Source organism: Calypte anna, chromosome 22 (genome assembly GCF_003957555.1).
Source record: "Calypte anna isolate BGI_N300 chromosome 22, bCalAnn1_v1.p, whole genome shotgun sequence".
NCBI classification, from domain to species: Eukaryota; Metazoa; Chordata; class Aves; order Apodiformes; family Trochilidae; genus Calypte; species Calypte anna.
In genome coordinates, this window is record NC_044267.1 from 2,982,343 (window position 1) to 3,124,206 (window position 141,864).

The 141,864-nt window shown below is 42.0% G+C and overlaps 4 protein-coding genes across 6 annotated transcripts; 2 read left to right on the plus strand and 2 right to left on the minus strand.

The window, feature by feature from the left end:
- Positions 1-27,285: 27,285 nt before the first annotated feature.
- Positions 27,286-100,755, plus strand: DOCK5 (dedicator of cytokinesis 5). 3 transcript variants are annotated; one of them, XM_030464067.1, is made up of 52 exons: positions 27,286-27,404; positions 44,767-44,850; positions 49,478-49,518; positions 49,909-49,964; positions 50,796-50,892; positions 54,964-55,112; positions 55,912-56,047; positions 56,161-56,318; positions 57,000-57,081; positions 57,849-57,978; positions 58,647-58,719; positions 60,773-60,915; positions 61,530-61,655; positions 62,001-62,125; positions 62,497-62,595; positions 62,748-62,820; positions 63,641-63,744; positions 64,454-64,646; positions 65,395-65,492; positions 65,684-65,773; positions 66,159-66,259; positions 66,773-66,907; positions 67,582-67,693; positions 68,638-68,708; positions 69,657-69,763; positions 70,541-70,677; positions 71,311-71,406; positions 71,902-72,000; positions 74,507-74,601; positions 75,051-75,129; positions 75,650-75,750; positions 76,513-76,571; positions 77,068-77,222; positions 79,022-79,107; positions 79,602-79,758; positions 80,262-80,302; positions 80,411-80,501; positions 81,240-81,359; positions 82,038-82,127; positions 82,954-83,058; positions 84,369-84,510; positions 86,781-86,862; positions 87,060-87,144; positions 87,896-87,982; positions 88,601-88,777; positions 90,804-90,887; positions 91,246-91,383; positions 91,493-91,659; positions 92,315-92,492; positions 94,680-94,818; positions 96,239-96,354; positions 98,246-100,755. In XM_030464067.1, the coding sequence occupies exons 1-52, from the start codon at positions 27,362-27,364 to the stop codon at positions 98,345-98,347; spliced, it is 5,634 nt and encodes a 1,877-aa protein (XP_030319927.1). In that variant the 5' UTR covers positions 27,286-27,361; the 3' UTR covers positions 98,348-100,755. The 3 variants fall into 3 exon arrangements, with proteins under 3 accessions (XP_030319927.1, XP_030319928.1, XP_030319929.1); XM_030464068.1 differs by lacking the exon at positions 98,246-100,755 and adding an exon at positions 97,646-97,808; XM_030464069.1 differs by lacking the exons at positions 27,286-27,404; positions 44,767-44,850; positions 49,478-49,518; ... (4 more) ...; positions 56,161-56,318; positions 57,849-57,978 and having other exon boundaries at positions 57,002-57,081.
- Positions 100,756-106,698: 5,943 nt separating this feature from the next.
- On the minus strand, positions 106,699-107,627 carry GNRH1 (gonadotropin releasing hormone 1). The gene is made up of 2 exons (XM_030463934.1): positions 107,487-107,627; positions 106,699-106,845 (listed from the first exon to the last, which is right to left on the minus strand). Exons 1-2 carry the CDS (start codon positions 107,625-107,627, stop codon positions 106,699-106,701), a joined length of 288 nt encoding a protein of 95 aa, XP_030319794.1.
- Positions 107,628-110,845: 3,218 nt separating this feature from the next.
- Positions 110,846-118,597, minus strand: KCTD9 (potassium channel tetramerization domain containing 9). Its single transcript, XM_030464126.1, has 12 exons — positions 118,471-118,597; positions 117,379-117,500; positions 116,724-116,767; positions 116,449-116,545; positions 115,953-116,011; positions 115,253-115,381; positions 114,640-114,707; positions 114,442-114,537; positions 113,813-113,962; positions 113,396-113,501; positions 113,036-113,169; positions 110,846-112,240 (listed from the first exon to the last, which is right to left on the minus strand). Exons 1-12 carry the CDS (start codon positions 118,516-118,518, stop codon positions 112,124-112,126), a joined length of 1,170 nt encoding a protein of 389 aa, XP_030319986.1. The 5' UTR covers positions 118,519-118,597; the 3' UTR covers positions 110,846-112,123.
- Positions 118,598-120,178: 1,581 nt separating this feature from the next.
- On the plus strand, positions 120,179-127,877 carry CDCA2 (cell division cycle associated 2). The gene is made up of 12 exons (XM_030463935.1): positions 120,179-120,745; positions 121,230-121,360; positions 121,891-122,047; positions 122,513-122,757; positions 123,073-123,160; positions 123,617-123,831; positions 124,276-124,354; positions 124,882-124,937; positions 125,330-125,479; positions 126,030-126,204; positions 126,695-126,888; positions 127,001-127,877. The coding sequence occupies exons 1-12, from the start codon at positions 120,232-120,234 to the stop codon at positions 127,799-127,801; spliced, it is 2,805 nt and encodes a 934-aa protein (XP_030319795.1). The 5' UTR covers positions 120,179-120,231; the 3' UTR covers positions 127,802-127,877.
- The last annotated feature ends 13,987 nt before the right edge of the window (positions 127,878-141,864 follow it).

Sequence of the window (141,864 nt, forward strand, 5' to 3'; positions counted from 1 at the left end):
TTCCTTTTTCCCCATCCTCACATGATTTGGTGAGTTTTAGAACAGAGTTTTTATTTTTTATTCATTAGCATCACCTCATCAGTTTTAATGGTTGTAACACTGACTTTACACCAGATTGTGCAAGACTGGCATGGCATCTTGTGGTACATCATAACCTACTGGGGTTGGACCAAAGCAATAGAATCATTGTCTATTTAACTTCCTGGCATTTCTAATCTCTAGCATGTTTTGTTGGGTTTTTTTTCCCTCTTTCAACAGCTTATCTAGGTCACATTTTTTTTTCCTTCTAATTTTTGTCTTGGAAACCTTCTTGATGATGTTAAAATGTTCTTCACAATGTGGTTGCAATAGTTTTCAGGCTCCAGTGTTTCTGAATTACTGTTCCTACCAGAATCCTTCTTAAAGAAATAAGGAATTGAAATGAATGCAGTTGTCTGAGCAGACAAAGCAGAGTGCTTTGCCAGCACACCTAATACATACCAACCACAATGATTCAAGTGAGATTTTCACAGGTTTCTAAATGCTCAAATCCCACTGAATCTCTAAGGAATTTGGACACAAAACTCCTTTGAAAAATGGCAGTTTGTTACAGTTGTTTTTGGAGAACAATCAGTTGTGTCATACCTGTATCTTTGTCTGTAGGGGCAGCTGAATATCTATGCTTGCAGATCTTCATTTTCCTGTGTTATTATTTGGGGTGTTTTCTGTTGCTGGTCTGCACTGGTGCATGTTAAGCTGAGGTAAAGACCTGAGACATTCAGTGAACTGCCTGAGCAAAGACAAAGTGAATGCCAGGTGTTGGGGTACCCTGGAGAGTTGCTCTGGGAAACCAGCTCTGTGACTGCTGCAAAGTTTTAAATGCTCAGTGAAAATTATCATGCATATGGAGCTTTGTTTGAGGCCTGTCTGCTATAAGAACATGTTCTTGAGTACCTGTGGATGGTAGTAAGAAGGGAAATGCCACATCCTTCATCATTTTGTTGAATGCTTATGTCAGCACCAACATCCAGAGGCAAGTAGTGGGATTATTTCCCTGTTTTCTTGCTTCTGGCTGCACCAGATGTAGTTCTGTTGGTGACAGAGTGAGTAGAAGAGAGGAGACTGTATTTACAGTTCAGCTGAAAGCATATGAAAGGTTCATAATGCAGCCAGAGACTCTCTTTCCCCCCCAAAACTTTTCATTATGAACGACAATAAAGATAAAATGTGGGTCAAAAAGAGTATTTATTTCAGGACTGCATGTATAATTAAAAGGTAGAGAGAGCTTTTATCTGTGGTCTGCAGGGAACTTAAGGATAGTTTGAATTTCTGATTACCAGTTATTCTTTTGGATGAATCTGGATGAACAATTGAGGAATACTTTCCCTGGAACCCATTTAAGCACACCATCATTTAATAGTCTGGCATGTACTGCTGACCATAAAACTTGGAAGGAAAATGAGCAATAAAACTGACTGGTGTGCTGCAGAGTGTTGACTGATTTTCACAGCAGCCAGCTGAAGGTGCCCAGCTCTGCAATATGTGAATAAAAATTAAAGTTCTGCAGCCAGTGCACCTAACTCCTTACATCAGACCTTTCACATCACATTCTTGGTACTCTAGTTGGTTATAAAGGATGATGGTCAAGGATTGATTGCATGTGTGGGAAAGAATAGATGAAATGCAGCCCCTTGCTCCAGTTTAATGCTAATATAATCTAATTGAAACATGTGCAGAGGTCTGCAGGGGTTTAATCTTTGGCACTACTCCTCCTAGAGAGAAAATGGCTTTGCACCACTCTAAGATATAGATTAAATTAAAAATTATCCAGTCTGATTGAGAGGCTCTCATGGCATGTGCTGGCTCTGAGAATTCAAGTGTTTTTGTGGCACTACTAAGGACAGATGAGAAGCTGCTGGGTTTTTTTCTTTCTATTAGTGCAATTTTTTGAGAGAAATAGTTTCATTCAAACTGCTGTTGGGTTTTTTCTTTTTGAGTGTGAGGGAGTGAAAAGGGAATTGCTCACAACACAAACCCTGAAATTCTGAGCTGTGGGCAGATCTTGTGGTCTTTCATCATGAGGAACAAAAAGAGTCATTTTTTCAGGATTCAGAGTTCTGACAAGCTCCCAGAATTTCCTTAAGCTACTGAATCTGAACAGCTACAGTGTTTTCAGTTGTGATTATGGGATAGTTAGTCCCATAATGTGGGGAAATCAGCTCAGCCTAGGAATACTCTGTTTTGCTGCTAGGAGCAAGAACATGACACGTGTTCCAGGCAGCTCTGTGCAGGTACCACACAATGCCTTCTGCCTTTGGGCCTTCCATGATCCTTGCAGCAGAAGGCATATTCCCAGGGTATATTTCCTCTAAATTTAACTGATGCAATGGAAGTTTGATGCCTATGTTTTCCTGGAGATCTGGACCTTAAGGACTCACAGTTTTAGGTTTTTCAGCACATTGTCACTCCTTTAGACCCTTTGAAAGCCCTAGGGATAGTAAAACCTTGCAGCATGAATCTGACTTCTGTGTATGAGAAATGGATTATTGAAATGGCAGCTTCAGGAGCACTCAGCATCTGTAACTAACCAGGTCTCAGTCTGTTTAGTTGACACTGCCAAAAGCTACTCAGTCATTTGTTTTACTTACTCCCAGGTCTCACAGGGGTGTTGCAGCTGTTGAGCAGATGGCTGTTAAGTGTTACCTTTTAAGTGGCTGTCTGCCTCCTGACTGACAGCAGAAACAGAGAAATGGGCTCTTAGATTGGCCCCAGTAATTAAGCAATCCACTGGTGGGTGATCTATTGCAATTGGGATACAATTCCAGCAGCAGCTGCAGGGAGTGCAGTTTTTAGGCTTCCACAGTAAAAAAAGAAATAAATCTTTGAGGGTCTGCTGATTCACAAACAGGGCCATCAGAACTGACTAGAAATGGTGTTAACTTTGCTTCTTGAGGAGAATAACTCAGCCATTTATTAAAAGGCAGGATAAAGCACTGGAGATGGTGCTGTAGAGAGCAGCTGGGAGTAGATAGGAGATTAGGAAAAATGAGGTAGTAAAGATACATCCTTTTATCTCTCTTTTTTCTGCTCTTTTCATGAAGTCTATCAGCAGATGCTTGTAAAGCTATAATAAACAAATTTCAAATGCTGAAGCCAGACATGAAAGGTCTCCAATGCAGATTAATACAGTTGGGAAGAAGTTTAAAAGCTTTTTTCTTGCAGTGAAGAGTTTATGGGTGGATTCTCACTGCCTCCTGCTCTGTGCCTGTTTGCAGATGGGATGATGTCTAAGAAAGCTGAAAGAGCTCTCTGACCTGCAGCACTTCAGCATAATGGGTTGATGTCCTTGGACAATGGTCTTTTTCTGGGATATAGGTATCAAAACAATGAAATGGATAGGATCAAGGAATGACCAGAAAACAAGAGATTGTAGCAAAGAGTTCTCAAGTATGTCATTAACTAAACCATGAAACCAGGAGCATTTTGTACCTGTTTGAGTTGCTACACTACATCAGCTCATGCATTAGAAATCCAACCAAGATTATTACCCCTTTCAGTTCCATGCTTTGAACTAGAATCCTTGGAATTTTTCAGTTGATAATGGACAAAACCACAGGGTAAAACACTGCAGACCTCTGTGTGTCACCACATCTGTGACATTAAGAGTTCATTGCATCTTTCAGTGGTGCCTCAGAAATGGAATGAATAGTTTAGGTGCTGTCACCATGGGTTCAGAGGGTTAACCCTGTGTGCACACATTTTTATTGTGCTGTTGGGAAATCTTTCCTTGATGTTCATGGGCTAAAAGGTCTTCCCATATAATGAGAAAAACAGATCTAAGCACAGGCCAGAGACACAGACCAAAAATGGTTGTAACCAGATGAAGGAAGTCCCTGCACTTTGTGTAATCTTGGGCAAGACAGGTAACTCCTCCTGAAATGCTCCTTTGCACTGGAGGGTAACAGCTTGAAGGCTGAGTCTTCAGTGCCTTGGATTTCTAGGTAACATTTTTTCTTTCCAGCTTTTGCTTGCCTAATTACATTGCAAGTGCTTGAGAGCAGGTGCTCTGTCTGAATTTATAGACATTCAGTAGTTAGCAGACTGATGGGGCTTGATAAGGTGTGGCAGTACCAATAAAAATAAATCACAGAAGTAGCACTTCTCAATCAGTTAAGGCAGTGATACCTGTGGTTGTAAGGAGGAATGTGCTTTAAAAGATTTCAGTGAAGATCTTTGTACAAGCTCTGGGAAGTACTGGGAAAAAGATTTCAAGATCATTTCATATGGTTTCAGGAAAATATTTTCTGTTAGTTATACCCATTGCACACTCAGCATGGAAAGCAGTTTCATTGATTCCTTTTGGGTTTTTTATTTATTTTACAAGTGGCCACACACAACTTGGTTTTGATCTTTCTTTTTTTCTTTTGAATGAGTACAAGAAGATAGCAAAGGAAACTGTGACATTACCCACAGCATCAAGGGACACACCATGACTTTCTGTAGTGGTTCAAGTGATCTGGGAGCACAGCAGGGCTGCTCTGACCCCTAATCTGAGCTAAGGAGAAGTAGCACAAGCTGAGTAGTTCCAGTTAAGACCAGTAAGTCTGGAGACAGGACTGCTGAGATGCCATGAGTCTGCAGGTTTTGCTGAGGAAGGAGAAGCAATTCTGGCAGTTTGCAGCCTGGGGAACAGTGTTCCTGCAGCACTGCACAGCCAGGAGGAAGGAAATACCTTTATTTATTTGTCTGCAGAGTAGTGAGAGAGAGGTGAAGGTGTGTTTTGGGGTTGTCTCTTCAAAATGCTTGTGTGTGGGGTAGCTGAGGGGGAGGAAAGGAGGAGACATTTCTCATAGTAATGCAGCCTGGTGAGTAAGACAGGAGCTCAGTGCCCCCTGAGGTTTGCTGTTGCTGCCTTCAGAGACAAAAACCCAAACGCATTGCAGATTTCCATGAGGCTGGCCACGACTGTACAGCTGCATCCAGGGCTGGGGTGGGGTTACTATCCATATAATCTGACCTAAATCATTCCTTCGGGAAGCTTGCCATGCCTCAGAGCAGCCTGCAGTGGGCTGAGAAATGCTGAGCACGGGGGGAAGGGAGCAGGAGGAGCAGGGTTAATTCTGGGCTTGCTGTTCCTGCTACCCCTCCATCGCCTCCTGCTGGGAATTTGCCCCATCGAGCTGCAATTCAGGGGGAGAAGGGAAGGCTGAAAGGGAGGAGAAACTTTTTTTTTTTTTTTCTTCCTTGGGCTTTTTGGGGAGGGAGATGGAACCTGCCTGCACGTAGTAAGGGCCTAGGATGGGTGTATCAGGGAGAGCATCAGAGCAGGTGCAGCCCAAGGGAAAAACTGGTGAAGTTTCTCTGTGCATCCTTAGGGTGGGGTTGGGACATGGTAAGGAGGGGTTTGACCTTTTGTAAAATGGAAGAAGAGGAAACAAAGCTCTCTTGCATCAGCCCTTGACAGTGTCCTCTGCAGGGATGTGATGGGAGGACCCTGAGCTCTGTTCCCTGTGGTGGGAATTCATGGATAAATGGAGTCTTGCTCTAAGCAGAGAGGGGAAGGATGAGGGAGAAGGGATTGTTTGCCTGGTTGCTGTCATGTGGGGCTGGCAGAAAGCATTACCCAATCTGCTGCTTCCCTCCTCCCCATGGGAAGCTGCTGCTCCTGCTGCAGGTCCAGTTTCTGGCAAAAGTTCAACACTGCACCAACTTTCCAGCAGAGAGAGGAAGGGAGGAGGAGAGTCCCGCATAGAGGAGGAGCTACCAGGTCCCAGGCTACCTTTGGCCAGAAGCCTGACTGCTGCAAGCAGGAAGAGAATCCAAAAGGAAGTCTCCCCTTTTCAATCCTGTAGCGTTCATTCAGGCATTCCTGCTTTGCTGTGGTTTTCATAAAATTAACAAGTTTTCAGTGGCCTTATTGCCTCCAGACCTCACACCAACCCCAACAAACTGGGGTGAGTGGGGTATCCATGTCACCAGAGCAGTTTTCTCCCAGGGCCTGGTAAAATTTGGGGAGTGGTGGAGGGGGAAAATGGCCATTTATTGCTCCCCAGAAAAATCAACAACACCCAACAGGAAGGTTTCCAGTAAGGAAAAGAGAGGAAGGATGGAAAAAGAGAGGGAATGAAGACAGAGGTAGCAGCACGTGGCCTCCTTCACTTCCCTACAGCCATGCACTGGTGTGCAAGGCAATGTTTGTGGACAGCAAGTGCTTCTCCCTGCAGGATCTGGGCCCATTTCCAATGGGAAGAGACCAACTTCCCACTGGTGAGCCTGAGGGGATCCAGTTCTCTTCCTGAGCAACTTTCAGGTGGCTTTCAACACAGATTTCCTTTCCCATGTGCATCTTCCTATGAGTGTCCTGCAGGAGAGCAGCTTCTCTTGAGTGAGGATGGATTTTCAGGGCTATTTGGGTCTTTTTTTTTTCCCTTTTCTAAGGGCAGTGATACCCAGCTCTGTGACATTGGGATGGGGAAGAGGAGGAATGAGCTGCTCTGCTGCTCCCAGGGAGGAGCTGGGGCTTAGCAGCATTGCTGCAGCTCTCTGGAGGGCCAAGCATGGGTGCTCAGGGAAGGGAAGGGCTGAGCAGAGAGCAGTGGCTTTTGCAGTGATTTGCAGGGAGGTTTCTGAGCATGGTTGGATCCTCTCTGCTGCAGCTTTTGCTGCTGGGGCAGGGCAGGGGCTGCCCCCTCCCTTTTTGCCGCAGAAGGCTGCTGAGTCACTTCTGCAGAGCTTGCTCCTCCTTTTGAACTTCCCAGCCTTTCCTTGTCTCCTGCAGTGAAACTGATGGAGGCAGCTCAGACTCCTCTCTCCCTCTAGCCTGACTTTACTCTTTATTTTCTCTCTTACTGGCTCGTTTTTTTTCTTTTTATTTTTTTTCTTTTCCCTTTCCTGGGTCCTAATCAAAAGCAAGCATTGCTTTAAAGTAAAAACTTATCACTGTAGCTACCATAAGTTGATACTGAATCTGTTTCTCCTTTGGTAATGGCTCTTCCTGTTCCTCTAGAGAGCAGCAATAATATTTGATGAATATGGTGAATGCTGCAGCAATTTTCTTCTTTCAAGGAGCCCTCCTGGGCATTGAATCAGCAGTGATTATCCATCAGGCAGACATTTCTTGGAAGAAGGGCTGGAGTGGGGGAAACATGATTTTTTTGTGTGTTTTGCTGGAAAAGGCAGCAATAAAGCCTCTACCTCTACTTTCCACTGCCTGCTGCACAAGCTGTTCCTTTAACCTCTTCTTCCTGGGGGGGTTGCTGCAGAACATCTCAATAAAACTCTTAAAAATTGCCCAGCCTGCAGCTTTGGGGAAGAAGTAGGAAGGTGAAAGATGAATTTTACTGCAGGACTGTGCTTGTTTCACAGCAGTGAAGAAGCAGATGTAGGCTGAACACTGCAAAAAACTTCCAACATGTCACACAGTTTGTTCTTTCCAAACATTAGTGGCAGTGGATATCTCCAATACCAGATAGGAATTTATTAGAGGAAAGGTCCTGATCTCCTGAAGATCAAAGTACTTGATTGAGTGAGCTTCCTTGGCAGTGATTTGGTGCTTCATGTCTTAAAGCTCTGTCCTAGCACCTCACTATCCTAGAATCTTACTTCCTTTGTGTTACTACAGAGAGATGTTAGCACTGCATTTTTTTTTTAAGATTAGTTTTTAGTTCCCATTTTTAAATCCTGCTTTAATATGGGCAGAAGTATTATAATTAGGATTTAAAAGAGTGAAAGAAAACCTAACTTTTGTTTTGCCTTCCTATATTTAAGAGGGTCTTGAAATTTTAATATTGGTCATCATTATTTTACAGTTCTGTCTTGTTTTGTTATGATGCACTATGATGAAGTCTTTTCATTAAGTGATCAGGCACAGTTTTTTCCAGAAGACCTGTAGATCTATTGAGTAAATTAAAATTTATGTATAAATATCCTCTATAACCCTATGTACTGTTTACAGCATGCAATGTAAAATCTGCAGGGAATACCTTCATGGTTTTGTGGTTTTTTGTTTTTTTTTTCATGGTGATCACACTGTAATTAATTGTAAAATGCATAAAATATTGAAATATGTGCTGGAAGAAACATTTTACCATTTAAGAAACCACTGCAAATCAGATCATCCTCCAACTGTGAGGACAGAGCAAGGCCAGTTGTGGCCAGTCCCACAATAAATCTGGCTCATTAGCTCTTCCTGGCCTGAAATCTAACTTAAAAATAGCCATGAGAGCAACAGGGTACATCAGCTACACACAAAATAAATGTTGATCATTAGTCCCTCCTGCTTCTAACTCTGGCATTCATTTTAGTTCAATGGCCACTGCTAGCCACAAATCTAAATCCAGGTCTGTCCTTGGCACACACTTCCTCTCCATCTCATTGAGTCCTAATTTGATTTGGAACATGGCTTTTGGGAGAGAATTTGCTAGAAAGATAATTTGAAAATTTGAAAACCTGTTTCTGAAGCTCTGTAATTCTGCCTTCTAACGAGGTGCTGGTCAGATGCAGGACAAACCTTTCCTTTTTTCTCAGCCTGTGTTCCAGAATCTCCTCACATTCTTCTTTCTTCCTTTTTCAAATCTGTTTTCAGCCCAGCCATTCCTAGCTGCATACCTTTAGGAATGTGTAGATGGCTCATAATGGAGAAGCTTTTCTCTTGGAGGAAGATGAGAGGGTTAGATTGGAGGCTTGGAGATCTTTTTTGTCAAGTCCTTCAGTTTTCATAAAATTATTTATACAGACAGAAGTATTCCTGTCTGTAACATCAGTTGCATCAGGCTTCAAGGTTTCATTTGAATAGCTTGAAGGGGATTACTCAAATTAATAAGGAGTGTGTGTAGGAAGGCTGCTGGTCTTCCCTTCTCTCTGTGTCTCTGATTTCCTCCTACACATCTCATCAAAGTCTCTGAACCTGCCTCTGAACTGCTGTGGAACATTTGGAGCTGATGCTTGTGACTCAGGCAGATCATTCCTAATGTACTTTGTGGAGCTACAAAAGGAGAACTAAAGATTGGGCTCTTGAAATGTAATAGTTTATCACAGAAACAGAATTAAAGGATGGAGGAAAATAAAGGGGAGAGGAAGCATCAAGGTTCTTCCAGCAATTTATTTTCAATGTGTGTTTTTCTGTTTGATTGACTAATAATAGAGTAAAACATTGTCTTATTCTGGAGCTTTTAATCTGCAGATCTCAAGATGCATCACAAACAGCAATCAGCTTCAAAGGGAATTTTGATTGTCCTCCTTAAATAATAGCTAAGGGTTGTTTGAGTGCTACTGGCAAAAACTTCTAAAGAGAGTCCTGTTGCTTTTGCTTATTATAAAGACCACAGTCACCTTAGGGCTCCTCATGAGCTGCTCCCCAATTGGACTGTTGCAAAAGGAGGAAATTTTTGTTAATACCTTATGTTAATACATTCTCTTCTTGATTCTGTTCAAGAATCTGACCAGCATCTTTCCAAGTGGAAAATCCTAGCTGTGTCTTTCCTGCAATCTGTCAACATCCAGAATGATTATGTGCAAAATGAAAACTCTCATTTCCCCAGGCTAACACACCAGATACAATAACCCATCCTATTCAAGGAGTAATTTACCTAACAAGGCACAAAATTGGCTTGCCACTCCATGAATAATTGGAATGAATAGCTGCCATCTGAGCCCTTCCTGCAGCCACTAATCCAGTCTGAGATTTGCAAGGTTTGTCCACACCATGTGTTAAAAGTGCTCCCATGTCCAGACTTAACTGTCTTCTGGGCTGGGAATTACAGGTGGGTTGCATGAAAATTCCTGGAGCCAGTGGAGCTGTATGGCAAACCAGGCAGAGATGAACAGGGAGTGAGCAGGAGGTGGAACAGGCCATGTTTATTCTATCAGCCAAACTTAGAAATAGCTTCATGTCCCCTTTTGGTCTGAGGGTTCTGTGCCTGTAACACCCTTTGTTGTGGAACAGCACAGGTATTGTCATCTCCTAGGGAATATATCTACCCTTTAGCATCCTGACATCTACACTTTATGGGATCAGAGGTTTGGAAAAGGGACAAGGATGTCAAAATCCCTTCTCACTATAAGAATATTTTGTTTCAATTGAAAAAAAAACAAAAAACCCCCAGACCTTACATTTCCATAAATCATAAATCCAGTATTATGGACAGAAAGGAAAGACAATATGAAAACTGACTTGAGGGATGACTCTGTCTTATCCAGGTCTGGATTTCTTCTGGGTTACTTCACCCTGTGACACAACTGTCTCCCTCCTTTGTACCACTGGAACCCACACACCAGAACTCCACTCTCTGGGAACTGTGTTTAAAAATGGTTCTCTGCATGTGTTTGGATCTAACAGTGCTCCATCTGTAGGAGATAATACAAACGAGCAAGTGAGAGGAGTCAGAGAGGATTCAGATGGGATCCCAGGTGTTTTGTGTGTGAAAGGATGATCCAGGTTCTCAGTGTACATGGTGAGTGGTCTTCTGGTTCTTCACATGTTACCTTCCATCATGAGCTCACTCCAACCAGTGTTGCTCAAGATCTGGATCACAGATCCAAGTAATGACAGATCCATGGTTTAATGATTTGTAATAAGAATTTTCTGAGGGTGTCCATGGGAGAGCAGGAACTTGAATTTAGTTATATTGCTACCCCAGAAACACTCTGTTCTTGTGATATATAACTAATGGCTCAAAAAAAAAATGAGAGAAGCCAAAGGAGTGAATAGCTACATTTATCACAGAGGAAAGGTACATGCATTTATCTGGTTTTCTGTGTGGTATTGTAGTGAAAAGCAGGTCTTGTCTTCATTGTCCCAAATTCTGCACCTCTTTGCTTATGTACCTTCTCTTACTGCCTTAAACAACAGCCAATAATAAAGCAGGTTGCTGAAGAGAGCTTCTATTCCATTTGAATAGAATGCAGCTGCTGCAACGTTTTAAACTCAATTTGTTAAGGGATATAGACATCCTCTCTATTAAATTCCCTGCCTGTAAGGAATGTGGCATGGGAGGGACCATTAGCAAATGCCATATGCTAACCTCAGCCTTGTCCATACCAGAATATAAATTATGAACAAAGGCATATTCCCAGTTGCAATTACCTCAGAGGAAAGAGACTTCCAGGGTCATCACATCCATTGTTCATGCAGACTAAAGGATGAGGGAAGGAGGGGACAGACAGATGCCAAGCTGTGTGATGGATTTGCCTGATTACAGCATGAACAATAGGTGAGGAGGGTGGATCCTGCCAAGCTTGCTGCTGGGGATTTACTTGAAATTTAATGAGCCCAATCTGCCACTCTTGCATCCAGCAGGAATCTTGCCATGGATTGGAAAGGCAGCAGAATAAGGCCCAGTATCAGACACCAGGTAATATGCACAGGTTTGCTGCTGGATGCTAAGACACCAGTAACAACATTTCTACATCTTCTTGTCACTGCTTTACAGAAAGGTGGTTTTTTTACCTTGAGAAATACCCATCAGACCTCATAACTCTGAGTTTGCTGCTCTCTCTCACTTAGTGGCCTCATTACTACTCTACTTGCCTGCCCAGAGAGTCAAAGGGTTCTGAGGTTCCTCAAATTAGTCCAAAAGTTGGGAATAAAACCAACTTTTTTTTTTTTTTTACTAGAAGACCCTTGTTCTGACTATTTGATTATACTCTTTCCTTCAAAAATATTTATTGGAATGGTTCAGTCCAGTTCAGACTAATTCTTATCAGACCAACTTATTTTATTTCTTAACTTCTTTTATTCAGTAGCTCACATTTGGTTTCCTGACTTAGGACTAGACTCTAGTAGAAATAATATGTAATGTCAAGAAGGAAACTGTCCAGAACATCATTATTTGCAGTCTTTCCAGTAACTTGGAATCATATTTAAGGTTAAATTTCATTCTAGGTAATCATGAAGGCCAATCTGATGAGCAATGTTTGTGCACAGAAATAGTCCCTGATACTAGATTATGACTTCTTTTTCCCTATATTTTTTTTTGTCTGTGTTCATTGATTAGGTGTGCTGCTCCAGGCACAAATAAATAACTAAATAAATAGAATCCCATCCTGCACTCCTGCAGCAAATCAATGGAGTAGTTTTTTTTTTAAAGTCTGCAGATTACAAGGGCAGCTGCTATTGCAGGTTCAGCAGATGTGGCTGCAAGCCATGATTTTGCATGCAAATGTGATTTAAAAATAAAACAGTGTCTCCCTGTCAGCTCCCTGGTTTCCAAACTGTTCTGTTCTCTCAGTCTTTTGCTAGAATGTGTTTGTTTGAACACCTTTTTAGGTGATGAGGCTGGCACCATCAGATTGTTTTTTCTTACTAGTTTGTTCTTTCCACAAGGCAAAAAAATTCACATCAAAAAAAAGCTTCCTTCAGCCCATCTTCACTGATCAATATCATTGAACACAGTGCCCTAATAGACACTGGCAAAGCAATTAACTCTCATTATTCTGCCTGATTCCCATCCTGAAGGGATCAGGTGGAAGCAGTGTAATGGAGCTGAGCAGTTCCATGGATCTTTTAACATGACCCAGTAATGATTCCTTTCATTTGATGTGCAAAACTGTAGACTTTACTTCTGTCAATACCTCTCTCTTGTCACTGACATTCTCATTTGTGGCATTTTGACATTCTAATGACATTCTTCAGGGTCCTTCCAGTGTTCAGGTGATACTAAAAACAGAATAAATAGATTTGTGAAAGTTTTGTATGAGGAACTGTACAAGTAGAGATTCCCACTGAGAGAATGTTTTAAATTTAAATTATTAGTAAATAAAGGAAGAATTTTTCCCCCAAAACAGCACAATGGAGTAAGGAAGACTGATGTGAACCTGTTATTTTCAGTTACCCACTACCTGATGTCTCTCCTTACAATCCCATGTCATAATGTATCTCCTAAACCTTGGACCTTGATTTTTCTGTCTGTAAATTGTAAAGACAAAAAATATGCAAAAGAAAATGTGTGTGTAGCCTGGATTACAGGTACCTGAGTGCTCTTTTATTTTAGTTCCTTACCATTCCAGCCCTACCCCATCAAGTTCTCCATCCAATAACCTCTGGTACTAGACAGGAATTTGCTTTCCTTGGCACAGTTATTGACAAAGGTGTCTGAAAATAGAGGTATAAAAACTGTACAGCAGTCTCAGGGCACAGCCCCTCTCATTTCTGTCTACATACACACACTTCTGCCTTATGGCCACCACTGGCTTGACTGAATCTTTGTTGAATTAACTGGGTGTAAAAGGGAAATCAGAGCCACCTGTATAGAAACCACTGCACTTTATTTTCCTTCTGCCTGAAGTGAGAAGGGTTCAGTGCTTCAGCTGTCAGCAGTGACACAGTGGGTATCACCCCTGGAGCTGCCACAGGCCAGCAACAGCACTGAAAAGCTGCTGACAGGTTTTGATTTCTGGTAATGGGAAGTTCAGGCATTGATGTGAGTACAAAAGAACAGAGTTTTCTCCATTAGATACATGTGCTAAAGGTCTCAGTGTCACTCTGGGTAGCATTCTCCCAGGGCATTTATTTTTGCCTCTTTCCTCTATAACTGGACACTTCCTGAGAGGATTGCTTCACTGCTTTCCTCCACACTGCACTCCATGTTCCTCTTGGTCTTTTTTTCTCTCCTGCAGCCTCAGGTAATTAGTCTGTGAACATGATTACTTGTGATGAGGGGCTGGGGGGAGGTTCTGAAACAGCAAACTGTGTGACTCTGCAGTGCATCCCTCCTGGCCAGACTGTGGAGTCATTACTGGAATCCCACAGGTTTCTCATGGAAGTGCTCCAGCTCAGAATCTGGGCTGCCCTTCACAGGGGAGTAAGGATAATGCTGGTTTGGCTCTTCCCAGATTCAAATAGAGGTCTAATAACCTCTGGGACTGCTCTAATTTTTTGTCTCCAGCAGCTCTCTTGCAAGCTAGTGGCAACCTAGAATAGGTGAACTACAAAATATCCCATGTTTTTCAGGTCTGTGCACAGCAGCTTTATTGAATAGCAAAGAAGAGCAGCAATTGGAAGAGAAATATTTGTGTGTCCTGATTTGCTCAGGAATCTGATGCAGGTAAAATTTTGATCTTGGAAAGAAATCCAGGTCAGTTGTGAAATTCCAAGTCAAAGGCATTTCTTTAGAAAATGTTTTGCTGCTTTAGCTTCAGCAAAGTTCCACTTTTCCTTCCACTTTTCCTTTCCTTCTTCTGACTGAAACAGTTTACTGAAGCTGCCCTGGATTAACAAATAGCTGATTTTTCATCAAAAATTTAATCAAAACCTGTAAGGGGATTTGTGTGGAACCCATGCCTCAGTTTCCCATATAACCCAGGTGGGTTTGGGAAAATTGCACTGTCATGCTTGTCTTGGATCTTTGCAATGAAGAGCCAGGAATGAAGCTCCTCAGGCAGGTGTTTGCAAACCCTGTCCTCTGCAGAAAGCACTTTTGTGTGCCAAACAACAAACCAAAATAGTCTTGACATGCACAAATAAAGATTGAACCCTTGTTTTGAGGCAAGAGGCTCTTTACAGTGAACACAGATCACTTATATCCTAACTTTCTAGCTTAAATACTGCCCAAATCCATGCCTTCTTTTCTTTGCAGCAGTTTAAAAAGGGGTTAAGCTTTGTGTCTGTAGACAGCATTGCAGCAGAGGGGATGAAGCTTGAAGGGCAGGAAGGATGTACTGCATCTTTAATAGGGTGTGTCCAATCCTCCTGCTGCAGTCTGCTGCAGTGAGGTTTAAATTGGGCTCAGTCTCTGTCTTTTAACCCTCCTTACTTAATGCTAATTGGAGACTGAGCAGATTCAGGCACAGTGGTAGTGGGGCTGTTGATTTCAACCCAAGAGTCAGCCTGGGGAGGATGAGAAACTTTGTACAGCACAGAGCCCCAGCTTAGTCACTTCATTTAGGCTTAAAAAACCTTTTTTTCCCCCTCAGTCTGTGTTTTAGTGAGCTAAACAGTTCTGCTGTGTATAAAAAGGAGGTAGCCAGAGCTTTCAGCACCCTGTTAATAACCTCACAGTCATCAAACCTTTCCTTGCAGCAGTTGCTGAGTCCATTTGGTACTTATAGGAAGGAGATTATTGGGCTGCTGAATTTTTCTTGAGATTTGTAGCAGTCCCTTCAGCTCGTTTTAGATGTAGACATAAAAGGTGCTGGCTTGTAAAAGCAGCAGTTTTTAGGGGATTTAAAGACAAAAGTGATTTGGAAATTGTCTGCTCTGCCTTCACAACTGCAGTGTCAGCTCTGCTGGGCTGGGCAGTCACTGATGGGGCAGTGGTTTTGTTACACAGAGCTGCCCATAGTTTCCTGAGTGCTTCTTCTCCTTTATGTAAAAAACATCCATCCCTAACAGAAATACCTTATTTAAATCTTGTGAATTTGTGTATGATGGAGTTGGAAGAGAGTGTTTTGCAGTTATTTTTATGTAAAATGATGACATTTTCTTATCTTACCTTGTAATTTATTAGTATTCTGACACAAAGTGCTGCTGTAAGAGTAGGTGCAATGTCATTAAATGTATTTGCTGTTTCATGCTTAGGTCTCAGACCTTTTTAATTGAGGTTTGGATCATCACATGTACCCAAGATTGGGTTTTTCTTGAAAGAAAGTGAAGCAGTGGCTTTTTTTTTCTTTCTTTTTTATTAACCTAAATCCAAAGGTAATATTTAACCAAAACAAAACTATAATTTAGGATATCAGGCTGATAGCTACTCACACATTCTTACAGATTCATGCTGCTAGTTCATTGGTATGCATGGGCTCCTGCAAAATATGTGGGATCCAGATAAAACTGCTCAGGCTTCTTGCTGGTATCAAGGACTGGTTGCAAATTAGAATGTGGCAGGCATAATTTCTGCTTCTCTGTGAAGTGTTCACTGTTCTTTTGTCACTGGGAATGAGAGAAGTTGTTCAGTTTCCTCTGATGCTGTGAGAATCCACAATTCTAAATCCTGTGGAGACTTCAGAGAAGATTGCAGAACACTGTGAGAGGACAGCAGTTCACTTGGAGTTACACAGCACATTTATTTTCAAAGAAAGTGCAGAGCCAGACTTCAAAGCTCATTGAGGGATCGTTGCAGCCCACACGGTGCTTCAAGTGTGCCAGTGAAATCCTGCTGATTCATCTTATCTTTCCTTTCATGAACTCTAGTGCCACCAAGTGTCACAGGAAAAAAACAGCCCTGCCTGCCTGGCAACTTCCAACCCAGCCCTTTCAGGGAGTGCAGGGATCTGCAGCAGGTGGGATCAAAGCTGAAATAATCTCTGAAACATAGATAGGAAGGTCTGAAGTTGGGATTTACAGCAGGGATTCTTCCAGAGCCATAGAACTTATTGGGATTTAGCCCTTAGTAACAGATTTAGCCACATTCTGAGCTTAAATCTGCTGACTGCAATGGTAGAAACAATGACTCAGGAGCTGGGATATCAGAAATAGATCCTACTGCACAGTTTAGACCAAAAAAGTATTGTTTGTGACTGTGTCCTTTTTCACTCAAGCCAAAGATTCAGCAGAATTGGGAAGGAAAAAACCAGTGGAATCCTGAAAACCAGTGGGAAATTGCTGGGCTGGGTTTTGCATCCAGGGGAAGAGCTGGGAAGGAATTTCTTCTCTCGGCCTCTGAAATGCTCCAGTTCTGCAGGTGACAATGAAAGGAGAAAGGATGGTAGCAGGAAACTGTGGCAGCATTAATGCAATGGTTAATGGGACACTGGATCACAGGATGCATCCATCCATCTTATGTAACCTTAGAGCAGCAAACCTGCCAGAACTGACGTAAATAGAGAACTGGAACATTTTGAGGTATAGACTCCTCTTGAGTCTCAAGTGGACTGTATCTGCCAGGACTCTCTGTGCTCGTGGGTTTTTTCTGTACCACTCAAGGTGATCCAGGTTTGTCCTGCATTCCTTCTGCTGTCTTATGAGAAGGGAATAGTGCCTGGGTTTTAGAGCTCTGGTTATTCAATCTCTTCTTGTTCTCTTCCTGGTAGTAGAGCTTTACTGAATTGCACTGTCTCTGACTGTGTATGATCATGAGTTGGGTCTTTTTTTAGTCCTTGATTTGTTTTGCACAAAATTTTGACATTTTTTTCTTGGCTAATTCTACTGTACTATTATAGCAGTCCTGATAATAAAACTTGGAATACTTGTATAAGAAATTAGACTGCACCAGGAATCAGTCAGCCCACCTGGGACTCACTGAAACCACAGAGAGCTGAATCACCAAATTGGAAAGAGTCAGAGCTGGTTTCCTAATGGGTGGATTTATATCTTTATAAAGATGTATTTTATCTGTATAAGATTTTAGATGTGAGGAACACTCCAAGGCCTGAGTGATGTCAGCATGTCACTGAAGGCAGCTGAGATCCAGCAGTCTTATTTGCTTTCTAATGCAGACTTTGGAGTAGGAATTGGAGATTGCACATGAGCAGACATAAGAAATGCACGTATTTTCCCTTAGGAAAAAAAAGGCTTCGTTACTTCTGTGCAGAGCTGTCTTGTGGGTTTCCTTTTCCCCTTTCCTAAGTAGTGTAAAATGTGTCTCTAATTCATATCTCAAAACTGAAGTAATGTTCTAGGCTAAAGGCTGTCATCTCTCTATTGATGTTACTGCCTGGGCTTATAAAAGAATGTGGGTCTGATTCTGGAATCCCACAGTGCTTAATTCTCCATCCTGCTGTTGCATCAAGCACTTTCTCTTACTCTGATTAGTCTTTGATGTCAGTAAAACAATAGTATAATCAAGTCTTCCTGCCTTTCTTGTGGTGTCTTTTTGATGCACAAATGAGTTGATGTTTCAAATGGCCATGTTAGAAGTATTATTTGGGCAGGGTATTGACAATCTGTTCCTCTTGTTAAGTCCCTGTGGAACTCCCTGATTAAAATCCAGATGAATAGGAAGACAGAGGGAAACTTCTTACCTACTACAGAGAGCTACCAGTTGCCAGCAAGTAATTGTATTTTCTTTTGTTTGCTTTGCTGGTCCTGCTTTGCTACAGGCAGTGCAGAGACTTCTCAGTGCCTGGCAGCAGTGATCTGATGTCAGTCCAGGGACACTCCTGAGCAGCAGGAATCAGATGTCCCCTCAGTGGGATCTCCTTGGGACTGAGCTACACGATGCTGCTGCAGGGACAGAGCATCCTGGATTTCCCTGCTGCACAGAAAAGCACAACCATGATGAAGGGGATGATCAGCAGCACTAAATATAAAATATCTGCCATCTTCAAAGTAAAATTAAGTTGGCCTACTGATTACTCCCTAGTACAGAGAGGGAAGCCCACAGAGGGCATTTGGCTATGAATCCTCCCTTCAGTGAGGATTTTAAAAACACAGTAGCCACTTAATCACTTTTCAAGTTTTGGACTCCCCCTTATGGCTTTGAAAACTGCAGATGTTTGGAGTTGTAGCTCATGTGCTAATCTACAGAGAAGCCTTACAGAGCAGGACCCCCCCCCAATGCAACACAAGTACCAAGAGCATAACTGAATGACAATTTTATCTCATTTTGTGTCTGTGTGCTGGAGGAGGTGGCTTTTCATGTGGAAGAAGATAAGAGCTCTTCTTGTTTGATGTTTGCTGCAGAAATACTTGAGGCAGGCAAGGACTTCTGTGGGAAAGAACTGCAGAAACTGAAACGCTGCACACTGACTCTTCAGCTCTCCAAATTGCTGCTGCTTCATGGATTTCTCTTGCTTTGCCCTCCTGCCAAGAAACCAGCCCGATGGTCCCGAGGATCCCAAGCTGGACTGGAGCCTTGCCATGAAGTGGTGCAAGGCTGTTGCCATTCTGCAGTGAGGAGCATCCTCTCCAGGAGCTGGGCAACTCGCTGCTGAGTCTGGGCTAGCGCTCTGGTTGCCCACGGTGATCTCTTAGTGGCATCTACTGTCCAAGAACTGCAATAGCACCTTGTGTAAGCTCAGACCTTTTAAAAGGAAACCATTTCTAATGCCCTCCTTATCCCAGGGCTTGCTATTTCGTGAATTTTTTCTTAAACCTCGATATATTCCTCATTAAGTCACACTTTAAGGGATTTAGGATTTTCACAGCCCTCAGTGCCAATCTCCATTTCCCCACAGCAGAGATTTTTCCCTCCCCCCTGTACAGGTGTAAAAGTTTTGGTTTTCTGGAGAGATGAAGTGAATTTACTGGATTCTTGGCTAGAACAAACCTAATGATGCAGGAACATCAAACTCCTGTGAGATCAGAGTCAGATCCTTCCATTGTTCATCTGAATCCACCTGTCACCAACCAACTTTTTGTGACTTTTTTGGATGGAAGCAGCCTCTGAAGTAAGGCTGAAAAAAAAATATTACTTTTTTTAATAAAATTAATTTCAAATCCATAGGAAAAAACCCACACTGTTCCTGCATGTAACAGGCTTCCAACTTAGAGGGGTGGTTTGGGCTTCCTGGTGTCCTGATTGCAAAAATGAAAGGTTTGATTTTTGTAGCAGTCATTTTCATACAGACTTCCCAGGAGCAGAGGAAGAAAAAGAAAACTGCATTTTAAAAAGGAATTATTGATTGCAGTCAGCTGAAGACATCACCTAAGAATTATTGGAAGCTCATTTCCAGCCTGGGCAAGTTTTATTCAATCTGACCACACTACCCCCTGCTGAGGACACTTTCGGGAACAAGCTCTTCAGACATTAAAGATGTAAGAGATACATTAAATATAAAATAGTCAATATCCAGGGCTCAGCTGTGATGGATGGATACCACAGGCATTGCAAGAGGGCTTCTACTAATAGGCACTTTGGAATTAGCCTGTGATTCTTAATGAAAATGCCTGCCAGCACTTCCTCCTTTTAATCTGTCAGATAATCTCCAAGAGGAGGGAGGAGCAGGATTACTGGCACGAAAGTAAAATACAAATTCAGAGCTTGCAAGTCCCTTGGTACCTGTGGGTTTCTTGTAGCTGTGTCATGGTGGCTCCAGTGCAGGGTTCTGCCTTAGGTGACAGCAGGAATGAGGAAGACAGAAGCAAAACTCAACCTGGATTCATGCATGGTGTAAATAAGCAGAGTTTCTGTCAAAGATACTAAACCCCTGGCTACAGGAAAAGGTATCCTTGACTGATCAGCACTACTTGCATTTCATGCTGTTACACCAATAATCATTTTATTAGTCTAAAAGTTAATTCTGACTATATCTCTTAGCTCCTCAAGTGTTGGCAAAACACTTTTATTTGGGTTTAGAGCTAAAACAAACATTCATCACAGTTTTCCTTGCTTTACATCACTGTTCCATGTGTTGTATCCATAGAGAAATTATGCATTCAGTCATCGAGGTCCTGGAGCGGGTCCAAAGGAGGGCACCTAAGCTGGTGAAGGGACTTAAGCACATATCCTATGAAGAGAGGCTGAGGGAGCTGGGGGTGTTGAGGCTGGAGAAGAGGAGGCTCAGGGGAGACCTCATCACTCTCTGCAACTCCCTGAAAGGAGGTTGGAGCCAGGGGGGGGTTGGGCTCTTTTCCCAGGCAACTCTCAGCAAGACAAGAGGGCAGGGTCTCAAGTTGTGCCAGGGGAGGTTTAGGTTGGAGATGAGAAAGAATTTCTTTCTGGAGAGGGTGATCAGGCATTGGAATGGGCTGCCCAGGGAAGGAGTGGATTCTCCGTGTCTGGAGATCTTTCCAAAGAGCCTGGATGTGGCACTGAGTGCCATGGGCTGGGAACTGCAGCAGGAGTGGATCAAGGGTTGGACTTGATGAGCTCTGAGCTCCCTTCCAACCCAGCCCATTCCATGATTCTATGATTTTTTCCTTTAGTCTTTTGCAATGAATTAAGGGTAGGTGAAGAATGCCACCATAGCAGCAGTAACAAAGTTTATTCTTCTGTCAGGAAATTAACTGAGCTCTGTTGTATCTCACTGATTATAAAACCAGTTTCTTTTTCCAAAGAACATGGAAACAATATAACACAATAAACCCCACAGTACATTGGCATTGGAATTAAGTATTTTATCACCAATGTATTTCTCCAAAGCATTTATCTCCACAATAATTATTCAGTCAGAAAGCATCAGGGGCCTGACATATTCATCATGTGATTGGTGTCATAAACCAGTTACTGCCCTGGAGACTCACTTTAGATGTTCCAAATCTAGCAGAATTCTCTGCTTCCTTTTCAGAGTTCCAAACTCTTCATGGAGCTGCTAAATGCAATTGCTGACAGAGGAAACAATATTAGAAAGTGTGTGAATATGGTTTTTAATTTATCTGGGAACAAGGGGCTTAAAACATAACCTTGTGACCACTTAGTTCCATAGAAAGCAACTGGGTGAAAGAAATGCCACCAGTATTAACTGCTTTTTCATAGGCAGAAAACACTTTAAGAGAGTTCAGATCAGCCCACCAGTTGTGAAAGGGACCTTTCTTGAATATATGAATAGAGTTCTTCCTCCAGTAACCAATGCTCTTCTACTTTCATAAAACAGCAAAAGGATAAAATAAAATAGTGAAAACAGAGTGTAGAAACCTGGAATCCTTGGGCTCTGAAAGTATCTTTAATACAAAGACTGAGAAAAAAGGAGGTTTTGCTTTTTCCTTCACCACAATTAGCTGTAGAATAATTTAGCTTGAAACAGCAATGATACCTCAATTATTCTTCTTCTGAGAATGTCCTTTTATAAACCAGTTCAGTTCATCCCTTTAAGGCTGCTTGCTTTGTTTTCTATTCTTTATATGATATTCATCTCATGTCAGTCTGGCTTCCTACAGTTGTTCCTTCATAAGCTGAAGAGTTGAAGCTGCTGCTGGTCCACAGGGCTCTTCCTCAGTCCATGTGGCAGCAATAAATGAATTCCAGTGAATTCTAGATGATGATAGTGAAAAACATTTTCACAAGTGAGCTCTCTGAATGCTCTGCCACTTGAGGTACACTTTCCCACTGTGTTTCATTTTAGGAATATTGGATTTGGGACTCTACAGGAGTAGAATGGCCTTCTCACTCTGAATAAATGGATGCTTGCCTCCTGCTGGAGTCTGCAGCACTGAGCACACTCTGCAAGGTGTGGTGGGACACCCAGCAGTTTCTAAGGAAGCAAATCTCCTCCTGAAGTTTGCAGGTAATGCAGCTGATTGCATGATTGCTGCTTTGATTTGCATGGGTAGAATTCATGCCTGAGCAAAGGGCGAGATCACCAGCTGGATAAAAGGCAGACTAGATGGGAAGATTCTTCTGTCTGCCCTTAAAAAGAAACAGATGGAGAAGGGGTGGAGAAGCTGAGCTTTGAAAATTTAATAAACTCAGACATAAAAATACAAAGCTATTAAAATGGAAACGCCAACGAACTGATTACTCAAAACTTGTTCTTCTGACTTCAGGATACATCAAGGCAGAAATGTTCAAAGCTGCCTGAGGGCTGTTATAGACCCCATTCCTCTTTCATTGAAAAGGAGTCAGGTTTCAGTACTCAGGTGGCTGTGGAAATGCTTGCAGAGGATCACGAAACAGAGCTGATTACATTTCCTCTAGAATTTTCTGGAGGAAAAAGTGATAACCCTGTCTAACAAACTATTACTCAACTCAGCACTGTAATTCCCCTACTCAGCTGTGGAAAAATTGTATTGGACTCGACAGCTCTCCCCTGTTAAGACTAAAGAAATGCAGAGCTGGCTTGGAGGGAATCCAGGGGAACCCCAGAGCAGTGTTTCTGCAGACAGGTCCTGTGCTGGGAACACTGGGGGGGCAGCTCCTGCTTGATAAGGGGAACTGAAATCCTCATGGCCTCTCCAAGAACTCTGATCCTGATCCAAGAACTCTGATCCTGAACTCACTGCAACTGGGAGGCTTCTGGGTTGGAGGTGATGTGGCAGGCACAGGGCTGGGGACATCCAACCTCTGTCTTTAGTGACTTTAGTGTTTGTAGCAAAGCTGAGCCTGAAGAGCTTTCTGAGCAACTTACTGTTCCTACATTAATTTCAACAGGAATTAGCTTTAAAAGTGTGGTTCAGTTCCACATAGGCTCCTTTCAGCATCATTAAGCTTCTCAATACCTTTACAAATCTTTACCCAAGATGTATATCAGTGTTTGACAGGAAATCTGTTCAAATCATGTAATTATTTTTGGTATTTTCACACAAAATCAACATCTTTTACATAGCTGGTGTTGGTTACACCTCCTTTGCTCTCCCTTTAGCTGTAAATAGGAGTATTTCTGTACAAATTTGTCTTACCTTAGCTCTAAGTGATAATCAAAGGGTGGGTGGGAGCAGCTATTAACTCAGTTTAGTTGATGAATTTGCCCTTTCCAGTGCTGGTGCAGAATAATGGATTTTTTAAAGGAGTGCCAGTGAAATTGGTGACAGGTAAATAGTGGTTTTGTTGAGAAATTGTTTGGAAATATCCTTGTTATATTAACAGTAAAATGAACTGAAAATAGGGTAGTGCAAGCTGAGTGACAGCACTAGTGCTTTCATGCAAGGATTTGCCTTCTTTAGGTAACAAAAAGTGCAGTGAAATATTCAGCTATAATGTAGGGTTATGAGGTTGCCAGATAATATACTAAATGTTGTTCCCTGATGAAACATGTAGAGGCAGAGGGAGAAAACCTCTTTCTTTCTCCTGTTTGTGGGGTGTGTGTTTGCATATTTACTGGGTTACTCTGTGGCTTTTTAGTTTTGGTTTCTGCTGGTGCTTGGAAGAGTCTACTTCAGAACCAAACATATTCATTCATCAGCTTGAGGGATTGATTTATTAAGTTAATGAGCAGATGGCTTTATTTGTAGTAGTGGGTTTTTACTGGTGCTAAAACCACCTCCTGCTTTGAACAGCCTGGGTTTACTATTTCACATTCTTCTCCTCACTCTTTCCTCATCCTTCCTCTTGCTTTGAATGCTGATTTATCCAAGACTCAGCTTTTTTGTTCGAGGATGCACAGAACCCAGCAAGATAGGATCCAGGCTGATGGCTGGAAGAGTTCTGAAGTGTTAGCAAAGAAAAAAAGGGTTATCTTTCCCTTTTCCATCCAGCTGATGAAGGGCGGTGTGATCTGGAGCTCTTGTCGTTCTCATGTGGAGCACAGGAGGGCACTAAAATCACGGGGTTTTCACTTCTGCCACAAAAAGATGCGGTCAGGCCGTGCTCCCGAAATGTTCCGAAGACGCGGGCTTCTTTATAGGGCTTCTGTTAACTTCACATCTCGAAATGAGAAGTTTAGATCTTCTTTAGATCTTCAGCAGTCCCATAAATACCGCAAATCTGTTGTTCTTTCAAGTATGAACTAAACGACCCAGGAGTAATATGACTTTCTTAGGGCACTAAGAGTGGGAATGAACCTTGGTCACCCCAGTCCTCTCCAGCTCTGACCTGTAACACGACCCCAGTCTTGTAGTTTTAAGGTGGAATTTATATAAACTGAGCTAATCTCTAATTCTAAATTCAATTAGAATTTAACTTTCCTGCTCCTCTTTGGGGCAGAGAAGAGCAGGGTCCAGACTGCTCATTATTAGTGGTCCTGTTAAACAACACTTGAGGATTAAAAGAAAAAGGAGGAAAAAACCAGATTTGGTGATGTTATAAAATGGACTAAGGGCTTTCTGAAATAAAACCTACTTTCAGTGAAAGCTGAGATTGCTGCCTTCATGTGCCCCTGACATTTGCAAATCATTATATTTAATAAAACATTCATCAGCTTCCCCTAGTTCAGTAATAAAACCAACTTCTCTAGTTACTACTTGTCTGTCTTTCATGCTTTGCTCTGTTTTTCATTTGCTGCCAGGAATTTGCTTTACCTGAGTTGGGGAAGCCTGGCACAGCTCAGCCAACTACAAAACCAAGAATCTTAAAGTAAAATCAAGGTTCTAGGCTGTCAGATTCTTGATTAGAGAACTTCTAGCCAAAGGCCTTGGCAGCCAGGATACAGGTGGGCTTTCAAAAACTCATTTCAGTCCCTTCATGAATACTTCTCTTCTTTAACAAGCTGGCCTCAGATCTAAGCACAGTCCACAGCCCTTCTTTTGCCAACCAGGAGATATTATTCATCAAGCTGCTTCACTTCTTTAGTTAGGATGGCACTACAGGAAGCCATGGCTAAGCCTAAGTAAAATGCAGAGGAAGAAAAGTCTCTAACAGATATTTTTTCTTCTTCTAAGGAGAGTGCTTTTGACCACCTTGGGATGTTAGCACAAAACAGAGCACCTTGAATTGCAGCAAGGAATGTTTAGCCCAAAGCACTGAAACTCTTACAAGACCAACACTTCAGGCAGTCCTCCAGGGGCAGATGGAGTGTTCCCTGGACAGAAAGGAATGAAGAGTGATTAAAAAAGAAAAAAAAACAAAACCCAAGCAGTCTCTGCACAGCTTGTTCTGCCATACACTGCAAAAAGGCCACAGGAAAACCGTATCCCATTTGTAGCAGGGAGTATTTGGAATCCAAGATCAGAGCAGAGAGAACCAGAGCAACCACCACCCTGTTTAATTGCCTGGATAGCCTAATTAACTGCTCTTTATGTTAAGGTCTTAAAGCACTTTGCAATATTAAGCTCCCATTAAAAAAAAAAGAAAAGCTGGGTGAATCTTCCAGAGTAAATGGATTTGCCAGATATCTGAGTATTTGCTTTTCTTCCAAGCTTGGCTGCCCCTCTCCTGTGGTGAGGGTCAGACCTGGGGCAGTGCCCTCTCCTCTCTCTGAGCCCTCAGGTCTCACCAAAACCAGGACAAGGACCAACACTTGGTGTGACACAGCTGGAGAGGTTTTTGTGCATAAGAACAATGACTTCAGATCCGTGCCAGTACAACATCTGATCCTGGTTGGCTGGGTTGAATTATTGGTTTATAAATATCAAATCAGTTAACCAGTTCCAGCTTGCAGATCTTCTCTTGCTTTTCTCATAACTTGTATGCATTAACATATTCTGTGCTGAAGCTTCAGGTGCTGTTTCATCATGCAGTGCTCTCATTTTTGGGGGGTTCAGAGCTACACATCTGAACAGGGTTGGGAACATCATGAGCAGCCCTTGGGAGAAGATCAAAACATCATTTGGGGAAGGGTTTGGCTGTCTAGTGGAAACTGGGTGTAACAATACAGCACATCACAGCTAGATGAGTAATGCACCCTGTGTGTAACAAATTCATGGGCTACACATTCTTGACAGATGACAGATTACCATATTGTTAAAAAAAAATTGGTATATTGTGATATTGTAGCTAATTGTGATAGCAAGTGTCCTTATGTTGAATCTTCTGCCTTGCAGAGAACGAGTTTATTTGCTAGAGCAAATTACCAGTAATTAATTCTTCTTTATATTACTCTGCCACTTAGAGCTGCCAGTGAAGATCAAGGCAAAATAAATTTATTAGAAACAGAGGTGGGGAAGAGTCTGTTCCATGGAAAGCTGTTCTGAACATGCAAAGGAGATGAACATGCCCAGGGCATCACAACCCCTGAGCCACAGACCTGCCTTGAGTGCTTCTCACTTGTAGTGTAAGAGAACAAAATAGTTCCTCTCCCCAGATTTTCATGCTTTGGTGCAATTAAACAGGTGGTTATGTTTTAAAATTGTGAATTATCACAGTTCTCATCACCTTCCACAGGAGATGAGCAGGCAGCAAGGATTGGGCACTAATAAAAACAGACCTAGCTGCTTACAGCCCCAGAGAGATGATGGGAACCAGACTGGACCCAATGCTGTAGGAAAGCTCTGCCACTTTGATTTGTAGTGGTGCTGCTTAATGAAGGCTATAATTAATAAGTGTTCCTGCACATCCCTCTCCCAGTTTGCCACCCCACAGCCAAAATCCAGGCGGGATGGCTCAGCCCCGGCCCTCGGAGCTGCCCCGCAGGGTCCCACGCAGCTCCTGGCTCCCTATCACTGATGGGGAATTCTTCATCAGGGCCCTGGACTCAAGTGGAGGTTTACATCATCGAGTGCCAGTCCCGGGAACATTGCGTCTTGTGCGAAGTGCAGTCCTGTGACCGGCCCTACAGATTCCCGGAGTGCTTTAAAAATAACCCTTTTGTTTTCTCACTTATTAATGAATTACTCTCTACTTACGCTAACAGCGGGCTGACACCCAGCACTGTACGAAGCAGCAATGACGGGAACTCACCTCCCGGAGCAGCCTACCCTCCCCACGAGTGTTTTTTTTCCTTTATTCCTCTTTTTTTTCTCCCCGCTGCCCCATCAGCACCTTGCTGCGGCACCGCCGGGTTGGGTTCCCCGGGGCGGGGCGGGCCGGGAGCAGGTGATCCCAGACGGGGCGGGGAGAGCCTCCTTCTTCCCTCCCTTCTTCCCTCCTCCTCCTTCTCTGCTCGGCGCTGCGGGGCAGGCAGGAAAGTTGGGCGGGTGCCGGGAAGTTGGGTGCCATGGCGGAGCAGCGCGGGGCTCCCGGCCCCCGGCAGCGCTGCGGGGCGGCTGCGGGAGAACGGCCCCGCTGAGCCCGGCCCCGCCGCGGGGAACCCCGCAAGCATGGCCCGCTGGATCCCCACCAAGAGGGAGAAGTACGGGGTCGGTGAGTGTCAGCCCGGAGCGCCCGGGTACCCCCCGCTCCGGACTTGGTGTCCCGCGTCCCCTCCCCTCCTCACCCCCTGCAGCCTCCGCTCCCCGCCGGGTCTCGGCTCTCTGTTTGCTCTCTCCGAGTTTCCTGCACGTTTTTTTCCCCTGTCCGGAGTCCTTCCTTTCCTTCTGCACACCCTCGAGTGGTTTCTCCTCCACGCTCTGCTCTCCTGCCCGCTTTCAGCAGTGGGTATTGACTCTCGGAACCCCATAGGGATGGAGGCAGTGGTGTGTGTCCAGTTGACCCCCTGGGAGCTCTGGGTTTCTGGAATCCTGCATGTTTGGTACTGACCTTTGTAATTTTGCCTCTCCAGCATGTTTTACAGTGAGGAGTGCTCTAACGGATCAGCAAATTGGAGATGTGGGTAGAAAAAGTGATGACAGGATGAGATGGCTGTAACGAGAGAATTCAGGACTGTGGGTGACATCTCTGCAGGGTGTTGGAAACCTTGACGTAGGGAGGGGAACAGTGAAACCTTGACTGACACCTTGTAACTTCCTTTCCTTTATGTTTAAAAGGAGATGGTTGAATGCCACTTAGCTTTTCTCTAGAAGGAACATAGCCAGTGGTGTCGTGGACTAAGTTCTCCTTTTCTGGAGAGTTTGAGAAATTGAAACCCACACAATTTTGAGGTTACTTGTGAGAATTGGGTGGAGAACAGTAGGCAGGAAACCACTAATGACACAAACAACTGATAGTTTATTTTACTGAAGAGTGATCTTCTGTGCCCCTTCTCTTCCACAGTGGACATCTTGATGTGAGAAAAATTTTTACTTTCATGCTTGGAAAGCATTAATTGCCCCAGTTCCCATGAGACTGTTTAAAAGTGGAGAACCTCATCCTGCACAATTTTGCACATTGTGAACTGGAAATCAGTTACTCACTTGGTTCCAAAGTGGCTTTGCAGGGGGGCAGCCTTCCCAGGGCTATGGCTTAAGCCTCAGAGGTATTATTCCTAGCACAACCTTATCTACTTTCTGCTCTGCTAACTGGGAGGGTGTGGAGTATTCTACACCCTGAACTTTGTTTCTTTCTGTGTAGGTAGCAGCCCAGGCTGTTGATATACAGGAACCTGTGTCTATGACTTGGTGAGATCACCTTGAGCTTCAGGAATTAAAAAAATGTTACTATTACAATCAAGTAAACTTTCTAATGCTAGGATGATTGGCTGTGCTAGATTATGGTGAGATTTTTTTCTCAAGCACACCTTTGAACAAGGCTCTTCTACCTCAAGAATGGCCTTGGGCAGCAGGATGAATCAGAGGCACTCCTCTGGCTTCCTTTTTATTAGCTTCCAGGGTGAGTTTTTTGTGCTGGCCTGAGCCAGCTGCTGATTATGACAGATCCTCTTCCCCAGAGGGAACTGGCTTGTGAGTAAACCAGGTGGAGGGAAAAACTCCCTCTTCCCCTTCATTACCAATCAGAAAGTGTGCTGGTGGGAAGTACCCCCTTGCTTCACAGAATCTCAGAATCATTTGGGTTGGAAGGGAGCTCAGAGCTCATCAAATCCAACCCTTGATCCACTCCTGCTGCAGTTCCCAGCCCATGGCACTCAGTGCCACATCCAGGCTCTTTGGAAAGATCTCCAGACACGGAGAATCCACTCCTTCCCTGGGCAGCCCATTCCAATGCCTGATCACCCTCTCCAGAAAGAAATTCTTTCTCATCTCCAACCTAAACCTCCCCTGGCACAACTTGAGACCCTGCCCTCTTGTCTTGCTGAGAGTTGCCTGGGAAAAGAGCCCAACCCCCCCCTGGCTCCAACCTCCTTTCAGGGAGAGAGTGATGAGGTCTCCCCTGAGCCTCCTCTTCTCCAGCCTCAACACCCCCAGCTCCCTCAGCCCTTCCTCACAGGAATTCTGCTGGATCCCTTCACAGCCTCCTTGCTCTTCTCTGCACCTGCTCCAGCACCTCAAGCTCCTTCCTGAGCTGAGGGGCCCAGAACTGGACCCAGGACTCAAGCTGTGGCCTCCCCAGGGCTGAGCACAGGGGCAGAATCCCGTTCCCTGGACCTGCTGGCCACACTCTTCCTGAGCCAGCCCAGGATGCCCTTGGCCTTCTTGGCCACCTGGGCACACTGCTGGCTCCTCTTCAACTTCCTGGCAATCCCAGCTCCCTTTCTGCCACTCTGTGCCCAGCCTGGAGCTCCCCATGGGGTTGTTGTGTTGAACCTCATCCCGTTGGGATCATCCCAACTCTGCAGTCTGTTCAGGTCCCTCTGCAGAGCCCTCCTGCCTTCCAGCTGATCCACACTCCCCCCTAACTCAGTGTCATCTGCCAATTTGCTAATTGTGGACTCAATCCCCTCATCTAAATCCTCAATGAAGACATGAAACAGAACTGGGCCCAGCACTGATCCCTGGGGGACACCAGTTGGATACAGCACCATTCCAGGCAGTTCCTAACCCAGCACAGAGTGACTCTCTCTAAGCTGACAGCTTTTCCAGGAGAATGCTCTGGATGATGGCATCAAAGGCTTTGCTGAAGTCCAGACAGACTCCATCCACAGCCTTCCCCTCATCCAGCATCTGAGAAAAGGAGCTCAGGTTGGTCAGACAAGACCTGCCCTTCCTAACCCCATGCTGGGTCTGATCCCCTGTCCATCCTGGAGGTTCTGTGGGATTGCCCCCAGGCTGATCTGCTCCAGAACCCTGCCAGGCACTGAGGTCAGGCTGACAGCCCTGGACTTTCCTGCATCCTCCTTTCATCCCTTTTTGTGCATTGTTCTGCCATTCACCAACTTCCAGTCATCTGGGACCTCCCCAGAACTGTTGGAAAATGCTGGAGAGTGGCTTGGGGAGCTCTTCCCCAGCTCCCTCATCACCCTGAGGTGGATCCCCTCTGGTCCCAGAGCCTTGGGAAGATCCAAGTGGCTCAGCAGGTCACAAATTGTTCCCTTCAGGATGACAGGAGAGCTTCTGTGTGAAAAGGAGACTTCTGCACCACACTGCCCCCAAATCTGGAGTGTTTCAGCTCTTGCATTTAATGTGCAACCAGAACTGATAGGGTTAATCCACAGGCAAGTAAACAGAATTATTGATGCAGTGAGGAACTTTATCAGGCAGTGTTTGATACCTTGATGGCAGTGTGATGTTTGCAGATTTGCCCCTGTCCTGTGCTGTGCTCAGGCTTGGCACTTGGGTTCCAGTCCTCACTGGTTTTGTGCTTCATTTTCAGGACTGAGAGGGAAGTGTGAGCTTCTGGGGCCATTAATCTGCCTGCAAGGCAAGGTGCCTGCTGGTACCAATTAGGAAGGTGGCTGTAATGAGAATAATTCTGCCAATTTGTAAGATCCAGGCCATTAGATGGTAACAACTTCCATTCACTGGTAGCATGGCAAGGCTGAGGGTTGTGAAATGTAAAGACCCAAATTCAGTCTTTTCAGGCAGAAAACACACCTTGTGGGTGTTAGTAAGCTGTGCTTTGGAAAGTAAAGTAGAGCTAACTGTGTTTATTTTAAAGACAACCCTGTAAACCCTGCCAGTGCAGGAAGAAATTCCAAGAAGAGTGTGATTCAATGTCATTTGTGTCATTTTTATCAGTTCAGGATGGTTTATGTCCTGGATTATTCTACAGATTTGTTGGTTGTGGGTTCAAGCTGATTTGCTGCCTTCAGGTTTTGCCTTTGATTGCTTGAATCTTTACCACAGATGCTACATATGGCATATGGGCTGAGTTTGAGATGGCAGACAGCAGAGTGCAAGGCTGGAAATCGTAGCAGTTCTAGGGAAGCATACGTGAGAGACAACTGGGTTGCAGTTTCTCACTTGCAATGAATTTTCAGCCCAGTAACAGATGGGATTTTGGAAGCTTCAGCCTTGTAGAGGGACAAAAACCCTGCTGATTGTGTGATGGGCAACATCTTCAAACAACAGGATTTTCTGGGTCTTCCAAAGCTTCCTTGCAATGTGTTTCACCTATAATTTGGGAAGGAAAGATACAATCTGGTCAATGTTCCTTGAAAGCTGGTCAGTTTTGGGGCCAAACTAAATGAGTAACTTATTCTTTGTGAAGTGCTGTAATTGCAGAGTGCCTTTCCTGCTGACTTTTCAGTCAAAAGAGGATGTTCTGAAGGAAAAAGTACACGAGTGACTCCTTATGATTTTAAACTTTTGCTGTCTTCTTGGTTTAGAATTAATAATTTAGGGCATAAGGAATAAAAAATGTAATTATTTTCTTTTCCTGCTGGCAGTAACACGGGCTGGCAACAGATTCATTGTAAGTATGATACTGAACTACAAGTAATTCTTTCTTCAGTCATCAAATGTTCTTAACATGTAAGTGTCCTTTGTGGACTGGAGGACAGTGTGAATGGTTTCAGTGCCAAATATGAGAGAATTTGGAGTCTGTGGCATCACAAGCTATTCCTTTCTCTTATAAATCCAGGCTGCTGTCAGACCAAGCAATTGGACTCCTCCTGGTTCCTTCCTGCAGGCAGTAGCAGTGTGGTAAGCCAGGGCAAGGAACCAGCTCAAAACCAATTTAGAACTGAAAAGTGCTGAGTTTTCAGGCAGAACCATTTCCAGGTGAGTGTAATGATGCACCAGGTTCCCATGCTTTATATCTCACCTTTGACTGCAATCCAAGAGGATGGCAAGTGTTTGTTTGGAATGATGTAGGTTGAGCTCTGGATGTCCCTATGGTTCAGCTGATTCACAAATCTGACTTTCCAGAATAAGAAATCCATTCAGGCCACGATGGACTCTTCACACACCACAAAATGCTCAACTTGGGAGCTTGCAGCAAAAAGCTGAAAGCCACAAATTGTGATCTTCTGCTTAGAAGGCACAAGTGAAAGCTTAAGCAGTTCTTTTTGTCTCTGAGCCCTCCAAATTGTTCAATGTATAACTTCAGTATTACTGGGAGACCACAAAGAGCTTCTGGTCAGTGAGGTATGTCAATGCATTGCTTGTATTTTTAGTAAACTTCATGGGCTCTGAGCAAAACCACAGTCATTGTGTAGGAAATGCCTTCAAATATTGGGCTGAAGGGAGGCTATTTAAACAAAGCAGCTGATTCACTCTGTGGAAAGTGGGTTTGATCAGGTGCATTTTGAAATGCTAAGGTCTGGGAGGAAAAAGTTGAGAAACTTTTTGGGCAGCTTTAGCTCCCAAGCTTTCCCTGCTTCTTCATATCCCATGCCAGCAATTTCCAGTTTTGCATTTCAAGTATGCAGGAGGGTGGCTGCTTTTATTTTGGGGGCTTTTTTCTTTCTGAATAGATTTTTTCTTTTTTTTTTTTTGTAAACTGACAGGTAATTACCCCTAATAGTTATTAGTGGCCTCTTGAACCCATTACATTTTTCCCTGCTGGGGGGACTGGAGCACGGGACTATTCTTGTCACAAAGAAGTATTTACTTTGTTGAAATACCATGTGGTGGTTGAGTTACAATCAGCTGTGTCATGTCTTAGGAATGGCAGCAATTTTTCAAATGTAAACTAGTGTCTGCCAGCTACATTTGTGATTTATGTGAGCAGAAATGCAAAGGATCAGAGAGGAAGAGAGAGTGCTGCAGAATAAGATTTTCTTACTAATGATTTGATTTGTGGTAACTTCTGATATCAGGTCTTGGCTTCATGCTCAAACCTCATACATCTTCTGCAAAGTTGTCTCAAAATACTGTCTGATTAGAGTTTCCCAGTACTGATAGTAGTCCATCATGTCAAATCAGAGCAAAATTCATATTTGCTTCAACTTGCTGCTTGCCTTATGCCTCCTCTTCCTGCAGAACACTTGGAAGACTCAAGTCCAGCATTGGGCAGCAGGTTCCCCACGAGGGCTCTGAAAGAGGCTGTTGCCACCATGGAAGTGACTTCCTCAAGATGGAAACACTCTCTCTTCTCCTTTTCATTGTTGATGACAATGCCAACAAAACTTTTGACAGGGAAGAGTGAAAACCTTGGTGTTGTTGACAGCAATATGTTTTGAAACTTCAGAACAGGATACAATACTTCAGTTCTGATTTACTTCCCCACTTTTTGCTGCTGTGTCTGCAGTTTATTTGATGTGAAACTTGGCTGTTCTGCTTCTTCCATAGTCCTTTCTATTTTATTGATCTGTATTAGCCTGTCTCCTCTTCCTTTTGGTGATTCCTCCTCTACTCCCTAAGCAGTTCCCTGTGAAGCTAATCTTACAGACTTCAAAGGCATTGCTGACATAAACAAGGCTTGTAACCAATCCTTTTCTTACTCTTACTTTCAAAAGCAGTACTCTAGTACTCCTCTTTGCCTTCTAGATTTTTCACTGAGCTGTCTCCTGATGATTAGATGTGGGTTTAATTCTTTAGCAGAGGATTGTATCTGCCAGCACAAATGTGGATAGGAACTATGGAAATTAAAATCAAAATAATCAGTTTATTCTGACCCTGAACTTTTAAACAAGAGCTTATTGATCAAGCAGCAGTAAATGTGTCATAATTTTTCCCTGTCATTTGATGCTGAAGACACAACCATGGCCAAGATTCAAACTACCTCAGTCCAAAGTCATAAATGCATTTATCCCCTTGCTACCAGAATGAGACTGTTTTCAGGTCCAGTGCATTTAATTTATGATTGAGTGCCTAAAATCCTGTCACGAATTTGGGTGGATTTGCCAGGAAACATGTTCTAATAACATTGGAACATAAATATAAATCACTAAACAGCTTTCTAGATGGACAGCTCATGGTTGCCTTCAAAGACCAAAGATGTTGGAGTGCTAGTTAGACCATATTTTTTAAATGATAAAAACATCTTTTTGGTACAGTACAGACTGTACCTCCTAGGAATATCTCCAAATAATAGAGGGGGGAACATTGTTTAATGGATGAATTGCTCTGGCAGCCTCTTGAAGCTTTCAGTTAGGTGTCTGGCACGTTGTTGGAATGTATCTAAAAAAAGTAGTGATTGTTCTGTGGAGGTTATTCTTTGGCCACTTATACTTTCAAATTTGTGGAGGTGTTGCTGCAATAAAAGTGAACCTCACCATGTAAAATGCTGAATCTGAGCAAAAAAGTTGAGGTACAATGGAGATAATTACAGTTTTCTGGGTTTGATCCTCTGCAATAATGAAACAGTTCAACTCTAATTCAACTCTGAAGTTCTAATACTATTTCAGAATGTCACAGGCAAATAGTGGCCAATTAGTTCTGATACTCTGCTTTTTCCTTTTCCCTTTTTTTCATGCAAGAGTAACTACCTTAGATCCAACTGCCTTAAGTATTAGAGCCCTGATTCTTGCAGCTTTCCTTTCTCATTGACAATGAGCTGCAGAGAGATGAAAGTTCATTTGAAGGAATAAAGCAGTGCTAGAAAATGAAGGGTGTGGTAGCCATTTCCAAATTCTTTCTCTCCTTGTATCTTGTGCACCTTAATTAAACCTGCTCTGCTTATTGTAAATTGGGGAGCAGCTTGTTCTTTATCTTGACAGAGGGATCAATATTCTTGTTTGGCTTTTTTTTTTCTTTCAGGGTAAAACCCTTCCTTCCCAGCCAAGATTTCCTGTTCCTCCTTTTAACACTGTTCCCCTGTTTGCCCTTTGCTTGTTACCTGAGCAGGGTGGCAAGATAAAAACCCTTTGGAATTAAAGGTCTGTGGAAATGTGGAACTGTCTGTCTCACTCTGCAGTGCCAGGGCTGTGACTGGGGCTTCTGTCACTTGCAGAATCACTGAAACCCCAGACACCATTACCTGTTCCAAACCCTGAGCTGAGTCAGAAGGACTGAAGGTCCAGAGGCCATCTGAAATCCCCTGGTTGGGAATCCCAGAAGTTACGGGTGTGTTAGCCCTGCCAGCATCAGGCTGCCCAAGTCCCACTTTCCATAGGGGTGCTGTCCAGTGAAGATGCAGAGTTTTTTAGCAGCATCTCCTAAGTTTCCTAAGTTGTAGTGGGCCAAACCACACTGTGAATTCTTCCCATGCAAACTGTGGGAGAGCTTTTCTGTCTCTTTCTGAGCACCTGGATGGAAAGGGGAAGGTGCTGGAGGCCTGAGAGCACTTGTATAAAAGTTTGTCTGTCATTCTAGGGGGTTACCTTTGCAGGTGATGAAATGGATTCCTTTAGATTTATATTCTCTGTGAGAATATAAATTTATATTCAGCTTGAGTTTACTGTCAAGACATGCAGATGTGTGTGATGTTAGCAAGAGCCAATGCTGAAATTTTAACTCAAGTGAACTTTATGGTGAAGACAAGCCTGTAGGCACAGTTGGACTCCATGCTCAAGTGTTTTACTCATTAGACCTCCTCTCATCTCTCCCCCCTTCCTCCCTCCCTCTGAAAGTCATGCATACAGCAAAACTCATTAGATAGTAACACTCACAGTTCTGTACAGTAGTATTTCCAAGTTTTCTTTCTACTTCTTTTGATCTTTTGCCCAGTAAGAAGTAGGACAGTAATTTAAAGCCAGTGGCAAATTCATTTAATTCTTTTGAAAGTGCCACATGCTTTCAAGTTAGGAATTAGCTGAGTATTCCAATTTATCAAGTGATGGGTTTGGGTTTTTTGCTTTTACAAATGTGCTTGGAAATTTCATTGCAAAAGTTGCTCTTGTCCTTAATGTGTCCAAACACAAGTTTCATATTTGCAGGCTTGGTGGAAAAAAAGATTGTTACATATTTGTTAAAATTGACTTGCATTCTGTAAATGGGCATTTGGCCATAAAAATGAAATATTCAAAGCCTGAGGTTTCAGACCTCAGTTGTTAAAACTAGACTGTAAGTACCATGATACTCAGAAGGCTACAGGTGTGAACCCCTTCTTTTATAGAGGACAACCCAAAGAGTAGTTACATCTCCATTTTCCTCCAAGTCTCTTTCTCCAAAATGCACAATACAGAGAAAATCCATAATATTTTATTGAATTCCCATGGTATCAAGAGCCTGCCCTGAATACAAACCAGGTTCTGATTCAGCTAAAGCCAATGGCAGAGCTTTTGATGGGGTTATAACAATTGCTCTCTAAAGAGCAAGACTTTGATTTAATAAGTTTTGGGGAGTATACTAATTATTCAGGCTAGATGCTACTGCTCAGATTTCAAAGAAGCAAAATAAGGCTGCAGGGCTTGGAAGGTCTGTACCTTACAGTAACATCAAGCACTTTTTAACCTAGTAAGATATAACCCACCTGTCATGATGGTATCCAGCAGATGAAAAGGAGCAGTCTTGTATCCTGCATGTTGAGAGGCTCACAGTGAACTCAGTCAAATGGAGATCATGGTAAATGAATGAAATACTTAAACACCCAGATGTGTTTTGTGAAATTAGAGCTGGTAGAAGATGTGGCTTTGATAGCACCAGGATCTGAGGTTTCTCTGTAGTGCAGGAATAACAACATTGGCAGCTGCTGCTGCATCTCCCTGAGCCAACTTCTCACTGCTCAGAACCCAACACCTCTAAAAGGGGAATGGCTCTTGGGAGTCCCTGGCTTCTTTGCTTCTCTGTCAGCTGAGAAAGGATGGCTTGAGATGGCAAGATCTCCCAGGACTGAGAGCTGGGAAGTGAAGGACCCACCTGCCAGACCCAGCAAGCAGTGTGTTCCCCTCTTTTTGCCCTGGGAGGCTGTTTTTGGCACATGGGTTCCAAGTGGGATACTTCTGCATCTGTTCATTCCACTGGAGCACTGACATGCTGCTGCATGTTGTTTGGCTTCAGTCAGCCAGGCCTGAACCAGACTGTAGCCTTCAAACTGGTTTGCTCTGTGGCTAACACATCATTATTTGATCTTCCCTCTTTCTGTTCAAAGACTGGCAGGCAGGCAGGTTCTTGCTGACTGCAAGAAGTAAAATGGAGGCTGGTCATGCACTGGAAGGAAAAACAAAGGGCATTCTGCAAAACCACAGCCTAGGTAATCTTGCAGACAATCTCAATGATTGGTGTAGGAAGATGTATCAAGATAACCTGATAAAAGTTTACAAAAGTGTGAAACTCCAAGAAGAAAGACTAAGCTATATTTTTTTTCCAGCTGTGTATCTGAAAAAGGGGAGATTTCCAACCCTAACCTCTTATTCATCATGTTCCAAGGAGTCTGGAACTGCAGATCTAGATGAAGGAAATACTGTTTTTAATCAAGCACTGGATTAAGTTGGGTGTAGTATATTCAGGAGCAGTTTGGCTCCTCCACTGCTCATGCTGTTTTATTCTTCCAGTGGCTCCCAGCACTCCCTCTTACTCCAGACATAAGCTGAGACAGCTAATGTAGATTAATTCTTTATCTGAGCTTAAAATCCCTCAGGGCCTTTTAGAATGAAAATAATAAAAGGAAGTTGAAAGCCTGGTGGAGAAAATGACACAGCTTACTCCTTGTGTACGTGCTGTCTGTGTGTACACCAAGTGCATCCTCACTGCTGTGGAGTCTGAATTATTCTGGAACATGGGGTCAGGAAAATGCTTCATGTGTAATAAAAATGTATTTTCCATGCTTCATGTAAAATACTGCATCTGTAAAAAGAGCAGAGCTTGAAACTCCACATTGAGATGGGTGGAAGAGAACATTCCTGGATAGGAGGGTGGGGGGCTATTCCTGTGACTTTTGAGGTCAGAGTGGGTTATAGCTCTGAATTGGGTTGATTCCCCAGTCAGTGGGTGAAGTTGGAATGGGTTTTACCAGAGCAGGATTTCACCCATAGTGTCTGTCTGGATAAATCCCTGCCTAAGCTGTTTGTTTGTTTTCTGGTGGTTTTCCTGCTATAGGTTTTGTTGGCTGTTGCTTTCCATGGCTTAGTTGAGAGCAGGAGGCAGAGGGACCAAGACTTCAAAGTTCTACCTTCTGGGCAAAACTTGGAGCTACTTTAAAATGTGCATTTAGTGCCAGAAAGGGATTTCAAGGTTTTTCCAATTGCAGATCTGCTCATAGACAGCAAAGACTGGGTTAGTACAGCATAATGCTATAAACAGTGTTCTGTAGCCTCCCAGGGACAGAAAAGTCCAGAAAAGTCCTTGGGAATCAAGAAAATTTACTCTGGAGCCTCATCAGTGTAAGAGAGGATTTCTGTGTGGTTCAGATCACAGGAACAGCTGCAGTCAGGCTGCTTCTACCCCAGGCACAGTAATTTATGCTGTGCTAACTTTATTACTGGTACTGAGATCAGGGTGTTCAGGATCTGTATCTCTGTCCTGTATTGCAGCATAGATTCACTCTGAGACCAGAATCTCTTTTATTGTCATGTATCTACTGTGTTATAAACACTTTGCAATAAATAATGGAGGGGAAGATGATTAATGGGAGTTTTGTAGACATTAAGAGACTGAGATTATTTCTTTTTCCTTTATAATCAGGATGTCTCTTGCTTCAAGGGTTCTGAATTTTCTCAGTTTGCCTGATCTGAATTTACTAAGAAGTTCTAATTAAAATACATGGGCTAATTTGTCATTGGGTCTGCCACTTGCTCCAGAGCATTGTTGTGGAGCTGACTGTGGTTTTAGTCTGTACAGCTTAAAGCCATGAGAGACCATTAGCTCATCTACTTGGAGCCCTGTGTAATGTCTGCAAAACCACCCTTATTCCCATGGGTTAAGGTTAAATTGGTCTTTTTTTCTAAAGCAATCCAGACTTTAAGAGATGAAACCAATGATTCAAAAATGTGATGGAAGCAATGATGGAGAGAGAGAGACAGGAGAGACAGGACCTGACCTTCTGCTTTTCTCCTGGTTCTCAAAAGGAATGAATATAGAAACGTACAGATCCAAATCAGGAAGACCATGTCAATATCCCCCTGCCCAGGCAGACTCCAGTTTCTCAACTGATTTAATGCCCATTTTTAAGACAACCCAGCTTAAAAATGTTAAGGATAAGTCAGAGTCCTTCCAGGTGTGTACCCATGTGTGATGTCAGCCTGAACCAGTGAGTGTTTGAGATGTGAAAGGTCCTCTTCTACCTCATCAGATGTTTGATTCTGAAGCCTAATGATGGCTGTTAGTCAAAGCATTTCCATCCACATAATCCAGTTATTCTGGAGTTTTTGCATTCAGAATTCTCAGCAGTCACTTGGAACTTTGTGGAACTGAGACTGAATGTCAGTATCAAACAACTTGGGAGTAGGGATTTTATTTTTTTTCATAACCATCAGTTAATGTGCATGCTTCACAGTGTTGAACCATGACTGACTTTTTTTTTTAAAGCAGTCTGACATATAAGTCTTAATTATTCTATTCTCAATTTTTCAGACACAAATTCCTGGGAAGTTAAAAGAACGTTTTTGCTCAAACATCAAAAAGCCTTTGTTCCTATTAAGAATTAATTCCTTGGGCAGTTCCTTGTTTTTAAATAAAGCCACTGTTTTTTTGGTTATATCTTGGCAACAGATAGCATACCAGACTTCTCCAAATGGGGCTGCCCAGCATAAATGGCATTTCTTAATACAGGCTTCTTGCAGCATAAAAGCACATACTTCTGGTTCCATACAAGAGTTTGTGACTCTTTAGTTGAAAGATGCAATGAGATGAAGTCTGACTGTTGCAAGAGCCCTGAATGTGATTCTTTGTTCAGGGGAAGCAAGGCACAGCCCTCTCCTATCAGATAGTGGTGAGGGCAGGCTGGGGAGAAGTGGGACATGGTATTTGGGAGCAGTTATCATGCCTTGGTAATGGGTGGAGGGGGGGTTTGTTTTGAGCCAAGTCAGAGATAACGGATCTTGCCCTGTTTTTCAGGCCAATAATCCACATTTCAAAGGCATCTGAACAAGTTCTTGAGGAAAGGATTCCATTTCATTCAGCTTTGCATTTGCATCACACACACAAAATGGTGTGTGTGGCAGTGCCTGCCTCCTGCACTTGAATTTCAGGCTTTTTAGCTGGTTTTCATCTTTGAATTTGCTTTCCTGACCTCAGTTTCTCTGTGTGCACAAGAGAACAACACTGTTTTTCTGACAGGACTCAGTGGCACTGTGGAAAAGACACTCCAGCTGTGCTGAAGATCCCTTGTCCAGCTGTGAACCTGCTCTTTAAAGCACAGACAGCTAGGGAGGTGGCACCAGAGATGACTGCTCCATCACCTTCCTTCCAAATGAACATTGGGGGTAGGCACCAAAGAAAGAAGCCTGATGCTGCTTCCAGGAAAACCTGGAATGTGCCAAAATTCCCACTGCTCTCACTAAAAGCTCTCTCAGGCTTGAGGAGATGCTGTCAGACCCCCTGCAGATTGAGGCTTCTTCCAGGACTCTTGGACAATGTGGAGCTTTGTGAGTTTTCTGAGTGCATTTTGGGGCTTTTTATGATACAGTTGTGGTGCTGCTTGTTTTGTGGCCCCTGGTGACACTGAGGCTTCACAATTCCAAGTGGCCCTGGCTGGTGTTTCACAGGGGGTGTGCTGGGATGAGTCCTGTGCTTTCCTACACACCTAAACCTGCTTTTCCCATCCCAATATCGCCATGTGCCAGCCCACATCAAACTTTGCCTTCCTAAGAACCTCCAGAGCTCTGAGCTACCCTGGATTACTCTGAGCTCTGATTTCCCTGGGAAGCCCAGGCTGTCTCCCTTTTCCTTTGCCATTCTTGTAGTCATTGCTTGTGGAGATGGCTGGTGCCTGGTGCTTCAGAACAGAGCAGAGAATCCCCACCACTCAGCATGCACACCCAGCTGTGCAGTTCCTTTGGAGTTCCTTCCTGATCCATTTTGGGGAATCACCTTCTGCCCTGAAGCATGAGAGTTGCTGCTCCTTATCTTCACCTGCATTACCCTGGCTGCTGGCATGGGTCATGAAGTTATCTCCTGCTCTTTTCAAACCAGCCCCAATGTTTGCTCCTCTGACCTTCCCCTTAATGAAATCTGTGGGCTGATTGTGGGCTTTTTTGTATGGGTTTTGTTGTTTGGTTTTTGTTTTTAAAGCAAACAATTTCTTAAACTTTCTGCTAGTCAGGCTGGGGACTGCCTTCATGGCAGTTACAGTCCCCTGCTCATAGTTACACTCAAAGAATATAGTCATGAAAACAAACTCAGTTTCTCCTTCCTGTGGATTATGTTTTCCATCTCATCCTCTTTGCTTAGATTAAATCTGGGAGACTTCAGTGCTGCTTTTCACTCAGGATAATAAAAGGAGCAGAATCACCAGGCCAGAGTGAATTTCAAGGACAAAGTCTCAACTGAAGCTTAACTAGAAGGGAAAAGACAACTTTAGACATTGCTGTGAATTTGTGGACAAAAGTCCATGTTGTTTTTATATTTTTTCTTCCTTTTTAGCTGCACTGTCAGGGTTTTATAGGAAGGATTTTTATTTTTCATGCCACGTCCATGTTTGTTATGTGCAGCTTCCTTTTTCTTTCAAGTCTGAAAGAGGTCAGATTAAATCCAGCCCATGAGAAAACAGTTCAGATAAGTGCAGAGGGACCATTTCAGGCAGGACTGACTGCAAGCAGCAGGAAGCATTTGTTGCAAACAGCAAAACTCCCAGGGAAAATATGCCAGCAATTTGTCTTTTATAACCTTGTGCATAACCATTGGGCTGGAGATTTGATGTACCCTCTGGTTCATTCAATCTAGCAAAGCAAGATACTACACATCTTGGCTGTCTTTGGGCAGTGGCAGAAGTGCTGCTTTTCTTGTAGGTGTTACAGGGATCTGAAACCTTTCTGGTGGAGGAGGGAAGAGGGTGGGAAGGGAACTGCAGTGCTCAGTTCTCTCTCTTGTGGCTGCTGTGATCTTGGGTGAGGGGAAGGGAACTGCAGCCTTGGGTTCTCCCTCTTCTTGTGGCTGATGTGCAGTTTGGTTGTGAATTAAGAGGCTTTGTCTGACACCACAGCCACCCACCTTTCTGTTAGGCACTCAGTGCTGCTCAGACTGCTTTTGTCTGGAGCTGAAGCAGCAATTTATGGAAAAATACAGCCTGGTATTTCTATAAAGTCTGTTTGTCTCAAAGAACCTCAGGCATCTTGAAACTGGATGGAGGAACCCCTGCACATAAAAGCACACGTGCACTGCTCAAGAGCAGCACTTCCCCATGGTGAGCACAGCCATGGAAGAGGAATCCCAAACAGCATTTCAGGACAGCAGTAAGGCAATCCAGCTGGAAGCACAGGAGGAAGCATCAGGAGACAGAATATAATCAGCCAACTTAGAAATTGGCTAACATGCTCTGCTTTAAATCTTCTCCAATCTGTTGACAGTGCTGTAGGGTTATGCACATCCCCAGGCTTCCTGGACTTCACCTGGGCAATGACACCTCCTGTGTTGGGTCCCCACGGCACATTTGGGGCCAGAAGTTCAGCAGTGATTCCAAAGGTAGCAGGGGTTGGTTGAACCATCCTCAGTGATTCCAAAGGCAGCAGGGGTTGGTTGAACCATCCCCAGTGATTCCAAAGGCAGCAGGGGTTAGTTGAACCATCCCCAGTGATTCCAAAGGCAGCAGGGGTTGGCTGAACCATCCCCACTGCTTCCTGCTGCACCCCAGGGAGAGCTGGAGATGTCCCATCCAAGTAATGGATTGCAACATCTCTGCTCATCAGTGATCTGACAGGTTTACTGCACCAGAAGGCACAGCCCCAAGGAATTCACTTCCTTTTGGGTTGGGTGCTGCACTTTTATGCTGAGCTCTGCAAACCCTCACTGGCTTCTTTTCTAGGTCTGGCAAAACAGTTGCTTTTTAACTGACCCAAATCCAATCTTAACCAGTTCTTCTCTCAGTTTATCATCTCAAGGTCTGTCAGCACAAGGTGGTTGTAACAGATTACTCTTGACCTGCTCCTGGGTTTGTTGATGTTTGGCTTTTGCTGTGAACAGGATCCAAATTTTGCTGCAGAAATGTTGAGGGGATTTTTACTTTTTAGCCCTGTTCTCAAACTTCAAGGCTTCTAAGCTGAATATCCACCTCACCAGTCAGTTTTTAATATCTTTACAACACCATTGCAGGGAGGGAGAGGGAACTGATGCTGAAGCAACTAATGCAGAAGTCCAGTGACATTCCTGTAACCCTCTGGAAAACAATCCAAGAGGTTCAGTGTGGACTCCCTGGGTGTCTCTGCAGGCACTGGAGTTACGGTAGCATTAGGGCCACCACTGCAGTGTAAGAAAGGAAGGAGCAGGTTGGGGGCTGTTTCAGCTGCTGCAGGGAATTCACATCACCCTGCCTACTTCTGGTGGATTATTTATAGTCACAATATTTAAAAAAAAAAAAAAAAAAAAAAAAAAAAGCTAATATATGTGAGATAATTTCCGGTGTGGTAAGCCACAGTCATTTGTTTACTCTGGCTCCTTGCCAGGAGGCACTATACCTCATCTTGAAGGAAATGAGAGGCATTCAATGTGAATTTCCTGACAGAAGAGCTCAATAGTTTGTTTATTTATTTATTTATTTATTTGTTTTGTTTTCAGAGAGACTTCTGCACATATAAACCCTCTGAAGTCAGAGGAGTTTTCCCAAAGCCTCCTGAAAATGGCTGAATTATTTAATTGCCTTATTTATAAAAATAAACATTGTCCTTACTTCACTTACACATTTGCTTGGGGAAGAGGTTTGGAGACTTAAATATGGCACTTCTGTAGGTGAGAAGATTGCATTGCTGCATTTAAGATGTGGTCTGTACTGAAATCAGTGGTTTAAATAAATAAAATAATCTTATTTTGGTAGAGGAGTGATCAGTTCTGGCTTAGCCCATCAATAAATTGAACAATAGCAAAGCATTTTCCTGACTGCTTTATGTCTTTTTACTTGCCAGGTTTGAAAGCAAATCCAAATTAAACTTGACAGCCTGCAGGCAGCTCAAAGGAGGGCTCTCCTGCTTTGCCTCAAGAGAGTTCCAGAGAAAAGGCAGTTTAGAAGAGTTGGCTTCTGGACTTAATCCTATTCCTGCTGGAAATCTGATAAGCATTCAGATTAGCTTTGTCTTTGGTAGGGATTAAATTTGCAGAGATTCCCAAGTTTTCATGCTGAGGTTGGCTCTTGCCTGGGAAGAGCCTTGAGTACCAAATGGTCTGAGGCATTTATTATAGAGCAGAGTGCCTTTTTTTTTTTATGCCATCCAATTTGGGTTGTTTTGCCAGACCTTGTGAGTGCTACAATGCAGTTAGTCCTGTGAGAGGTCAATAAAATAATGGCAATGACCTGACAGATCCATAACCTCTGCCTGAAGCCCATTGCTGGGCAGGTTGGCATTAAGGTGGGAAGATGCAGCTTCATCATATAATGTCACAGATCTGTATTCTTAAAAGTACAAGACAAACTCTGCTGGCTGTTAGGAATGATGTTTCTTATCCCTGCAGGAACTGAGGACAGAATCTGGAAGCAGATCCATGATTTTCTGATGTATTGTATGCACAGGATAGTTCAGTAACTATTCTGCCTTTGACTTGATCACTTAGATTGTGTTTCTCATCCATCTCTCTCTCTCTCTGCTTTTCCCTTTTCTTTTTAGCAATCTACAATTATGATGCTGTCCAAGATGTGGAGCTTTCCCTGCAAGTTGGTGATACAGTTCACATTTTGGAGATGTATGAAGGTAGGTTGCTGTTCACTTCCAAGGATTTTGCAGTGGTTTTTCTTGAAAGTCAATATAACAAATCCAGATTCTTCAGAAATAATACATATTTCAGATCTAGATTTTAAACTTCTGGTTGGCCCAGGAGCACAAAGTTGCTATGTAGTGTTTGCTGCATGCACTTTACTTTTGAAACAGTATTTTAAAAATGCATAAAATACAGAAGTGGCAATGGTATCTGCACTGTCCCTGGCAGAGGTTTGGCAAGGTAAGGTTTCACTGCTATCTCAAGGCAGCATTGCAAGAGAAAACAACATTTCTGACTGTTCTTTCCTGCTTTCACACCACACCTGTTTACCTTGCCTACTCCTTGTCCAGGCCAAGCATGTGTATAGTCATGTGATGAACTCATCCAACTGGAAAATAATAAGAATTTTTTCAAAGTAGCCTTTAGCATGAATTAGTTCTTTGATCTAGGGCAATGGAGGCAGTGGAGGAAAAGGAGAGGGCAGGTCTAATTGGTTCAGAGGTGATGTTGGTTTAAGTTGTAATGCCATGAACTGGCATTATATGTTTTTAAACTCTCCAGTTATGGGGTTTCTAGGCCTTTTTAGGCTGTTTCTCCCAGTACTTTTCTTGGAAATTGTTCATAATACATACCTGAATGTTGCAGAAAGGAAAACAAAATTCCTGTTTTAATCAAGATGCAAATGACACTTGTGTGGTTTATATCTACTTATTAAACTAGACTGTGTAATGAAGATTTCAGTCTCAGGAACAGAACACAATCATTTACTTTAAAGAATGTGCTGGTCACTAATTCATTTGGAAGGCCCTCCAAACTTTAAATACTCTTTCCAAAATGTAGATTAAATCATTTTCACAAACAGCATCTGTCTGAAAAAGACTCAGTGTACAAAAACTCTTCAGTATCTCTGCTGGGTACAGAAAGCTACTTGTTTAGCAGTTTTTTCTTAGCCAATTGTTCTCTTTCCACCTCTTTTTGACCTTGACACTGGAAACAGCCAGCCAGTTCCTACATGTCAAAGCAGATGATGTTGGTGATGTTTGTTGTGACACTGATGTGTGTGATAGTGGTGAGTGTGTTTGGCAGGGGGGGAGACAGTGAGTGGGAGAAAGGGGAAAATGTTTTATGTAACACTACTAATTTATTACTGGTTTAGCAAAAAGGTACAATGAAGATGGATTGCCAGGGAGGAAAATTGCCCTCATGAAGAGGATGCAGCTTGCCTTAATTTTTTTTTTTTATAACTTCATTGTTTAATCCTACTATTTGGTCAGTAATGAGTTGTTTAAGAGAGAGTCAAGAAGAGGAACTGCAAACCCAAATGACATCCCTGAAAGGTCCCAATTTAGAACTTCGGTCTGAGAAGATTGATTGTAAATTGCTTGGGATAGTGAATGTATTTTGGTAGTTTTCATGTGCTGAGCCATCAGTTTGGTGTCCTAATTTGTGGCTGGGGCACCTAGGAATTATTGCATTACAAGGAAATACTTTTCCTGGAAAGATCAGCCAAAAAAATCAGGCCAGACATCTGTGAATCTAAAGGAAAAGATGCAGATTGTCTTTGAAATAGTAACTCTGCTGTGGGTCTGGTCTTAATTCCCATAAATTCATCTTAAAATCTCCAAATTCTCATATTCTGTCTGTGTGGGAGGAAATTCTCATGTCTTATTGTATCTATTTTTCTTTCTTTTGGGGCATCAGCTTTCAGCTTTGTTTCCAGATATCTGGGCTGTAGTTTGGAGAATGAGTCTTCTCACAAGAAGCTTTTTCTGGTTCTTCTGGCAAATACAACTTCAGGCCCATAAAAGTGGGGTTTTTTCCAGTTAATCACTGTTCTGATCTGGATATACAAGTCTCAATTTAGAAAAAGGTTCCATCTAACCAGGGCCTTGGCTGCCACAGATGAAAGGCTCAGAGAGCTGCCTTGTGAAGTTCATATTTGAGTTGGGGTGAGTTATTCCTGCAGCTCCTGGCTGTTCCTTAGGCTATCCCTAACGCTCCTAAGGGAATTAAGGGGAAGTTTTTCAGGACTGTCCAGAGGCTCTCACCTCATGAAAGTTGCCACTTGGAACTTTTTGCTCCTTGCTATTGTTCCCTGCCTCAGGATGCACAAGAGCATCTTTGGTGAGTTACCAGGAGGTTCCCTTCCCACTGTTCCCTTCCCATGCCTGCTTGTTCCTTCTGGCTAAGCCAGCAGGAATTCATTCCTCAGCCCCGTGAATCCCACAGCCTTCCCTTGGAATCTCTTTGCTTTCTGCAGCTGGGGACCTGGCTGGCTCCGTGCTGTCTGCAGGAACTGAAGTGCAGGGTTTGTACCTTGACAGGAGGCAGCAAGGCTGAAGCTTGTGCTGGGTTGTGGTGCTCCCAGTCCATGTTATCTGACCCTCAACTGGCTGAAGAATTTGGAGACACAACACTGATAGGGCTGAGCCACTGGGGGAGGTGTGTCAGAAGCAATAAAGTGAATTAAAGTGCAAGGCAGAAGGTAGGGGTGCAGTTTGGTGTGGGCCTCTGTGCTCCTTGAACTCCTGGGGCTTTGCCACAGCCCTGGGTGTCTCCTGCTCTTCAAGCAGGGTGCCTGCAGGCAGGTGCTGGTTTCACCAGGAGAGAAAGCACCTTTAAATTGTAAAATCTCTGCTCATTTATGCTACTGCAGGCATCAGGAGCAAAATCTCAGAAAAGAAGGAAATTTCCTGCATCCAATACTTGGAGGGTTGCTTCAGTGCAGGATTAATTTACTCTCTGGGAACCTGTCCTTGAGTAGTGAGCTGGGGAGGACACATTTCTGTTCAGGAAATATTTTCTAATCTGCAGCATGTGTTATTATTTCATGCAAGCTGTGGGAGACAGCCAACTTGTGGGTAGAAGGAATGTGTGCCCACATGCCATGGTTCCATTTTCTTTTCAGGATGAAAATAAGTTTACATTGAATTTGTTCCTAGTTTCAGTCATTTTCTTCTGACCATGGTAGGTAAATGAAGCAATCCCTTGTTTTATTTCAGTGCAATGGTGTTTGCTGTGGTACTGACAGACAGGACACTCCAGAGGAAGAGGAACAAAGATTGTGGTTAAGCACATGACCTGGGATTGCATCACTGTGTATAGATTTTCATCATCTAAACTACTATAATTTGAATAATTTCTTAGACTTTCTGATCTTTTACACGGTGCATAAAATCCATTTAATGAGAACTAAAATTGAGGACCTGTGTTCCATTTAGAAAAAAAAACCATAGCCAACTTCAACATTCTTTTTCAAGACTCAGTCCTTGCATTTTTAATCAGGCTCCAGTTTGAAAGAGCTGTAGGAGCTGAAATTTGCCATAGCATTTTCAACTGAAAACCTTTTCTCCATTCAGCACATTTCTGTCTAGGGAAATTACTCTGGAAGCTCTGAAGCTTTTGGCAGGTTTTCATTTTTTTCAAAGAAGAAATCAAGTGATTAATTGAGCACTGCCAAAAGCTTTTGTTAGCTTTCAAGTGATGGATTATTGAAAAGTGGAGCAGAATTGCATGAGGTGCTTGCTGCAATAATTTTGCATAATAATCTACATGTTTTGTTGCAATGATTGCAAAATGTTTTACAGGAATGTGGTTAATGCCAAGAGGCCATTTTAAATATGAGGAAGCTGTGGTATAGAAGGGCTGAGAGACTGTGTCATATGGAACTGAAATCACTGGGAAAATATTCCATGAGCTTTGCATCACAGCCTAAACAACCTGTACTGTACCATTCAATTAATTGCAACTTAGATAAAAATAGAACCTAAATCTTCTCATTCCTAATCCTGTACCTTATCCACTGGTCCATGATCAATGTATAATCTTCATCCTGTGGAAAGAATGGAATTTCTTCTTTCCTCCTAACTTACTACTGGAATACTGGAGTTCGTGTGGTCAAGTGGATTCACCTTCTCATTGCTAGAGAAAGGGTATAAAGAAAAGGCTAAAGGCTGAAGAAAAATTGCTTTAAAAAAAACAACCAAGAAAAACCACACACACAAAAAAAGCCAAAGACAACTTGCCCCCAGCAAAACAAAAACCCAGCAGCCTAAGCTCTTAATTTATAGTCCAGAGCTTTCAGATCTATGGTTTTTCGTGGGACCTTCTTTGCTAAATATATAAAGATATGGGAGGGAGAAAAAAAAAAGAAAAAACCCAACCAAATAAAAACCCACCCTTCCTCCTCTCTTTGCCTGATTATTCCCTTGATCATTCCCCTAAATCCCTTTGCCTTCTTGATGCTGTTCCATCTGCAAGTGGGCTGAGCATAATCCTCTTGGATCAGTGATGTCTGTGTTGATAACTCATTCCTTCTTGAAAGCATCATTCATGAACTGCAGACCATTATCTGTTCCCCTCATGTTTATCAGGAGGCAGGGTCAGTGTTTTCAGTCCCAATGCAAGTAGAACTTGGGAGAAGAGGCAAAAATGGTGCTGTTTGGTATGGTTACATCAGCCTTGGGCTCTTAGTGCATGTCTGTGCCTCTCTGCCTCATCTGTCAGATCTGTTCTGTGTCTAGAACTTAAACTTTATGGGACAAGGATTGTCACTTTCAACTATTTAATTGCTGTAGAGAGGAAAAGATAAATATCAATATTTCTGTTTCCCTTTGGCAGGCTGGTACCGAGGATACACACTCAGAAATAAATCTAAGAAGGTATGACCTCACTTCTCACTGAATTTTTATTTCACACCTTGCCAGACCCCACCAGTGCTGTCATCTGCTATGCTTCTGTTGTGTTTCTTGTCATGATGCTGTGCAGGTCTCCTGTGTCCTTTTCTTTAGTGATAGAAATAAATGCCCTTGAGCTAAATGTTTCAGAACCTTTCACTGGGTACTCCTCATTCTAAGCACCTGTAATGTAGTTGGAACTTGTAAAATGGACTGTTGCATATCTGCATACACTGGATTATTGCTTTATTATTATGGTCCTGGACCTGTGCACATCCAGCATGACCCCTTTTCCTTGCTTTCAGTTGAATGCATTTCTGTCAGCTCATACCCTATGGTGGGATTTACTTGTTTTATTTCTGGATTTATTTTTAGGGCATTTTCCCAGAAACATACATCCATTTAAAAGAAGCAGTGGTGAAGGACCGGGGGTAGGTTTGTGCTCTTGAGCTGTGCTTTTGATAGCAGAAACAGTGAAATGTTGTTCCATTTACAAACAAACCAAGAAACTTCAGTAGTTGTGGCTGTCATGAATACTACTGGTCTGGGTGTGCAGCTGAGCATGCCACCTCTGCTGGGCTTCTTGAGTGCCTAACTCCTCTTTTTTTCAGAGCAATGTACAGAAGAAAACTGGTGTAGACAGAGGTGCAAGAGAATGCTATTTGTAAAAATAAGAAAGCTCTGCTAGACAAGTTAGCAGTGAGGCAGGGCAATCAAGCTGCATTTAGCTTCTCTGGGGACTCCTCCAAGTCATAATGCACTCCTGCTTGCAGCCAAGTAGCCATCAGGAGTGTGGATTCCTTCCTGTCTTGGAAAATATTTAAGGAAATGACTCTTCATTTGATTCTAAGAGCAGATTCTGTGATGATTACAGTGAGAGGAAAACAGCAGTTGCAAAGGAAGAGATGTTAGGAAGTACTTTTTTTTTTTTTTAATTAATATTTTTTTAATAGCCATGGCCAAGTTACCATTGGAAGTTGGGATTCTTCCAAACTTCCTTTCTGTCTGTTTAGCATGTTTCTGGCCTGGATCCAATGAGAAGAACAAGACTGAAAGAAACTTGAAACATGTTTGCATTGGGAGTGGGTAACGAATGTGTTGGAGAACTGATAGAACAACTTAAGAATCTTGGCATTGTGTGTGAGTGAATTGTGTGAATTTCAAGCCCTCAAATTTCCATATTTATCAAAACAAGATGTTACACCCCTAAGTTTGAATCTCAAGTTTTACACCTTTGTTCTGTTTTCTCCTTTTTTCTCTAGACAGCATGAAACAGTGATCCCAAGTGAATTGCCCCTTGGACAAGAGCTCACTTCCACCCTGAGAGAGTGGGCAGTCATCTGGCACAAATTATATGTGGTAAGTTTTCTTCAGGGGTTGGTATTTTATTACATGGCCTCAGATGAGAGGAGACTGGGCTTCTTGCAGGGCTTTGAATGGAGCATTATGCAGCATTGTAAAACTATCATTATTGTGAAATTGGTTTTAAGAGAGGCTAAAAATGTTCTGCTCCCCAGTGAAGGGGACGTTTGATCAGAGGCAGCTGTGGTTCAGTCTGTGCTGCAGTGCTGGAATAATTGTGTGGTGACACAGCCCTGACAGAGTGTTGACTGGCACAAGTCACACTCAGCATCATGTCAGCTGGTTGGGGCTGTGTCTGAATCACAGTTCACCAGTAAAATCAGGGTTTCTGCCTTGCCTGTTGTGTCTGTCCTGCATGAGGAAAAGAGACAGCTCTGCTTCTGTGATGTTTGAACTTAGCAAGTGTGAACTCTGCTATCCTACAAGTATTGGAGGTACTTAACAGAATGGTTGATCCTAACCCCAAAGTGCCCACAGCTCTGCTGGGCATGATAGACAAAGCATGGGAAGAGAATTAAAGTCATGTGTTGTGGGAAAGATTTGACTTGTCAGGAGTCACATCGTGCATTTAGTTCTCAGCAGGGCATGGGAGAGACGTCTCAGCTGCTAAATCTCTTTGGTAGCCTGGCCATATGATAGGCACCTCAGAAATGTCAGAAACCAAGGTAATGTATCATAGAATCATAGAATCATGGAATGGGCTGGGTTGGAAGGGAGCTCAGAGCTCATCAAGTCCAACCCTTGATCCACTCCTGCTGCAGTTCCCAGCCCATGGCACTCAGTGCCACATCCAGGCTCTTTGGAAAGATCTCCAGACACGGAGAATCCACTCCTTCCCTGGGCAGCCCATTCCAATGCCTGATCACCCTCTCCAGAAAGAAATTCTTTCTCATCTCCAACCTAAACCTCCCCTGGCACAACTTGAGACCCTGCCCTCTTGTCTTGCTGAGAGTTGCCTGGGAAAAGAGCCCAACCCCCCCCTGGCTCCAACCTCCTTTCAGGGAGTTGGAGAGAGTGATGAGGTCTCCCCTGAGCCTCCTCTTCTCCAGCCTCAACACCCCCAGCTCCCTCAGCCTCTCCTCATAGGGTCTGTGCTCAAGTCCCTTCACCAGCCCAGTTGCCTCCTTTGGACCTGCTCCAGGACCTCGATATCCTTCCTAAACTGAGGGTATGGATTGTGTGGGTTTGCTGGGGCAGTGCATTCCTGTTCAGAGAAACACAACTGGAGTTCACAATGAGTTGCCTTCTGAAGGTGCTTATTAAGGCACGTTAAAGAGAGTCAAACTTGCTGGTTTTTCAGTGGGTAGTGAGTTCAGCCTGCATAGTGTGTGCTCTGAGACTTAAACTAAGATGAGAAAATGGGTTTGGATTAGCTCTAGCCATTCAGTCTTCCCAGAGCAAGCTTCCCTAGTCAAAAATTTCACCAGGCCACAAGTACATTGTGTTTGTGGGCCACAAAGCCACAAGAATTTGTTCCACCTTCTTAATTTAATGAGGAGCTCTATGTGATGATATTACTGTGTGAAGAGAGTTCTGTTCCTGGCTTTTTTTTTTTGCCTGAGTAACTTAAGGATCCTAGCCTCAGAATCTAGGAAAAGCAGAAATCTTTCATGTTCCTGTGCTTAACCAATGTAAGTCTTAAAATAGTCTTGGAAAATGTTGTGGTTTCAAATGGATTGGAGTTGATTTTATTTTCCCTTGGCGTTTGTATAAAAAGAAAAAAAGAAAAGAAAGAAAAACAAAGAATCTCAAAAAACCAACAAAAAATCTCCCAAGCTAAAAGAGGAAGGAGGAATTTCAGGAGAAAAATGAAATACAGGAGATTTTCTTTTTCAGGAGTGTTTAATTTCAATGCTTTAATTTCTGTGGTTTTCAGCAAGTGTTGCAACAGTATTTTATGTCTCCACTGCAAAATAAATGTTAAGAACACACTTTTTTTTCATTTATTAAATGTCTCTCATAATTTTCCCTATAGGAACATAAGACTCCTCAAGCCTCTGTCAGCCCCTTTGTGTTCTCCCAGATCAAAAGCAAGATGGATCTATATAACTCCCTTTAGATTTGTGTTCTCAGGGAACAAATTATATCATTGTATCTTTTCTTTGCAGAGACCAGAATGGGGAAATAATTGAAAAGAGTCTCTATTCTGCTGTGTGGGAGCAGCTGGGGTTCACAGTTAAAGATGAACAGCTTTGATGCAGAGAACTGGCACTGGTTGGCTGCTGTTGATTGTGGCAGCAATATGGCACTGGCCAGTTCCCACTGGTTGGGGGGAGATGTAATCAAAAACCTCCTGAAAGTCATTTTGGAGCTGTATAACCATAAACTTTGTCTTGGGAGGCTGAAGTTTAATGTCCACTGAAAATGAGCTGCACTTGACACTTAAGCAGAATCATCTTAGTACTTGGCTCACTGTGCAGGGGTGGAGAGAGGATCCTGAATTCCCTTTTGAATGGTATAAATGGTTCAGCTGACATTTCTGAAGGCTGAATTAATTATCTAAGCACATATTGCTGTAGATGTGATAGGCTGCCACATAGCTATCCATGTTTGAATTACAGCATCAGCCTTGGAGCCTGAAACTATAAGAAAGAGGTGTATAAGTGTATGACTAATTTTATGAGGGTGAAACCAGTAAGTAGCATTTTCATTAAAGATTATAACAGTTGAAATGGCAGGAGGAAACTTCAGAAAGCAGGTTTTGCTGTCCTGTTCAGTCAGTCCTTTATAATTACAGGTGCTGCATTCCTAGCAAAAGATGAAAATGCAATGAGTGCAGCAAACACAAGCCAGTTCCTGGGTAGACTGGGGAGGTGGTGACTGGGAATCCAGGCATGTGATCTTTTTTTATTGCATTTTTGGACAACCTGTGGCATGGCAGGTTCTGAGCAGCTACTGCTGGGACAGGGCTTAAAAGCATGGAATGAGCCAAGACTGCTTTGCATTAACTTCTGTACAAACAGCAGCACAAAGGAGTGCTCTGAAGAGCAGATGATCTTCAGCTTTATTTGCTGGTAGTCATCAGCCAGAGAGATTCTTGTGTTTCCACAGAGCCACTGTGATTTCCATGAAACTCTTGTCTGGAGGTGACACATGGACATGGCAGTCTGTGTCTGAGTTACCAGCATGAGGAGTATGAACCCTGAAATGCAATGTGCATACTGGCAGGGAAGCAGTGGATCCCATATCACTGCTTTTTGTTACTATTCCTTTTTTTATTTTGAGTGGATGATGGGACAGAATAAGAGAACAAGGAACCCATGAAAATGTGTCCAAGGATTCAATATGCTCAGTGTTCTGGCTCTAAAACAGAGCTGCTAATTCTGTGAACAGAGGTGAGGGCAGAGTATCCAGTGAACCACGTTTTTAGGGTTGTATTCTGGTGATGGGGCCTTTTTTATAAATAAAAAGGGACTGAAGGGTTCTTTAGGGTGGAGAGAGTTACAGGAGGAGCAGACATGAGAAAAAGCCCATGTGGGCTTCAGAGTTGGTCAGCTGTCTTTATTATTTAAGTTTTGGTATCACCCTTAGATTTTCAGAAGGAAATAAGGGTTTGGGGTTTTTTTGCCTCAGTCTTACAGTCTAAACAGGCAAAACAAATGGGAAACATTCATAAAAAGTGATTTGCTAATGGTCACACACTCTGGGCATGGCAGAGGTGGAGAGAAAGAGCATTTGTTTATTAAGTTGGCATTCCTGCCTCAATCTACTAGAACACAGAGTCATTTAGCATCATCTGTCTGTCCTGTATATAAAAAGCATCCATCGTGGCAGTTTTGAAGTGGTGGAAGACACCAGAAGTCTATTTTTTATCTGTGGGGTTTTGTTTTTTTTTTTTAAATAATGTCCTGAGGAGATGGTGAAGTCCTCAAATCTTGAGCCACTTAAACCTTGGCAGTGCAAAGTACCAGAGGATTTGTTCCAGGCATCTAATCTTGTAGTGTCATATAGTTTCTCATGTTTTAAATTAAATTCAACTTGTGTGATAGATTCACTTGAGTCCATTTCAGAAAGCTTACTGAGTTTTCAGGCTGTCACCAGCTTCAAGTTGTCCCTTTTCTCCTGTAGAACAACAAGACAACCCAGTTTCGGCATGTCCAGCAGCTGACCTACAGCCTGATAGAATGGAGATCCCAGATCCTCTCTGGGACCCTTCCCAATGATGAGCTGGCTGAGCTCAAGAAGAAAGTCACTGCTAAGATTGACTATGGCAACAGGTAAAGCCCCAAGTGGGTCTGGAGGGCAGGGGAGAACTCAAAATCCCAGTAGATCCTTTTGGTACAAAATGGTGTAAATGAGCACACAGAGGTAACACTGCATTAGGCTTACATTTTTCCTTGGAAAGGGGTTAATTGCAGCTTTCAGTCCCCATCACAGTGCTTGGCAGGTGGGCATGTAGCCTCTGGTCCTTTGTATGCCAACAATCTCTTTGACTTGGCAGGAAACCTCACCTGTCTTAATTCTGCATAAATGCTGGCATGTGGTGGCATTTCCCATGGAGCACAATTTGTGCCTGGAGCTGGAGCCAGGATTTGGATGCTGGTGATGAAATAAACTGCTTTACCAGCAACCAATAGCATTCTATAAGCCACCAGAACTCCTCCTTTCATTGGTTTGCACAGAACAGGGATTGTCTCCAGAACCCATTTATCTGTCTGTTAGACTTGATTCAGGTCAGATAAGTCAATTAAGAAGAAATATTATGGCAAAGAAGAATAATCAGCCATAATCCATAAGTTTGATTGATATTTTTAAACAAAATCTTTAAACAAGAACAAAAGAGATGTAATCTTAGAATTAGGTTACCTGACTAATTATTTTTCCCTTTAATGGTGAAGTGGGAGATGAGTGTTTGAAGAGAGGAAAGCCAGCAGTGTGATGATTACAGGGAATGGAGTGGATGGGTACTGCCTGCCTAGTCCAGGTCAGTTTAGTGTGTGGTTTGTGCTCTTTCAGTCACCTTTACTTCTTACATATTTGTCATTTCTTTTGTCTCCTGACCTGCATGCTCTTCAGGATCCTTGGTTTGGACCTGGTTGTACGAGATGACAATGGGAACATCTTAGACCCAGATGAAACCAGCACAATCTCTCTCTTCAAGGCCCATGAGACTGCATCCAAAAGGATTGATGAGAGGATCCAGGAAGAGAAGGTATACCTCTTGTCTCTGGCTTTGTCCTCTTCAAGTAGCCCACTGTATTTTCACATTCCTCATAAGGATATTGTACTAGTTTGGCAACAGAACTAAATTCCTCATCTTTGCAGTCCCTGCAACAGAATCTGGACCTCCGAGGGCAGCCAGTATTCAGCACAACACATACATACAGCCTGTATGTAAACTTCAAGAATTTTGTTTGTAATATTGGAGAAGATGCAGAGCTGTTAATGAGCCTCTATGATCCTGATCTCTCCAAGTTCATCAGGTAGGGGGGTTTGTTTTGTTTTGCCATAAGCAGTTTAGCCCTCACAGTGTTCATTCTGAAGAAGCCAATAGAGATTAGAAAGGAAGATCCAGCAAATCAGTTTTTCAGTTCTGTTGGTTGCTGCTCCAGTGGTGATTTGGAAGGGAATTACTTAATTTCAGATGAGATTTTGAGCTCATGCACTCCCCTTTTTAAAGCTGGGTATTTTTGTGATAGATTAGTCAAAATCCCAGAGTATCTTTATAAGTTCTGAATTCCCCCTGCTGTTGTCCCTCAATGCAGTTGATTAATTGCTTCCTGTTAAATCATGTATATGCATGATGTTTGCTCTCAAGTTGGTGCAAGCCCACACCTAAGAGTTGGACATCTTGTGCTGGTAGGGGAAGAAATAAAGAACTTTATCAAGGAAGGATGTGTGTGTCAGGCACCCTCCATCTCCATCAGGGAAGTTATCAAGTGTGGACATGCACTCAGGGTTGTGTAGGGAGCTATCTGAGAGTGCTCATTCACATCATGCCTACCTTCTGCCTTCCTTGAAATCAGTCACTTCAGAACCACTATGGGACAGAGGAATTTTTCAGACATTCCTAAAAAGATCAAAATGCTTCTGAGCTTTTGCCAGGTAGTGGGAATATGAACTGTTGATTCATTTCATTTTTTTTTTCCTCTTGTTATTTGCAGTGAAAATTACCTGGTTCGTTGGGGCAGTAATGGGATGCCTAAAGAAATTGAGAAACTAAATAACCTACAAGCAGTCTTTACTGTAAGTAAATCCTATATTTACATCCTGGAAAGTTTTCCCCATGTAGCAGACAGCTGAATTTTGGGTTATCTCTCTCTCCCCTACCCTCTCCCCATGTATCAGGGGCAATTTGAGGTGTTTTCATAGACACTTAAAATGTGATAGGCAGCCTCTGAGGACTGCTACAGAGAAGTACTTCTTATGTATGTCAGTCCAAAGCAGTAATAAAGGTGTCTTATTTTGCAATAGCACTGTGAGTGGGTGTTGCTCATCCTTAATTTCTGAAAGTCCTATTAAACACATCTCTGGTGGAGCCAAAAATCAAGGCTTGAGATCCCAGTGGTTTGTTTTCCACTTCATTGCTTTGCTGATCTTTTTCTGTGCTGGAGTTTGTTACTTGCAACAAGATGTTAATAGAAGAATTGCACATTCATTCATAGAATGAATGGAATAACTTCTGACAAGTAGCAAAGGTGGCACAAACTAACTGCCTGCTAATTTAACATTCAGTAATTTAGCAATTAGTATCATTTGCTCTCCTTCCAGTCCTGTGTGTTATGAAAGATTAGTGAGATGTTTAGAAATGGTTGCATGGAAATAGCCAGTGGTTTAGTAGTTCGGTTTGGTTTGGTTTTTTTCCCCCTAAGGGCTCAAAAGGAGTAGTTTTTCCTTTTAAAAAATAATAATTTCCTTTTATGTGTGCACACAATCTAACAAGATAGTCTTACTTCATCTGTTTTCTTCTTTTTCCATTCAAAAAGCAGATAACTATGTTAAATCATTTCTAGGATTTAAGCAGTTCTGACTTGATCAGACCAAAAATCAGCTTGGTGTGTCAGATTGTGAGGGTGGGACACATGGAGCTGAAAGATGGGAAGAAACATACCTGTGGACTCAGGAGACCCTTTGGTGTGGCAGGTATGAGAAATTCTGTCAGTGGAGAAAACAGCCCAGCCCAGGGGGTGCAGGAGTGGGCTAGGAATTGGGAAACAGTTTCAGCAAAACCCACTCACCTTTTAGTGTCAGGAGCTGCCTACAAAATGGAGGTGATGCTCCCCCTGTGAGACCTTTGGACAGAAGTCCTATATGCAAATGAAATACTGTTATTTTCCACTTATTTTGTCACCTCATAAAACATGACACAGTGCCATCAGTGCAATTGAATTTTCAGACATTTGTGGCTCATGTCTAATGTGGTTTTGGAGGAGTCTTGGTGAATGAGACATGCAACCTCTGTTCAGTTCCTGTGATCACAGGTTGAAGAGACTTGCTTGAAATTTGTGATGGAAAAAAAATGTCAGAATAATCAGCATTTGAAATATAAGTGTAATTTCTTTGCCTTGAAATGCTTGAGACACATCTGGGGTTTTTTATCAGAGAAAACACTTGAATTCACTACCATAAACTGACTTTTACACATCAATGAAAAGGTGGCTTTAAAACATTGAGTGTGGTGCTCTCTGCTGCTGTTCTGAGTGGCACTGGCTCAAAATAAACAACTCTTGTTTCCATTCTGGTAGAGGAAAGCTCTCTCTGTATTCTTTAGCAACCTACCAAAACTGTGTGATGAACTTGTGTCATTGCAGTGATGGACATAACAGATATCATCCATGGAAAGGTGGACGATGAGGAAAAGCAACATTTTATTCCATTTCAGCAGTAAGTACTGCATGTCAGAGTTCATCACTTATCTGGCTTATTTAAAGCAGTTGTCCTTTGGAGAAGGACAAATTTGTTTGGGAGCCTGGCAGTGTACCAAGGTCTCTACAAATAGATTAGCTGGTGGCAGTAGTCAGCTCTTTGAGGGAAAAGATTTTTTTTTTTTTTAGTCCCTTGAAGCCTTTGTTCCCCTTGGTTATACATGCCAGGATAAATTGCTTAGTGAGTTTTGGGGTCTGAAGGATGTGACCTTCAAAACTATTAGGGGGATTGAAAGGGAAGATTTTCTGAAATACCTGAGCACAGAGAGCACAACTCCTCCTTGTCACTGTTGTGTGGTACCCTCTGTATTCTCTGCCTCTTAACTTTTCAGATTACTTTGTCAGGCTGGGTCAGAGGACAATAGGAAAGGGTTTTTCCCTCTTTCTGGGAAAGAAATTCAAGCTCCAATGTGGTTTGCTTTTCTGTATCACTTGTGAGATTTGTGTGTTCTGCCTGCTCACTTTTTGAGGCTTATTTGAGTAGACTCAGCTGTGTTGTTCCACTCCTAAATACAGCAATCCATTTGGTGTAGCCATATATTACAAGGTATATTTTCAGGGGAGAATGTTTGGGGGGTTATTTTTATTTTCTTCCTCTACCCCTTCAGAGCCTGAATGGCTGCAAAGTAGGATGGCTCTTCCTTTGCAGAATAGTAGCCACTTGGCCTTTTTTTTCATTCCATTTTTCCTCTGTTCTAATGAGGCTGAATTTAGATCCAAATCTGGACACCTTGCCAAGGATGGGGAGGCTGTGAAGACATCTTTTTGTACATGCTTTGGCTCAATATTGCTAATGTGGCTACAAGATTGAAGTTGGGTTCAAGGCCCCAAGCTGAACAGATGTGTTCGTCACTGCTGTGCCCTGCCAGCAGCTCTTACTTATGTTAAATTATTTCAGGTGAATTATCATAGAATCCTAGAATTGGCTGGGTTGGAAGGGACCTCAGAGATCATCGAGTCCAACCCCTGAACCACCGTTGTGGTTGCTAGACCATGGCACTGAGTGCCACATCCAGGCTCTTTGGAAAGATCTCCAGACACGGAGAATCCACTCCTTCCCTGGGCAGCCCATTCCAATGCCTGATCACCCTCTCCAGAAAGAAATTCTTTCTCATCTCCAACCTAAACCTCCCCTGGCACAACTTGAGACCCTGCCCTCTTGTCTTGTTGAGAGTTGCCTGGGAAAAGAGCCCAACCCCCCCCTGGCTCCAACCTCCTTTCAGGGAGTTGGAGAGAGTGATGAGGTCTCCCCTGAGCCTCCTCTTCTCCAACCTCAACACCCCCAGCTCCCTCAGCCCTTCCTCACAGCAATTCTGCTGAATCCCTTCACAGCCTCCTTCTTGGCCACCTGGGCACACTGCTGGCTCCTCTTCAGCTTCCTGGCAATCCAGACTCCCAAGTCCCTTTCTGCCACTCTGTGCCCAGCCTGGAGCTCCCCATGGGGTTGTTGTGGCCAAAGTGCAGGACCCGGCACTTGGAATGTTGAACCTCATCCCCTTGGGATCATCCCAACTCTCCAGTCTGTCCAGGTCCCTCTGCAGAGCCCTCCTGCCTTCCAGCAGATCCACACTCCCCCCAGCTTGGTGTCATCTGGGACATTATGCACTTTCTCAGGGACAGCTCTGAGGCACTTTCTGAAGAGTGGTACCCATGGCTGGAGTTGTTCCCACTGCTCTTCAAGGCTGTGGATGGGAAAGAAGAACAAAGTAAAGCTGCCTGAGTTTTTGTCCTCAAGGCTGCTATTTCAGTATCATATAAATATAGTCATGGAGTCTTGAGGTCAGTGTTACTTAGCCCAAGCCTGAGCTAGCCCTCTTTCTATGAGAGTTTAAATGTATTTTGTTCCATTGGGTTTGTGGAGGTGAAGAAGAAAAAAAATTCTAACGGAATCTTTGGGAAAAAAAAAACAGCATTTCTTTGGAAAGCAGTCAGCTGTTGGCCAACCCTCTTCTGGCAGAGCATGTTTGATGTTAGCCTGGTTGCTTCCTGGTCTCTCTTGTTGTTCTCCTCAGGATTGCCATGGAAACTTACATCAGGCAGAGACAGCTCATCATGTCCCCACTGATAACTTCCCATGTGATTGGAGAAAATGAGCCCCTCACTTCTGTCTTCAACAAAGTCATTGCTGCAAAGGAAGTGAATCATAAAGGGCAAGGTACAGCAGTTGGGCAAGAAGCTAATGTGGAAACCTGGTGCAGGGAAAGGTTCACCTGGCTTACAAAGGAAAATAAATGGCATGTGAAAGGCTGGAATTCAAGGCTCAGCTGGAGTTTGCTGCCTTCCCCCAGCCACATGTATGGTCTCTGTAATGGTTGCCACATTGAGAGCTGAAAAAAAAAAACAAAACCTAGGAGATGTTCTTAGTTGCATGGGAAGAGCTTCTTTAGCTGATGACTTATTTGCTAGTAATGTCATATATTTAAGATAAAACTGTTTATACAGACATAAAATACTTGGAAGTGAAGGGAGCTGATTGCCCATTCTGAACTGCCTTTGGGGTTAAAGGGCATTATTCAGGATTTTTCTGCTCTTGCTTGTGTGTCCAGGGGATTAATCTCAAAGTTTCTATTTGACTTCAGAGAATGTGCTTGCTCAGTAAGGTCTTGTTTAGCATTAGGGAGAGAACTGAGCAAGTGAGAACCAGCTTGGGATATTGAAGGCATCGTTGCATGAAGATCACATGAATAAACAGTTTTCTGTTAAGCATCGGCTTGAATTTAATGATTTTGTCCTTTTCTCAGTAAACAAGTGTTAGCTTTCTTTTCTTAGGTCTTTGGGTCTCCCTGAAACTGCTTCCTGGAGATCTATCTCAGGTTCAAAAGGATTTTTCCCACCTTGTAGACAGATCAACTGCTGTGGCTCGCAAAATGGGATTCCCTGAGATAATCCTTCCTGGTAAGATCTGTATGTCCCAACACTTCCATAGAGTGAAAGAGCCAGATGAAATTCTAGAATTTCTGCTGTAAACAGATTTCTTTGAAAGCCATCTGAAAGTCTGTTTGAATTTCTTTGCAATTGCCAGCCTACGATTTGTTTTTCTGTCAAAGAAGTGAAAACAATCTTTCTTTCTTACATCAAAAAATGATAATGTTTGTGATTTGAGATGAAGATGAGATGATGTTGGTTGTTGTTAAGCTGGAGGCTAAGAAGAAGAGGAGGGTATATGATACTCAGGGATGTTAAATGTTAATCTGTAAAACTGGAGGAGAAACACAACTCATTTAACTCTGTGAATTTCAGGTGATGTTCGAAATGATATCTATGTCACCCTAATCCAAGGAGAGTTTGACAAAGGGAAGAAGAAGACTCCCAAGAATGTAGAAGTCACCATGTCTGTCCATGATGAAGATGGAAATCTCCAAGAGGTACGATGGCCACTGCAGGGGGTCACAAGGCTGCTGCTTGCCAGATGGTAGCTCTGATCCAGAGGATCTTATTTAGCAGAAGTATGCAAGAAGTGTGTGATAATGAACAGGAGATACTGTAGGTGATCTCAGTGACCAAATAAATGCTCACTGATTATTATTTTTTTTAATTAGTTAGAAATGTGAGCAAATCTTTGAAGATTCTGTACAACTTTCAAAGAGGTGACATATTCAGTTTCCTTAACTGAGAGGAACAGACTTGAACTCTGACACTTAAATGCTGTTAACAATTCTGACCCAAGATACTTTTTGCTTTCATTCTAGACCTTACCTTTTCTTCCCTCCTTCTCCCCTTGTCTTTTTGTCCAAAGAAAGCTATCCATCCTGGTGCTGGTTATGAAGGTGTCTCTGAATATAAGTCTGTTGTTTATTACCAAGTCAAGCAACCTTGCTGGTACGAAACTGTCAAGGTAAGAGTGTGTTATTTACAGTCTTGCTTCCTTTGTGTAGAAAAGCAAACTAATTGAAAATCAGTATATTTTACATCAGTAACAGTGTCCTGTAAATTGACTGAAGATGGAGAATGCTGGTGCTGCATTTTTCCTTGTTTTCCCACCTGCAGGTGTCCATTGCAATAGAGGAAGTCAGTCGTTGCCACCTGAGATTCACCTTCCGTCATCGCTCATCCCAGGAATGTAAGTGTCAGAACAGAAGATCTGCAGAAGCACTGTGCTCTTCCTGCTCTCATTGAGGTTTTCTGAGTATCCACCAAAGGTGTAGTTGTTTGCACTGCTACCTATTTCCAGTGTTGTAGGTTTTCTCACAAGCAAAGAAAAATAATTTAAATTTTTGACAGCCTTAGAGAAGGTTTGGGGCTGTTTGTTTTGTTTTAAAACTGGAATTAGGGAGCAATATGTTAGCCCACTTGAAAAACAATTGTTGATGCTTATTGCTGCTTTGGTTTCTCAGTGGGTGGTGGTGCATTTAATTTATTTCCAGGCCTTCACAAAGCTCAGTGATAAGTTTGTAATGGTCTTCTTACAGGGAAGCTTTTTAATTAGGTTAATGAAAGGCTAACTAGAAAGAGCCAGAAGTTTGATCAAACTACTTCAGAGCCCTGAAATAAGATCAATAATATGAGACTAAGATTTGAAAGACTCTTATAATTCTCCTAAGGTACCTGGGAGATGCAGGGACATACACATCCATTGCTCACAAGCAGATTTGCAAAATCCCAGTCCAAGGATCAGTACATTATATATGACTCCATAGCAGCACAATTAATCACTATCCCTGTCTGGTGAGAGATCTTCAGAGAGGATGTTTTTCTGTGTAGTTGCACATACCTACTTAGAGCCTTGAGATGAGAGGGAAAAGAGAGCTCTTTTTGTTGAGGATCACCACCATCTGCTTGCTCCATCACCTCACCATGTGATGCATATAGAGAGCTGCATTATGGATAATATGGACATAAATAAGACAATTCCTAATAAAGGTTTTTCTTTCTCTTTCCAGCTAGAGATAAGTCTGAGAGAGCTTTTGGCATGAGCTTTGTGAAGTTGATGAATGCAGATGGAACAACACTGCAAGATGGCAAACACAATTTGATTGTTTATAAGGTACTTGGGTATTTGTAGTCTTTGCTTTTGTTTAACTACTCAAAGTAGGCCTCTTGGCTGACTTTCTTCCTAGCAATGTAACCATTATCATTGCAGAGATTTTAAGTCTTTTTTCTAGGATAATAGGACAGTAATATTTTGTGTGTGGTTTTTGGGAATTTTGGGGTTTTTCTGGTTTTATTTTTATGTTAATAAGTCACCCTCATCTCTGCTTTTACTGATGGGTTTTCTGACTGCAAGTACACATCTGGTACATCCCTGTATGTATCAGAATAGAGTATTTTTCCTCTCAACATCATTCACCTAGACAGTGTGAAGCAAACAGGCCTGGGGAACACCTGCTTTGGAGGATTGGGGTGTGTTAGGAAGAGAGGTCTGGTGCCTTTAATCACAGTGAGAGGAAAAAATTAATGCCTTGAAGTAGAAAGCTTTGAAGTGAGAGAGGGGAGGGGAAAAAAACCCTCCTAAATTTGAGACTTGAATCACCCTGAAAAGAGCTTAAGGTTATTGGCAGCACAGGCAACTTCTCTTCCCTAAAGTTACAGTCCCAAGCAGACAATGAGAGACACCACTGCAGACATGAGAAGGTGTTTAAAGCCCTCTCTGGTTGTCACTGTGTTGAAGTGTGTCTGTAGATGAGAACTGCAAGAGGTAGTAGAGGTGTGCTGAGTGTGATTTAACCCTTGGCTTCCCTGTGTTCAACCCACAGGGTGATAACAAGAAAATGGAAGATGCTAAATGCTATTTGACTCTTCCCTGTACCAAAATGGAGATGGAGGAGAAGGAGGCCCCCTCAGGGAAAAACCTGCACCACCTTGCCAACTTCACACCCACTAAAGACAGTACAAAAGACAGTTTCCAGATTGCCACTGTCATCTGCTCCACCAAACTTACCCAGAATGGTAGGTCCTGCACTAGCAGCCTGGTGGTATCACACTGTAGCTCTGAAGTAAAGGGGGCACTTTATGCACATTTTTTGACTTGCAGCTTTAGTCTTACTGCTTCATGGGTCAACCATGGCTCAATCCCAGCACAGCTGGCACCATGTTGCCACTGGAGAGATGTTTACAAAGCCACTAGGGGCCATGTCCCATGAATGTTTTACCCAAGCTATATCTAAAAGCTTTAAATTTAAAGATGTGTGAAACCTGCTTGACTCCTTTGAAAGCTGCAAATGTAGTTTGTAACTAAGCTTGAGGTCCTGGGATGCCCCTGAATTGTGATGAAGAGCTCTGCAGCTCAATGTCATTTATGTAGGAGGTTTCCATTGGGACTTTAATAACCATCTCCAGGAGGCTGCTCTAAAGCAAACACAAGCATTAGTAAGAAAAGTCTAGACTCTAAGAAAAGTCTAGACTCTACTAAACTTCCTAGCTTGAGAGATCTTCTCTTGAGTGGATGAGAAGCCTTGCAGAATTTCCAACCTTACATTCTCAAATTACACCAAGGTTTCCATTTATACCCAAACTTCACTTTCTTGCCAAGACAAAGGAACCATCTCAAGGTGATATTTCATACATCAGTGTGACTTTTCCTTGTAAGCTGTTTCTAAAAATAACCTCTAGTATTTGTGCTGTGTTGTTCTGCAGCCATTAAGTCAGCTGTGGTGCTGTAATCTCTGTCTAATTGCTGATGTTCTGTCCTTCCCAGTTGACCTGCTGGGTTTGTTGAACTGGCGTTCTAACTCTCAGAACATAGCTCACAACCTAAGGAAGCTGATGGAGGTGGAAGGAGGAGAAATTGTGAAGGTATGCAGAGAAGTTTTGAGTCTCCTTGTGCAGACACTTGTCTGTGTGCTTGATATTGTCCTTGAAACTGTGTTTTAACAGTTCAGCTGGGCTAGGCTGGAATGGGAAACTGATCCAAAAGAGTAGGTTCTTGTGCAGGATTCCAGGAGTAGTCTTTCCAAGCCCTTTGATATCTTTTTCCCCCCCTCCAGTTTTTGCAGGACACCCTTGATGCACTTTTCAACATCATGATGGAAATGTCAGAAAATGAAACCTATGACTTCCTTGTGTTTGATGCACTGGTGAGTGAGTCTTTTTTTCTGGATTTAGAGTATTTTATTTCCAGCCCTATTTTCAGTTGATACCTGGTGCTTTCTTTACGTGAGTGATTAGTATTTTGCTCTGAGAAATAAATTATATTTAAGCAGTTTTAAGGCATTTTCAAGAGGTAGGACTGGGATACACATTGAGCTTTTTAGTGAGCACAGTAAGAACAGTAGCAAACATTTACATAATTTATAGTAATTTCTTTAAATAATTTCTTGCATTCAGGCAATTTACAGAAGAGGAAAGCCATATTATCTATCCAACCCAGCAAAATACATTACATGCTATTAGAGACTGAGTTAAATTGGAGTTAGAGGTTATCCAGCTCTATACATATGTTTCCTTTTCTATTTTTGGCAGGTATTTATAATTTCTTTGATTGGAGACATCAAATTCCAGCATTTCAACCCTGTTCTTGAAACTTACATTTACAAGCACTTCAGTGCAACCCTGGCTTATGTGTAAGTATTGGTGACCACAACCCCCAGGCTGATAGTTTTGGTAAACTCCACTAACATAATAAAAGCAAGTAGACCCAGGCAAGAGTGTTCCTGCCTCCTCTTCTCTGCCTTCAGGTGTGAAATAAACACTGTAATTACTCTGTTTTACACCCTGAAAGTTTTTGTTGTAAAAATACATAGAACTTCTGTCTACAGTTTTCAAAGCATTTACTTTGAGGCACTGCTTCAGAGGAACTTGCATGTGAGAACACATTGAGATGGTGTTAGTCTGCTTGTAGTAGCCATGTGTATTCCAGCCTCCTGAAAAGCAGATCAAGAAGCTGGAATTTTAGACAAATCTGGAGAATTCACAAACTGAAAAACTGACAACCATGAAGCCAAAGATCTCAGAATAGGCTGTGAAGAGGAATCCCATTCTGTGATCTATTTATTAAATCGTAGTTTCCTCCTAGAATAGGGGAGCTGGACTTACACAGAAACTTTTCTGTGTCTGTATTTGTTTTATTTCCAAAGGAAACTCACCAAAGTACTGAACTGTTACGTGGGAAATGCTGAGGACTCCAGCAAGACAGAATTGCTCTTTGCTGCTCTGAAAGCCCTAAAGTACCTTTTCCGATTCATCGTCCAGTCACGAATATTGTACCTGAGGTGAGACCAAGGTCACTGCCATCCCTGGGATTCCTTTTGGGAAACCAGGGGAGTTACTTCCAGTCAGCACCACTGGGGGGGATATTCTTCAGCATATCTTCTCTTCTTGAGTTATTAAGAGGAGTTTCAATCTGCCTTTGTCCACAGCTGGACAAAAGAAGTTGAGTAAAAACTGAAATACCGAATTTAGAAGAAGAATCTTTTTATTCACCTGTAGCATGATGTAAGCAGCATTGGGTAGGAAAAGGAACCTGTTACTTATTTTTAATATTGAAGTGTGGAGCAACTTCCTCATTTTAAGAAAAAATGCACACAGTTACTTGTTAGGGGAGATGTAGGCAATACCTTTTAGGGTATGGACAGTGACAGTGACTTTACCATAGCCTCAAATTATGTTCATGATTTCCAGTGACTGTTTGAAATCCTTTTCTCATGTTCATTCTGCTTTTTTATTTGTTTGTTTGCTTAATACAAAATGAGCCAATTGATTATTGGAACCCAAGCAGCTTTTGATGCAGTGGCAGGTTAGAAAGTGAAGCTTTTCCCTTGTAACAGATTCCAACTGCAGAATCCTCAATGCCATTCTTGCACTCATATTCCATGGGATGAAATCATAGATCAGACACTGTTAGCCTAGATTTATGTCTCTCACTAGCTCTTTCTGTTCTTTGTAGGTTTTATGGAAAAAGTGAAGATGGGGATGAATTTAATGATGCGATACGCAAGCTGTTTCTCTCCTTCAATGTCCTCATGGATCGGCCTTTAGAGGAAGCTGTCAAGATTAAGGTATGCATAATGTGCAGGGAGAGGTAATGTTTTTTATTAGAGCAACTGATGCTGTTGGAAAGGGGGGGGGACAGAAAAGGGAAAAGCTTCAACGCACATAAAACCCATCCAGATGAGTCACACCACCTCTCAAAGTCTGTTTTATGGAGCTGTGTGTGGCAGAAAAGGAGAATTTAAACCCCAGAGTTTATCAAATCAAAATGAGAGCTGTGGCTTTGTTGAAAGCCTTTCAGCACATGCTAGGGTGGAAGCTAACAGCCAAGATATGACCTACTGCAGTGTGGAAGACACTTCAACCAGGAACACCAACCTTGAGGGGGATGGAGATAGAAATGTTAACTTAAAGCCAGCATGATTTTCTGAATTTGAAGGAAACTGATTCTGAACTTCTAATAAGCACTTGGCTCATTTAAAGCCCAACCTTGATTCTCATGCAGGCAAAGTACCTGCAGGCAGCAGCCACAGAACACCACAGAGAGACCTTTAGTTGCTGTTGCACCAAGTTGTCTGGATGACAGATTTATGAAAGCCACAGTGCTACCTAGATAACTTATTACTGGGTGTGTGGGCATTCTTGAGTGTGCAGAACACTGAAAAATTAACCTGACCAGTGCTTTTCATACCAGGCTAGGAGCAGCTTAATCCCTGGAGCTGCAGATGTCTGCAAAAACTAAAGAACTTGGCTACAAATCCTTCTTCCTTCACCTTTTCCACTCTGCACTGCAGAAGGGTGGTTGCTGGAGGCTCTTTGGATGCATGAATTTGATCTTAAGCCAGTTCTCTACAGGTGTCCTCATATTTGTGCTTGACAAAAGCTAGATTTGCCATGTGAGCTGTGGACACCATCACTGAGACCTTACACCCTTTTAGAAAGAACTATCTGCTCTAAATCTGTTCCCATCTGTGTTTCACATCCTTGTTTTGTTTTCTTTTTTTTCTTGCAGGGTGCAGCTTTAAAGTATTTGCCAAGCATCATAAATGATGTCAAATTAGTTTTTGACCCTGTTGAGCTCAGGTAACCATGTTAACTTTGTTTGTCCTCCAAACCCATCTGTTGGGAAGAATTTTGGAAACTTTCCTAAAGGCAGCCACTCTGATTATGAAATGATGAATGCATGTACTGAGCATGTGTTTGAGGAAGTGCTTGCAGGGCTTTAAAGGAAGTCAGTTCAGTTCAAAGGGATGTGTGCATCTCAACTACTCCTTCTTAGGCCCTTCAATATTTTACTGAAAACCAAAATGTGGGGAGTGATATATTGAAATGTTCAAGTTTCCATTAATTCTTAATGATTGCTTTTGAGGTAAACCAAAATGTGTGACAAAGTTGTAGCCAACAAAAGTTGTATTTATTCAGGAAATTCATAATATTATGGGTTTATGTTCTTTAGTGTCCATAGCTTTGCCCAGACCATCCCCAGCATGCCTCACAATTCTGACACAATTGATTTGCTCATAAGGAGTAGACAGACACCAAATGTACATGGAATTTAATTTAACAGAATCTCAGATTGAACTGAGTCATCACTCTTGATGAAAGGGGCATCTGGGAGGATACACTCTTGCCACTGTAAATTGCAGTGTTTCCAGTTTCAGCAGGGATCTGCTCAAGCTTAGCTAAATTCTGCTTTCATTTGGTATGAAAGTCAGTATAATTATGATATGCTGGCACCAGAAGATGGACAGTATTGTCTATTTATATATGTGATCCATCTAGTGTGTCTTGGGATCCAAGCTTCATTTTACAAGGTTTAAACCTGCAGTCTCTGAGTATTGTGCAGTTCTAGAAGTCCTGTGCTAAGTTTCTTGAAAAGAAGTTGGGGCTCCACAGTAACCTGGAGTCCACCTGTAGGCAATGTGACAAAGGTGTTTGATTTGCCCAGGTGCAGGACAGTGTAAATGTAGGATGGAATCAACACTGGGTGAAAATGCTGACCATCTGCTTCCTTTGTGCTTTGCACACTAGTGTCCTCTTCAGCAAGTTTATCCAAAGTATTCCTGACAACCAGTTAGTTCGACAGAAGCTCAACTGCATGACCAAGGTAGTCGAGAGTGATCTGTTCAAACAGGCAGGTGAGTACCACATGAAGGCCTCTGGAGTCTGCAGGAGGCCCCAGAGCCTTAAAAACATCTTCCAAGTTCACATGGGCTTTTACATCAGTCATTAGTGATAATCTGCTGTTAAATTCATCTGTAGAAATAATCTATGGAACAGCCCAGTTCTGTTTAATATCTTCATCGATGATTTAGATGAGGGGATTGAGTCCACAATTAGTAAATTTGCAGATGACACTAAGCCAAGGGGGAGTGTGGATCAGCTGGAAGGCAGGAGGGCTCTGCAGAGGGACCTGGAGAGACTGGAGAGTTGGGATGATCCCAAGGGGATGAGGTTCAACATTCCAAGTGCCGGGTCCTGCACTTTGGCCACAACAACCCCATGGGGAGCTCCAGGCTGGGCACAGAGTGGCAGAAAGGGAGCTGGGATTGCCAGGAAGCTGAAGAGGAGGCAGCAGTGTGCCCAGGTGGCCAAGAATTCCAAGGGCATCCTGGGCTGGCTCAGGAACAGCATGGCCAGCAGGTCCAGGGAAGGGATTCTGCCCCTGTCCAGTTCTAATCCCCTTAGATTTAGAAAGAAGCAGAAAGTAGGAGTGTGCTATTTAATGCAGTGCATATAATTGCAGGTTATTTCTGACTCTCTAGTCTGTTAGGATTAACTCAGGTGGATTTAAGCAAGTTTTGGTGTCCAAGATTAAGTTATGAGCAGAAAGCTACTGTGGGGCACCCATGTATACTGAGTGCTGAATGACTTCTTGAAACCAACAAGCTGTGGTTCTTTATTTTGTTTTTCAGAATGCAGAGATGCTCTTCTGCCACTGCTAATAGATCAGCTAAGTGGCCAGCTGGATGACAATTCAAACAAGCCTGACCATGAGGCCTGCTCACAGCTCCTTAGCAATGTCCTTGAAGTCCTGGATCGGAAAGATGTGGTGAGCATGAATTGCAAAGGGTGCAAATTCAGGTTGAATTCTTCTTCTGAGAAGTTACAGCAAAGAACTTGTGCTTTACACAACTACAGTGTTCTGGTATTTATAGATATTGTGTTGTGTTGCTGAACAGTTCTTTGAATCTCCTTGTACATAAAGTATTTGTGTCTGAAAAGGACCATATAAAGTTGAGTTAGTGGTTATCACTGCAGCATGAGAAGCAATTACTTTCTTTTCTCATTCCCAGCTACTTTGGTGGCTTGTTGGTTTATTTGGAGCAAGTCATCAAAGTATTTGGTTTCTCATTTTCTCTGCTATAAAATAGGGCCAACAGTTATTCACCACATTAATAATGCAAATTGATTCTGAGTTGCAGTGAAAATAATTTGAGCTTAAGAGCTGTTGAGTTCAGCTCTGTCAGGATGAACTAATGAAGCTGCTGTGGATTGATTTGGATGATGCCACCAAGTGGGTGCCTCCCATTGAATCGATTGCTCGCGTGATTTAAATCTCCTTTTTTTTGCATCCTCTGATAACAATTAACCACTGTCAGGCCAGTTCTCCCACACAGGGAGCACTCTAAAGAACAGGATACATTAAGAATTGCCTCAAATTGTCCTTCTTGCCTGTCCCCAGGGGCCCACAGCTTTCCACATCCAGCTGATCATGGAACGCCTGCTCAGGAGAATAAACCGCACGGTGATCGGAATGAGCAGACAGTCTCCTCACATTGTGAGAGCCTTTCACTTCCCTCTCTGATTAATTTGCCATTTGTTCTGCTGAAATTCAGCCTCCTTGGAGATTTCAGTCTAGAGCAGTGGTTTCTGAAGTCATCTTTCTGTTTCCTGTAGGGTTTCTGTGCCACTGAACCATGGCTTTTGGTGGTTCCCTGGCAAATTGTCCTTCTCCAGCAGCCACTGGAGCTCACTCAGAGTTGGCTGTGACTTCAAGTTCCTTTGCATGCACAGTGAATTTCATTTCAGTGCAGTTGCTAATACAGAAGGAATCTTTGCTGAAAACATGGTACTTTGGATGAGTGGTGAATGAAAGTACCACATTTTTGATAACTTTAATGCTGTTACCTTTATGTCAGCTGTGAGTGTTCCAGTTGGTCATAGCAAATTTGAAAATCATAGAATAATTTAGGTTGGAAAAGACCCTCTGAAAGGATATGCCACACTTCTTACTACAGGAAAATAATAAAATGCTTTGTTTTCAATATTCTAGGGTATTTTTGTGGCCTGCATGACAGCCATCCTGAGGCAGATGGATGATTTCCATTACAGCCATTACATCAAGACTTTCAAAACCAAGCAGGACATTATTGTAAGTCAGCCTGCCTGGGGGATTAGCTCAGTCCATCAAGAATTACACTTTGCTTTGGAAAGGTCATTTCAAGTTACTGCAGTCAGCTTGGTGTGGTGGGACTGCAGTCAGCAGCAATGAGCACCTAACACCACAGCCACTGGGGATGTATTCACATCACCCCTGCTGGGGATCCCCAGGGGATGTTGCTGGCTCAGCAGAGCCTGAAAAGAGCAGCTTTGAGTCAAAACATGTTTAATGACTATTTAAGCCTCTGCATGTAAAAAGTCAGGAACCAGAAGAGTGAATGATGAAAAGGAAAAGTGTTTTCCCTCTCTTGCTCTCACTGTGCCTCTTTGTGATCCTGTTCTTTTTATCTAATTCTTTCTCATGGTTTCTTCTCCTCTTGAGTTTAATTAAATGCTTTAGTCTTACTAGCAGTGTAAATAGTTCCCTCCATGTTAAAAACTGTGTACAATCCATGTCCTCAAAGTCTCTCGGCATGAAACCAGATTAGGTTTTGGTTTGGGGGGTTTGTTTTGAGCTCTGTAGCATTAACAGCTCTGTCCAGATTTTTTTTCCCCTCCAGACTATCCAGAACAAGTCAGGACCAAACTCAGGATCTATGCAAGTCTTTGAAGCATGACACAGCAACTATTTGTTTAGCTTTTTTGTCCCCTTACTCCTTTTTTTGCAATGTAGAAGTACTTGTTTATTTTACTACTGGCTGGGGAAAAGCCTGGAGCTGTGTTCTGCTAGAGCAAAACCTACAGGAAGGTGTTTGAAATTCATTTTGGATGGCAAGGTGATTTCTCATTCCCTGAACAGTTGAAATTGCTTGTGATCTGTTGAGCAACATAGCCACCTACAGGACACACACATTTCTGTCACTTCTGCATCTGAAAGGACACTTGGCTGCTTATTAACACTTGGAAGCACTCACCTAATTTTAGAATTGCTCTCTGTATTGTCCAAGTATTTTTTCTGTGAAAGAAGAAAAACTAAAAGAAAATCTAATCAGTAATTCTGCTTGTGCTCATCAAGTAAATCAGAGAAAAGGTTTTCTGTGTATTTCTACAGGAAGAAGGGTGTGAGGAAGATAATTCTGATGGATTTTGGACAAAGGTGGATTCAAAGCAGGATTGTAACAAATTTCATGTTGAGTATGCCTCAATTCAGAATGTTTTCTTTATTCTGAGAAGCAGTGGAGGTGGTAGGAGGCTATTGTAGCTTACGAGCAAGGTAGGGTTAAAGAGGTACTTAAAAACTTTCCTGAAATACAAACTTGATTGAAGCTCAGTTTAGAAGTTGAAGATGTTGTGTTCTGACTCAAATACTGATCAAAAATACCACTTTGTAATGTAATTTTTACAAATCCTTCAATCTGCAGAAGCAAACTTGCAGTTGTGGTGGTGTAGTAGTTGTTAATACCAATAGAACATTGCATTTTATTTGACTGCAATAATTGGCTTTATTTGTTTTTGTTGCTCATTGTTGGTTCTTTTTACTTTGGTATTTTCAGCCCTGCCATTGCATCATTTCTTGGTTGGTTGAACACTCTTACAAGTTAATTCATATCTTCAAGGTGTCCCATGTCAAGTCTAAATCTTTCCATCAGTCACTGATTTAATAATGCCTCAAGGATTTTTACTGAGGCAGCACCAAGTGCCCATTTCTGCCTTTCCATCAGTGGTGCTTGCCAATTCCTTAGAGCAAGCTGTTCAGCTCAGCAGAATTTATTATTTTTTTGGTGGTGATCTTTGCAAGGTGCTGATTGCTCATGTGACCTTCTTTGTGTCCCTCTCACTTTTGAGAGCCAATGTGCTGTCTTTGTGCACAACAAATTCAATTTAAATGCTCATAGGTAGCACTTGGATCTGTGGAGACCCCAACACAGAGATCAATATTCTTGATACTCCCTTCTGCTCATCTCTCTTTTTTCCTTTTCCTCTTTCCTTATTCTACAATTCAGCCTTGCCTGAGTCCTGAGGTGTAACACAGCTTGGGTTGGAGCAGTTTAGTGTCTGTGCAAAAAACCTGTCTTTTCTGCTTAACCAACCTTTTTTAAACTGGACAAAAAAAGACTTAACTAGCTGGGGAAGTTAAAATACATGATAATTTCTATTTTTCTAGAAGATACAGCATAGGACTGTTACACAGTCATCATTCAGACCTTTGGAAATAAGACCTTGAATGTTGATTTAGCTTTTTAATCCATCTTATGCACCAGAACTCCCAACACAGCTTAATTCAAAACAGTAAAGACAAATTTAATTAAGTAGATATCAACATGTTCTGTGGAATTATTTCTCCTTCAGTAGCTGAATGGATGAGATGTCAAAAATAATTTGCTTATTGGAATAAACCCACATAATAAAGGATCATTTTTAAGAAGTACAGTGTATTGATTGCTAATCAGTTCAGTCATTAATCAGTGCAATTGCAAACATTTGCATTTCCCTATATTTTCAAGTAGATGAAAGACCATATTCTACCTCATGGGCTATGGTTTTTATTTTTCCAACAGGACTTCCTGATGGAAACATTCATTATGTTTAAGGATCTGATTGGAAAAAATGTCTATGCAGCTGACTGGATGGTCATGAATATGATGCAGAGCAGGTACAGAGTTGCTGCTGGTTGACGTTTTGCTTCTGCTTTGGTTTAGCCTCTCTGGTTCTGAGGGAAGGACAACTCACACAAACAGGCTGGATTTTCTTATTTTCTTTTATTGTTTCAGGGTGATTGAAATTCAGTTTCAAGTGTAGTGCCTGCAACTTTCTCTTGATGGAACTGGAGATCTTTTTTGCATGCCATCCTTCATCCAGTCACTTATCTGCTGGAGAGTGCAACATAAACCAAACAAGGATTTGTTTGCTCACAGAGGAATAACTTTCTCTGAATGTTCCTCTACTGGGAAAGAAGAGAAATAGTATTATAAAGGAATAATTGTCTTGTTTGGGAGCAGCTCTTCTTATCTCCTGGCTTTACCTGTAGGAGTTGTAAAGCCAAAACTGCAATATTATTTTTTCAAGAGCCACCTTTTATTTGATGTTTTTTATCTCTTCCAGGGTTTTCCTCCGGGCAGTGAACCAATTCACCTCTGTACTCAACCATTCATTTCTGGATCAAACAAGTTTTGAACTCCAGGTAATAGTTCCATTGTTTCTGGATTTTCTTCTGGACCCCAATCCTGAAAGCCAGGGAGAAGAAACAAATCCCACTGTTAACAGATTTGGTGGTGTGGAGCATGCCTCTGGAAAAGCTTTTTATAGAAAAGCAGCAGAACATGAAGCAGTTTTCAATTCCAGACTGTGGTTAGTGCAGCAATAAACTGCAAGAAAATACTACAGGCTGCTGCAGGCTTTCTGAAGTTGAGCAGCATGCTGGCTACAGCTGATTTGTGCTTGCCTAGATAAGTACAAAATACTGAATGGGTGGGTGTACCCACTGTCACTTCTTCTCCTTGGAAAGTAGAAGCTAAAAAGAGGGAGGAATGGGAAGTGATTGCTTCCAGCTCAGCTGCTGTGGCTGAGAACACAAACTCAGCTCACCCCTTCCTCCTTAACACTCACCTAGGAGACCACAGTCCTGGGGGCTGTGTCACTGTTGTACTTCTTGTTACTTCTTCTTTGTCTTCTCCTGTTTTAGACTTGTTTCTCTTCCACAGCTCTGGAATAACTATTTCCATTTGGCAGTGGCCTTTCTCACTCATGAATCCCTCCAGCTGGAGACCTTCTCACAAGCCAAACGCAACAAAATTATCAAGAAGTGAGTTTACATGTTAGGAGTTCTGAGGCCTCTTTCCCTTTTCCTTGTAAGATGCTTTGTCTGTACAGCTGCAGATGTACCTCTCCCAATCTTAGAATGAGATGAAATGTGCCATGGAAGTGCTGGATTAATGAATGATGATAAAAGGAGGAGAGGTGAAGAGGACAGGTGGATGTCTGTGAGTCTGGGTAGACAGATCCTGAGTTATTTGAGCTGAATTTGGGCACCTTTTCAGAAGATCCCCTCCACTGTCAGGTCTGTAGTAGAAGGCTTGCCATGGTTCCCAAAGCAATTCCTTATGCAGTTCCTCTGCCATAAGAAAGAATCCTCAAAGCTCTGCAGCTTGTTTGCCTTTTCTGATTTCAAAATGAGACCACTTCAGAGGCACTCAGCAACCCAAAAGGAGTAATTTTGCAGCTGCATTTTGCTCTGAGAGTCTGCAGTCTTTTGCCATAATGGCACATGGCCATTCCCTTCCTCTGTGCATTGAGCATTGCTGCTGGATGGGGTAAGGAAATAAAAAAGATGAGATGAACATCTAACAAAGGCTGTGTAATGCTGAGGAACTTCTGGGCAGACCTTTAGTAGAGAAAACAGTCTGTGAGACCCCTTGGTGTAGTGCCCAACACTTCAAGGTTGTGTGTGGTGGGTTTTTTAAGAGAGTAATAGATCTTGAGGTCCTGCCAATTAATTTATCCTGCAACTTTCAAAAGTAATTTCAATGCAGAGGCCTTTTTAATCTTTATTAATACTTCTTCCTAGGTATGGGGACATGAGGAAAGAAATTGGCTTCAAAATAAGAGATATGTGGTATAATCTAGGTGAGTTCCAGCTAAAGAATTATCTTTATTCAAGCTCTCAAGCTCAGTTTCAAATCCTTTATTTCTTTATAAAAGCTGCTGGTGTTTAATGTGGGGAAATAAATTTTAGGCTCAGCTGTTTCAGAGCACAAAATCTCTTTTTCTGTGAATAGCTTACAAAAGCTGATCTTTTCTCACATCAGCTGCTGGGATAATTTCTTATATTCCTTGTAAAGGAGGCTCTACTGTATGAAGGACAAGAGTAGAATTTTCCAGGGAGCCTTTGTAATTTGCAACATGCAGCCAATTACATTCAGTTATTTTCTTGGACTGTTCCTTGAAGTTTGGAACTCCTTTAAGTGGACTTTAAAGTCTCCTTTAAGTACCCATTGTATGCATTCTAAGCAGAATGTCTGTTCTGTGCTCTTGATATACATGCTTAAACATTTGGAAATCCAAATCCTGCCTTCAAGCAGCCATGTTTATTAGGAGGTATCTGACTTTTGCTTTCTTGCAGGTCCCCACAAAATCAAATTCATCCCAGCAATGGTTGGCCCAATCCTGGAGGTAACCCTGGTGCCAGAGCCTGAGCTAAGGAAAGCCACCATCCCCATCTTCTTTGATATGATGCAGTGTGAGTTTAACTTCAGTGGGAACAGAAACTTCCATATGGTAAGGGAGCCTGGTTTCTTCAGTGCAGATGTTCCTCTGTATGCATTGGGCAAGAAGGAGAAGGGAGCATTTAAACAAAAGCAAAGCAAACTAAAAGACCACACACAAAACAAGCATTGTGCCAGACTATGGGGATGTATTGTTAAGTTTTTTTGTAGGAGCCAGAACTCTTCAGTTCTTTCTCTGACTGTACCTTTGCATGGCTTTGGTAATGAATGAGCTACTCTGTTTTCATGTCTTTCTGCATTTGGAAATGTGTGAATACCCACATCTAACTTGTCAAGTGATTCAGGGACCCTAAGAGGGTACTCTACAAAGCAGTTACATTTATAACAATATCAATTCCCCCAAGGCAAGTTTTTGGCTGTAAATGGAAGTTGCTATAAAGGAAACTGCTGGACAGTCAAGTGTTAGGACTGTATGGCTCTTAATCCTTCATTCACTTCAAATTTGACAATGCATTTGTGGATGCTGATGCCCCCGTTGTGGAAAGGAGAGCAGAGATACAAAGGACAAACACAACTTGCTTGAGGCTACACAAGGAAAAGGGCAGAGTAGTGAACAGGACCTGGATCCCCCACTTGCAACCATGTGCTAATTTCTCAGCAATTGCCTTTTATTGCTACTGAGGAAGCACCAGAAAGTAAAGAAGGAAAAGAGGATTTTTGCTTTTGCCCTGAGGTAAAGTTTTCACTGGAGTTTCTAAGGACTTCTAGCTTTCCTCTGGGGGTATCAGACATTAACATCTCAGCTGGCAGGCAGGGGACACTGGATTTATACTGTAGACAGTCTTCTCCCTGGAGATAAGTAGGAGCCATCCATCCAAAAGGCAGCCACCTTGGCATTTCAGACAGTTGTCAGATGTGATGTGTATCTTCCTAAGCACCATCCTCACTCCAGGTTAGACCCCAGTATCAGTGTGCATGTGGGATCTTTCTTCCCTTGGGGTCATCAGTCTATGATGTGGTTGGCCCCAGGGTCCTGGGGAGTTTTGGCATCAGCAGAAGGGAGCAGGATGTGTGTGGCATGGATTTTCTACTCCAGTGGTGTGTAAATGCTGGCTACAGTTCTAACTGGGGCTTTGTACATGACCTGCTTGCACCTAACAGGGTGCATCTTCACTGCTAGACAGGTAATCACATAGGCCTTGGTTCTCCCAGCATGAGAAGTTGCTCTCATTAGTAGTCACAAGTGTTTATGATGGCCAGAGAGTTGTCACCTGCCCTTCACTGGTGGTACTTGTAGTGAAATGAGGCAACCAGGTGCCACTAATTCCCAGGGAGTGGCCATGAGCTTGTGTTAAGCCCACCTGTGCCTGATTAAGGCAGGCTATAACTGCACATGAGCAGGATTGGGGGGCCAATAAAAGATGAGGCTCAAACTCACAGGCTCATGCCACTCCCTGGGAATTAGTGGCACCTGGTTGCCTCATTTCACTACAGGTACTAGTTCAGTTTCTTCAAGGTGAGTGGATGACCATTAGCATCTGTAAGCTGGCTGCTAAGATGTTTCTCCATCCTAACAAAACTGAGCTGCTAATGGATGGAGGAGAAGGAAAATCATGACCCCAGAACATGACTTTCCAGTGCCTGCAGGATGGGAGAGGGACGACTTCAATTGCTTTGCTCCCATCTTATCATCTTGACTTCCTACTGTTGTTATTCTGTTCAGACAATGAAAGCATCTTCTAGCCTGGCTTGTAAAACCAGAGTGGGCTGGCAAAGCTCCAAGTGTCACTGATGGCCAGACCACACTCCTGAGTGTTGGTATTTATGTGATAGTTGGTTTTGCCTTTTCAGTTTGAAAATGAGTTGATAACCAAGCTGGACCAGGAAGTGGAGGGTGGACGAGGGGATGAACAGTACAAGATTCTGCTGGAGAAACTGTAAGTTTTATGCAACACATGGAGGCTCTTTTTTTTACAGCTTAGTTGTCTCTTTTGCTAGTGCAAATAAACCCTAATTGTTTACCTCAGTGAATAGGGAGACAGTTGACAGTGATATTAATACTCTTCAGATGCTCTGAGACTGATTGCCTTAAAATGATGCTTTTATTCTGCAGCAGCAACTTGCACAACAACCCTAAACTTGGAGATGAAAGCCTGGAGGCAGGTGCCAAACTGGCGAGGGGGTTTTAAATGGAAAAGCTTGAGAACAGCAGGCTCAGAGACACCTTTTAGTACCAAGAGTAGAACCCAGGTTTTTGATCCAGGCAGACTTTGAGCAGCCTGACTTGGGTGTCTCAGATCTGTGGAGGTGATGAGCTGGGATGCACGGGGAGGGTCTCTGATCAGGAAATGTGTTTTGTGGGCTCTTCAGGGAATTCACCCAGCTCAGAACTGTAACTGAGATTTCCCTCCCTCTGGTTCTCCCCCTGCAGCCTTCTGGAGCACTGTAGGAAACATAAATATCTCTCTGCTTCTGGAGAAGTGTTTGCTTTTCTGGTCAGCAGCCTGCTGGAGAACCTGCTGGACTACAGGACCATCATGCATGATGAGAGCAAGGAGAACCGCATGAGCTGCACTGTCAATGTGCTGGTATGGGGAAGCTGGGTCCAGACATGGGTGTTTCTTTACTGCCCTGGCTTTTGGGGATTCTCCAGGATTTTAACTGTAGGATTTTAAGTAACTCTTTATGCCACTTCTGGTTAGTGATGGGCCCAAAGCAGGCTGCCAGCTATAAAGCACAGGAAGATGTATGGTCCAAAATGAAGGCACGCAGCTGGTTCTTGTCTAGGTGGTAATCTGGAGCCCTGAAGTACAGGCAGAAAGGTGGCTGGCTGGCTGGCTGTTTGGGAAAGGTGGGAAATGTCCCTGTCCCACTGCAATGAGCCTGTATAGCTTTGGACAAGCCACTTTCTGTCTGACTTACTCCTTTGCTAGAGGTGATAGTAGCCCCACATTATGTCAGAGGGATGAGTGCAAGGGACACATGCACCTGAGTAAGCAAAGTGTCAGCAAAGATCTTTTGAGATACCTAAAACTGATGGTTAAATTACTTGATTAAAGATGTTTGGGTTTGTTTTTTCTTTTCTTGGCAGAATTTTTATAAAGAGAAGAAAAGAGAGGACATTTATATCAGGTAGGCTGACTCCCTCCTTCACCTGCACAGAACCCTTTGTCTCTCTTGGTGTCCTGTGCAGTGATTCAGGACTTGACACCCAGTAACAGTTGCTTTTTGTTTCTTTAGGTATCTGTATAAACTCCGGGACCTGCACACAGACTGTGAGAACTTCACAGAAGCAGCATACACTCTCCTCCTCCATGCAGAACTGCTCCAGGTATTACTTTAAAGCCAATTTTAGTTTCCACTGTCAAGGTTTGAGTTTTAAATAAAGTGCAAACAGCTCAGAATAAACAATCCACTTTTTTTTTTTTTTTTTAAATGTGACTATGCCTTACTTAGATTCTAGTGCTCATTAAGGACCTTCACAGTTTTGCTAATCACACAGCAGCTAAATGGATGAAAGCAAGAATATTAGCATCAGTTTGTTGCATACTCTTGGTAAAAGTGTTACAGTGAGCTGGGAGAAAAGTTCTGTGTTCAGGGTCAGAGTACAGTGTTTTCCCAGTTGTGTGTGAACACTGTAAAAGGTATTAGCTTAAGCTATCTTAACATGGATTTAAGTCAATCTCTTCATGTCTTCCACATATTAATAAATCATATATTTAATGAAGTTGACTTGAGACCTTAACCCAAAATCACACCAGTTTGGCAGATACAATTAAACTTGTATTAACATTTTGAAGCTATTTTTAAAATAGAACTTGAAAAAATTGTACAAGTTCAGATGAATTCTTAAACTGATTTAAAGTTAGCTTGTAATATAGAAAAAAAATTGTACATAACTGAAGTTTCCTGGCTCCTTATGTGTGTATTGGGAGAAGCATAATCAGATGTTTCTTGAGCACTGATGATGGGTTTGTCTTGAATGCAGATGAGTTCATCCACTGTAAGGATTTGTTAATTTAAAAATGTCCCAGTTCTTTCAACTTTTCCTTTTTTCCCTCTGTCCAAGTGGTCTGAGAAGCCATGTGTCCCTCATCTCCTCCAGAGGGACAGCTTCTACGTCTACTCACAACAGGAACTCAAGGAAAAACTCTACCAAGAAATTATCTCCTTCTTTGACAGGGGCAAAGTGAGTGTCTCTGCAGTCTTCTTACAGTTCACTGGGGAATGTAGCTGGCAGAAGTTGGTTTCAAGGGGAAGAGCAGAGGTGATTCCTTAACAGGCCTTTGGTGCTCCACAGTCCTTTTGCATAGGCACCACAGAGCATGGATTTGTCCTGGTGATCTTTGAATCTGTTTCTTTGTTAGTCAAAGAGTATCTCAAAAAATTAACCCTGTTCAAGATGGCTAGATGAGAAAACTGCAGGTGTTTTCCTTTTTCTTTCTTTGTAGTGGCTTTTGTCAGGTTTTTGTATTTGGTTAAGTCTTGTCTAGCTGAAGCTGAACTCGTATTAATTGCACTTTTAGCCCTGGTAGAAACAAGTTTTCAATGAGACAAGCTCAAAGAAGCTCTCATTTGCTGTTTGGACATGTCCTTCTACCTCTTGGTGCCTCAGTTTTCCCTAACAGGAATAGAAATCCCCACTTTGTAAAACACTTTCAGATCTACAAATCAAGAGTTGTGTGGCTGTAATAATTACTGCAAAAAAATGTCTAGGGGAAAGTTGGCAGTGCATTAAAGTACTGCCTGAATTAAAATCAGCTGAGTTTTTTGTTTACCTATTTGTGATAATGAATGCTTTAATCTGAGTCCTTTCTTTTCCTTGTGCTCTTCTTCCCCCACCTGCCTCCCTTCATCCTCCATGGAGATGTGGGAAAAAGCCATTCAGCTAAGCAAAGAGTTGGCTGACATGTATGAAAACAAGATCTTTGATTATGAGGGACTTGGTAATCTCCTGGTAAGATTTTGTTTTTCTCCATTTTCAGCAGGCTGCTCACTGTTTAAATTAATACTTTTGAGCAGGATAAGCCCAAAATACATTTATGTTAAAGACAAACAAACCAACCTGACCTCCATGGTTTTGTGACCTTAGTATCAGAAGAATGTTTTCATAGTTGTGTTTTTTTGTTGGTTTTTTTGGTTTTTTTTTTATACAGTGTGTGGTTTTGACCTTGTAATTAGCATGACAAAATTATGTGCAGATGTTTTGCATTTTTAGTGTTGATCAAATTACAGGAACATTTGCATGGTGTCTTTTCAGGCTCTGTAAATCCCATCACCTTGTTATTTCTGTGATAAAACTACTGTGTATGAAGACATAGCTATAGAATAACCTTGGTTCTGAATTTTTTTTTTTTTTTTAGTGGCTCAAGATGTAGCCAGATGGTCTTTATGTTTTCATACAAGAATCATCTGCCCAGTTTTATTTCTGCCAATTCTCTGACATTTGTCACCATTTGTGTCCGCTCAGTTTCAGAACATATTTATTTTTAATTTGTGTTGCAGTAGTTAAGGATTTCAAATGTCCTCCTGGAATCCTAAAAAACATGGCATTGTTCTCCTGCCTCCAGACCAGGAAATGAAGTTGATTCTGGCCCAGACAAACCAAATATTGAACCAAGTAAATGGATAAGTATGAGATGCTGTATCAAAGAAACAGTTGTAAAAAGAATCCTTAGAGGAGAACTAATAGATCAGGAATTGGCACTGGGCATGTGAGCTGTAATCTGGCAGAGCCCTTGAATACTCCAAAGTGAAAATGCTGCTGACCTTTTCTTTTTCAGAAAAAACGAGCTACTTTTTATGAGAATATTATGAAGGCAATGAGACCCCAACCAGAATACTTTGCTGTTGGATACTATGGTCAGGGTTTCCCTTCTTTCCTCCGGGTAAGAACTCTTCAACGCTCAAGTTCTAGAGTGGTGGGAACCCTAAAAATCACAACTTCTGCAGAGTTTGCAAGAAAATTCAGATGCCAAACCTCTTGTCTTTTGAGTGACACTGGCAGATCTAAATCCCTTAAGGATTTCAGCATATAAAAAGAGACAAGTGAGAGACCAGATTTCTTTGTGTTTTAGCTTTGAGAGTTATTATGTTGTAATAAGGTTTGATGGATAATTTTTATGTTCTTACATGGACTTAAACAGAATCTACCTTTAGTTTTTGTGCCCTGGACAGTTCCTCAGAAATAGAACTGTTTCCTTTAGAAAATGTTTAGCTTGTAAAGAATTTATTCCATTGCTTTTCAGCCTGAATCAACCTAATATTCAGGACATGGATCATTTCAGTGCTCAAGCACATTAGGGAGAGTCTGTCCCACGCAGAAGAATTAAAATGCAAAATGCTTCCTGTTTGAGATTGCTCCTAAACATCGCTGGATCTGTGCTAGCAATAGAACAAGAATCTAGCCAAAGTGAGTCAGAGGGGCAGGGTACTAGAAAATATTCCCAACTATTATTTAAAATTAAGGAACATTTAGGTTTTCGGACTGGAGTTAATTGAAGTTGCTGTCCTTAAATGGAAGCCAAGCTTAATAAAAAAGGAAAATGGTAATTTAGGACTGAATGGCATGGAAGGCTTTCACCTCCAGGTCATGTTCTTGAAGCCATCCCTTACAGAAACCACCACTGCTTGCTTGCCAGTTTGGGATGATAATTGGCCATGGTGGTCTGTTCTGTTTGTAGTGCACAACTACCCTAGTTAGGTGTTCTCTTAAGAGTTAGTGTTAATTCCAGGGATGGAAGGGAGGTAAAATTCTTGACTTTGTGCATAGAGATCCTTCAGTTAACTCGTACCAGAAGTGATCTAGCAAGGAGTGTGAAGTTCCCTGTATTAAAGAACTTTTAGAGACAGATGTTCTTTTACTTAAAATCAGCACCCTGACTGAGTTTTCATGTGTGGAATGGCTGAGTTCTTAGAGTTGTAGAAAGCAGGCACACATTAGTACCACGTGTGTGTGGAACAGGGAAGTTCCACAAGACAAATCCATGGATGCTGTTGCAGGGCCTTGCCTCTGAGAGTTGTTTCTGTGTTGTTTCTGCCACCTGTGTCTCTTCTCTCACATGTTCTTGCTGTCTGCTGAGCTAGGAGCCGACTCTTCATAGAAACTACATCTCTGAGACTACTCTCTGTGTGTTTGGAAAGCTTTTTCTCAGTGCTTTGCTTAGTGTTAATTCCCTTTTCCTTCTGCTGCCCACAGAATAAAATTTTCATCTATCGTGGCAAAGAGTATGAACGAAGGGAGGACTTCAACCTGAAGCTCTTGACCCAATTTCCTAGTGCAGAGAAGATGACCAGCACTGCTCCTCCAGGAGAAGAGATCAAGTCTTCTCCCAAACAGTGTATCTTTTGGTTCTAATACATTCTAGCACATCCAAGATTTACCTTTTTACTAGAATAACAGAATTGGTGAACAGCACTAACAAGCAAGGAACTTATTGCTCCAGGGAAACTCTTAAGGAAGGCCTAGAAATGAGATTATTCAGAACTGCAACAGTGAATTTAAGCATATTGAAAAAGAGAGACAGCTTGATGTTGCTAGAGTTAAACAAGTCACTTTTAGGATGAAACCAAAACAGATTACAGGTCAGGTTTTCTTGTGACTTCTTAAGCAGGTGGGGCTGACTGCTGTAGAATGTATGTGATCCAGTTTTTAGTATTTCTAGGTCCAAGAGTAATTCCAGACAGTGAAAATGAGACAGAAAGAAGGATGCTTTCTTCTTGCTTGCAGTTAACTAGCATTTATGAAGTGGCTGCTTGGCTTTTTTTTTCTCTAGAAGTCACTTTGTAAGAACTGTGAAGTGATTATGTTGATAAAAGTTGGGGGTGTTCAGCCCTTCTTTTTTTTGTTTTTATTTCATGCTGATGGAATGCCAGACTGTGACCCAGAAAGATTCTGTTTCTCTTAACTGTGACATGACCAAATGCAACCAAGTAAAGATGCTTCATGTTCTTGTTTGGGACTTCCAGTCAATAGCAGATGTGCTCCTGCAAGCTGCACACCAGTAAAAAACAAGTTATTGGGCTTCTGGCCTGTGCTATAGAGGCCAGTGTTGTATAGGCCAGAGTAGAGAATCTGATGGTCCATTTTGGCCTTAAAAGTCCATGTTCAATGGCAGAACTCAAGCAGTGATACCAGATGCTTCTCTTGCAATAATCCTGCCAAGCACTAAATCCACATAGGAAATTAAAATCCATTCAAGAACAAACTTGGTATCAAAAAATGTCTCTTCTATTGCTGCTTTGTTTCAGCTACTTCCTTTGCATCTGTTTGTGTTTGTTCTAATGTTTTTGGCTCAAGATGAACCTGAGCTGCAAAATTTGGATCCAGATCTGAACTGTTCCAAAAGTTTGGGGGTGTTTGGTTCCGGGTCTTTGGCATAGCCCCATTAGAAGGGGAGCAGCTGCATAGCTTGGACTTGGTACAGGTTCTTCTCAGACTCTTACAAACACCTTCTGAAAAGATGAGGAGTTTGAGTGCCCAGATCACTGTTGTGTTAGGCAGGAGTTGATGGTTCTGTAGTTTGTTTTAATTTCATGTTTTCTTAACTTCCTTTGTCTCAGCTTCTTTTTTTTTTTTTTTTTTTTTTTTTTTTTTACTTTTGCTTAGAATCCGTTTCCTCACTTTTTTATCATAAAATGCCTTGTTCTTCCTCTGGTTGTTTCACAGCAGTGTACTGGAGATAGTGAGTGAGCTGTAGAGGCTGGGGGAATGCCCACCCGGTTAACAGGCTGCTCTTCCCCCAGTTCTGGAGCTGTACAGCAAGCTGAGCATGGCATGATGCCCAAGTTAATAAGCTCTCCAGAGAGGCAGAATATATTAGCTTGGGCTCAGTGCTTGATCTAATGTGGTTTGGGGTTCAGAGCTGGCTGGTATCCAGCTGGCTCTTCAACACAAGCAGAATGACCTTGCCTTGATTTCCAAATCCTACTTCAAGCTCTCCTCAGTGGAGTGAAGGATGTGTGGGGCTCCCCTGCCCAGCAGTACAATGGGGCCACTTCAGAGTGCAGTTGGCAGGTGATTTACAGAGCTCTGGAGGAACAACATTGTAAGATCTTGTGCTTGGGGATGCTGCTGCTTTTGAAATTGCTATTGTGGTTCACAGGTGCAAGAGCTGAAGTTGATACTGAACTGATTAAAGCCATTCTGCTTTTTTCACTTGGCTTTATTGGTTTAAAAAACCAGGAGGGGAGGGGTAGCTTCACTGCACTGGAAGAATCTGATAAATAACTGTGGGCTGGGTGGGGAGAGCAAAGAGACAGGTTCATCAGCTACAGAATGGTGCAGAATCTTGTTTTCCTGTCCCCAAACTGGAAATCAGCAGCATGCAGGCTTCCCAAGCATCTCACCAGGGAATTAGAACTGTTGGAAGTATTCTTACAGCCCTTCTCTTTTGGGGTTGTTAGTTCATGATAAGCATAGAGACAACAAGAAGTAATATAATGCCTGTGATTGCTAATGAACTCTTAAGTTTTTTTCTTCAAACATGACAAGAGCACAGGGGATTGTTGAGAAGTCTGACATTTGATGGAAACTGGAAGACTATTTCTCTCCCTCTCCTGTGTTCCCAAAAGGATTCATGGTTTTTCATCCTTAACTGTAGCTGCTCAGATGTGCAATGCTTTATTGTGAAGCCTGTGATGAACCTGCCACCTAATTACAAGGATAAACCTGTTCCTGAACAGATCTTGAAGTAATTTCTTTTCCTTTTCCATCACCATTTCCTCTATATTTTTCTCAACCAGCCTCACACAAGCTGGAGTGCCTTGGTGTCTTGTGTAAATTTGTTTCACAGTCTAGTTTAAACTTGGTTTTGAGAGGAAACAGGAGAATATTTCTTAAGGAAGAGGGGAGATGAGAAAACTCACCACTTACTCTGCTTCTTTGTAGCTACTACAGAGCAAACGAGGTGCAGCAGTTCACACACTCCCGACCAGTCAGGAAAGGAGAAAAAGATCCAGACAATGAGTTTGCTGTGAGTCTTTTGCTTTTGATGCCATCTTGGGTGTCTGTGCTATGAGAAAACAGTTCTGTGCATTTATTTATTTTGCTGGTGGCATTTTGAACATCTGTGTCACAGGTTTTTTCCCCTCCACCTGTTGCAATGGAGCTCTATTAAAATGGAGGAGAAGCAAAGGGTTGTACTTTGCATTTCAATCTTTACATACAGCCAGTGTGATGGTGTCAGGGGCTCCACAGGTGAAGTTGTAATGCTCAGAATCCTTTCTTTGGGGTCCATAAATATTGTGCTGTCACACACAGCTTCCTATGGAGTGCAGCTGTGTGTCTGGTACAGATTGTGGATGATGCAGATGCTTTTAGGGAGGTCAGCCTCTAACCATGAAGGATCAGTTCAACTTCAGGCCAGCTTTTTTAGGATTTGAAATGGAGAGTGATTCTTGGGTGTAGTGTGCTAGCAGGTTTCCTTACTGCTGCTCCTGTGCACTGCTGATTGTGCCAGAACCACACTCCTGCTTCTAGTGATCCACATGGAGGATAACAGCCCACTGCTGCTCATGCTGACAGCATTTAAATAGTATAAAATACCATTTTGGTGGCTGCCAAAAACACTGTTTCCCATCCCAGTTAGTGAAGGTGAAAGTTGTTGTGGAAATCCTGCCAGCAAGTACTGGAAGTTGGGTCCCATGCACTACAGAAGAGAATTGAATTGAATTGCAAGACCAATGTTTTCCTTACATCTTGGTCTTTTTTCCTTCTCTAACTAGAATATGTGGATAGAAAGGACAACCTACACAACAGCATACTCGTTCCCAGGCATCCTCAAGTGGTTTGAAGTCAAACAGATTACAACAGTGAGTACTGCACACGGGCTGGATCTCATCCCCTCTCATCTTGAACCTTGCAACAGTCAGGACTGAAAGTCCTTCCACTGTTGGATGTGGCACACCAATAATTTCTGCTTCAGATAAAAGCAAAAGCTTGTCTTTGTGTGGGTTTTTTTATGCTGTTCTGCAGATACCTCTACCAGAGGCAGCCTGTGTATAATGTTTGGGAGATTGATTACTTTTGTAACATTCTCCATGGTCAGCAGTCATATCCTAAATCGTTGTTCCTTCAGGTTAAGGTGTAAGATTATTCTTGCATTTATCTCTTAATGGCAAGATAGTTAGTACAAGGGGGGGCAGAATCTCTGCTGGAAACTATTGGGCTGCCATTCATACAGAAATAGTTACTTAACTTCCTGAGAAGAGGCAGATGAATCATAGAACCACAGAATTTTCAGGATTGGAAGGGACCTTTAAGATCATTCAGTTCCAACCCCTGTGCCATGGGCAGGGACACCTCCCAGCAGATCAGATTGCTCAGAGCCCTGTCCCATGCCTTAAAAACCTCCAGGCACGGGGTTTCCACCACCTCTCTGGCCAACCTGTGCCAGTATAAAGGTTTATTCTGTCTCTTCTTCCCATCAGGAAGAGATCAGCCCCTTGGAGAACGCCATAGAAACGATGGAGCTAACCAATGAGAAAATCAGCAACATTGTCCAACAGCACATCTGGGACAGGAGTCTCCCTGTGCACCCTCTCTCTATGCTCCTGAATGGGATTGTGGACCCAGCAGTCATGGGGGGATACACCAACTATGAAAAGGTTTGGGTTTTTTTTACATTTATCTGGAGCTCAGTCTGTTGACCTCTGCGATGTCGAGGGTGGGGATTGAAATTGGGAGGCCCAAGTTTTCAGGAGTTTCTCAGACACAGTGCATTCTGTAGCTGGATCTGTGTGTTTAGAATGCTAAGAGGAGGGGAAAAGAACAGAAGATGAGAGTTTTCCACCAAACTGCAAGGTGGAAACCCCCCACATCATTAGTGTTTAGTTTCAGTGCTGTGCATTGCCACAGAGGTGAAGGATCCAGCTCTACTGAGGCCCCACAAATGGGTGATAGTAATGGGATCCTACCTCTTGGGGGCATTGAGGTGCTTGGTCAGCCCAATTATCAGTGCAATTAAAAAGGAAAGCTGAAGAGCCTTCTCCATTACATTACCATGGGATGGCAAATGAGGATTTCTGTCTTTGCTTGCAGCAAAGATCATATATTTCAAGGAAACAGCAGTGTGTCCTGTCCACTTTATTCAGTTAACTTCAGCTGAACAGTGTAAATTTTTCCTTTTTTGTGATGTTTAACTTAAGCTGTTTAGTCCCAGTATCCAATAATGGTGTTCCCAGTACAAAATACATTGCCTCTTTCCATAAACTGAATAGATGGTGTTAAAACACATTTAATTCTTCTCAGATGTGTTCCAGTCTCATGTTCTGAAGTACAAAAGTTGCATGGGAGAGGGTCTGATTTATCTGGGGTCTAACTGCTGATTCCAAGGAGTGACACACTTTGCCAGGGCTGAATTTGGCCCTAAATCCTCCCATTTTATGAATTAAGGTTGACATAAAGTTTAGAATTACAAAAGTGGGAAAGCAGTTAAAACCAGTAAACACAAAGTATCTGTAACCACATCTGGAAGTACTCCTTTCTTGTTCATATTTTCCTATTTCAACTGAAGATCAGTACAGAACATTTGGCTTTTGTGGGCGGCTGAAATCTTGGGTTTTAATTGTTTCATTGTAGCCAAAAGCCAAAGTCTGTGGTTTTAACATGGACTTTTTTCTTGCAATAATTAAACACTTTCAAGAAAATTCTGCTGGGACCTACCCAGCAGTCCTTTCACAGGCTAACCTCCTCTTGACATCAGCCTTCTTCAGAGTCATGCCACTAGGCTTATAAACACTTGTACATACAGTCCTGTTAATGGAACACAGAACTAAGAAATACATGTGGAGGCTGAAATAGATCAGAGATGTGTTTTAAAAACAAATGAAAAATTATGAGGGATTTTTATCTCGGAAAAAGAAAAAATTAAATTCTTCTGCCCAGGAACTGTGATACATTTCAGTGCAATACACTGGAGCACATAATGTGAGTTGGCACAATTTGAAGGCTTCAGTCCAGGAAAGTGTACTTGTGTGTGTTCAACTTTAAACCAGTACCAGATTCTGCTGATTAAATGTAAACACATAAGAAATTCAGACTAAAGGTGCTTTGTGAGTCCAGCTCTGAACACAGTCTTTATTTCTACTGAATCTTCCTAACAAGCCCCATGTGAAAATGTTGTTCCTAAGGGCTTAAATCAGAGAGCTTAAGGAAACTGCAGGCAGGAGGTGCCCTGTGCACCTTTCTGCACCTAAGGCTGCTGGCCTGTCACCCTGTGCTGTAGGTCACTGAATGCTAAAAAGGAAAGAGGGTTTTTGAAGTGAGAAGTCAAAAGACTGGATCTGCTTCTTGAATTTGAGTGATAAGTAATGTAACTTGGGTTATGGAAATCAAAGCTGGTTTAGCAGAGGGGGATTGGAACTGAAGAAATCCCTTTTGATAAGGTAATTATGTATCAAGGTTTCACTGAAAAAACAGTCATTTTTTAAACCAAAAAGAAAGTCTCTTGTTCCCAAGTCTCAATAAATAACCATGGCTCTTTCTCCCTCATCTTTGTGTCAGGGTGATAGCAACATTTTTAATATGAAGGAATAATAGCAATGAATTGTTTTTGAAGGACAGGGACCTTTCATTCAGAGTTAACTGTGAAAGCAATGTAGTGTCTATATCATCTCCTCACTTTGCTTTCAGGCCTTTTTCACAGAGAAATATCTTCAGGAACATCCTGAGGATCAAGATAAAATAGAACTGCTCAAGCAACTGATAGCTCTACAGGTATTGTATTCAGAAAGAAGTAGAAGCTCTGTCTGTGAGTGCAAATATTTTTCCAGCATCATTGTTTTGAAGAGGAATGCAGGGAAAAGGGAACCATGGGTATTGATGGGGAAAGTGCTCATGTTTCTTGGATACATGGAGCTCAAACAAACAGTTCAGTTAATACAGAGTCACAAGTTACGAGTCATTAGCAGAGCTTCCTTATTGTATGATTGCTTTTTTTGCCTCTGCAAACTCAGGACATGTTGATTTAAGTCCTGTGATTGTATCTCAGCTGTGTAACGTGCATAGAAAATTTCTTCCTGGAACATGAGAGCTGATTTGTCCTTTTGTAGCTTAATTTGGTTCCCCCTTTCAGATGCCTTTGTTGGCAGAAGGGATTAGGATCCATGGTGAGAAGCTGACAGAGCAGCTGAAGCCTCTGCATGACAGACTGACAGCCTGTTTCAAAGAGCTGAAGAAGAAGGTGGAGAAGCAGTATGGTGTGATAACTCTGGTAAGCATTACCTGGTTGTTCAGTGTTTTGCCTTAAAGAAACACAACTTTCCCCTGCCCCACTTGTGAGTCAGTCTTAGGTGATTCCTCACAAGCTTGTTTGTCTGCAGCCTCCCTCCCTCACTGAAAGGAAACAGAGCAGGTCAGGCTCTGTTGTGCTGCCCTACATCATGTCTTCCACACTGAGAAGGCTCTCTGTGACATCTGTGGCATCTTCTGTGGTCTCTACCTCTTCCACTTCATCTGACAGCACTTCCTCCAGACCAGGTTCTGACGGGTTAGTAATCAGCCTTTACAGGAGTGGGGATATCCATTTGCCAGAATTAATTCCTCTTAAAATGAAGATTTGTTCCATTGCACAATAGCAATACCTCTGCCTGCAAAGCTAAATGAAGGCAAATGTTGGTTTTCCTTTCTACAGATAGGGAGTTGGAAGCACAGGTAGGGATAGCTCTGGGATTTGAGCCCATGACTGCCTTGGAGTCCCAGTTAACTGCATGATACCAAGGAGTGCTGGAGGCAGTGTGGTTCAGATGCACACTATTTCTGTTTCCCAGGAATGCTGGAAAACAGAGGTGTAAGATACTTCAAGGTAGGAGCTGTATCCATGGCATTAAAAGGAAATGTCAGAGATGGAAACATTTTGTGGTGCCATTTCTCTGCACACCTCGTTTGCATCTGTGAGAAGCAGAGTCTGGGTGACTTGCTTAAGATCACACAGCAGACTTGGCTGATCTGGCTCCCTCTCCACACTTCACCTTGCACATCAGGCATAAAATTTACAATTGCCAGGGTAATATTCTATGGTTATAACTCAATTGTTCACAATAATCTCTTAATGCCAAAAAAGAGGCCATAGCTTTTTAACAGACTGCTTTAAACATCTGAGTGACTAATGCTTCATGTTTTTTCACTCTTGGTGGGGACCACAGATCTATTCTGGAGCCTCTCTTGGAGAGAAGAGTATCAACAGCTTCCAGAGCTGAGGAACTGCCCATGAAAGATGATGGTGATAACAGGATCAGCAAACTGAAACGGAAGGAATGGAGTATTAGCAAGTCTCAGGTTATTGTAGAGAAGGAGCCAGAAGCAGAACTGACTTCCAAAATGGTAAAAAAATTAAAAAAAAAAAAAAAAAAAAGAGCCAATAATAAAATCCCCAGCAGGAGATTTTAGGATTTCTGTTGCTTTCAGCTATGCTTGTCATTGGGAACTTCATTAAACAGTGGGAGGGGTTCAAATACCAAAAGCCTTGGTCATCTGAGTAATTCTTGTTCTTTTATTTGGAAAACTTGGGTCACAGACCAAACTGCACTTTGGCTTGCATGAGGCATTGATGTTTCTAGGTGCAGTGTCCTCATTTCTTGTGGGAGTGGAGGGCTGCGTGATGCACTCAGCATCATGTTGAATTGTTCTGTTTTGGTTGGAACAGGCAGATACTGCTAGCCCACTTAAAAATCCAGCTGGTGAGCCAGATGTTCAGCTGCTATCAGTCAGCATCACTGCACAAATCAAATGTCCTGCAAGGTGAAGATCAGTTTGATGGATTGGGGAGTTGAAGAAATATGGTCTGGTAGTTAGGTCACCAGCTTGGGGCTTTGAAAAACTCTTTTTTTCCAGGCTGCACTCTGTTGCAGACCTGTGTGAGGGCAGGAGTGTGTTTATTCCTTGAGCATATTGTTTGCAGAAGAGGAATAAATACAAATCTACAAATAAATACAAATCTACACCCTCACATGAGTGTTGTAACAAGGAATGTATTGGAAACTGCTTGGCATTCAGGTGCATAGTAGGATTCAGAATGATCACCTAATAGAAATGGCTCAGTTTCAGCCCCAAAATAGAGTTGTATAACCTTGGAGTATTATCCTGATTTATGCTAAGACTCTAACACTGTCAGAGAGTATGGGAGAATTAGATATCTGAGTAAGTAAATTGGTGGCTCAGTGATACTGATTTGACTGAACACAGACTGTGTAAACAATGAGAAAATGTGAGTTCTTCTGTTTCCCTTTCCCTCCCAAGCTCTCAGCTGAATCTGGCAGGAACAGATTTTGCTGCTATATATTCAGGAATTCTCATCAAATCTGAGTGGGGCTGCCAGCAGTTGGAGTCTGCAGAATTTTTATGAGAAGGGGAGCTGTGGTTCTAGAATCTTGTCATTCAGCACTGACAAGCTTCCCACTCCAGGGGAAAACCTGGGCTTGTAAATATCAGTGGTTCAGGAGACCTGATCCCCTCTGCCTCTGGAAGAGTTGCTGCTGAATTAAACGGGGTGAACCCACAAACTCTGATGTCAGTGATCCCATGAATTAAGTAAAACCAGAGGGAAGGGATCTGGGAGAAAAAGCCCCTTGTAGTGAGGGCTTCACTGGGACAGCAAAGCACATCTGCCCAGGCACTGCAGAGACAAATGCAAACCAGAACCCACCCTCCCCTCTCCCCCAGATCTCTGAGGGCAAATTACATGCCTGATCCCCTTACTGAAGCCAGTGAGCAGTTAAGGGTAATATTTATGCTGAAAAACATTGCAGACTACAGATAAAGCTGTTTTTTTAGCTGCTCTGTTCCAAAGCTGCATAGCACAGCACAAGAATGGGACAGACTGATTTTCTGCAGCTCTTGGCTAAGCTCCTTGAGAGCTAGAAAGCCAGAGGGAACCAAAGGCTTGCTGAATGTCCAGCAGCTTTGGTTTGGATAAGTTTTATATCCACTCTACACCAGTGTGTGGTCCCTTCTGCCCAGTGGGAAATACTTAACTACTTAATGATGGAGAATTGATCTACCAAAGAGCCCAGTGAGTTTATGATATGTGGAAGTGGCAGCCTTCTCTGTAAAGGAAGATTTTAAAGGGCCATAATATTCATGTGCACTCTTGGCACCACATTCAGATGGCCTTGGAGGACTCATGACATTGGAAGGAACTGGAACAACATCTCCCAATTCCCAAATGTAATAGTGCTATAAAGCCCAAAGTAGACTTGTTGCCCAGCCCAGAGGAGCTGGGGGACACCAGCAGTCCTGACTTGCATTCAGAATTTCATCTTTTCTTTCTTTTTTTTTTTTCAAATGCAGCATTTTTTCAGCCTGACATCTTCCTTTCTTACTTAATAACACTGAGGTCACTAAAAACAGTTTACTAGTCCTACCCACTCAGGGAAGTCCCACAGAAAACTGAAGGTGTCTGGGGGGCACAGAGTATAAGTTAATGCCTTTATTACAGGTCTGGTGTTCTGATCCATGTGCAGCAACCTTGCTGACTCCTAAAGGTTTTGTTTCCTCTTTGTTTCAACCCAGGGCATGTCAGGAAAAGCACCAAGGCCAAAGAGTCTTCAGTTAGGAGACAACAGACTGACTTTGCTTCAGGGTTCTTCACTCCAGCAATCAACAACCTGCAGCCCACCACCCATCACTCCCAAAACCCCAAGAACCCAAAGTAAGTTCTGGTAGAGTCACTGCTCCATCCTTCAGGGCTCTACTTGCAGTAGTAAGAATTACTACTAGGGAGAGGGGGAGGAACTGCTCTGAAGTAGTTCAGAGAAAGCTGTTCTGAGTGTTAATATTTGTAGACATTTTTTGTCAGATAACAGGATTTGGCAGTCTTATCAAAGGCACTGCAATCCACTTGTGACTTGGGTATCACATGCTAAAATTAGTATATCAGATGGATTCCAGAGGACATTTTTATGGTTTTTCTCTCTTGTTTTCTCCTCTATTGACTTGTGGGAAGGTATATTAAACCTCAAGGCACACATGAGATGTAATCAAGGTAGATGTGTAAATGCAGGAGTAATCCTCTAGTTACAGCCCCTACTAAAGGAGTATCTCCTGTGAATTCAATGCATTAATCCAGACTGGTATTTCTGATCAGCTCTATGGACAAATTTTCTGAGCAAGCCCTGAAGGCTTTTTTTATTACTGAACAATATCTCCCATCACATGGCAAAAAAGTTTTAGCAGAAGTTGCTCTGCAGCTTGGAAACTCAGCTAATAAATGTTGCACCTGGGAGAGGGAAATTATCTTTAAGAATTAAATAATTTGCAGTTATCTTCCTTGCCTAACCAGTAAGCTTTGTAGTAATTCTGAAGTAAAATATGAAAATGGCCAAGGTAAAAACAGAATTATAGTGTCACCAATGACAACTTCCTTCTGTTGTATTGCTCACTCTTCTGCCCTTTTTGTAAAGGGACAGAAGTTCACATATGGGACCTGACTGTCCTTTCTCCTATGTGGATATAAATTCAGAAGTCAGTGTAGATATTGAACTAAGCTGGCCTGAAACTTTTGTGAGATGATTAAAACAAACAAAAAAAACCCATATCAGGGTGGGGGACAGGATGGGGAGACAACCAGAAACACAAACAAATGCAGGAATATCATATGAAAAAAGATCTGTGAGAGGAATGTGAACCCTCACTCTTTTAGCAAGTGGTTTTAATTGCCATTAGGAGCAGGACAGCTTCCCAGGAATTCTTCTGAAGTTTGAGTACTTATCTACTCCATCAACTGGAGTTAAAATCAAAGTGAATTCTCAGGTTGAGACCCGGGCTGAAAGAAAACCCCACTGAACATTGCAGATGTGATAATGGATTCAATCTTCCATTCTCTCAAGCATGCATTTTTCACATAAGCTTAGATCCATTTGATGAAGCTAAAACTCTTCTGGGCATTTGGAACTTCAGGGAGATACAACTCTGACTCTGACATATCCATTCAGGCTTAGCTGCTAAAGCAGAGAGCTGTTAGCAGATGGAAAGCAGAAGATATTAAATTAGTCTCCCTTAAACTTCTACATGATCAGTCCCACTTCCCTTTTCCACCTACTTGAATGTCTTCTCATTGCTGTTAATTCCAGGTTTTCCATCATTGCAAGCTGATGGATTGGCAACTGCTGGTTTACAGAGCACCCCACCCCCACCTCCACCCAAAAGCAAACCCTACGAGAACAGCAACCCAAGGAATTCTGTGGAGGTAAGGAAATGAGAGCTGACACTTTTCTTCAAAAAAACCAGCTTTTGAGAAAGAGACACCAGTGGAATTTTCCAAGCTGCTTCTAGGGTGGTGCTACTTGAAACTTTTCTAATAATTTTACTAGTTCACTCCCCAAACCCATGAAGCTTTTTGCTTCAAGAGAAGGCTGTCCAGTGCAGGCCTCTTGTTTTTTTTTTTCAGATGGGAGTTGTGTTGTCCCTGGTTTGACAAACTGTGTGTGGGAGCGGGAAGATGTCTTGAAAACAAACACAATGATTGAAAAGTTTTAAAAACATGATCAACGTGAAGTAACACAGTACTCTGGGCCTGAAAAGGAAGGGAAAAAAATCATGCATCTAGTTTTTCAAGTCCCATCTGTCACTTAAAACAGCCTGTATTGTATCACTGCCTTAGCCACAACCTTTCTCTCAATTTCATGAATTTGGTTTCCTTCTAGGAATATCAAATTGCCACTTCTTGCAGTGCTGCATCACTGATGTTTCTTTTATACTATGAAATACCCAACAGCTTGTAAGGACTTCATGTGCAAATACTCTGGTCATTGGGTCAGCATTTCACCCCTGAAATGGAAGTGCTTCTGGTATGAGATTGTAATTGTGAACCAAAGCACAGCAAGAGGAAAGCATCCCTTTGTACCTGTGAAAGGGATGGATGTCTTCCCCAGTCCAATTTGCAAAGAGGATTTACAAAGTACCTTAGTGAGATGAACTGGAATTTGACCAAAAAGAATTTAAAGAATGTTTGCACTTAATACGTTACCTCTGACAGCACAGGAAGGCAACAAAACAGCTGATCACTTAATTCTGCTAGAGAGAGGAATAATACTGGCATAAAGCCTTGAAGCAGGGGATAAATAAGTTTTCTGCTTTGCCCTTCATTTGGTCAGAATTGGCTGTGCCTCTGCACAGGGGCAGTAGAGCTGCTGTAGGTGGCATGAATGGTGGAAATGTGGCAGCTTCAGGATGGTGTGGGAGTCCCTGGTTCAAGAGGATTAATAAAGGAGCCTCCTTCCCTTGAGTCTTGTAAGAAAACTAATTACTAACATGTTCTGGCTTGCAACATTGACCTTGGCTGGCATCCAAATGAAAAGGATTTGAGGGGTTGTAAAGAGAGATTGTGGAAGTGTTTTCTGAGGAGTTTTGTTCCTTTGTCATTGTTGTGAAGTTGACTCTCTCCTCCTTCAGTCAAAATACTCCTGAAATATTCCCCTTTGGGCTAAGCAAGTGATGAGCCACACAAGCACCTTGGTCACATTACTTTTTGTTTCCAGGATGCCTCTTAAAACAGGCAGAGAAAGCCAACTGGAAAGAATCCACAAGTGCAATTTACTGCACGAACAAGAAATGTCCTCCAAGCCTCTGTGCTGGGCTGCAAGGCTGTGGCTTGTTTCAAACTTCCCTTGATGCCATTTTATGGAGTTAGTTGTACCATTCTGATTTGGAAGCATTTCATATCTTTTGGGGCCCTTCTTGGTGCAACTTGTCAAGCCAGCAAGATGAAAATAGTTGAATTTTGAAACCCTGAGGGAAATGGGTTTATTGCCATTTAACTGATAAACAAAAGGTGGGACAAAGGAACTCCATGCCAGGCTGCAGGTGAAAAGCAGCTGAAGTATATCCCCAACTAAAGCATATTAATAAATAAAGCATATTCTTGCAACTGAAACTTTCCTGCTTCTCCCCTCTTGTGGGAATCTGTCTTTTTTTACCTTTGTTACCAGCTGCATGTAGGACTGAAGGCTGAATTCAATGATTTGGTCCTGCAAGAAACATCAGGCATTAGAGAACCTTTTGGATTTCTTGTTTGGTAAAGCAAAATGTTTTAACTTGCCAGTAATTCTTTGGTTTTCTGTGGGTTTTAATCTTCTCAGGTTGCTCCACCATTACCCAGCAGACGTGAAGCCAAACCTCCCCCTCCACCCCCAAAAACCAGAAAATCCAGCGTTGTCTCTTCAGAGCAAGGATTGCAGTGAGGATCCCCACGTGCTGATGGAACAGCAAGCACCTAGACTGGAATGGCTGCTTTATTTTACTGACATGCTGGGCCTTTCTGAACCTAAAGACTTGTGAGCTCACCTGCCATTCCATTCACTCCCCTCGGAGTTTTCTTTGGGAAATACCAAAAGGAACTGGTTTTGTGACTGTATTCTCAACTCTGGTTTACCTTTGCAGTACTGAGACACTAAGCACAGAGCAGGAAACCATCCCACTGGAATTCTTGTCTGCTTTAGTCTTGTCTGTCCCAAGTTTTTTTCACTGATGCCATTTCAGCAGCTCTTTCCTTGTGCAAACCTCCTAATAGTAATGATTTGCACTGCTGTTTGCCACAAGGTAAGCCACACCAGTATGAGGTGTGTGTCCTGCAGTATTTTCACAGAAGTTCCTTACAGCCTTACAGTTGTACTTCTGCACCAATCCCCCCTCCTGCCTCCATGGCACACTCAAGCCCTGGTTTGCCCAGGGTGGAACAGATCACAGCCATCCCAAAGCTGGGAAATGTCAGCTCCTGAGATGTCAGGTGCTGCTGGATGATGTGCAGTCTCCTAAGGTTCTTGATTGCAGGCAGAGACCTGAGCATTGTTAGCAGAATAACAAGTCCTTTTTCTTTCTTTTTTTTTTTTTTCCTCCTAGTCTTGTACATCTGAAAGATGAAGTGCAGACATTCTGCCTTGCACCAGCTCTGCTCAAGTAGTGGCACTTGCTCACTCCCAATGGGGAGTTGAGGTTCACCAGTACTTTGTCTTAATTTCACTGTTGATTCTGATTTTAACACTACAGAGCAGTTGATACTCATCCCTGAAATATGTCACCTGCCTGGTTTGTGCTTGCATCTAGGACTTGGTGCAATATTTCATCTTTGCACTTTTTAATAGGTTGTAAATTGTTGCTTCTCTCCTGTGAGTATATGAGAAGAACAGAAGCTGCATTGATACCAGCATGGTACTGGTACCAGCAGCTTCAAGAGAGGATGGGTTTTACATCCTGACCTCAGAAACAAAGTGTGATCCTTACTGTAACCTTTACTTTGCCTGGGCAAATTCCCACATAGAAATAATTCTTGTGCTCTTTTTTTTTCCTGCACCCACTTGTGGCAGTACTTGCACCTTTTTTTTTTTTATAACCTCCCTTGATCTATGTTTTTAACACCCTCTAGACTTTATGGAGCCATTTAGATCTGGGATGCATATGAAAGACTTGACAAGTAACCACCCAGTTCCTTGTTGCTTGGGTTACTTCAGCTCTCTGCAGTTTTTCTTCCTTTGGAAGAAGGGATAATTGATAATCTTTATTTTTGTTACTTACTCCCTGCTCTGTCTGGATGTCAGCTTCAGTCTTTCTATTTGAATAGAGAAAAAATGACATGGTCTTAGGTTTTAATGTTTTGAAATCCACATGATCCAAGCAGAAAAAGCCTGTTGCACAGTTAGAATCCCCTGTCCTCACAGTTGCACAGTGACCAGAAGTTCAACACAAATATAATTGTTATTTATGGACCAGATGGGCCTTAGAAGCAGCATTCCTCTGTGCCTGAGCTGCCTGCTAAAAGTCAGGACCAGTTGTGATGAATACCCCAAAGCTGGCAGATCCATTTTGCTCTTCTCAGGTCCCTGACTCCTGGCAGGGCTGCTCTCCTGGGCTGGGCACTTTCTCTTCTCTTGCAGGGACTTTGTAGCACTTAAGCAGAAGATCATTCAGTTCCAAATCCTCTTGCAGTGTATTCCTGCTCTCTTCTGCTCTTCTTTTAATTTGGAGCCTAGATGGCTCCAAAGAAAGTTACAGGAACTATTTTTTTTTTCTCTATGGAGTAAGACTTTCCTAAATTGCCTATTCCAGCACTAATGCAGAACTTCACTGTGTCCTTTTCAAGCTGCATAATTGAAACTTGCTTTATATACCCCCCACAAAGTTGCAGCTACAGTGGGAGGAATCTTCCTTTTCCCAGTCCTTGCCTTTGGCTTCTGCAATACAGAGAGTGTGAGCAGAGTCCTTCCAGTGAAGACAGAGGCAAAGTAGCCACTGAGTAGCTCAGCCTTCTCTTCATCTTGGGTGACCAGCTCTCCCAGTTCCTTCAGAAGTGAGCCCACGTTTTCCCCAGTCTCCCTCTTACCATTAACACACCCAGAGAAATTTTTCCTGCTGTCCTTAACCCCCCTTGCCAGATACAATTCCCTCTGCTTTTGCTTTCCTAACCTGATCTCTTGCCTCTCTCTACTTCAGTAGGAAATAGAAATACTGTTGGGGTGGGGTATTTTGCACCATTTTTCTGCTTCCATGACTTCAATGGGTTTCATTAACTTACTGAAAAGTTGAAGTACATTAAACCTAATGAAAACTTTTTTCAGCAAAGGCTTTTTCAGGGAAAACCAAACCCAGTGAAACCTTAGGGTGTTAGTTTTGGGGTTTTTTTTATGTTCAGACTGAACTAGTCCTTTCTTTTGTTCTTTTCCATTCCCTTGGCTTCAGTGGGACTGCAGTTAAAGAAACCTGCAGAAGCTGCATTTGCTTCATGGCTCTGTGAAACAGATGCTTTCCTCCAAAGGTCATACTGGATTCACATCACAAAGCAGGAGGCTGGAGACAGTTTGGAAGTTGCACTGCAGTCACATCACATCCATCTGCAGTCCTGGTTGCTGTAGCACACACACAGCTGCCTTCTGGGTTGTTGCCTTCTCAGGGGAAATCTTTGAAACCTTTCTGGAGAACCTGACCATGGCTCAGCCCCTCTCTCTGGTGCATTATAGACTTGTCAGCTTCACATTGTGGTCTTGGATGTAGACACTGCTTGACTTGAAAACCACAGGGTTTTCTTGTCTTTCATTTTTTGTCCACTTCTTCCTCTTGCAGTTGCTGTTTCCTTCTGCTGCACACACGAACGAAAGGATCCTCAAACTTTTCACTTCAACTTTTTGTCTTTGGTGAGAACTTTGCTTTAGGCAGAACAGCAGGATGTGGTCTGAATTGTGGAAAAGTGTATTTTAACACCTCCTATTGTTAATTCAGTGCCTTTCCCCACTCTGCATCTGCCTCTTGCCTCATTCTTAGGTGCATTTCCCTTTCAGTGCAGGTTGGCTTTGCACTCCTTTGGCGAGTCAGCACAAAGCAAGGAGCCTGGAGGGATGGTTTGTCTGGCATGGAGAAACAAACTAGCTACCAGGTTTGGGGACATTGCTTCCAAGTGACTTTGGAGTCTTAATTCCCTGCCTTTTTGATCTGCTATAGTAATTTTAACTCGTAAAATAACCATGTGCATTCAGCAGTTGGTTTGGCTTTTGGTTTTTTTCCTGGAGGAGGGAACCAGTCCATGGAAAAAATCCTCCCTGGAGGAAGTCTGACCTTGGGAAGAATTTCTCAGCTGATCTTTGATAACCCTTTATACCATTCTCTTCAGCCTGAGGAGGCTTGGTTCTGACTGCTCTTTTTTCAGATTTATAGCTTTATGAACAGGGTGCTTAGCATGGAAGTGGTTAATTATCCTCTCTCCTTTCCTTCCTTGGGTGATGCATGAGGACCAAGTACAGCTGCCTGTCTGCCCTGTGCTCTGCTCCTAGGAACCAGTACCTGAGCCAGCATCCTGCCCAGGGACTCAGGGGAACGAGCAGGGGGGTGGCTCTGACCCACTGGATGCTCCAGTGCTTTGTGTCATTTCAGAAGTTGTTCAGAAAGAGTTTCAGAAGAGTTCTTTCACTTCTATTTTGCTCTTTGGCTCTTCCTGAAGAGCAAGCTCCTTACCAAGCAGTGTAGGCATTACCTGCCTGGCAGGGTCCTTGCAGTTTCTCTTGGTTTGCTGTCCCTGTTCACTCTCTTGCTGCCTTTGTTGTTGGAGTTTTGTAGCTGAGACATCCCCCTAACTGGAAGAAAAGGAGCAGCTGATGCCTAAAGAGCACAGAGTGAGGAGGATTCTCTTCCTGAGATATTCTGAACCTTTTCATGGGCAACTTTTCAGTGCCAGAAAGGGGTCTAAGGTTTTTCTTTCTTAGCATTATTTTTGTTCTAGAGGCTGCTTGAAGTCCTGTGAACTCTTCCCACTTCCCCTCTTACTTTTTGGCAAAGTAACTCCCAAACAGGAGGTGAGTTTTCTGCAATGTGTTACTGGCTGGGGCATGTGAAGTTTCATTCTTAGCTGATACAAGTCAGCAGAGATTGCTTAGAGGTACAGGATGGAGTTTCTGTGCCTAAATGATTCAGGGCTTTGTGCCAGTTTTAGGAAAAAAAGCATTGTCTTGTGTCAGATTTTTAAAGGCAACTGGGCATTTAAGTGTGTGAATAAGCATGGGGCCTGACTGATTTTAATTAAGTGGAATCAAGGCCCCAAACTCTTATGAGAAATCCCACCAGACCCCTGATTTTTTTAAGTATTCCTGACACAAGTCCTGAGGTTTACTTTTCAGAGACAATTTAAGGTCTCACTGGGTAGTTTTCAAAAATGAGGATAATGTTTCCATGTTAATTAGATGCTTTTGTCCAAAGTCTTTTAAATTGGAGGGCTAGAAGTGGGAAAGGGAGAATAGTCCAGAATAATGTCATCTCTGCAGAAATGCAAGCAAACAGCAGTGTTTCTGCCCAGTTCATAGTTTTGAATAAAACCAATCTCAAATATCCAGCCTGCAGAGAAGACAAAAAAATCTAATCCCATTTCATAGCCATGCTGTTCAAAGCTAATGTTAAATTTCAAGTCTTGAAGGATTTTTTTTTTCTTTAGAGAAATCTGCTCAACACTTGTTTTCTGAAGCTTTAATTAAAATTTGTCATGCTGTGATAAATTCCTTTAAAAATGTTACAGGCTCTAATCCACATCAGGGGAAGAGAGAAACAGGCTGCTTTCCATTTCAGTGGATTATTGGATTAGGAAAGGACACTGATTCCAGGGAGAGCAGCTCTGGGATCTGCAGTGACAGAAAATACCATCCTGTAATGGCAGTGTTGTTGAGAGCCCCCACCTCATAACCTTCACACTGGGCAGCACAGTCTATGTTCTACAGATAAACAGTAAGTTAGAAATGTAGTGGTAATGGCTCAGAGTCCCAGAATTTTCTCTCCTTATTTATTTTTATAATTGTAAATGGAAATAATAAGTTTAAGATGTCTGTAATTTAACTGTAATCTTTCTTTTTTTTAGTAGTGAAAACATTCCTGACCCATTACTGCTACCTTTATTCAGTTTTTTTACTTTTAATCAGAAAGTTGTCTGTCTTATCTTTCCTGTTGCAGACCAAACTATCTGGTGGACCAGGGTGAGCTTTTCTTAGGACTACATCAAAGAAAACTAAACAAATAATGATATTTCATTGATTGCATGGCAGGAGAGGGGCTTTTCAAAAGTGCTCCTAGTGACATTAAAAATGCCCCTTTGGGACAAATAAGGTACACAAAGGAGAGGAACTTAACAAAAGGTGAAAATCATCTTTCTATGCTGTTCTGACTGTTCTGTTTTAAGGCTGTAATTATAATCTCTGGCCTTCCAGGACTGCATACTTTGAACCCATTATGCAACATGCAGTTTTTGGTTTATTTTTCAAAAGAAAAAAGGTCCTCAGCAGCTCTGAAATTCTGCCTCAATATGCATGGAATTAATTGATGTAGCTTTTCATTGTTGGTATTATAAAGATTTACTGATGTGATAAACCCTGGGACGTGTTTGTCTTGGGTTTAGGGTAATATGGATGTTGTGTGGTGTGTTTTGTGAGTGTGTTGAGATCCTGGATGTGAGGGTTTAGTTCTAAAACCCACTTCCACAGACTGCAGATACCTTCTTTTTGTTCTTCTCTTTCTTTTAGTCCTCTGCAATTGAATCAGCAACAAAATACAGCTTTTAAACTGGTTTTGAAGGAAGAGTAGGAGCTAAGCTTTGGAAAGGGAGTCTGCGTTTCTCTGGGTAAATAACACATGATTCACTAAGTCTGTAAAGCAAGGTGTACAATTTTCTTGTGTTTTTTTAAACTGTATTAACTAATGTAAAGTTTGTAAATACCTTTTTAAAATAAAAGTAGTTTTTACGAGTGAACCAGTAGAAAAAAAAAAGAGCACATAAAACTTTTTCATATGTGGACTGCGGAAGTGCCAGGAGAATGACACCCCAAGAGTAAGTTTAATCTTGATTTTTCACAAAGTTTCATTACTGTTGTATCCAGAGACTGGTGGGATCAGACAGCTCCTTTGTCCAGGCATTGTTTGGAGGTGTCAAACAAAAGCTGTTGTCCCATTTTGCATTGCAGGGCACAAGCAAACCCTGTGCTGTTGGGTCCCCACCACTGGACTAGAATGTGTTCTCTTTTACACACACACACAAGTAATTTACACAATTATTTTCTCTTTAAATGATGCTTCAGAGTCTTTATTTACATAATGCAATCTAAGCAAAGGCTATTTGAAGAGGAATTGATTTTATTTTAACATAGCTTTGACATTTTCTTCTGGGTCCATTTGGCTTTCGGTTTAAATCTGCTTTGGTCTGGCTTCTCCTTCAATCAGCCTTTCCTGTAAAAACACATCATAACTTTTTTTTTAAAGAGAAGAAATAACTTTGGTGGCATTTTAAAGCCTGGTCAGATGCTCAAATATTTATATTGTGGTGTCCATTGGCAGGAGGATTAAAACAACACAAATCTGACCCGACATGGTCTCTCTGCCACCTGCCCATGGCTCTGACCAGACAGTATAATGTAACTGACACTTAAAATGGCTCTTTTCATCCCAAAGTGCATGACCAACTGTTAATGGGTCCACCACTGCAGCAGTCCATGGAGTGCAACCCAGCAGCTGTTGAACACTACACTTGGACAGCAGGTTAGGGCAAGAAGCATGAACTTGCACAAAGCCTCAGTGTATAGAATGTCTCTGGGAGCTTAAGCAGTTGGCCAAGATAGCAGAGCCAAAAAAGCTCTGCTTGGAAGTGTGTTGACAGGGTCATTGTGGAGTGGCTGTTGCCCTGATACCATTCTCTGGGTATCTGAGTATTGATTGAATGGAAACCACGTTCCCAAGTCCCATCCTGCTGGATCTGGTCTCCTACTTGAATATTGACTTCTGTTGTTACCTCTGAGTTAAAGGCCTGAGGTGTTTTGGATGGATGTGCTGTCTGAATACACTATATTTCCCCTTTGTATCTTAGCTAGGTTTATTTTTCTTTGTGCTCACTACCAGCTTTTCCAGAAAATGATGAAGATAATTTGAAAAGTTTTCCTGTGAGTGGACCATTTCCAGACACCTGCCCTTTCATGGAGTTATATTCCTTGTATTCCTCCAGACACGTGTTACATTGGAAAAGTTGCATTTGGAACAACTTTTAATTTGTTTTCAGTGCCATTAAGAAGCTAGAAATAAAGAGGCCACATAGCTGAGACTATGCCACAGGAGTAAGACATGCAAACTAAGTGTTTGATACAGAGGCTTTTTTACACTTTTGTGGAAGATTATCAGAAGTTTCTGAACAAGCCTAAAAATCAGATAGGAGTGGCAGGAGCTTTCAAATATCTTAATTATTCTGCTGTCTTTTCCTGCCTAATATAGTCACTTGCAGTAAAAAAAAAAATAGTCTAAACATATTAAGTTACTGTTGCTCTTCATTTTGCATTTAGTGTTTTGGAAGCCAGAGTCATGGACCAAGGATTCCAGTTTATGTTCAGAACAAATGTCATTAGAGAGAACCTAAACAAAAAAGGAGTTAAGGTAATTTCTGCATGAAAATCCAGTGTGAATCAGACTGCCCAACCTGCATTGCTGCTAGTGAGTTTATCAGCTTTTACTCAGGCCAAGATCCTCAGTGAAAGGCTGGAACATACCTGAAACCTCTGGTCTTGGTTTCAAAAATGGAGATTTGAGTGTTTCAACTTTTAAGACAGCTCAGAAAATCTTCCCAGGAAGTGGTGACCATCTGGCCTGATCAAGGTGTTGCTATATTAATTAAAGAGCACATTTTTGCTCAGGAATATTCTTGCTCTGGCAGGTTGTATGTGAAGTCTCTGCTGTCACTGCATTAGAGCATCTAATGGAAAGTACATTTCCCAGCCTAGGGACCTTGGGAGCAGCAGCTTCCATATGGCTTGATCCTTCAGCTGGCAAAGTGAGCCTTTGAAGTTAAGCATCTGTGAATGCTGCATAGATTTGTATTAAGGCAGAATGTGTTTGACTTTATCTTGGTTTTAATTTAGTGAATAATGACATTGCTATGACAGGAGCACCAAGAGCAGTGTGGTCCTGCCCTAGCACTGTAACTGTGAGGTGCATAATGCAGGTAATATTGCCATGTGTGAACTCAATTTACATGCCTTTTCCTCCTGCTCCACCACCTTTTTTCTCTTCCCTCCTTGTACTTTCCCAGCCTGGACTAGTCCCCTAATTTTCTGACAGTGATAAAAGAAGCAAACATGTTACTTACCATAGCTTCCTTCAGATCACTGAACCTGGAATACTGATGTGAGCCTGGGCATTCACTCTTCTGCACTTCCCCCACTTTTTCCCTTTCATTTGCAATCTAAATTGAGAAGTGATAAAGCCTTCAGAACAGGAGAGTTTTCTGCTGAAGCAGCTCTACCCTAGCTACAGGTTCAGAACTGTTCCACTGCACGATTTAAATTCACCTCTTTCCCAAGTGCTGGGCATGTTTTCCAGCAAACTTAAAATCAGGATGCTCCAATTGCTGTCCCAGAGGGCTTCATGGGAGGTATTAGAGTGGGAAAAGCACTGGTGGACAGAGCTTTCCTCATCTGCTTTGGCATTTCATTGCTTACCATCTATTTGGTTACCATTGCCCCACTCCCAGCCAAGTGGATCAACCTTGTCATAGAACAGCCCTGTTCTAGATTAGAATAGTGCTGGAAATTTAGGGAGAGGATGAATTTAGGTTTAACCTGGAAGGCAAAACTTCTCATCTCTCCTTACAGCAAGCTGCCCAGGTCTCTGTCTGCAGCAGACAGTGCTGCTCTTCACACAAGGCTGTCGGAAGTCATCCTACCCAATTACTTCCCAATTACTACTTTTTAAAAAATGTTTATATATAAATATGGGGGTGTAGAAGAGACAGCTACACACAGATCAAAGCCTATGTCACCTCTTTTGCTTCCATCTTTTATAGATAAAGGATCCAGCAGGGTTATTTTACAATCTCAAACCTACCTCTTGATATGACCCCACCAGGTTTTCAGCATTCCTCTTTCCTCCTGGTTGCAGCCCATAGGACCAGTGTTGAGCTGAGCAGATCTCCACATACAGGACAAACAGGAGGGCACTGACAAAGATCTTCCTGGACATCTCCATCCTGTGAGAGAACAAAACATCTTTCTGACCATAATAACATCACAGTTCCTTTTCTGAGCTCATCGAATTATGAAAGTGTTAAATTTCTGGATTTCTGAGCTGACTTTGTGCTGGATTTTGAGCCTCTCAAAGTATGGATTAGCTCATTATAAAGAGATTTAACATCTCAAAAATTTGGCTGAAGATCTAAATTAGATTTATTTTTTTTTAACACCCTTTCAGAGTTTGAGGAATGCCTGGACCTCCATGAAAGTCCCTGTTGATATTTGACAGCTGTGTTCAGTTTCCCTGGTTCCTGTTCTAATACCCCTTCTCTTTCAAAAGTGCTCTTTGCAGTGGCTTCTAAGGCAAGATTCTTCTCATTCAAGCATCTGTAAGCACTGAATAAGAAAAAAGGGAATCTGGCATCTTGTTCAAGCACATTACCTGCTTGCTGGGAGCAGTTGCAGGGTAACTCCAACTCCACTCTGTTTGGAAGTGTCCTGTGAGTGGACTTGTATCTCACTTTTTATAGACAACCACCTCAACACCAAACCTGTCCCAGCAGGGAACTTTATCTGAGTCTCTCTCACCAGCTGCAATTTTGTTCTTAAAATTGCTTTAATGCAGCAGAAGTAAAGCACATAATTGGAACACCTCTGGTGCATTTAATTCAGCTGTTTTCCCTAAGAGCCATAAAAGTAACAGCCTTTTAAGAGGCCATAAATCTGACATTCAAATCTGGCTGACTGCTGTTGCCCTGTGGAAAAGACAAAATCTTTTTTTTTTTTTTTTTTTTGCAGTGGCTTCTGATTTTTAAGTAAAAGTTCTTGGGTGAGTTTGAATTTGTTGAGAGGGGCTTAGAGGAGATGAAATGGGTGAGGGATTCAGGGTGCAGAGCATGAAGGAAATAGTCCTGTGGCACATAAACAGCAGCTTTGATGGCACAGGGACTCAGAGCAGTTCCTTTCAAAGTCTTCTCATTAATGTTTCAAGTGCTTTGATATCCTTTGCTCTATAAACCAACCAAATGGGTAAGTATATTAGATTTTAATATGTTCTGCTGTGGAAGGGACCCTGTTTATTGTCACAAGAGGGGCTTTCATCAATAGGAATCACAGACACTGGCAGTATTTTGGTTTATATTTCTCTGTATGTGAGTATATACATTTCTGACTGCAGAAATGTAGGGTATTTTATCCAGCTGGCAGCTATTTTGACTTGTTCTGCACTGTTTTATGGAAATGGAATGGATCATATTTAGTGTTCTTCAAACATCCTCTCTTCCTCCTCCCATGACCCCTTTGAGATTAATGGATTAAAAGTAATTTAATAAGTAAACAATTTAAGGAGGATTTAGTGACTCTAGCAAAGAATAATTCTTCCTGCTCTAATGCCCCTCCTACTCAGGGCAAGAGCAGCCAACATTCAAGCTGATAAGCAGCTCAAGCTGTGAAAATAGCTTGTTTCAGGGGGAGAAATGTTATTTCCTTGGAGCCCCATCCTTTCAGAAGGGAGATTTTCCTGTACCAGTGTTTTAAGACTCTTCCCTTCCCCAGTGAGCCTGGCAAAAAAACATTGTCATTTCAAGATAAACAGAAGAGTTTGTTCATCCCAAGGGAGGAGATTTAAGGAGGGAAGGGGGCCTGCTTACCCTCCTAATTGTACCTCCTGTTGTGGTAGGTGAGGCTGATGACAGCCAACCCCTAAAAGCTTTCAGCACCTGGGTTTTGCCAGAGGTTTCTGGAGGGCTACAGAGTCCCCTACCCAACCCCCCAGAACACCACAGGTTGCTGAGATGTTCTCTGTCTTCTCTCTAAGTGTCTTGGCTTGTGGGGCAGGTGCTTTGTGCTCTCAAAAAAAAAATCACTGGTTGCTTATATAGATGCTCTGTAACCTCACTGCTGGAGCCCTGAGTTCAGGAGCCTGAAATCCTGAGAATTTTCTAGACCAAAGTCAAGGACAAGGGGGTTTTTCTGTGGTTAAGCACTTCCTTATGAAGGAAGTTTAGCTGCTTGTGTGATGGTAATTGCTCCTGTGGAAAGAGTGATTTAAATGTTGCACATACCTATGGAAATTGTGGTTAATAACTTCTGACTTCAGCTGTTTTATTAAGGAAATAGAAAGGTTGGGGAGAAAGAAAAGCTGAAAAGTGTTGCAGATGAAAAACAAGCACACAAAAACCAAACATGGAAGTTCTCAAACTGAACATAAAGGACACACAGCAGCAATCCCCACAGGATCTCATAAAGGGCAAAACCAACTGTAGCTGCAGTATTTTTAAGTTTCTAAACAATGAGCTATCAAAGTTAAAAGCTGTGTTCTCTTCTTTCTTCCTTTCCAGCAGAAGCCAGGTAAGATCAAGGTAGGTTTTTAAATTAAGACAACCAAGACACTTTTATATTTCACACTTTTATTAATGCAATTTAAATTAGGCTGGAACCTGCCACTTTGGGCTATTCATACAGCTTTGTCATGGCAAAAGAGGTACCTTAAATTCATTTGTGAATGACTAATGCCACATGCTGTGATTATTCAAAACATAGTGCTTCAGTGAAACTTCAAATATATTTTATACACAGTGATTATGAAAATATATTTTATCCATACAATATTTTAACTTCTGCCAGCTACAAAATATGATAAAGAAAAATAATTCATTTATTTCTCTAGCCCTAGGAAATCTTCTACTGCAACATATACATCACTCTCAATGAAAGCAATGAGGTGGGAGAAAGGACTCCAAAATCACCCAGCAATTTTCCCTTGAATCTAGAGGTTTCACCAAAGATATGGTGGTGTCACAGAGCCAGATAAAGAGGCCTGGGAATCTGAAAGAAATAAAATCCCAACTCTGAACCACATGGCTGTGGGATTTTGAGTCCCTAAAGTTCACATCATGTGCCTGAGTCAACCCAACTTGAAAACAAGGGAGAATCCTGCAGTTCTCCCCAAACAAATCATGTACTGGTCCTAACTAATCTTCCTAGATTGATGGCAAAGCAGCATTTTTGTAACAGCTACCAAGACAAGAAGACTTCTTTCAGAGGACAGAAATCTGCACTGCAAGTAAAAGGCAACCCACTGAAGTAGCTGTGGAACTCAGTGTCCTGTTCTGTAAGGTTTAGGATACACTGGTCCTTAACTTCCAGTAATAGCTGTATTTCCTTAGATTAGTTTTAACTTTGGGGTATTTTAAGTAAGCATCTGAGGTAAGAGTTCTTGATGCACCTTTTTTCTTTTTTTTTGGTATAGTTTCTTCATGTGCTTTTTGATTGTGTATAAAATAAAGGTTAGATGAGAACTAGAGTGATACTACAGGGAAACCAGCTTATTACATCAAGTGCATTGCCACTTCAAGATGCTGTGAGGCTTTCTGCACTGCAGAAGTCAAGTAGTTCCCTATTTGCTCACAGGTAAAGCAGCTGAGGAAAGGGCACTCTGCCCTAGGAAAGATGCTTTTACAGCCACTTTGAAGCAGGCCCAATCTGGAACACTAAGATCTGGCTGGGGTAAGGATTTTAATGTCCCTGCTTTCAAGGATTCAGTGTACAAGAGTATTTGCATAGTACATTGAGGGGAAACAGGTGCCATTTATTCATATACTTAAGTAATGACAGGAGGACAGAGCCTGTGCTGTGCCTCCAGGGCTTGGTTCTACTTTGGTGACAGTATTGGTTTTTCCTATGTATATTTAATTCCCCAGAAAGAAGGAAAAATCTACAGGTACTCCAGTTTAGAGTAACTGGGGGATGTGAAAGCCAGAGACTTTTTTTACCAGCTGAGATAGTGCAATTTCATACTAATTTGGCCAGGTTTTAATAAGACATCCAGTTTCTGAACAGGGATATTTTAGTTGTAACTGAATCTGCTGTGGAAGCAGATGCCTTCAGTGGAAGCAGCTTCCACCAGACATCTGAGAAGATGATAAAGCTGTTCTACACCTGCATTCAAACTATTCCAAGGCAATGTATTACCTATGATGCCAGTTAGCTACTGTTTTTCACCCCAGAAAAAAAGAGTACCTGAAAACATCCTGTGGACATTGTCTAAACCACATCTGTCATTTGATACACTGCATGGATGAAGAAACTAACTGTAAATACACCAGTCTAACTGTAAACCTGAACTTCATTGCTACTATACATGAATAACATTATCTATTCATATTGCAGCTACAGATTTAATAAATAGAATTGCATATATTGTGCTTTATAAATTAAAATGCATTCCAAAGTGAGGCAATGCTAAACAATGAATCTATTTAACCCTCCCTCAAAACAGGCCACACCTTCTGGTTCTAGAACCAGCCCCCTTCCTCACTCTGTTCAAAAAGGCAGAAACTCTGCTTCTGCCTCTTAAACAAAAGCTCCTTCCCCCCCACAAGTGATCAAAGAATTTACTTAGGCACTACTGTAAATGTAAGTTGTCTAATAACCAGTACTTCTAATGTAATAAGGAGGAGGTGAAGTCACAAGAAATGTTTTGATTCCTTCCTCTTCAGCATGTTGTCTTCCCTATCTGACACTCTGAGACATGTGCAAAGGTGTCAGCATCTCTTCAAAGATGGCTCCTTTTACATTAGATCCCCTCAAATTAGCTTCTTGCAGGTCACAGCCTGAGAGATCACAATTCTAAGAGGTAAAAGAAAGCTAAATGTTAATTGAATATACCCAGAACTTAGTGCAAAACTTTACCATAACTCCAATTATACAGCAACCACAAATACTTCACCACTTTCAGTGTAAAAGTCTGGTCTATCACTCCAGTAGAGATTTTTAGTTCTTTCTTGTAAGAGAAGTTCCTTTTCACAGTAACAGCTGGAATTATTTTTAAATTGTTAAAGCTGGTTTTAAATTTTAAAGCTCTTGGATTTATACTCTTCATATAAATTTATCTTCCAGGAGTTACTAATGGTTGCTGAACAGAGCTAGGAAGAAGCTGCCTCTTGCAATCTCACCAGACCTTACTCTGACTACTTCTCCAGTTACTTGAGGAAGAAGAGTCATGTACACAGCTAGGAAAATGAGCTTTGTCTTTCTAAGTAATAAAGACATCAGACTATCAAGAGCCACCATCCAGGTAAGGTTCCATCTCTACAAATGATATCAAAATGGGATCAAAACAATAAACAAAAATAAAACCAAACCCAAGCCCAGGGAACTGCCCTGTTCTTCCATGCTGGCATCATGTCCCTGTAAGAGCAAACTCCAGCAGTATTTCCATGCATGACTTGGAGATGATACACAGTTTTTTCCAAGACCTTATGCTCATCTTCCAAACTGAGACTAGAATGAAATGTGACTCCCTTCATCATCCATGTCTAAGACTTACAGAAGTCCAGTGCACTCTGAGTAGCTTGAAACTGGAGATATCCCCAAACTATCCCCAGATTTTTATCAGTTGATACAGAATGAATCATAACTCACTTCCAAATCAGTTCCTGCCAAAGTTGCTCCTCTAAGATTACAGTTTTTTAGTTTTGCATTCTTCAGTGTTGCAACTCTCAGGTTAATTCCTGTCATCTGACTGCCTTCCATGTCAACACCTTTCAGGTTAGCACCTATAACACAAAAAGAAAAGCTTTTTAAAACCAGCCAGAAACACAAGAGCTCCAGACTGATGCTTCCTCAGAGCCATATAAATTGATAGAGGTCAAGACTGTCATGATTACACAGCAGCACTCAGGTCTCTGCTCATGAACACATGGATTGTACAAACCAGAGCTAAACCTTCCACGTGCTGTACTCATTTACAAACAGAGTACATAACAGGCAAAAACTTCTTACCTTCCAGATTAGCTTTAAGGCCTGATGGGTCTTCAAAATTGCACCCTTTTAGAGATGCTCCTTCTGCATTGGAACACAGCATCTTTACCCCTTGAAGGTTTGCACACTGATACAGAGAGAAATGTCAGTGAGATGCTTAAAGGCACAAACATAATCCTGAAAATTATCACACTATGGTTTTCATTTCTGTTTAGGAAGTGAACCCTAAATTCTCCTTCATGAGGAAGGCAGGTAATACTCACCCAATGCCCATTTTTTTTAAATTAAGGTAGCTTCAAAAAGCTTTAAGACATTTAACAAGAACAACTGCAGAAAATAGCAACGAACTACATTTTCAGCATATATCCTTATTCCAATTCCTCTCTTCTTTAAGAAATAAAGGACAACCCAGGCTTTCCAAGCCACACCAACTCTTACATCCAGCACAGATCCAGAGAGGTCAGCTCTTTCAAGATTGGCACAGCAGAGGTTGGCATGTGCCAGGTTGCAGCGGCTCAGGTTTGCCATCTTGAAGTTTATGTATCGAAGATCCAGACGTGACAGATCTGCTCCACTGAAATTCAGACCCTGGAAAGAAAAGAAGAACCCCCCCAAAGAGTTGCAGAAGGTGTAGCTCTGAAGAGAAAACAGTTACATGAATCATGATATGGAGATACCAGCTACATGATTCATGGATATGGAGATATGTATATAAATATACATAAAGATACAGATACACACAAGACCATCTATTCTACTACATAATACTAATGAAATGTAAATGCAAAGCTACCAAGCATTGGCCTTGGTTATGCTACTACATAACAATTTTAAATTTAAATAGAAAAGCTCAACAAATTGCTCCTCCAACCTGAAGGAGAACAGCCCAAGCAGCACCCTTAAATTCCGTGTTAGGGCTCACTGCCACAGCTTGGAATCAAAACTCCATGAAAAAAAAAGAAGGTGGAGGAAGCAGGTGGAGTTGGAATTGCAGGTTACTGCATAATGGTGCAGGATCTTTCCTCACTAGACACCAGGAGCTGAGGACAAAGTCTGCAGTTTCCCACCTGACACCTCAGCTCAGACTTGGTTGGCGTTGCCAGCAGGAACCGGACAAATTCCTTCCGAGATATGGGAGAATGATCCTCAGCTGGCTGGGAGTTCTGTCAAGAGAGGAGTTGAGAAGCTAATGTGGATAGGACTAAATTATGTACTGCCTGAAAGAACAGGACACGTGCATTCATGTGTTAAAGAAAATGAGTTACCTTAATAGCTATTTCTAGGTGTTCAATTAGGGAATCGATACCAAAAAACCTGGCTTCTTCCAGAACACCTACCAAAACAAAGCAGGAGTTGTTACTGAAAGGGGAGGCTTTCAGGAGAAGGCAGCCACATCACCCATGGGTCAGAAAGTCTGGGTGAATCCATCCTTACTATTGGAGAAGCATCAACTTTCCCTGCTTCTTAGACCTTTCATACATTTTAGCCACACTAAGATGCATGGGTCACTTGTTGACTGACAGCCACTTGCATGTTTTGAGTTGTAGCTGGACAGAAGAAAAGTGAACTTGTTTGCAGCTAAAAGGAAAAAATAACTCAGAAAGGATGTGTCTAACACCAGCATTAAGTTAAAGGCATCAAACCCAGTATTACAGCTAGACATTAATCCAGGGGGGAGAATCTGTAACACTCTCAAGCCAAGAAAGGTGCAAAACCTTCATCTTCCTTGAGCCAAGCAGGTGGAGATTCACCAAAGAAAAACCCCAGCCATTTAGATGAGCATACCCAAGTCCCACTGACTTTATCATGCTTACCTGAGGGCAAAGGTCAGCTGCTAAAGAGCAATCACTTGGGAGATGTCCCACAGGTAATACCTACCCAGCAAATTAATGCCATCATTGACAATCAGCTGCCCGTGACGCAAATAGTTGAGAATTGGCTCAAAATACTCTGGGCTGCGGTCAATCAGGAATGCTCCTCTGTGATCCTGCTTATTTCCCCAAGCATCTGTTTCCAAAACATAAATAAATAGTTAAATTTGGTGTATTAATAGAAGAGCACTTGCTTCAAGTTCAGATTAATACCAAAGATTATCAAAGTTGTGTTTCAAAGGGTGTTTCGTAGTGAAAAGGGAGGTAAATAAGGGTGGGGGGGATCATCTTAAAACAAATATATATTTATGCTATAAATTACCAAAACATTTTACCACATTCATAACAATAATAGCTAGGAAAAAAGCAGCATTAAGGTTTTAGTCTGCCCTCCTTTCCTTAAGGCTGTCTCATGCAGTGTTTGCACAAGGATTCTGTTGACAAAACTGAGCAAGTTGCAACAATAATAATAAAATGCAAAGCAAGATGCCCAAAATATTAACTGGGGATGGAAGTTCTACCTTCAGTCTGGGAGAAGACAAGCATTACATGGACAACAGAGAAATGATTACAAAACAGATTATACATTCTGCTTGGATCCTTTAAGATACTTTTGATATTTTAACACCCAAGCAAGAGTCTCAGCTTGATAATGACTTTTGCTTACCTTGCTCATTAAAAAGTAAAGTTTATTTCCATATACTAACCTTTATCTTTAAACATGTGGGCCAACATACTGTCAGGTTCTTTATTAACCAAAGTGCTCCTACAAAACAAAGAGCAGTTTTATTTTTACACTGAATGTTTAATCAGAAGTAAAACTTGCTGGTTGGAGTACATTTTTTTGCCCTTGGTGTGTGACATCCATTATAAGAGCTACAAGACTCTTGTAATTTCATATAGGGTGTCAGCAAAATACATTTCTAACCTGAGATATCATGAAGGTCTTTAAAATGCAAAGCACTTAAGTTACCTGAAATATTCCACGTTTCAAAAATGAATTTGTTGCAAAACTGTGGTATTAAAGATGAAATACAGAGACTGTTGCAGAAGTCAGACCTCTCACTCCATAGCAAATTCATTTTCCAGCTCTTTTCCAAGAGCACCTGAAGTCTCACCAACTGATCAGACACTATCAGCTGCTGTAACTACTTCACTGAAATCAAGTCTTTTGAGGAAAAAAACAACCATCTGCTTTTTTACCTTGTAGTGGTAAAGTATCTGCCTCCAACATTGAGTGTTAACCAATCTGTGTGTGACCCTGTCAGCTCTTCATGAGGTCTCCCATCAGTCTGAGGATCTACACAGATGAGAAAGACACAGAAATTATTAGAAAATCTGGGTATATTTCTGAGTCCTCCCTGTAGTAACTGGAACCTTCTGAAAACACCCCAAAATAAAATTCTAGATTTAAAGTGAAGCAACATAAAACCTCTTCCCATTAAACAAAAGGTTAATTGGAAGAATTACAGACTTACCAATAAATGGTTCCCCTTCACAGACAAACAAAACATCATCATCCCTGAAAGGGGAGGGGGCAGGGGAAGAGGGGAAAAAATAAGATTAATCACAATTTTTTTGTCATTTAAGTGACAGTGGGAATCCCTCTTGAGTATTTTCAGGTAAATGATAATAAGCTAAAACTCCAGTATCTGATTTTTATTTTAATTTTGCAGGTTCCAGTGGACTGTTATATGACTGACTTCACTAGAGACATAAACCAGGTAGGGATCACCTGTTACTCAACCACTTTAGTTTTACAAAAGAGTTGTTTTTCTTCCCACTCTGGGAAGATTCTAAGAAGCCATCCTAGAGCCTGTCTGCTTTTCAATCTGGCTAGAGCAGGGGGATTCTCCTGGTACATAACACTGCACTGCAAGTCAACACAGGAGGATACAAAAGGCATAAAATGCAGCTTGTATCAAGTCCTGATTCACCAGGACAGAAAATGCTTTGAAGTTCAAAAGACAGTTTTGGTTTGGGTTGGTTTTTTTGAGGCATGAAAGCACTTTTGGGCACACTGGCTGGAAATGATCATTGCTGTTTTTTAAAGACTTGAGTTAGGGCAGAGAATTAACAGGTTACCAAGACTCTTAACCCACATCTGTGATTTTTTTATTGGATAAGCCTTACCTAATCAAAGCAATATCATCAATGAGTCCACCTTTGCCATTGTAAACACTGGTGGCTTTTATTCCCAGCTTATTACTGGCCACAGACAGCAAATCTGAGAGAGTCCCATACACAGCCACAACCTGGGGAAAAAGAGAGAGGCAGCTCCAGGGCCTGTGCTTGGATCACTCCTGCCCTTTGGACCTATTACCAGGGCTATCAATCTTCCTACAGGGAGGAAGATACGTAGGGAATGTATTTAAAAAAAAAAAAAAGGAACAAAGAGCCCAACTTGGATGTTGGGAACATGAAATCAGGGTGACCTGGGGTGGAACATGAAATGAAGGTGACCTGGGGGGGAACATGAAATGAAGGTGACCTGGGGATCTCTTCCCAAGACTCCAGGCAGGGAAGTGGCAACTGCAGGGGATGAGTGAGCATTGGCACTACCGGGATATTCTGATTCAGTTCTTTATTTCTGTAAAGAAACAGCCACTGGGGCTGCTCCCAGACTCTCCTGAATCCATGCACTAATCCCATGGTTAAACACCCCCCTCCTTCCCTGCCCTCCCTCCCGAGCTGGGCATGGGAAGGCTCCGCTTTAGGACCTCGCAGAACTCTGCCCCTTCACCCCGGGCATTGCTGAGGCCAGAAACCGAATTTTGGGGACTCTCGGGAGGGGGGAAGGAGCTGAAGCAGGGCTGGGCTGGGCACACACCGGGGGGGACACAGTGACCCCGCCACCACCACCACCCCGACCGCTCACGGCGACACGAAGGGGACTCGGTCACCGAGTTCTCGCCTCACCACCGCTCCCCTCAGCCTCGCAGCACCGGGCCCCGGCACCCGTGGGCAGCGGGGCTCCGGGGCTCCGGCACTCGTGGGCAGCGGGGCTCCTCCGCTCCCTCCCCGCAGCCCCCAGGGGCGGCTTCTCCCTCGCTCCCAACCGGGAGCCCCGTCCGGGAGCCGACACCGCTCTGCCCCTCCGCGGGGGAGGAAGGAAGGAGGAGGAGGAGGAGGAGCTCCTCGGGGGGGGATGTGGAGGAGGGACCCGCATCTCCCCGGGGGCGGCGGGACCCCCCGTGTGTCCCCACGCCCCGGGCCGGCCCTCACCTTCCCGTTGCGGGCGGTGCCATTGACGAACAGCGTCACTCTCCTCATGCTGCGGCGCCCGCCGCTCCTCCGCCACAACCCGGAAGGCGCCCGGCGCTGAGCGACATCAACGCCGACCAATAGCGACCGCGCCGCCCAACCCTCTCGGACCAATCAAAACAGCGCCTCGCCAAAGAGGCGGGGAAAAAAGGCGAGGCCGCACCCGCTGCCGGGAGCCAATCAAAAAAGGAAAAAAGGGCTAAATTAGCATAAGGCGGGGCTTGGGGTAGCGCGGCTTGTGATTGGTGCGGGCGGTCACGTGGGGGCGGTTGGCTTTTCAAACCGGTGTCTTAGCGCGTCACCAACGGCTGTGATCCTTCCGCGGGCACGGAGACAAAGAGTCCCTTGTTTCCCCGAAGCCCGACGGGTCCCCGGGGTGCGGTGGGGGTGGCACGGAGCGGCACCGGCTTTCCCGAGCCACCTTCTTCCTGGGTACCTTTGGCTGCGATCTCTGGCGGCCGGTGGCGGGGAAAGAGTGAGGGGGATAGGGGAGAGCGCGGAGGAATACGCGGTGATGCGGCTCGGTTTGAACGCGGGAGGCGGGACCGGGGCTGCAGCTGAGGGGAGCGCAGGGGCGGGAGAGAGGGCGGAGGTGAGGGGGTGCTGGGGGGGTTCTGGGGAGGTTCTGAGGAGTTGGGGTGAGCCCGGGACAGGGTGGGGGTGCTGGGGGGGAGGTGGGTGCGTGGGTGAAGGGATATAAAGGGCGCGGGAGCGGTGTCTGAGGGCGCGCGTGGGCTGTCAGGGGCGTTGTGTGGAGGGGGCCGCGCTCTGGGGGTGCTGAGGGAATTGGGGTGTCCTGGGGTAGAGAAAGTGTGAGGGAGCCCCTTGGGAATGGCCCCTGTGGGACCCTGGGCCCTCCTTTCCCGGTTGTATCCCGAGGGGGGGGGGGTTGCAGGCAGCTGGTTTGACGGTGGGCTTAAAAAAAATTGTGTTTAACAGCTTGATTCGTGTGGTGCAAATTATGGAAAAGTGCATTTACGTGTGGAGTGAGGCTTCTGACCGACGTTTCCTAACGTAAAATCCCAGGAACTAATTCTGACACTTTAATTTTTCCTATTAGTATCAAACTGCTCATACTTCTTGCAATTTAAGCAAAACGATCAGGGTAAACTCTTCCCTTCCTGAGGGCTGCTTTTGGACCGAGAAATTCTCTCTAATAATGGACCATAAAATGAACTTGAGCCCCTCAGTTCTGCCAGCTCTCCACTAAGTGTTGTGTCAAGACCTTGTTTTTATATTACAGAAAGCTCTTTAAATCTTAAAGAACACGAGGAGCAAGAGATCAAAGGAAGATTTGGGAAATGGGCTGAGAAAGGATGAGAAAGTTTAGAGCTGAAATAGTGCCAGGGATCAGGTGTTCTGGAACGTGTGCTGACCATACTTTATGCTATCATAAGTTTTTAGTTAGATGAAGAGTGAAAGCATAGCCTTGTATTTTCTTACTTGTGAACCACTCTGTTGATGTTTTTGATGTTTCTCCCCAGTGCTGCCTGTGATGTCCTTTCTCTGTGGCTTTCTGGAGAGAAGGCTTTCCCTTTCCACCACAATGTTAAACCCCTTGTTCCAGGACAAAACTGGGTTTGGTGGTAATTTAAGAAAGATAGGAAATTCTTTCTCTTTCCAGCTACCCAATAAAATGTATTTTTCTTTTTGATAGGTATTTGTAAGCACATGAAAACAAAAGCTGACTGATTTTTTTTTCATAAAATAAATGACTTAACAATGCACAGAAGATCTAAGAATCTAAATGCTTCCCTGGAAGTCAAAGAAAATGAGAGTAGATGCACTGAAGAGAAAAAAGAGGCCTTTTTCCCTGACCTCTCAAGAAACCAGAAGATTTGCAAAGCAACTAAAGACAAAAAGGCATCCAAGAAGGAGAATTTAAGTGATGGGAACCTGGTGCATTTGCAGAGCACCTGGAAGCACAGCAAAGAGAAGGAATTGTACCCCAGCAAGGAGGATGTTGTGAGCTCTCAGGTTACTGAGTGCTTTTTTGGTGCCCTAAAAGGGGATGGGGCTGCTGAACCTGCATTGCCTTTGAACAGTCAGGAAAATTGCTCCAGAAGTAAACCTGTTTCTTTGAGTGAATGCTACTTGACACCTCAGAGGGACAAAGCAGAAGAAAAATCTGGTTGTGCAGCATCGGAGAAACAGAGGAAAAAACCTGTTGATTTTGCAACTGTAACAATTGCTGAGTTTGGGATTACTCCAGAAAGTTTTACTAACAGACCTATAGGTAAGGCTGGAGTTAATAATGACTGTTGTAGTCCAACCTCTTATCAGAAGCCTCAGCTTTGATAAGGTTCATGTTGTCTGCCTGAGTCTGAATATGCCCAAGGACAGGGCTGTGATAAAATAGTCCTTTAATTCCCTATTTCACTTCTTTTCTGTCCAGTTGATTGGATGGTGTCACTGAGTTTCACAAGGGAGTAATAAAACAAATTCTGCAAGAATTGGCAGACAGTTTCTTTCACTTTTACATCTGGTAATTAAGACAGCTCCTCACTTCTTATCTAGTTTAATGAAATGTTAACTTGCATTTAGGAATTTAATTTACTTCTGTTCAGAAGTGCTTCTTGAGCTAAGCAGCTAGCTTTGAATGTTTTCATAAATGGCATATATCACTCCTAAGAAGAAAAAAAAAAGCATTTTAATGCTTTGGGTATTCTTAGGAATTTTTTTTTCCATTTTTCTCTCTTTTTCTCCTGTTCCCATTTCAGGGAAGTCTCCAACTTCATTAAAATACAGACGAAGATCATCAATTGGGGTCCAGGGCTCACCAGAACACAGCACCCTCATTCAGTACCTTGCCCAGCAGAGAAGCAACAGACAAAAAGAAGCTTTTACATGGGTGAGAATACTTTTAAAATATCTAATAGGTCAGTTTATTTTTCCCCAGAAATCAACATATGCTGGCAGAAAGAGAAGGCAGGTCTCAGGAAGAAGGCAGTAGGAGTAAATGTGGCCTTTGTTTTGTTGCCCTCCCTTGGACTTCAGATTTGCTGGAGGTTTTATTTGTGTATTGTTTGTGTCTAGCTTGCTCCTATTTTTTAGCTTTTGTTTTACACAACCTTTACTTCCCTGCATTTGCATGGTTTATTTTTGATCCAAAGTGCAGTAAATAGCATAAGTGACTTGTTTTCCAGTCAGACTAAAGGCTGTTGGAAAGCACATTCTGGATGTGGGCTGGAGGGATGGATATGTGATGTTTCTTGATAGAATTCCTTTTTTACATGTTTTTACCATACAAGTAAAAATGCAGCCAGATTAAATACAAGATTTGCTTCTTCTCTCAGTGTTTTTTTGCCAAACTACAAAGAAATAAAACCCATATAATCCTGTGGGTGGAAAAAAAGTCTCATGAGGTTAATTTTCTTTTAGCAGCTTAGTCCTTTTAGACATGAAACTCTCAGGTCATTAAAGGACAAGATAGATGCCTTTCAGACATCTTTTGCATCAGTAGAAGAAGGGGAAGAGACTGACTTTGGCTTCTCTGGCCTCCCACAAGTGGATGATTCTTCCCAGGAAGCAGCCTCTTGTAAGTTGATGATATTTCTGGTTTTATCTTAAAAATCAGGGTTTCCATTAGACCAAAAAGTACAAAACTCCAGACACTTAATATATCAAGCAAAGAAATCTTCCCTTTGAAGGATTGGTGCAGCTTTTTGTTTGAAATGCTTTGTTTGTTTAAACCTATCCTGGATAGTTGCTTCTCAGAGTAACCCCTGAAGAATAAAGAAGAGCAATATTTCTCATGAGTGATTTCATGGTGATACTTTCTGGTTTTCTGCCCTTTATTTTCCTTTTCACTCAGCATTAGTGTTTTCACATTTTTAACTGCTTTGATCTTAGAAACAAATGTTTGTTTTTTTATTATGTTGGGTATTCTTGATGCACAGGCTCTTATCAAGATGTGTACATTTATAATTAATGTTCTTAATACTGAAGTCTTCTCAATTTTATTTAAATCTTTAATTGTCCCATCTCTCTGCTTGCTCTAAAGATTTCAGTTCTGACATCACAGAAGGTGTTAGAAGTAATGCTATATCAGATCTAAGCAGAGACAAAGTTAATTTGGTGGAAGAGCAGAGCCTGGAAATGCCTGCTGGAAGCACAGCATCTGTCACAGCACCCATCACACCCCCACGAAGAGGAAATAATTCCTTAAATAAATGTACACCCAATGGCTCCCATCTGCGACCTGTATTAAAGAAAACTCCAAGGAAGCAACCAATGGATAGCAAGGAGGTTGGTTACCTGACTTGTGGGGAGGTACTAACACTAAGCATGAAGTGTTCAAGCTTTATTGAGCTACAGGAAGGTGAATCTTAGTTAAATGTGCTTTTAGGTGAACTGAAATGCCTTGGAAATCATTTACTGCTGTCAGTTTGAAGCTTTCATGTCATGAGACGATTGCATGCATGGTGTTAAATGTTGCTCTTTTAGAAAATGAGGTTTTTTTAAACAGACTATTGCAGGCAGAAGTAATTTTCACTTCTGAGCAAGGACAGGATTTTAATTAAATGGTGTTAAGTAGATGATTGTGTCACTTAAATTTATTAGGAATGCTCAAGTGGTGCAGTGGGCAGAGGAGGAGGGGAATCTCCTGCTGTCTCCAGCTGTGCAGAGACCTCTGAAGCACTGCATACAGGTCAGATTCCCCTTTTGGTTTTTAAATAAGCATTTTGTGGGATCACGAGCTTTGGCTGTTGGTCAGTTTGAAGAATGATCTGCATTAACCACCACTAAATACCTCCTGTGGCATCATACTGCATCAAGTGGGAAATAAGGTTGCCCAGGAACATCATGTCTCATTGACAAAAATGTCCTAATCCCACACCAAAGCTTCAGGAAGGCTCTCATGCCAGAAAAGGATGGCCTGTTTCATTTCTAGTCTCCCATTCCCTAGTTTTTCCTAGTGAAATAAAGCTATAGTGACAGTTCTGGGTGAATCCCCAGGACAGGTCAAGGTTTTGCTGTCTGGAGGGGAAGCATCTGATCTTTAAAAGAATCTTAAAACCCCTAAAAAGACCCTGAAGAGTCTCTGCTCTATTAAAGTGCTGTTTTAAATTCACTATTTGATTTTATGTCTATTTTATTACAATAGAGAATACTGAAAGACACAGCTCTGAAATGCCAAAGAAGAAGAGAGTGACTTTTGGGGAAGTTCTGAGCCCAGAAATATTTGATGAAAATTTGCCTGCAAACACTCCCCTGTGCAGAGGAGCAGCACCACTCCCAGGGTCACACAGCAGCAGCACTTCTGCAAGGTCCATTCTCACTGAAGAACCATTATCCCAGCCAAACTTTGACTGCAATGATGTAAGTTTTAAGTTTTTTGTTCATGTGTTGGGTTTTGCTTGGTTTTTTTTAAATCCTCCTTTCTGTGACTCTTCAGTTTTTGTGAGTTGTTTTTCCTCAGTCTGCTTGGCTTGGAAAAAAAATGGCTAAAATATTAAAATACAGCCTGCTTGAGCCTTTAGGGTGACATTGAGAACTTTTGCTTTTCTTTATGAAATCTAAATAGCATCTTGGCCTGTAGAGCTATGTTTAAAGTTGAGTACTGGTGGTTTTGCCTTTGCTTACCCATATACATTTCATACTGTATTTGGCCTTTTTTTTTTTTGCCATAAATAGTAAAGAAGCTGCTGTATTCTTTAAGAAAAAAAGTAAAATCCTCCTGACTGTTCCAAGCACTAATGGACCAAGTGTTTTTCAATATATATCTGGTACATTGCCTAAAAAATTAATTTTTTCTGCTTAAAGGAATGTGTTGAGCCTCTTCAAGAGTTGATGGAGGGTCCTGTTGCTGCAGAAGCCACCTCACCAGCTGAAAATGCAGAAGGTAACCACAACTGTTTTTGTTATTAGAGAATCCATCTTTCTGTATCTAAAACTCAAGAGATGACACAGGGTTTGTTTTGGTTTGTTCTTTACAGGTGCTGTATTTTGGTTATGTTCAAACTGAAATGCTCTTGCTTTTTTCCAAAGGTCTTTGTAGTACCTGCAGTGTTTTGTTGGGGTTAACTGGTTGTTATTTGACCCTGTATTTTCCTGTGAGATTGGCTGTTTAATTAGACTTACTACTTGAAGTAAATTTGGCTTACTAGCTTGATTCTGACACTGTGATTTTGATGTTTTTAAAGTAGCAAGCAAGACAATGACAAAATAATTTCATGTGTGTATCTTTGAGAGCTGTGTAACAGCTCCTCATCTTGTTACCAAATCCTCACAGGGGTTTTCCTGTTTTGTAAAGCAACCTTTTAAGGGTCATTAATCAAGACTAAGATGATTAAACACACTGTGCAGAATGTTAGAAAGGATGTGGGTAATTTCCTCACAATGTGGTTGTGTTCTTTTCTTCATATGTAGCAGCAGAAACTGACAAATCTGATGTGATTAAAACTCGTTCTTCTACTAAAAGAAAGGTAAGTTTCCTCAGTGATGATGTCTGGTTTGGGTTTGTTTTAACTTCTTCAGGCAGAATTCTTCTCTCTTTTACCTCCTGCTGCTTGTGAGAGTTTTCACAGCCTCAGGTAGGAGGATTATATGTAGCCAAGTATATGGAAATATCTCATGGTGGTCCAGGTGATTATCTTAAGGAAATGTCATTTCATTGTGTTGTGTGAGGAGACAAGCTCTGTAAATCTCAATTTCCAGCTGTCTCTACCTCTAATGACCTCATACAGGAGATTATGGAGACTAATTACAATGTGATTGCATTCAGTGTTGGACTAGGATGTATTTAAAAAAAAAAAAGCAGATGTATACTTGCCCACATGGATGTGCACCCCAACAACTTCAAATTCATGTTCCTCAGCAGGACAGCACTGGAGCAGAGGGGGCTGCTCCTGATTTTCCCATCTCAAAAGCCACAAATACAAGGAATGCTGAAGATACTAAGAATCAAAAAAAGGGCAACTCTCAAAGACAAAAGAACACAGCCACATCTGCTGGCAAAAAAACAAAGGTAAGTGACAGCCCACTGCAGGTGGGGAATATTGCTTTGATCTCTCTATCCAAGTGTCTCTTTTCTGGTGGTTTTTATATGATTATTCTTATCTTTGTAGTAAAGATATTGTAAAGGGTGTTAACTTTTCCTGTTGCTGCCAATGTTCTCTTCATCATGTCTATTTTTTTGCTGCACTCACTGCCACACTTCTCTTATTCCTTATTAAGGCTGAGTTGTAAAAGTGTGAGACTTGTAAAAGATTTTAGCTTTCACCTGTTGGAAGGGAAGGCACAAAATCCTTTTCAAACTAAGCATGGATGAAGAATCTTTAGTTTTGAGCTGAAGGACTAATTTCTTTGACACCTAGATTTGGTTAAACCAAGCAAAAAACAGATCTTGTGTTTGAGAAGCAATTCTTTGCTTTGAGAATGAGTGGAACCTTCATTTTAGAGGAAGAAATTGTGATCCATCAAAATCCAGTAATAAGTTGTTGTTTATCTGTTGGAAAATACTGAACAGGCTCATTATGATTACCCTGTGCTCTGTTCTGCTTTTGCAATCTTTTCAGAAAACTAAAAATACAAACTATGGGAAGAGAAGGAAGAAAAAAGTAAAAAAATCTTTATATGGGGAAAGAGAGATGGCTTCTAAGAAACCTCTCCTCAGCCCTATCCCTGAAATTCCAGAGGTTTTCTCTTCTGCTTCATCTCCAAATTCACCTGAAGCAAATGTATTTTTTTCAGGTAATGTGGGTTTTAGTATTTTGCATTGCTCTGTCACTTCTAATTTTTTTTTCTCAACAGTTAAAAGAAAAATTAATAGTTTATGTTAAGTTCTATGCATGGGTGAAGAGCTCAGTATACATTTTTTACTTTAAATTGCTTCTGTTATAGTAGGGTCCAGAGGACCTTGCATAGATCAATAATCTCCAACTGGATAAACTTAATTCTTGTAAAGCTGAGAAAAGTAAAAGCTGCTTTGTTCTTTGACTGCATGCTGCTGTTTTCATAGTCTTTTACAACTGGTAAGTTGGGCATGAATAAGTAAGTTATGGGCAGTAGCTTTCTGGTTTTTGGTTCTTTTTTACATTACTTTCCTGGAATGGTTGTTCAGAAGGTTGTTTGTATGTAAGTCAAATATTATAAAGCTTTTGTTTTAATACTGAGAAAAGATTTTGTATATTTGCAGTCAGGTAACTCCATGCTTATTCTAATTCAGAGGGCATATTTTTAGGTAATACCAAATCTGGGAATGCTGACAGGGATGTTCTGCAGAAGGCAGTGACTGAAAGGAGAGGACAAACCAGCTTTGCAGTTCCTATGGATTCAACCTCTGAGGACCTGAACACTGGAGAAGCCAACAGCTCCGGTGATGGAGCAGTCCAGGTGTCTGGGGATCTGCAGACTGTTTCTGACATGGATCATAAGGTAACTGACAGCTTAAGGGAACTGTCAGGAAATAAGTCAGCATTCTGCTAGTTTTTTGTGGATCACCTTTTGCCTGTATTTAAAACATTATTTCTTTTTCTTTTTTTTTCAGTTTTCAAACATTGTGCCAGGTTTTTTACAACAAGAGACTGCAAATGTAAAAGAAGCAGAAGAAAGTGGTTCCTTAACAGAAAATGAGAAATTCCAAGCAAATCTCCTATTGGAGCAGCTACCTGGGCTTGAATTTCTGGACCAAGACATTAATGTACATGAGGGTGCCCAAATAACTCAGCCCCCACAAGAAGATTCTCTAAAAGTTGGTTCAGCAAGAAGAAGAAGAAGAAGAAGAAGAAGTAGCTCCACCTATTTTGCTCCTGTTGAAAAGTTTGAGATAGCTGGAAATAATTCTCCAGTTCCTTCTTTTAATATAGAAGAAATCTTATCCAGTTCCCAGCTCAGAAATGACTCCTTAGAGTCTTTTAGAAGACAGAGTGGTAACAGTGGTGCAAAAAGAGTGAGGCGTAGCATGAGATTCCATAAAGAAGGAGCAGCTGAAGGACTTGCATGGATTCAAGTACCAGATGAGATGCAGAAGGACCCTCCCCTCCCAGCTTCTGCTAGGAAAACCCGGAGGACAATAAGCACATCCATCCTGTCAGGAGCTGAGAACATTCACCCCAGAGAACAAAACCTTGCCCAGTGTTCAGCACCAGGGAAGAAGAACAAAGACTCTGCTCCTCTCACTGATGGGCCTTGCAGAAGATGGAGGAGGAGGAGCATCTGTGTATCCACACCTCAAGAAACAGGAGCTTGGTCACAGAAAAGGAGCTTAACAAATTCTGTCTGTAGGAAGAGCAGAGGTAACCAAAAACACTATGAAGAAGTAGAAATACCTCTTGAAAATAGCTCTTAACATTTAGCAAGGTTTTATCTGTGATTTCCTAAGGTCAGTATTAGATTGTTACTTTCTCAAGTGTGGTTTCCTTCCCTCTTCCACTTACATCTTTTTTTACTTTAGTGCTGTCTGTAAAGCAATAGCAATTAAACACTGCTAATATTATAAATAAACTCAGCAAATGACCAACTTTCTCTGCAGCACCAACTTCAGTCACTTCAAAGAAGGCAAAGATTAATTTATGTCAGCTGGAAGGATTACACTAAGGGTTAGTGAATTTTTATGCATTCATTTGTTGTTGCAGTCTGGGATTTTCTTGTGTTAAATGTCCACAGGAGCAGTGGCAGTGGGGCAGTTTTCCTGCAGAAATATCAAACATGGAACCACCCCTGGAACACAGTCATGCACAGAGATAACCAAAACAAGTAACAACAACCATCACAGAGACCTCCAAACTCTGGTGAGTCAAACTCACCACAGAAAGGAGCAGAATCATTTTGCATATTGAACACATTCATCAGAGAGCCCCCAAACTCCCCAGTTAAATTCCCAACTCAACACATTCCTACAGAAATTGGTTTTAACAGCATAGAAAAGCAACATGGCTGGGAGATGAGACCATACAAAGCAACATGCATGGATCAGTAAATTCAAAAGGGCAGTATATAACAAGTCTTTCAACACTCCATATTGAAACTCATTTTTCTTTCTTCAATTTCCAGCTTTCCAGTATTTTCAATTAAAAGAAAAATTTAAATTCAGGTGCCAATTGTTCTGTCATGGCTTAGCAGTGAAGTTTATGGTCCACCCAAAGGATAGAATTACTCTGTGTTCTCCCCCCACCACAGAGAGAAGATAAAAGGGGGGAATAAAGACAGGAGACTTTAAGTTGGAAACTGAAAACAATTGGATACAGGTTTACTAACACAGGGGAAAGGTAAGAACAGAAGGGATAAAGTAAATACACATATAGAGAGGGCAAACTTTGTACATGCCTAAGGGAGCAATACTATTCCATATTTTGCTGATAGAGCTCTTGCCTTTTTTAAAAAAAATAAGAGGCTTCAGGCTTAAGATTCTCTTATTCTGAAGTTTACTAGAAGTAAAGTGTGTTTGTAATAGTTAAACATTGAAACTGTAACTTGTGAAAGGACTGGTGCTGTGTGATCCTGGATTGTGGGCAGGCATTGCTCCTCTGCTCAGTGGAGTATTTGTAGGCAATTTTTCATCAAAATATCTGGGCTCAGAACTTCTCCAAAAGTAACTCTCTTCTTCTTTGGTTTTTCAGTGCTGTGTCTTTCAGTACTTTTATTGTAAGATAATAAAACAGTGAATTTAAAGCAGCACTTTAATAGAGCAGAGACTTCAAAAACCAGGGTAGATTTAATGAAGGAGTGACAGCAATTAAAAACATATAATAAATAGGTAAACATGGAAGTTACCCTCCTCAGCTGGTGATTGCTTCCCAGCCACAGAAAAATCCCAGCCTGGGCTGGGCACCAGTTGGGGATCTCAGGGACAGAAGGTGACCTTGTCTGCTCTCTGGTGAGGGGCTGCAGCCAGGCCCCAGCCCAGCATCACACCAGGAGCCATTTGGTCTTGAGCACGCTGGGAAGCAATGCTCTGGCTGCTGAGTTTGGGTCTCCTGTCCCATCCTCTCCTCCCCCAGGCTCAGCTGCTCCCTATTGTCCTTTGTCATATCCCTGGTGCTGTCCCAGACAGGTTTTTCTGTCAAAGCAGGACAATAAAATAAAGCTGTTTTTCATTTCTGGACATACCCAGGGTTTGGGGTATGTATACTAAATACAGTGCATATTATTCAGTAATTGAGCTGTCATCTTACTGGTTCCATTTTCCTAGTTTGAACAGAGTAATAAAAAGTGATGGCTGTAGGTGGTCTGCTTAAACATTTGCTGTTGCTTTCATTTTTCATACTGTTCTGTTTCAGCCCGAGTGAAATGCCTGTGCCAGCTTGAAGGAAATAGCTTTCTGTTGAAAATGATCACTTCTGTGACCCTGTTTTTAACATTATTGATGTGGAATAAAACACTTAATGTACTTGGCTGCTTTTAGAATGCTTAAAAGCAAACAGACCAGTTTCATTTTTAGGCATATTTTACTTTTCTCTACAGACATCATCAGTTTTTCCCAAGACAGCTCCTAAGGCAACTTAAAAGAAACTTCACTACTTAAATGCTATTCATCTTATGCTGCTTTAAAAACATTACTGAAGTTATCAAAACAGTTTCCTTTATGTTTTATTTTGGGGTTTGCTTTTGTGTCTCAATTCATAGATTTGTAAACAGTTCCTTTCACTGCTTCTTGTCGTGGAGTTTGTTGGCTTACCAGGAGAGGGCAGTCTGACACGAGTTTTTATGGTTGTAACTGAATTTAAAAATAATGTCATTACTTACAAAACCCTTGAAGTGATACTAATGAAGGTTAGAATCTAAAGCTCCTTGAGATTAAAACTTAATAATAGCTGCTACTTCTAGCATTCAAAAAAATCAAAACAGCAACTGAACTACACCCTGAAACTAATCTGGGAAAGTGAAACAGTAATGCACTGTGTTCAAACATGACTTTCTTTATAGAAATCAGACTGCACTCTTCAACACAGCAGAGCACTCCAGTTACAGCTGAGCTGTTGGGCTTTACTTACCAGGTTTTAGGTATCAAATCTTGCTGTGAGAGAAACCTTTGGAGACTGGGGTGTCAGGTACTACATACCAGACTCAAATAGTCAGGTCCAGCAGAGGAAGAGGCAATAAACCAGTGGGTATGATACCAGAGGGCTTCAACTAACTCTGCCTTGAAGGTGCTGGTGGTGAGGGATCAGTCACAGCACCAACAGGAGATTTTGTCCCTTGAGGTTTCTTGAGTGCTAAGTGCACATCAGATGTGAAGTGTAAGTAAAGTCCAAGAGAAGAGCAAGGGTAGGAAAACAAAGCCTGGCGTTTCCTCATGGCTCTGCTGAGCTGAAAAGGGTTGTTGGGATGCTGGAGATGATAGAGATGTTTGGATAGATGATGGATAGAGATGTTTGATGGCCATTTGGGTGGTTTGCATGTGGAACCTACAGAGAAATAGAGGTTTCAGTTAACAGGACTTGGGACAACTCTTCAGTTATGCAGAAGGTGTTAAGGGAGGAAGGTGTAATCATCTCTTCTCTGTATCTGTATCAAACTGGGCAAGAAATACATGTTTAAATTTGAGACAAATGTCCCTGTTAAACATTAAGGAAAAGTTCCTGCAGCAGAGATAGTTGAGCACAGGAATACATTGCTCAGGAAGTTGTGGAATCTCCATCACTGCAGGCTTTTAAGAGCAGATTAAACAAATATCTGTCAGGAATGACATACGATCCTTCCTAGGGGTGAGGGTAGGGCCTGGATGGCCTCTTGAGGTCTCTCCTGGCTGTATTTTCTGATTGCTTGAGATTAGGGTTGCAAGAGGTGATTTGGGACTTGCCTAATAGCTAATACCTGAGATAGAATCTGTCATGGAATGGGGAGCCAGAGAATTGCTGACACTGGGGGCTGTTTAGCATGGGCAGGAACTGGGGAATTTGGGAGAGAGCTCTTCATGCAAGGCTAGCAAAATGCTCTTTGTACTTTCAACATTCAGATCTCATGTGACTCACTGCTCTTCCTCAGAAAAGCATCCCTATGGACTCCTGAAACAGTGTCACCTACAAATTGGTGTCCACGCTGTTACACAGGGATTGTGAACAGCAGAGTGAACAATGCTGCTCCATTTTCAGATTTGCTTTTTAAAAATTGAGTTCCCATTAACCTTTGAACGACCAGACACTTCACAATCCCTGCTTAGGCAACAGAAGAACTGACTGAAGTGGTCTCTGTGTGAGGTTGTAGGAATTAAAATTAAGTTATATGGTGTTTGAGTGCTGACTCTGGAGTCTGCACACAAGGTATTTTGGGTGTGTGGTTCTAGTTTTCAGCTCTTACTTGCACACAAGATATTTTGGGTTTGTTGTTCTAGTTTTCAGCTCTTGCAGCAGTATCTGGAATGAATTGCAGTGCTGTTCTTTCACATCAGAGGCAATTTAATACAATCTGCCAGTTCATTAGCAACAAAGTCACTGGACAGAGGAGTGCACAAAGTCAGCCCTGTAAAAGGGAGTTGTATTTTAGTTTGATGGGTGAGGCATCACTGTGCTTTATGTCAGACTGGGGAGTCAGCTGGTCCAGTTTCCTGCTGGGAAGCCCAACCCTTGTGGCCTTCAACTCCTGTTTGGACTTTTTTTGTGTGTGCAATACTGAGCTCCACCTCAATCTGTATTATAGTGCCATCTAAATGACTCTGGTGTTGGCCAGGCTCTCACCTCTCATTTACTCTCCCACTCTTCTATCAGAAGGCTTTTTCTTTCTTGAGAGGGTTGTTATAAAGATTACTTAATGTTTAAGAGTACTCCACTGATGTTAAGTGCTGTATTGTATAGACTTTAAAGTGGCTTCAAGTATGGTAATAGCTATCTGTAAGTGTATATTGCTGAATAATTGCATTTAGCAGATTGCCATGTAATTATCATGCTTTGACTGACAGAGAGAAGTGGTGGGTCCTAGAAAGACTGATTATTTTGCCACTATGTAATTATGATGTCGTTAATAAGTAAGAGTAATTACATATTACTTTTACTCAGGCTGTCCTGTGAAATGCAGTCTTGATACGTTTTCAGATAGCTGAATATCTGACAAGCAACAGTCAGGAGCATTTCACAGCTGGAATCCTCTTTCCTTAGAGTTGCTTATTGTTAGTGAGCCATGCAAAGAACAATAACACTTACACTTGAATTCTTTTGAATCTTTTAAAGGGACAGTGTTAGTGTTTTCCAGGAATTACTTTAGGCCAATATTTTGCCATAATTAAGATGCTCAGAAGTTACAGAAGTGGCTGTGATATGTCCAAGTTTTTTCTCACATACGAGAGAGCAGAAGCAAAGTAGTTGTCTCAACCTGATACTCAAAGTGGGGGAACCAGAATAGTATATGGCTTTTTTTTTCCACTTTAAAATGATAAATTATAAAGAAAGCATCTTCAGCTTATTTTTCTCTACTTGCTTCTGAGTAATTGTGCAACAGAAGAGGATTCTGAAAGCCCAAGTCTTGCATATAATGTTCACTATTGTCAGTTCCTGTAGACTGGTTCTTTAGAAATGCACTAAAATGTTTGTCCTCTACTCTTCCTCCTCCTCAGTCTGAATCCTCCAGCACTCTTATAGCTCACTTACACCTGGAAAGACTTTAGTGATGAACTGATCTATGCACAAGGAAGCAAACAGAAAAGCATTGTTAGAACTGTGCTTAAGGAAATGAAGAGAGAGGGGGAAAAAAGCCATTGAAGGATGCCAAGTATAGCTTAAGCACACAGGAACAGGAGTGGGCAGTGAAAGAAATTTCATTTTCAAGCTGCTAACAGGTAGGAAAGCAATGGAAATACATTAAAAACAAACTGTAAAGTGTAGTGGGGTATTCCTTCAAATTGCACATTTTTAAAATCAGGAGGTGCACAGGGCAAATCAAAATGTTTTAACTCGAAACAAGGTAAGGCTAATTTCACTGAGTCCCCGTGGACCAGATGAAGTTGTGCCTGTGACTTATAGACAAGAAGGCTAATGTATTAGTTTTGTAATTAAGTCCTGTAAATTGTGCATAACAGAGCAATTAACTACTTTAACCAAGCTTTGGAGGGGGGAGGAAGAAAAACCTGTGTGAGCTGGGAATGAGGGCATGGAACATATTCCCTAACTCAAACCTGAAAAACCTGGTGTTAGTCTTGGGTTATTTCCAGTGACCCCTTGACTCCCATCTTCCTGCCCCCTGCACGGATTTGGAACTGGTCAGCCATTTTTGTTTTTGGAAGGGAGAGGAGACAGATATAATGAATGGCTTTTATTGTGCAATATTTCAAAACCTTTTTGACTGCATTCGGATGGGATGGAAAATGTTCTACCCTGTGCTGCAGCCAAAATAAACAAAAGATATTCCCTAAACCTGGATGTGTGTTTCACTCAAACTGGCAGTAGTTAGAGCTCTACTCTTAAACAAGAATTTAGTTTGACAATTTTTAGGCCTTGTTCAGCTGAATGTAACAGCCAAAGAAAATACTTGGAAAAAAAAATTAAATAATACACACATATTTACAGCTTGCAGGTGGCATTAATTTTTGTGGTTCATAGTATTTAGTTTTAAGAATCCCTGTTAGTTGGGTTATATTGTAGATGTTAAAAAAATATCCTTAATTGTCTTTTTTTTAAATTAGGGTTTTTTTTATGAGAATAGTCATTCTGCAGGAAAATACATTTTATGTAGCTCCCTGATGGGTGATAAATAGTTGTGATTCAAGGCTTTAAAAGTTTAGGGTCTACCAAGAAACTGAAAATTCTACAAACACAAAACCCAGCAAACTAGCAGTAAAACCTCTTGACAGAAGCCTGCTCTGGACTGCCTTCCAACTCCACTAAAGTTGAGTTTAAATACCCTCTTTATGGTGCAGGGCTTACTGCTGGTTTTTAGCATTGCCAATCAGTTCAGTGAAGACCTTGAACTGTCTGACCAAGATAATTCTTGTTGTGCAGCATATTTTATAATCTGGACAACCATATTTATGAATAAGAATAATTTTAAATTTAGTCACCTATGCCCAGAAGCCTCCAAGTATTGCAAAAAGGAAGGACTGAAAAATACATTTTCAAAACAGACAGCATGCCTGGCCAGCCCCCAACCTTCAACTCTTTTATTCCTTAGGACCCCACCCTCCAAGCAAAAATCCCTTGAAGAAAAAATACTCAAAGCTCTTAATGCTTTTAAGTAGATAAAGAAGTTTAATTTTTGAATAATTATGACTGAATAATGAAAGATTACAAACAAGGTGTTTCAAAGTCTGAAGAGAAGTTACAGTAGTGACCATTCCTTAAAAGCCCTTATGATGTAGTAAACAAGGTAGGAACCAGGAAACTGGGCTTTTTGTTCTCTTTGTGATGTGGCTTTGCTTTTGTGCTGCTAAGTTGTTTCTTAGTTTCTTTGCTCTTTGTCTTTCATTTATTTACTTGTAACATCAGGGTGAAAAATTGGACCAAATATCCCCATCCATTAAATCAACTGAGTTCCACTGAAGATACTTTTGAAGCCACACTTCCCTCTGTCATAAATAACCTGCCCATGTCATACAGTGTTTGGACAAACAAATGCACTCAGTTCCATGGTTAGAAGGTCAGTAATGTCGAGTTCTGGTAGTAAATAATATTTACTAATGCAAATCTCTTAAGGTTGTAAGGGAATTCCTGTTTGAACTGTGCCTTGGATATGTTGAGTAGCCTCATGTGTGCTATTGAGGAAAAAGTAATTGTGTGGGTACAAATATTAATGGTGAAGAAAAAGGTCATTTTGCTCTCCTCAAGAAAAACCCTAAGTACCCACAATATGTTTTGCAAGGAAAGCTGTGTGAGGTTTATATAAGGAGGAGGTAATGTACATGTTGCTTATCTTACAGCCATTACATAATACAAGCCATGGAATTTAAGCCTCCAATGTTCACTTTACATTTGTCTTTTGCATCTCTCCCACTGCTTGCCTCTCACAGTGGAGGTCTGTGCCTTGCATCCCTGGGTTCCACTGCCTTGGGTTTGGTGTGTGCTGCCTCCTGGTCTGCCTCACTATCCTTGTGTGTCCTCCCAGTCGTGCTTCCTCTTGCTTCATACACCCATGGCTGTCTCTTGCCTGTCACAAAAATGACAAGTTGGTTCCCAGAGTGATGATCCTCAAAAGGGAAGCAACACAGCTGGTGGCACAGTGGATGTATGCATACACAAGATAGCACAAGTTAAGAAAATTAAAGCTTTGCTGCCAGGAAGTTGTTCTAATGCTTGGCATAGTGCCTCCTAATAGAGCCACAAAGCCTTAGTCAGAGCCAGATCTGGGGTGTTAAGTGCTTTGGAACTGCACCTTTGTATAGGAGTTTTAAAAAATTATAAGGTTTAAAAATGTGGTTTCATGCTGACACACAGAATAACCAAAGCCTTAAAATGTTCCTCTTTTATTAGCAAAGAAAATCTCTCCTCCTGAAAATTCCTTTTTTCTCATTCCACTAAGGATCAGCAAGGGCTAGGGAGCTGGGGTGGTAGTTGAGGAGATGTCTTAAACTAAATCCTGCAACTTTCTGTTTCCATATTTTTTTAGCCTGCCTCTCTTCTGCTTTCAGTATTGAATGCAGTGTAACTCGTATGACCGTGCCAAAAGCTGTTTAAACAATATTAAGATGTTTTCTTCAAACTTCTCCCTAGGAAGATACTCTTTTTCAAGAGGAATGTTTTCCCTGGAGCATTACATCATGAATTGGTTCAGTTCTTGGAGTAAGAAATTGGACCAAATGGTGGAGAAGGTCTCCAGGGGAAACATACTTCTGCTGTTAAGTATTCCCACCAGAAAGCTTAGAAACCGCTTACATATTACCATTCTGTCCACATTTAGCCTTTCACCTTGCTGCAGCTGAACAGAGGGAAGGGGGTGGTTAGACTTTTTTAAGGAAACTTGAACCTTCTTTGGTTTTGTCATTACATTTTTCCCTGCTCTTATTCTATCTGGTGAACTCTGTAATGGAATGTCTCGGGTTTGACGCTAATGCCGCCTAAAAATCTGTTGGGTTTTCATGCAAACAGTTAATGAAATCTTCATTACAAACACTTCCTTGGAAACTGAGTTTAAAGGTTTTTTAAGGATTAAAATGAGAGGGACCTCTGAGAAGAGCAGGGGATGGAAGGATTTGGGTGTATGATGGGGCAGCAGCCATATGAACAGTGTCTGAGCTGTACCAGGATTGTGTTTCCTCTTGTGTACAGACTCATTCCCCATCAAAGATGGAGGCACCTGATATGATTTCCTTTGTCAAATTAAAATCTCAAACCAAGGAGAAATAAACACCTTAAATTTAGCAATGCAGACCAACAAATTTTATTTATTGATTTGTTTTTAATACAGCCAGTCTACTCTGTAGAATTATTCTTTGAAAACTGCTAAGCTTGCAATTTCCTAAAGTCTGCAGTTTTTGCAAACAGTTAAGGACCAAAAAGCATATTCCTGATGGAAGCTGGATTTGGAAAGTTTTGAGCTGTTCATCTTCAGTTCACAGAACTACCTTACAGGATATAAAATGAAAATACATACCAATATAATGAAACTTATAGTAATAACTTCCTGGACAAACATGTTCCAGGGCAGGACACTTAGTGGCTCACAAGTGGCTTGAACTGGATCACACAGAAGAATTAGAAAGGAGCCTCCTGTGATACTTCTGTCATGTTCCCATTGGCATTTTGGGCAAACCCTCTTCTACTGTCCAAGATATCTGATGGGCAAGGATAGAATGCTTGTATCCCTTTTTTTTTTTTTCCCCACCTTCAATCACTCTTTCAAAACCAAAAGCAAACAAAAGTGTTACTGATTTTGTTTTACAAAGGGTATGATACTCCACAATCATAAAAGACTGGAGAGAAGGTCAAGCCTTACAGATGCTTTCTTTATTCCTATTTGATATCTAATCTTAAAGGTGGAGTTTATGAAAAGAAAAAATAACAGGCAGACTTTATAACTCTTTATAACAAGAAGGACCATTAAGCTGGTCCAGTTGGCACTAAAATTCGTGGCTGGAAGTTGGCATACAACTGGAGAAGACTTCTGCCACAACGTATTTAAATTAGGTAATCTTATTAAATACACACTAATTACACTGTGGCTATTATTGCCACATTCATGTTATGAAATTGTTCAATAACAAAGTGTGCAGTAGAGAGTGCAAGAATGGAGAGAGTGTTCTGAAACATGCAGAAATCAGTGGAAATGCTTCATGTTGGCTGCAGTGGGCTCTAGAGGAAGGCATGGAAGTTATTCCATTAGGGGAAAAAGGCATGACTGTAAGATCAGCACTTGGACCTGTTGTCCAGAACCCTGAACAACCTCCAATTTAGATGTTTCATTTCTGCCATAGAACAAATGCAGCAAAGTCAATAACAGTGCAGACTTCTGACACAAGCAATTCCCAGTGCTCCTGCAGCCTCCACTGCAGCAGATGGGCTGTTTGGTCTGCAATACTTATGCCATCTCCAGAGCAAGTGACAAGTCATGTTAATGTTCTTTATTGTTGGGGCTTCTCTGAAAATAAAGCTCAGTCAGCTGCACAGCATAAAATCAGCTACAAAGCTGGACCAGAGCTTCTGCCACAGTTCCCTGCATCCTCCATGCAAAATAGTAGTCCTGAAAATGTTTCTGCTTGGAAACAGCCTAGGTTTGGAGAACTTGTGTTCCTAGGAGTTTAAGAGAAATTATCACCAGTAGTTAAGTTTATATTCTACTGACACTTTTATTTTAATTCACAAAGTTAATCTAATTCAAAAATAGTCCTTTGCAGCAGGGTTTTGGGTTTTTTTGTTTCCATATCACCCAGAATATGTGGCTCATAATATACACCTGCATAAAAATTCTGGACTCTTATGAATATTTGGTAGAATGGCCACTCTTCCTCCTGCTGTTAACAAAATGTAAAAAGATATGTTTACTTTTGCTTCCTTTGTCAGCCATTTTTTCACTGCAGAACAAACTTCTTCAAACTGATTACACCAGATGATTTAGCAGTATGGCCAAGTAGTCCCTGCTTGATTAAGATGGATGGTAGCTGTATTTGGAGCAATAGTAATTAAGACTCCCATGGCAAGCAAGGAAAAATAACAAATTAATCTAATAAGAATTTATGGAGAAACTCTTAAATTGAAAAGTGTTCTTAAAATCCAAAACTCCATAAGTCTAATAAAACCTTAGTTTATTAAAGCTCACAGAATTATTAAAATCCAAAGTCTTCACTGTATTTGTTTTAATATTTTGATATTTGTACACTTAATTTAAAAAATAGTTTCAATGCAGCAGGAGCTTAAGATCTGATTTTTTTCAACGCAGAATCAGAATCACACATTCTGTGATTCAGTGGAAAGTATATTTACAGTGTGCAAAAGCTTTGACACAATCACTGAGCTGTTCCTGTGTTTAACTATTTCTATACCAACTCTATCTCTTGGACCAGAGGTGAAGCATTTAATGTCTGATGATCACCAGCATTAACGTGGTTGCTGTTCAGGTGCAGCAGACAGACAAAGATTTAGGGGTGATACTGCTTTTAGAAGAGAGGTGGCTTGTTCAGCTTTTTAAAGTCCTTAAGATAACGTCTTTTATATCTATGATTGATTTATTTGATATTTATGCAGTTGGCAGTGGGATTTGAAATATAACATAAGCACTTCCTGAGATGTCAGTACTCCGATGTTAGTGGTCTGAACAAGGATGTAATTCATATCTGCAGGTGCTTACTCTGGTATCAAACACTTCAATAACATCATGCTTGTGGAATCCAGCACTCCCCAGTGTCCCATTTGTATCCTGATATGCCCACGTCTTTCCTATGTGTGTTTTTCTTTCTTAAGGAGCTCTCATTTCCTTCAATAGGATATGTTTTATTTCATCCTTTTTCCTGCATTTACTCATATTAATGTCACCGCATTCACTGGTAATAGCTCGGCTTGGAAATAACCCGTGTATCCCTGAAAACACTGGGCTGGAAATTCAATGCCTGGGATACTTTATTAAGAAAGAATAGATGGTTAAGTGAAGGGAGGTAATCGTTTCTTTTTTGGACTCTTAATTTGATCTACCCCTTTCAAAGGTGCATCCAGCATGCTCAACCACAACCTGACGGCCTCTGCATTGTTCTGTGTGGCAGCACGGGGACAAAAGTTTTCTGGACTTTAGTGCTAAATGGCCATCCAGTTTGAAAATGGATGCTCTCAGAGGAATTGACACCTTTTCTAAGTTAAAGAGACTGTAGACACCTTCTAGGTTTCTTAGAAGAGAATTTCTTCAGAATGAAAAGGACAGGAGCCAGGTGATGGATTCTTGCTCATGAGCACGTTCTGGGCAAGGACTCCATCCATGGTGCTTAGATCAGCAGACACTCTTGGGACTGTACTTACAGCTACACAGCTGAAATTGGGGGTGTTGCTTGCACTTTTTGTGCCATGAAACATTATCTTTTTGTAACTCCTTTCCTTTGTCCCTTTCTCCCGTTTTGCTCTGTTTATGGAAAGTGAGTTTAACTTACAATCTGTTTAAGTGATAGCAGTCTCTCCACTTGCTTTGCAGAGCACATTTGCACGTTTGGTAAGATCTAAAAAAAAAATGTCTTGTGAAAATAAGTGAGATTTAACACTTCTGAAACTGCATTGTCCCTTTTCCAATTAATCTTAATAAGCCTCCTGTAAACAGCCAGCAAAGCATCTGACATGGAAGGACTTGGGACTTATATGGGTTATAGGACTGATTACCAACTACAACAGTGACAGGAGGGATCTCAGAAGCTCAAAAATGCCAGAGCAAGTTTTTAGTTAAGAGGCCACTCTGGAGAAGCATTTTGATTAAATATACTGGAGTGTTCAGTGCATGAAATCTTTTTATTTCCTGTCATTATCTTGGTACAATCACAAGTGCCTTTTTTATTATTTTTTTGGATGTGCTCATCAGCTGTAGCTTTTCCCGTTCCTGTGGGAATTTCCCTGCCCTGAAAAGCTGAACTTCACAGTATCTAGTAGAAACCAAATTTTTTTCCCAGCTGGTAAGTAGTGCAGCACTGGAGTCTCTGGTTAATAGTGCTCTACTTGGGGAAATTTTACAAGCCATAATCTCTTTGAACAACTCACTTGGGTAAGTTAGTGCTTCATTGTAAACCCTCCTAGGTGACTCATCAGGGAAACTGAAATGCTACAGAATTAAGAGTCTTGCTTGCAACCTGAGCTATCCCCTTTGCAAGGCATAGGGTCTGTGTGCATACATTTTACTGTAATGCCACCTAAGTTTAATGTTTGTTTGCAGCATGAAGTGATAGGCATTACTGATGTGAAGTAACCCCACACGTGCTGTGTTACTGCCACATTTCTATTACTGTGTCACACACATGTGCTCTCTGAGATGTTTTTGTGTTGGGCTGCATACAAACTGCATTAATTTAGGGATAATTCTTGCAGTGGTAGGCTGACTTTGCCTGAGACTGTATGCTTTGTTCCTATGTTGTGGTTTCAGTATAAAGTATGGAGTATGAATAAGTCCAGGAGAAAATAAGCCCTGTAAACAAGCTTGTAGGGTTAGGGTTTTATGACTGTCATTCAATGAGCCAGGTGGTAACCAAGTCAATGCAGAAGAAACAGGCATTTTGTTCCTAAAGCTCTGGTTCCTGGTACTTGAAATCAAGAGAAATGTTTTAGCTTGAGCTGTAGAGGAGCTATGACCCAAAAAGTAGTTTGTCCAGCTTAATACAGTGGAACACAGTGGTGCAATTACACTCAGCCACATTATGGGTTGGTATGATGAGAATGCCCTTGCAAGATTTGAGAAGCATCATCTATTGGGGCTTATAAGATACTTACAACCACACAGATGGGGATCAGGAGAGACATACAGTATTCATGTTATTTGACTCTCACAGTTTATAAATAGCAAAAATGCAATTTCCTGCTTTCATTCAGGGCAGCTGCAAATCACCCTGGCCTGTGGAAAATGGCCATTTGACTCAAGATTAAGCCCAAGTGCCACATGCATCTTACCTGCTTCAGCCAAAGCTGTGCTTCAGCCAACTGCTTTATATTTATCTTTCTCAAATTTCTCACTTTTTCCCATCACTGTACAACTTGGGTTTTCATTTTAAGAAATTTCTTCTATGATCCAGCCTAGAAAACAGGTAATTCACTGCTGCCATTGAGTGGGGACAGAGAATACAGGAGTTTAGCTCTACTATAAAGGAGGAAGAAACAAAACAAAGAGGAATTAATTTCATTTCCTCCCTTCAGCAGGTGGAACAAGTCTGCCTGCCTGAATAAAGTGTAAGTTCCTATGCATGCAGCCTCATCTTCCTCCTTCATTTTTTTTTTTTCTTTTATCTGGCAGGACTTGAGTTAATCTCTCCAAAGGAGTAAGCAAATGCAGTTTTATTTTGTTTTGTCTTGGTAGTGCTTCAGATATCCTAGAGCTTCT

Excerpts from the sequence above, each read along its gene's own strand:
- KCTD9 (XM_030464126.1), bottom strand. The coding sequence starts at position 118,518 with ATGAGGAGAGTGACGCTGTTCGTCAATGGCACCGCCCGCAACGGGAAG. Across the intron at positions 117,501-118,470 it reads GCACCGCCCGCAACGGGAAG|GTTGTGGCTGTGTATGGGAC; the intron begins GTGAGGGCCGGC and ends CTTTTTCCCCAG. Across the intron at positions 113,170-113,395 it reads CCTTAAAGCTAATCTGGAAG|GTGCTAACCTGAAAGGTGTT; the intron begins GTAAGAAGTTTT and ends TTTGTGTTATAG.
- CDCA2 (XM_030463935.1), top strand. The coding sequence starts at position 120,232 with ATGCACAGAAGATCTAAGAATCTAAATGCTTCCCTGGAAGTCAAAGAA. Across the intron at positions 124,938-125,329 it reads GTTCTTCTACTAAAAGAAAG|CAGGACAGCACTGGAGCAGA; the intron begins GTAAGTTTCCTC and ends CATGTTCCTCAG. Across the intron at positions 126,889-127,000 it reads TTTCTGACATGGATCATAAG|TTTTCAAACATTGTGCCAGG; the intron begins GTAACTGACAGC and ends TTTTTTTTTCAG.
- GNRH1 (XM_030463934.1), bottom strand. The coding sequence starts at position 107,627 with ATGGAGATGTCCAGGAAGATCTTTGTCAGTGCCCTCCTGTTTGTCCTG. Across the intron at positions 106,846-107,486 it reads TGGTGGGGTCATATCAAGAG|ATTGCAAATGAAAGGGAAAA; the intron begins GTAGGTTTGAGA and ends TTCTCAATTTAG.
- DOCK5 (XM_030464067.1), top strand. The coding sequence starts at position 27,362 with ATGGCCCGCTGGATCCCCACCAAGAGGGAGAAGTACGGGGTCG. Across the intron at positions 56,319-56,999 it reads GATCTCTCCAAGTTCATCAG|TGAAAATTACCTGGTTCGTT; the intron begins GTAGGGGGGTTT and ends TGTTATTTGCAG. Across the intron at positions 63,745-64,453 it reads ACAATTTGATTGTTTATAAG|GGTGATAACAAGAAAATGGA; the intron begins GTACTTGGGTAT and ends TTCAACCCACAG.